We start from the raw sequence: 128,262 nt of genomic DNA, 5'->3' as shown, positions 1-128,262 counted from the left end.
GGGTTTTAGGTCTGTGGATCAAACCCTATCTCTAAGGACTAATGCGTAAAACGCACTGCCCAAGGTGGCCGAGGGAACCAGTTGTAACTCAGCCTTTTTGACAAACTCATAAATTCGACAAGATCATCAACAAGCTCGGGCATCGCATGTTACTTTGATGCCAACGACCTTGGGTACTTCAAGGGCGCACGACCTACGACCCGTGAAGGACCACATATGTTGTCTTGCAGGCTTATTCGGTAAAACAGACCTTTGGACAAAACCTCTTTGTTTAGCGAAGTTGTAATGCGAACTCAAATAGAAACATTTTTTTATATCGGATGGCTCAAAACTTTTAAAATCGGGAAATGTAGGAGCTGTGTTCATTTATCGACGTCTAGAATCGAGCATTACTTCTGAAACAGCTTTGCATAACCATCTGTCTAGTTATTGCGTATATTTATTTATGTCTTCAAGCGGAGCATAAATGTATGCTGCAAAGACCAAACCGGTTCCTGTTTTTACAACAGTCTAACTTAATTTTGAATTTAATAAAATTAACATGAATATGATTTTACTGGTTTAAAAAACACAGTTTTAAAAATATAGCCTGCATTTAGAAAGCAACATGGCCCGAAATGTCATCTGTATTTTGCGTATCGTGTTTTTGCCCCTTTGTAAAGCACTGATATGTCGATTAACGACCCTATTAACCTTATCACAATTTTAATAAATATATATTAAAATGCATTTGCATAGACTGTTAATGATATTTCCCCAAGTAGGCTACACACGCACACGACCATGTGCCTAGGATGGGCATCACCGCACTGGGCACAAGCCTTCTGCCAATATGGGTGTGACTTTGATATAAACAAACAAACCATTTCACTGGTGTCCTTTCTTGGCATAGTTGATAAACAATACCCCAGTAAATAACTGGTCAAATAATAATAATAATATACTAACGCGTGTATTAGCTAATTACCTTTCTAGTGAAATGCACAAAATCAGTTTAATAATTAAGGCTGTGCACCCAAGCGTGGGGAATTGCTCTGCAAATTTGGTTTTGGATAATAAGGCTGAAGAAACTTCACAGCCTTGCTTTACTCATAAACTTGATGTGGCCATTTTCAGATCATTATTTTTCCACCCGACAAATGTATGGGGCATGGAATATGACACTACAGCTGTGCAGATATGTATTGGTAAACTGTTATAATGGACAACGGTGATGATGTTTTATTGGAGAATAGAATTTCACCGCAGGTGCGAATGCTTGCATTTCGTGACTTAAAATGTATAACTGTTCCTTAACACCTACATTTGAGTTGTACGATGTACCCGGTGCATGTATAGTATTTTGATGAAAATTTAAATTGCAGCAGGCATTTACATTGAAATATGATAGTTTCGGGAAGAGAAACAAGTATCAGCGTAGCTATATTTTCTTCAGAGATAGACAGACAAACAGACGGACAGACATAATTCTAGAGGGAGTTGTGTGCTTATATCAATTGCCTGCAAACTGCAGGTCAAACGATTTAAAACTATATCACCCATAACTTGTTTTCTATAGATTTGCACAGTGTAAAGAAAAATGTTGCATGACTATTTATTTATTGCAGGGTGGGGTAGGTGGGTGCGTCCGTCGCTATCGTATATAATTAAGCATTACTTTCAGATACAGGATTTATTGTGTTGTATAATATGATATACATCTGAAAAGTACACAACACAAATTCTGAAAATCAAATGATGCCGAAGCCCTTTTAGAGCTGTTTTCGCACTTTGAATACAGTAGCCTACTTTTGATTATAAAATTACCCCACCACACACACACACACACACACACACACACACTCACTAATAACGTCTAAACTATACTTTGAAAAAAATGATCACAAACACAAAACTGTGAACATTGAAATGAAAGAATATATGACTTTGTTTATCTCCATTCAACATTTATTTATTTATTTTGCATTCATGGATGTGCATTGGCAAGCTAATGTTTAGTAGGCTATATGCCACTCTACAAAATAAGGGGATCCCAATAGTTTGCTATGAATACATTTCAATTATTATAGACGGATTTATATAAGTATATTTGATTATGTTTTAATTCATATGACATGCGTGAATTCGTCATAACCACCAACAGCCCCCCCACCCCACCTCTGAACACACAAACACACACCGATCCTGATCCAACCCATAAACCCTACAACTGCATAGCGTTTTGTTTTGTCGACTATTATGAATCGATTGCAGAAGTGTCTTTGAATTAAGACATATTAAATCGATGACAGATACACATCATGCTGTGTTTAACACGGATTCTACAAGGAGGCGTGTACTGATTCTATAAAGCACAGCAACACTCAGGTTTACAAGTTTTCCCTATGCAACCATGCATAAAGTCATAAAGTCGCACTAGGAATACAACAGAAAAAGTACGTCTAATTTCAGGAGACAAATCGTTTTTCCTTCACGGAAATCAACTTTTTAATACAGAGAAGTCTCGAATTTCGTGGTCACACACGAGTACCAGAAATAATTAAAAATAAATCAACAGAGTTATTATGAAGTTATTAAGTTATATATAAAACATTACATAATTCGGAATCATTATGTAATTTAAAATTAATTGTATTATATTTATTTATTTATTTATTAGTATGTATTGATTTATTTATTTTAAGGGAAAGGAGGGGAGGGGCGAAACATTTATAACATTTTATGAAGGTATCGTAGCCGGGTCGTTCTAAGAATTTCACCTGTAACGGCCCCCTATGTAATTTAGATCAATTATACTCATGCGTCCTTGATTTTAGAAAAGCTTCTAGGTGAAATAACTTTTTTCATTACTATATGAATACCTAAGGCTTTTCCATGTTCTTAGTATTTTTTTGTCAACTGCATATTATTATCAGTAATGTCGGAGGTAAATACGCAACTGCCTCTTAGAATTTTAAGTTGGTTGGTCATTAAAGCAGATCATTTAAAATATTACCAAACTGTGAAGTTACATTTTGTTAGTCGTTATGTCATTAGAATAACTTGTATGCGTACGAACATCGCCACTAAATTCACGAAATAGATTGAGCATTTCATTAGAAAAATAAAGTTTTAAATATTGAATTTAATTTAAAAAAAAAAAAGCAGGAATACATTTATTTCAACCACCAACAAATGATATGCTGGTCCAATTATATGCACAAGTCCATTCACACTATTTAATGAATAATGGTATATGTTACCTTTTAAGTAAGAGTAGAATGAAGTTAAACTACACATTGATAATGTTGTTCCTCAGTTTAGTTTTTAAGGGCTTGCACATACGAAATGTATTAGATCTGTGTGTGAACGTACGTATGCTTATACAGTATTTCATGGTTTATTTAAATTATACTAGATTGCTAATATCATAGTCATACATAGGCTATATTACTTTACAATAGACACAAGTTGGCTACATATATCTGCTGGTAAGCTATAGTACAATATATGGTTAGCAACTGTTCAAGCATCAGCTATTTAATTTAATGATTGTAATTATTTTACAGCCTAAAATATTCATATTCTCGAAGGCCTGCAGTTACTGAATTTGTGCCTTCATTACGTTTTGAAAACTTCCGTACCCGTGGTCATTTTCTTTTTTTTTTTTTTTCTTTTTTTTTTTTAAGTCCTCACAATTGGTAATAATAGGCTACACAATAAGACTTTCTCGTTTCTTATTACACGCCCTATTTGTAAATCTATGATTGCATCCATGTGCGCGGGTATCAGCAGAAAGAGAAACACATAAACAGATTTGCTGCTAACTTTGTGAGTTCAACTTTTGGAGACAACAGTGAGGAAGAGAGTGAGGGGGCGGATCCCCGCTGTGCCTCTGCGCTGAATGGCAGCCAATCGCGTCGCTCGCCTAACTGCCAGTCACCGGAATCCGTCCAATACCCGCAGTGCCATTTCTAAACTCTATTCCCCACTGTGTCCTCCAACTGTTGTATGTTCTGCCAATCGCTTGAGGACAGAGTGGGAAAAGGAACAAGCAGAGTTAGAGGCAGGACAAAAGAAGTTATATAGACCGCTATATACATATATATTAATGTTTTGGAAGGCGTGTAGTGGGGAAAAACAATACCAGTGAGTGTGGATGGACTTGACTGTGTAGTTATGGAGCCCCCTTTGAGCAAGAGGAACCCGGCGCTAAGATTAGCGGATTTGGCAGCGACTCAACCCCTTCCTCATCAGAATATGACAGGCTTCCCGGGGATAGGGGGGCATCACCCTCACTCCCACCATGCCCACCTCCACCCTGGGGAGATGGGCAACGACCCCGGAGTGGCACTCACTCCATTTGGACCTGAGCACATGGCACAGACAAATGCTCTCAAACTTAGTCCATCTCAACCCATTCAAAGCCACCCCGAAGCCCAGACCGCGGCATCTTTCGCTTCTCCTCAGACCACAGTTGGCTTCCCCGTGGCTCACCCCCACTCAGGCTACACAACCAGCAGGGACTACATCCTCAGGAGAGAGCTTTCAGCCTCTGCTATGCATGCACTTGGCGACCAACATAGTTCCGCCTCCTCCCCACATCACCATGGCATGTTCATTTCCCCAACAGGTGCTTATGGGCACACGGAAGGTGGTGCCCATCCACTTTTTTCTGGACTTCACGAGCAAGCTGCCCCAGGTGCCCACCACCACGCGCTCAACGGGCAGATGCGCTTGGGTCTTCCGGGGGACATTTATGGCAGGCCAGACCACTTCGGCCACAGGCCCGAGCACTATGGACCTTCTTCCCTCCACAGCTACAACTCCATGAACTTAAATGTGAACATCGCGGCAGCTCCTCACGGAGCCGCGGGGGCGTTTTTGAGGTACATGAGGCAGCCCATCAAGCAAGAGTTAATCTGCAAATGGATTGACCAAGAGCAAACTTCAAAGAAGCCCTGCTCCAAAACTTTCAGCACCATGCATGAGCTGGTTAACCATGTCACGGTGGAGCACGTCGGGGGACCCGAGCAGAGCAGCCACGTTTGTTTCTGGGAGGAATGTCCAAGAGAAGGAAAGGCTTTTAAGGCGAAGTACAAACTGATCAATCACATCCGAGTTCACACAGGAGAAAAGCCCTTCCCTTGCCCTTTCCCGGGTTGTGGAAAAGTGTTTGCTCGTTCGGAAAACCTCAAGATCCACAAGAGGACACACACAGGTCAGTATTGATGCGCCCAGGGAACTTCCACTGCATTTAGGCACCGACACCTAACTAAACAAGTTGAACCCAGTATGCGAATAAGAAACGACTTTTTTCAGACTGGATCGTATTAAAGTGAGGTTGCATACTGCAGTATTATTTAAAAATATATATATTTATGTTGGGTTTACTCATAGTGAATCCCACTTTTCATATGTATTCCGACTTCAGCAAAGCCTATCGAGCCAGCATTGCATGGTGTGTGTGTGTGTGTGTATATATATATATACAGGCCTAATAATACACAGAATCGGGTCAAGATCTTTAATATAGCCGATCAATTGTATGTATTTGAAACATCGTTTATAAAGAGTGTTTCGGCTAAATGAGCCTGGTTAGGATTTATCGCTCAGGACAGATATTATCCCTTGGAGTATGTTTGGGTACTTACCGCATACTTAATTGTTTTGTTGATTTACTTTCCTGTCACAGCAAGGAAGCCAAATACAACCATTTGCTCTCCGGTTGCTTTACATTTAAAGAAAACATTCTGCACATATTATTAAAGAATTTACTCAAAGGATGAACGGGGCTAGACTAAAAAGGCTGACGTTAATTTCCCCCAGAAGTACTTATGTATTTGTACTGTCCCTGTACAATAGCCTAACTTCCTCAGTCAAATAATACATAAATAATAAATATATGCATAATATCGATACAAGTTTCACATATGACATAATAAGTTCATATTGTTTTTAAACAGCTTCGAGACCATTTTGAAGTGGTCATCTACATTTTACATTTTACGACACATAAATCCCCACCGGCCTCTGAGGCAGTTTCAGTTCAGGCCTTTAGATTGATAGAAGGTTTATGGGCTTTTAATATACAGTGTAGCCGCTAGATCCGATTTAGCGCGGTTATGGCGAGCTTTGTTTCTAAAGGAGATACCCGGCCTGTGACTGGGTCACGTTCAGCAGCTCAGATGAACTTTTTTTGTGTGCAGCAAAGCAGCCCGACAATACGCACAATCTGGGGTTTACTAAAGTGTGCGTGAACGTGGCGCATCTGAACTCACGCAAAATCCTCCACGGGGCTGCCGGGGTCTGTGCTCCCAGTTTGGCAGGGCCGCAGAGACCCCAGTCCCCTGAAGCAGAGCCTCTGTGGAGAAGCAGCATCGTTTTGCCGTGTAAACAAGCTAAACGGTGAAAGCTGCATGAGACTTTGTTTATGCTGAGAATGAGCTTATTTAAATATATCAATGTATATAAATATATATTGAAAATACTGTAAGGAACAACTGAAAGATTCGCGTTTTGTCAAGATGAGTCTATGTCAGATGGCATAGTCTGAGGAGCACGTCTTTTTGACACCGCTTTCACAAGCGAAGGGTCGTTGTCCTGTCACGCATTGTGGCACGTCCACAGAATGATACATTAAAACGACAATACACAGCAAATTTGGCCATTTAAATGACCGTGGAGGCAGTTTAAATCCCTTTACGTTTGATTTTGATGTCTGAATCAAACTATTTTATTGCTGCATTTTTCGGATTTAATTGTAGGCTATATGCTCCAATAAAAGATGAAGACGATCTAGTAGAATATATTAACAACAATACAAATGAACAATAATAATAATGATAATAAAGTGTGATTCATCCAATAATCATAATAATATGAAGTATTAGTATGTCTAGGCTTTACTCTCACTAGCTGTTTTAAAAGTAGGCTGCTAGAGCTGTACGATTCCAGTTTAGTTCAGTTAAGAACTGCATGTGTCCACATGGGTATGCTGCCTGAAATATCCAGAAAACCTAAACCGTGGTTTTAGTTGGATATCACGAAAAGATAAAGAAATAATAAAGAGGTGGAGTGGTAGGAGGGGCAGAGGCCACACATGTTTCAGAAAACCATGTGAAAATAATTCTTAACCAGAAATTATGTATTTGTAAATGAATAGACAAAACGTACTATACCAAATGATTGGCCATGCACACTGGAAACAAATGCGTTTATGTACTTGTGAATATGGGGATTGCATGTAAAGAGGTGTCATAAATTTAAGGTATGCCAGACAGGAAAAGCCTGAGGCAGTGTGTGGAGAACCACACTATCAGTTAAACAGTTCATGAAACAATTATGCTATAAGTGTTATATATGTTTTTTTAAAGCAAATAAGCATTGAGTGGAATTTATAGGAAGACAGAGAAACGATATTTTGATTAGGCCTGGGTTACAATGATCTGCAGCCATTATACTCTGCATTAAGTCGATGTTTTCCTAATGGTTTATGCTCCATTTTAATGTTAGGCAAAATAAACGCTGAATTTAGTGGACAATTAAATATCCCCCGACTGCTGCTGACACTAATGCTTCTAAATCCCCGGTCAAATTGCAATGATTTGTTTTCTGCTGAGCCTATAAAAGACTTGAACATGTCAACCAGGGTTTGAAAGGACGCCATTTCCTTTCACACAAACCATAAACTCAAGTCATTTTAACAGATTGATTTGAAAGTGAAAAGAGACTTTACATAAACTTACATGACCATTCCAGTATAATCTTTTTGTTGCTGTAGTTCTTGACACGTTTATTTGAATAAAGGTTTTTATTTCTTTATTTTTCAACTTTGTCAATTGGTTGGATTAATGCAGCCCCCAAAATGTTCACCTGTATGTATGTTGCGCGCTTTTGGTCTCAGCACATTTGGGGTTTCAGCAAAAGCACAGATTATTCAAATGTAAACACATGCTACCCTAACGATAAAGATGAACTGCACATTTCTAATTATTACCAATACATTATAATATCATCAACAACAGTTATGGCTGAAGTATAATTAATTGATAGCAAAATACACGAAACCTAATACGTTTTGCAAATAGTGTAGCCTAATTCAATCTGTACTAAGGAAAATGCACTCGATAGAATGAGCAAAGCTGTATGACCAGAGGGATACTGCCTACACTTTGACATAGCGTGATTCTATGTCTAATAATTGTGATACCAAAACCTTTGGAGACCAAGTGCCGAATGTATTTTTCTTTTTTCTTTTAGGAGAGAAGCCATTCAAATGCGAGTTTGATGGCTGTGACAGGAAATTTGCCAACAGTAGTGACAGGAAGAAGCACTCTCACGTCCACACGAGTGACAAGCCATACTACTGCAAAGTGAGGGGCTGTGACAAGTCCTACACACACCCCAGCTCCTTGAGGAAGCACATGAAGGTCCACTGCAAGTCTCCTCCACCTCCATCCGCCAACACGGGCTCCACTTACCAGACTTCGTCTCATACTCTGGGAGCCCCCCTGTCCCCGACCTCCGAGCCACCCAGGAGTCGTTCAACCAACCTCTCGCCTCCCGTTACGAACCTCAATGAGTGGTACGTGTGCCAGGGCAGTGGGGCCCCCAACACCATGCACACCCCGTCCAGCGACGGGCCCACAACGGACTCCGAGGACGAGGACTCGTACAGAAATTCAGATCCAAGGACAATGCTCTGATATCGACACAGATCCACAATGACATACAAACACGCTCATTACCAATAATGGTATGCTGTTTTGTAAAACTACCCAGTAAGTGGACATGATACGCATATCAGGGTGTAGGGTGGTGGGATACGGACACAGCGCCAAGGATGGTAAACGATGACAGAAACGGCTTATAGGTTATTCCGGCTACTGTAACCTAACATAAATACAACCCTGCCACCTTCACTCCCTCCTCTTCCGTGAATTGCTCAGATTTCCAGGCATCTGACACCAGGAAACGTTTGGCATTTATTTCGATTTTACTACTATTTCTTATTAAAGGCACGTCAGGATCACACAAGTAAAACAAGTAGCAAACCAAATTGAAATCCATATTATAGGGCCTGATACGTTGTTAATTAGAATATGTTAATAAAGAATGAAACACTTGGGGCCTACTCACTCCCATTAGGACTATTACATCTTTATCTAGGTAATTCGTGAGTGTCAAAAGAAAACCCTTAATGTAAACTAATTAACGCCACAAAATTAAGACGACATAAAATTAAATTGTAGCAATGCATACCCAATTCTTATTGACAGTATGGAAATTGGTGATATGTATGTATGTATATATATAGTGTGTACGTATGTAGTCACCTTTTAAAAAATATATACTTGTGTATGTAAGGCTACACATGCATACATAATATATATACTGACATGTACATGACCAAAAGGAAATACTGGTGTGTGTTCGTCTGACTAACATGATTCAGTCATCACTGATTAATGATGTTATGATGACATTGTCCATATGATGTCATCATACTCTGTCGCAAACCTTCAAAGTCTAACCTGTCTGATCCATCAATGTCTTATCTGTGCACAGCACAATAAGACTATAACGTCAGTCAGTATATATGTTATCAGTTAATTAATGTACATTCATGCCACTCACCTAGAATGCAATATTTATATAGACTTCAGTGCAAAATTGTGTGAAAACATTACACTGCGTTTTTTATATTGTGTTTCGTTGAAACAAAGAAAATATTTTTTATGTCAATGTAGCCATAGATTTCCTAAAAGGACTCAAATTACTAAGGCCTAAAGCAGAAAAGGAAGCGCCACAAAGGGTACAGATGTTGTTCGAAAGTATACCATGGTTACTCTTAAATGACAAGTGTATTGTATTTAAACAAATATATAAATATATTTTATGCAACAAGAGAACAAATAACATCGGAATACAAACTCGTTAAAGAGTACTAATTTGTCCTTTGAGACCCTAAAGATGAGAAAAAAAGAGACAGACATATCCCTGACGGATTTGTATATAATTGTATTGTTGGCCGTTAGTGTTGATGTAGTCTTTATTAATTCATGTTGCTGTTGTTTTGTATATTGTAATTTATTTGCTGGCGTAATGTTGTTCGGAAATTACAGATACACCAAAGAATAATAATATTAATTTTGGTGAAACTTTGTGATATTTTTCGTGGTCTGTAAAAGAGTATTATCTTCTTACTTGAATGAGCTGTAATGTGAAAACCACCTCTCGCATGCCCAATGTAGTAGTAATGACTCCTAATATATATTGTTGAGGTGCATGGCGCTGTTGATTTTGAAAGAAAAAAAATATGAAACAGCTTTGACTGTGGAGGTCTGTGATGTTTGTGGTAAAACTGATAACGTGGTGAACTTGAATAAAATTGAATCGGACACTTAAGAATTAAATACGTGTTTTTCATGTCAAACTGACTTTATAAAGTGAGTTTGAAGATCATTTCGCCCACAGCGTCATTGTGGTAGTATTGAATAATTCAATTGGGACACAATTAGATGTGGAATACAGTTTATGGGGCTAATTATCATTGAAATGTTTTACCCGTAACATACTTTTTTTGCAATTTGAGCGCAGGGTATTTGTGGATTGCCACTTCTTCAGAAAAACAAAATGAAGTGCAAAAAACAATACTTGCCACAATTCTATAGGCCTACCATAGTTTTCAACAAAGCAAAATGTATAATAATAATAATAATAATAGAACAAAAAAGGCAACATCAACTGCATTAATGCTAAAAACGCTGTTTAATCAGCAGCCACAATAATTTAAATACATGTACGCTAAACCTTACTTGGGAGGTGGATATACTGAATTCACTCTGAACCCCCACAACCCCCCCACCACCTTCCACACATACTTATAAAAGAACAACTCAGATGTATCGGACCAAACCAACCTACAGATGTCAACTGCTCGGTGTCCTATACCCCTCCTCGGTTTGTAAAACCAATATGCAAATATGTAAGTACTTATATAAAAATAAGAAAACTCACCCAGCCCACAGTAGCCCACCTAGATAAGGCAACATACACACATTTATACATACACTTACATATGTGTGTGTGTGTGTGTGTATAAGTATATATAAGCATACACACACACACACACACATACACACTATAATCTTAATACAAAACCTGCCCACAAAAGGAATTGGGGTGTGTTATAGGGGGGAATGAAAATGAAAACAAGTTTGTTCTGTGCAGGCCGACAAATAACAACACACCAAGTAGAATAACAGCCATGTAAATGAAGGCGCCAATCAATGGGAAAACTTATAGCTCCTTAATGAAGTCTCCTTTGAAAGGCAGGACAGCACAAAGCCACCAAGGCATGAATCATTCATGGGAAATATAAAAGATAAAAGATATCTGACAATAAGCAGAATCTTGTATAGAGTATATAAAACAAGTTTCCCCCTCTTATTTTCTGCATTAAAACGCACAATCTCACTTTCACAGTCTCCTCTGTCCAGTCTATAGAATTGAAATTGACCAGCGCAAGTCCTGCTCCACTTCAAAGCGAGCGACTCCGGAGCGGAAGGCTTGGCGCTTGGACAATCTTCATGGTGTGTTAAGATTTCTATGGCAATTGGCAAGCAAGACGGTCGCATTTGAATATATCTGGTAGAAAACCACTTATTGCCACTAAACTGGACATCATCAAAGCAAGAGACTGCATCTTCTCTCATGAACCACTAAAGATTTCGATCAAGGCTATTGTATGAACAGTGGGTACAGTGGTATCATTTCGAAGGACCATTGAAATATAAATTGCTTTGACTTGGTTCGTATTCAGAAGAACAGTTGCTTCAACATGCATGCGTGTTTACAATAAATAACCCCACAACAGTAGTGCTGCATGTACGATTAAAGTGGAATTCAAACAAAGGAAATGCACCAAAGACACCGTGTTAAAACAACATGTTTTATTATATATATATATATATATATATATATATATATATATATATATATATATATAAAACCCACCATTATTATCACTAATATGTTTGTTGTTTTCAATACTTTTTTTTTTTTTTGGTTTAGACTATTGAACACATTTTAAGTGAATCTACTTTTGCACTAAGAACTATTAATGCAACTATTTCGATTAATGGGAAATTGGAAATACTCTGTCATTGGACAGGTGATTCGTATTACCCACGAACAGTGCAATTTTGAGGCGAAACAGAGAATTGCTTGCTTGCATCTACATATAAAGGTTTGTCTGCGTCCCCTTAGGAAGAGCTCCTGACTCCGTTTTGCCTGCCCGGTTCTGCAAAATAAGAAACGTTTTAAAAAAAAGAAAAAAGTGCAGAGGAAGCGCATCTCTGGACACAAAAAGGCACAAGTGCCTAATCAGGCAGTGCGAAGTTCAAAGGCAGATGCTTTGAAATTCAAACTGCTGCTTTTATGGTCCATCAACATGGAGCGCTAGGATTGCTATGGCAATGAAGGGCGCAAAAGCAAGCTGCATCCAAAACAGTCCACCTCGATTCGAGACACTCTATTAAGATACAGTTGCCTTGACCTTTAGTTTCATGCCATGTTAGTTCAGTCAATTTTCACTTCATCAGAATCTGTAATATTTTGGCTTTTTTCCCACCTTTCCTTTACCTCTCTGTACATCAACAACTTTCATTTGCAAGGACTAATGCCCCTTTCCTCTTATCCAGCAAGAACTCCGAGTTGGGAGGAAAATCGGTTGTTTATTTAATACAAGTGCTCTGTGAATGGTGAAAAATAAACACGATGAAAAATAACCAAACAGATTATTCCTCCCAGTGAAAAAAAACGGGACTTAATAAAAGGGTGAAGCAGTCACCGCTGAATGAGAAAGCCTTTGAAGTGGAACTTATTATCTGAGGCATACTTTTGGGTTGTCCTAACGACGCAGCTGAATTGAAAAGGCTCTCCTTTGTCAGCGATTTGTTCTCCTTTGCTGAGATGCCCGTAGAAATCACTTACATGCACTGCCTTAACATGCAGCCTGCAAATCAGTAACTTTCCGAGTCAGACTTGCAGACGCCACTCTGCACAAGACAAAGCAAAAGTCGCGCTGGAAACACCGTTAGGTCTCTCACAGCTTTTTCCCCCTTTTTTCTTTCGTGGCTAGGGTGGTGGTTTAAGGTGGAAGAGCCTGAATGCTTTGTCCAGATGAACACCATCAACAACCAACGATATATTGCAAAAAGCACCAACTGGAAACATCGCATGGACTTAAAAATACAATAAAAGAATACAACTATTTACATGTATCTGCAGTTGGAAGACGATGGGGTTGGGGTGTAAATTGTCAAATGACCTTCCAATTTAGAATAAACAAAGATATTGAAAGGCGCTACATATACCATCATGCCGGTTAATTTATACCAGAGGGTATATGTTGTCTGGATGACATTTTCGTATCATTTTCACTTTTATTTTTTTACCGAATTGTTCTAAAAAAAAAATGGTTATACATCTATCGACAATGCTTGCAAACCACTTATTTTTTATTTTCTTATTATATATATATAGGCTACAGAGAGAAAGAGAGAGAGACTTGGAAAAATAAAACGTACCACTGCTATGACATTACAAGGGCAGCACTGAGAAAAAACGACGCCTCCCATTTACTGCTGTATATTTGTTTAAAATACTCGTTTTTGTATTAAAATATGTAATTGTTATGCTGAGATTTCTTTGTCTATGTACACCGCGGAAGATAATGTACTTGCTGAGAAGGGAGCAGCAGCAGCAGCGGTACAAGCACAGTGCATTAAATATTGAATGACAGAGGAAAAAGAGCTTGTCAAGGGGCGCTCAGCCTGAAAGTCTTTCTTTAACTTTTTTTTTCCTTCACTTGCCTGTTCAACTGCTTAAGCTGGTGTTAATTAAAGCTGCTTGTAACCGAGTTAGGTTCAGGCTTTGTCCATTTTCTCACTTTGCAATGAAAGGAAATCTTGTAACGGTAGATTTATCTGCTCCTTGGTCATTTTCTTCCTGTCATCTACAACCAGGAGGATTTAAGAAGTAAACAGCGAAATCTGAAAATTGCCTTATACGCCTATGTCATATATTTATTCAATGCCTTGAATTGAGCTTGGAGTGAAAAGTTGAAAAGCCAAGGGATTACCAGATCTGAAGGCTTGATTATGTGCCTAAATAATACAGGGAAAGGAAAACTAACCAGATGTATAGTCTGCTATACATTTTGGGCTGTTTTCTTTAGCCTTGAGTGTGTGTGTTTGATAGAGAGAGAGAGAGAGAGAGAGAGAGAGAGAGAGAGAGAGAGAGAGAGAGAGAGAGAGAAATATACATTTTAACTTGAAATATGAAATCAGTTATTTATTAAATATGAATCCTTTCCAATAAGGCTTGTGCATGTATTCATTTCACGAATATTGCACCACAGAACTTAAAACATGACACATATGTTACACTGTGGACATAATAAGCAAACATAGGTGTTTATATCCGTCTGTGGCATTAAAAGCAGGTTTAAGTTGTATGACATAGACATGCATTCCAGGGAATGGCTATTAAAAACGTTAATGATTTCAATATGTAGTAGCCTATACTATTAGGATATGCCGAAGCAGTTTAATTATATTTTAACAGCAAAATAAGAGTAGTTTTAGTTTCTTAAATTGCATTTTTAGAGCTCTGAGGTCACATCAGTAAACGTGTCTGTAAGAGACAAGCCCATTGATGTTGGCACAAAGAAACGGGTAAAACAATGCTAATGGAAAGTGACAGATCCGTCAGACAACCCCAACCCAATCAGTAATAAAGACATAAAACATCCCAAACCAACCTGCTGTACAAATTTATTATTTTCTATTTTGCCCTGGTTTAAATATCAATGACACATTATTCATGTGATATAGCTAGCAACCTGTACTTCTCTCTAGCTAAATGAAAGACCTTTTTAGTGCTCCAAAGTGGCGCACGATTTCACAGACAATGCGCACATTTCTTGGTTCTAATCTTGGCTCATAATTACACCAAATGCGCTGTCTATTGTGCAAAGGCTATACTTCCAATAAACTGGGCACAGATTCACTATCCAGGCATCTTGCCAAAATCTTCCAAGCACCCTACCTGGCTCCTAGCTTAAGTTTCCTGAATAAGTGAGAAACAAAATTACAGTCCAGTTGCAGTTGTACATGCTACTGCCCTGGTCCGCTCCCACTCTTTAAAAAATCAAGATTCAACTGGGAACTTCAAAGTGAACAGAAGTGTGGAGGTGAACTTTTCTCTCTCAGTACTGTAAGTGTAGACTACCAACTTCTTTCTAACTTATGAGGACAAATCCGAAATGAAATGAGAGGCTGAGACTGTCAGTTGGGGTTGCTTTTGCATGTCCGCTGTCTTGAATGGTTTGAGGTACTTTGTGTGCAATTTAGAAATGCAAGAGAAGGACAAGGCTGGTGTCCTGTTCAATTAGGGCTGGATGAATAGCTGGACCTGGTTGGGAAGTTTTAGCAGCGACTGGCTCTTTTTTGCACAAGTCCAATCCGAGCAGCTGTGATTTCACCTATTAGCCCCTATGTCTTTCCGACGAGATTGGTGGAGTTAAACATCCGACAATGGGCGCTCTGGGGCGCCTCTCGCCTGACCTATACCCGGTTTTAATAGTTTCATAGGAACTTCATTAAATCAATTACTTAGTGAGCACATCATAATTTATTTGTAATTAGCTCTGAAGAGCTTGATTTTTGCAACAGACCACAGAAGAGAGCCCAGCGGGGTTTGCTATGTACTACAAGCACCTTTGTTTGCTTTTGATTCGTGGTATTATTTGCCTGTTACAACAAAAGTGCAATCTTAACGTCTTCATCAGGTATTCAGTCTTAGACAATTTCGAAGTGAGCATCCTTAGACTGAAGGTAACAGTGTTTTTTTCACCGAAAGAAACATATTTTCATATGGCCCAGTATGGTCCAGACAGGGACTGTGAATGGTTAGCACTGTACAGAGAGGCACAACGAGAGCTGCATTCAAATACAGATTAAGAAACTTAAACCAAGTGAGTTGCTTCTTGTCTTGCATGGGTCAAATACAATTTGAAAATGGAAAACTGCTTTAATAACTGCATTCCGTTCGTAACCTTATCACTATGATAAGAAATAACAAAGCAAGGTCACCGAAATAAACATTAACCAATTTAGAAAACAAAGATAAAGCACACTAAAATGATATCTATAATAGGGTCGAGTCGTCTGTGTACAACACATTTTTAAATCGATTCTTCTTCTTACTTAGTTTAGAGAAAGAAATGGGCCACTAGCATTTAAAAGAGCATTCAAATTATGAGACCAAGGCAAATACTTGCATTGCTCAGATTCTGGACAAAAAGCAGCCCATCCCTTCTTAATTCATTATGGTTCACATAGAAGTTATGAATACAGATAACTGCTTTTGTCTATTCTGCCATATGTTTCGTTTAGCTGCGTACTAAAACATAATTGACGTTTTGATAAGAAAACAATGGCGGGTAAAAAGAAACATAACTATTAGCCTACTTAAAACGTACAGACTTTTTCTAAGTTTCACCTTCGTTTCTAAAGAAACTAGTCACGTGAAACAATACTACACATGTACAATCGAATATGTATTTATTTATATAGGCTATTCACTGTTTTGACCAACCTTTACAATCTACGCTTTATACGTTACTATATGAACAGCTCTGATTTGACACTTAATTTGCAAAACATTTGTAGCATTCGTAGTCGTAATTAACATTTCACGTTGATCATTCCTACCATATAAAAATTGAAAAACGGTTCTTTATATAAAGTTCTATCAGTCTTTTAGCAAACAATTTCGATTTTCTGCTGAACTGAGCATCACATGTGACTTGCACATCTCTGATATTTGTATTTTAATAACACTGATAAACTGTTTCTCTTAAGTAAGTAAAAATGCGAGTTTGTGATTCCTAAATCTCCGCAGCTCGATTGGTAAGGAATCCATTATTCAAATAGGCCTACTTTTCAAGATGACTAAAAAGCAAAACATAATCACAACGTTATGTGCTCATCTGGTTTATTCCAAACGGGTTATTCCAAAAGTTGGATCATTTTGTAAAGTAAAATTAATTTTATATGATCTGCAGTTTCAATAGCATTCCCAATAATAAAAAAGAAAGATAAATCATATAGGAAATTCTTCATAAATGGCAACTATTCTTCAAAACATTCTACAAAATAAATGTCTTAAAGTACAAAGTTAACTCCTTTAATGGTTTGACTTTTATATAAATCACAGAAAACACACACACACACTCATACAATAACAACAACATTTGCCCTCCTAAATCCCAAATTGTGTTATGCTACTCCCATAATTATTTGAAATTTGAGCTGAGGGAGAGTGGAGCTGAAAAATAGCATACAATGTTGACCAATACTAAGTACTACATATACTACATTTATAATAAAATAGGTCGTTAAGTTGAAAAATGAACCCATGAATATGACTGATAAGGACTGATATTGATTCTTGATTTTCCTCTTTTAAAAAATTGAAGCAGTGCAAATAGTTATCAGAATACTTATAGTGAAAACTGGGGGAATAAATCAACAAGAGCAATGTTCAACTTAAAGAATCCATAGTCAGGCCTCACTTAGCATTTTTATTTTCAATTTTGTTCACCATGCTATAGCTGTCCTGGAAGGAGTACAAAGTAAAGTGAACAGAATATGTTTTGGTCACAAATGCATGCCATTCAAAGATGGGTTAAAGGAACCGAATATCATTTGTTTTGAACATAAGATAATGTGAAAGGATTTTAGTCAAGTACTGAAGATGCTCCAAGTTATGAAGGACACAAGGTCCACCCATAGAAATTGAAATTATGTGTGTTAGGTTCTGAATTTAGTAAGCAATTTTTCACATTAAGTGCAGGAATAAACTATCCAATTATGCAGCTGATGCTGACTCTTTGGGATCTTTCAAGACATGACTGAATACAATTATGGGATGATTTCTCTACTACTACTACTACTACTACTACTACTACTACTACTACTACTACTACTACTACTAACCAAACCATCAAGATGGATTGACATGTTTTATAATTTGTTACAGTGGATCTGACATTTAATGTTTGTGTCCAGTTCTTGCGTCGGTAAACTCTGGTTAGGACCACATCCTGTTGATTCCTCAGCCCGGCCTGCAAGTGGATGTGTTGCTGTGCGAAAGAAACGCCCTGGATTCCAGTGAAAAGGGCAGGGCAGGCTACTCTGATTTATTGCCCCACATTACACGTTTCCAGTTTTCAGTAGTCCATCATTCATGCAGCTTTACCCACTGGAGTCTTATTTCAGATGAATACATAGCCATTTCTTCAGTCATACTTTGTCTTAAAAGTGACCATATGTAATTGTAACCAAGTCTGTATATCACCACATAGGCACTACACAGGAGGTAAAGGTAAGTCAGTAACCAGAGCTCCGAGTGTGGAGATCAATTTTGATGACCGTGGTGAAGGTGTAGGTTAGAATAAAAACAGCTACACTATATACACTTTGTGTGTACCTACATTAATTCTGCTTAAACATAACCCAATGTTATATGTATGTGACTTTGAGGAAATTAAAGTCTGTTGAAAATTTCCGAACATAAAGACAACATTCCATAAAAAACCCAATTGGAACTTAATTGTTTGTCAGTTCCTGAAAGACTACAGTGTTCAGATGTTCTGGAGGAAGGCCATTTCCATTGATCTGTGTTCTGTGAAATTGTGGTCAGCCAAAGTATCATCCCACAGACAAGGTGTAGAGGGCAACTGTGTCAATGGACAGCCACAGGGCAAACTAATTGTATGCATTCTTTAATGTGCCTGGACCATCAGGTGACCACTACAAAGCCATGATGGCACCTCAGGAAGTTGAATTTCAAGTTAGACAAGCCAGAATCACCTGCACAGTTGTGGGCTGTATGACAGGTCAGTGGCTGGTTAGCTACATTGAGAAACTAAAACTAAAACATACATATTTAGTCTCCCTTTGCTTATGGAGGTATTCTGCTGCTTCCAATTGATTTCCCGGTATCCAGTTGGGTACTAATTCTCAAACTCCCCTTTCTTGTATGTCTGGCCTACTGCCATTTTAGTTTCCTTATTCTTGAAATGAGGTCACACACTTGTAACCTGTTGTTTCCTTTTCTGTACCTCCTTCTTATTTTAGGGAATATTTAAATTATTCTATGTGTCCTCTGTAGTTTGTGCTCATTTCTGCATTAGAACGCATGGTTTTCCTCCATATGTTAATAGAGACAACAAACATTAGGAAAATCTTTTCCTATTAAGGCACGAAGGCAAGTTTTCCCTGTACAATCATATTTAATCTTCTGAAACTACTCAATAGCATTTTGTCTCTTCTGCACATTTAAAACATCTGGCTTTAATTTTGAGATATGAATCAACCCACACATAGCTGATGACCTCCTTCTGCATGCTGTCGTTAATTCAATACACTTGAAAGAAGAAGAGTATATTTATATATTTGTTAAATAATATCACCACTGCATTTTCAGACATGCTTTAATGCTGGCTTCCAGTACTTCTTGAACTCATAATTGTAATTCCTTTGGGTTTGTTGGCATACATAAAAATAAGTTGTCAGTGAATTGTAGTTCATTAAAGTAGGTTCCAGCAACACTCACACTGTTTTATTTCCAGTCTGATGTTGTGAAAACGTCTAGTGTTTCTGTAAAAAGCATCAGACAGGTAACTTTGAGAGCATTCAGATCCAACCAGAAGAACTGGATTCAGGTTAAGAAGCTGTCCTAAACCAGTCCACCTCCGATTCTTTTGAAATGTTGAGGTGGTCTTTTTAGATTGTTATTATGCTGAATAGTGACTTAGATCTGATAAGCCACTGATCACTAGGTGTCATTTCAATTAGTAGTTAGTCTTGGTACTCTGTATTTACATTGTCATTACTCACCTAGGGTTGTCAGTCCCCCAGATAATTAAATCAAGACTATACCATGACGGACCAACCTCTGACTTGTGTATGTGATTAGTTATATTGCTTAAACGCATAAGCCACATAATTGAGAATACATTTGTCCACACATGGCATCGGATTTTGCACTATAACCTTTTTTTTTCAGCTGTGATATTGTTTTACTAATCGATTGATCCTTTATTATACTACAAATTCGACATTTAGATCCTTGATTGGTAACTTTCCTCCACAGTGTTGCAGTGATTAGAAAATCTGGCAGAATGTGTCAGTCAAAAGCTTCTCCATTCTGCTTTTAACTGGCTTAATGCTCTATATGAGACCCATGGCAATAGTAGGGCATCCTTTTTTCACTTTCACATGTAAAATGTTTTCAATTCCCACTGGACAGAGTGTTGGTTCATGTTGTGTTTTACATGCTGAATGTATCTACCAATCAGTTAGACAAGGTAATTAATATTTACCCTTAACTCTAATGTGTATGCTGGCGTTATCTATGTCACAAGCCTGCAGGACATCAATACTGGAATGGCTCAAACGATGCTGCCATGAGAGACTCTTTCATTCCCGATCTATCTAGGTTTCTAATAAACGATTTTATGGGGGGCAGGGGGGTTAGTCTGGAAGTGATAGTAATGCATACTTAATGTGAAATTGTACTATTTTTGAGCAGTATTACTCTTAACTGTCTTAGCAAGTTAGGGTGCACTGAGTATATCCCAGATCAGCACCAATATGGTGTTACTTTTAAAACATAGTGATGAATGTTAATTTTCAAGTAACATCAACAATATTTTTGTTTGCTTTTAAAATGATTCATAAACATATAAAATAGCTTTTTCTTAAAAAATAAATGTACTTAGCTGCTAGCATGCTGATGACATTGAGGACTCGTATCCATGTACTGGAAAAGCAAGATGACCCTTGACCAAATAATGCTCAGCAATCATAAGTGTCATAACTGCACAGTGCCACAGGTGTGCAGTTTGTTTCAGGGTCCTGTTCCCGTCGGTGACTGCAGACACATTGTGGCACTTGAGTGTGACTAAGTCTGAATGAATTCTCATTGTCGAGCAGTGCTGTAGTCCATTGTCACCTAGACTGCCGAGCACAGTCCCTAAACCACTAAAGCCTCGCTCTTCAATAGGACCTTAATCCCTGATTGATAAACCCATAACCCATCTGAGTGGAATCCCCTCCAGGCAGACCGCAGTGGAACACAACTGATGTGAACCTCCCGCTGGCTTTGTTGAAGTTGCTGCATGGTTTTAAACATCACAAGTGGCTGTCAGTTTTCAATGGTGACCCAAGACAACCCTTTATAGATGGCTCTGAGATTTCCTTTTTTTTTTTTTTTTAAGAGTTTAACATGCAAAGCATATTTCATTCTGGCATATATTTCTAAAGAATATTCCCACTGTTAAGCTGTTCATACTATGGACAATGTTTCCTTTTTAGTCGTTCATAGTCTTTCAGAAATTTTTCAGACTTCCATTTCTGGCTAAAAATGTAGACGCTTATATTTTCAGGTTTTTTTTAAATTATTATTTATTTTACAAAACTACCTGTGGGCAGTCAGTCACAGCACCCACATACCTTTGTAAGAATTTTTGAATGACACATATACCTTCATTATTGACCCAGTTCAATAGTGATTTACAGATTTTAAAAGCCACAAAAGGCATTTGAAAGAAACCTTAAAGTACGTCAAGGTCCATCACCAGAGCAGACATATTTGTAATTACCCACTGAAGACACCCATAAGGTAATTTAAAATGTACTCACCCTCCTACAGCTCCCTCTTCCTCAAGTATACTTTCACTCTCCTGTTCTATTCCTAACTCAGGTAACCCCAACATTAGACTTCTAATTCAAACCACCTGCTGTCTCCCAAGGGTGTGGTAGTGGATGTAGCTTTCCTGTAATATATAGAACACCATACCTGGTCAAGTTTTCATATTAAATATGCACTTTAATTTTCATGTAAAATTTGCCTACAAATGATATAGGGAGTAAAATTCCTTTGAATCTGGAGTTAAAAACTCACTAAAAACTCATTGTGCACATATAAAATAAAAATCAGAAGGGTTTAAATTTTTAAATAGTCCTATTTGATCCCTAACACACAAGTAAGGTTACTATTGCAGTTAGATGCTAATTTTCTTCACCTTACATCACAAAAATCCAAAAAACATGTACTGTTCATATATGTGTGTAGCAGTATGGAGTAGCAGTTAGGGCTGTGGACTGTGGAGTGGAAGATTATGGGTTCAGTCCCAGGTGGGGGACACTGCTGTTGTACCCTTGAGCAAGGAACTGTACCTAGATTGCTCCAGTAAAAACCCAGCTGTATAATTGGGTAATTGTATGTGACAATTGTAAGTCACCCTGGATAAGGGCATCTGCTAAAACATTTAATAATAATGTGCATTTATTTTCTTTGAATAAAACATTCTGCCTAATCGGCTTCCTCCCTACAACTACTACTGTAGTACTTAGTGATCCATGATTACATCTATTTTGGAACAATGACAAAGCCAAGTTTAAAAAACAGAAAAAAAACACAAAACACCATACCTTTTTTTATTTATTAGCTGTACTATTATTAACCAGGTGTTCCTTCACCTGATATTCTCATTGTTCAGTGTGGTAAAGCATAGCGAAGACATGTTGACATGTTAATACTATGACAGGCTCAGGGCTCCGGTTACAAATGGGCAGTTCAGCTCTGTTTGTGGTGCTCATTTTATTATGAAATGGCTGAATTCTCCATTCATAATCTTAGAAAAAGTCAGTGGCGGTATCAATCCGCCCTTCCTATTTGACTGGAGGGCCAACCTGGGTCCTCTGGCAGGACGTTTTGGTTCAGGCAAGGTTAAGTGCCCCTTCACAAAGGCAGCCGGCCTCTGGAGCCCTCATTATCCCTGCTCCCGAAGCAGTAAACTGCAAAGCATAGGGGGGCTGTGGTTTGCGAGTCTTACCTGGGAGACAGGCCATCCATACTTTCATACATGCAATCATAAAATCTTAACAAAAAGCCCAACAGAATAAGATTAAAAAAAAACAACAGCAAAATGACAGTTAAAAGAAAAGCTTTCTGGCTCTGTGATACCTCCTACTTCTAACCATTTTTCTGAGATATGATTTCTACACTCACTTTGGGATTACCCATCACCTGTCAGACAGTCAAACTAAAGTCAGCATACTGAGAACGTGTCCATATTTAACAGTCTGTTTAATAACAATACCCAGGTTATATGGATTATTATTCTTCAGAAATGTAACTAAATAAATGTCAACCTAACTTGTATAGTCTGTCTTGTGGTTGTACAAGCAATTCATTATAAAAGTCCCAAATTGGTAAATATTTCATATGTGCACCTTCATTTATACTATGTTTATTAATTTAAATAACAGCTATCCAGATGTGTGGATGATATGTCTACACGTAGGCTAGGAAGGGAACTTTTAGGTAATTCAGTTTTTCCTTAAAGTACATCTGTATTTTCAGTCCACTAGACATAGTGCAATAAAATGCTGAATGTTGGTTATTGAGAAATTCTGGGTTAGTTCGTTCTTTGGTACATCGTATTCATTCCTGTGAACATCACTGAATAATATATGCTAACTAGAAATTAAATCAATCAATAGTGGAATTCTAATATTGAGATGAATTAATGTGTTTTTTAAGTAAACTTAATTTGTGCTGAGAATGCATAAATGTTGAAAGGTCCAAAATCATTAACTATATCAATCGTTTTATGTTTCATACACAGGTATCGATTCCTACCAGTTAATCTTAATGGGTCTGTTAAATGCACCAGTTCAGAGTTGGAAATAAATTAAAGTTTAATCGCTGGTGTAGTACCTTATTATCATCATTAGTATTAATAGTAGAATAGTATTGTTAATTACCGTTACAATAACAAAAATAATTTTAAATAAAATACAAAAGTCAGCAATCAAATACAAACGAAAATCCGTCGAAAAACAATGTATATGTAATGATTGATCGCTGGCATAAAGTGGATGTGATAACCACAAACCTTAGGAGATCAAAATCAAAGTAACATTCATCAGACTTCTGTTTTTATTTTTCTTGGAAATGTCAATATCTCCTCCAATTGTGTATTCCACAAATGTATCTCATTAAGCTTTTACAGTGTAAAAAATAAAAGGGATTACAATTTTTTAATGTAGCCTATAGTTTACTCAATTTCCCATTCTTTCCTGCCAGTATTTCATATATTAATTTATTTCATTTTGGAAAATGAGTTAATTTGTTTTTAATACTAGTGGTACGTCTGATCAAAAGTGATTTATTTCACTTTTACATGCGCCAGTTATAGGTATACGGTTCTTAAATGATAGACTTCCGAAAACGATTTTTTTTAAATGCCCCAGAAAAAATGACACTTTATTTAAATTATGGAAGCTAAAATATTAAGACAATTAAATATGATACACAATGTATTTTGTAAACCGCAGTTATTAACGCGTTACGTTCACTTGTGCACCTGTACAACAGCAATTACATTAGCCAACGCAAACACGCAAACAATCTTACACAACTTGTAAATGTGATGTTCGCTTAAATATAATAGATAAATAATAAAACATGCATTTCCGTGCTTTAATTATGATTACTACTTATTATTATTATGTCTTCATGGAGTATCATACATATTTAATATATAATGCTAAGCATACAATTTGCCATTAAACAGTAAATAACGCAATTAATTGCTCCCGGTTAAAACTGCAATTATGGTTAATTATTTTTAACTGCAATGATTTATCCAAGCCAGAGTCAAACCTTCTCCTAAAAGACACAGTGGGGATCAAAATGTTAAACACCTACAGTCGTATGCCTTTTGAAACAGGATAAGTTATAGTATATTGACCATTGTTTCTATAAAGCTAATGTTTTAAAATACATACAAACATAAAAAAACGGAATTAGTATTAACTTTTCATCCTCAATGTAAGAATACGAACCATAAGTACATTTTTGAAAAACTGTCCTGAGCACTTTTAATATCCCTCAACCCCCCTCGATACCAGTTATTCCCATTCTATCAAAGATATTATCTTTCTAAAAGTACATTTCCGTTTAATTATTTTTCATTCAATTTGTAGAGCTCAAAATGTTGCGAGTTGTCGCAAAACGACACGTCTTTCTAACACATTCGTTTTAAATTAAAATAAAAAAATGAATTGTGAACCGTTGTCTACATGTAGGCGAAAGCAGCTGACGTCTTACCTACGGCAGGTATATAGAGATTAATTGAATCGAAATAAACACCACAAATGCCAGCCAACACTGTAATATAGGCTAAAAGAGTTACCTTTCAACATAGCTTATAATTAAAATGTATTCATTACATTTTCTGTCGGATTCCTGGTGAATTGATCTAAAATCTCGTTTAATCTTGTCTATATCTGACGCTATTATAAACTTTGCACTGGACACAGGACACAGGAAGGAGATTTTGGGAGTCAAGCTGAACCCTCCACAACCAGTTGAGAAGTTGTTCATATGCACGGCGCCAGCATGCATGCGTGGATGTAATCTGTCTGCCATGTATACGAGCATGAACTTCTGGAATTAAACATGGTTGGGTTTATTAGCAAGGCATTTCAATTAGAAAGTACAAAGGTGAATTGCTTCAGATCCGTTCACACCGAGAAAGACTCCCATCAAATGGGACGCATGCAAATTGCTTCAGTTTTCTTTATTCATGATTAGATCCACATGGCTTCATCGTTGTTGACCTGAAACATGTTTAAGACTGTTAAATCGTAACGAGGTTGCCAAATTAAGAACAAATGACGAAAGGATCATTTACTTGGTGTCTAATTGCTAGATTAGGCTAATTTGTGTAAGGTGACAAGAGTTGATTTTGTTTCATATTTCATGTGTATACGGGCATCCAAACTACATTGTAAATGAAGCTCAACTGAATATTTTAAAAAGCTAGGTGCGTCTATCATTAAAGGACCAATCGAGTCATAGTGATCGTGCTGGTTCAATATTAACGCCTGAATGCACTGTAACCAGCACCAAACTGAGCATGTGTTTTGATGCTTAGTCCCTCTAGAGACACCTGTCTGAAAGTTTTATCGAAGAAGGAGTACAATAATAAGAGCTATACGTACAGCTGCGGATTACCATGTTTAATTGGATTAACAGAAATGATGACATACACAGGACCTAGAGCATGACTTGGCAATTAGAGACTCGCAGGGTCCACAGAGCACACAGCTTCTGCAGTAATTTAGGCCCAGATGAGTCCTTCTTCCCTTGTTCTTATTACTATTGTTAATTGTACTAATAGATGTAGAAGTACTACTAATACTACCAATAATAATTAAAAGGCACTTTGAATGGAGAAAGATCCCAGCTGTTTTCTGCACCATCTCCTCCACCTAACCAGACTTTCTCACCTCGCCTCACCTTTGCACATGCCTTTTCAATGAACTTGGCTGTTTATGTATTTAGTTCAAAACCAATTTCCCTATATCATTGCATAGTCATGAATACGAATGAGCACTGTTAAGGCTGCAATACTGTACAGATTTGTGTCATTTTACATGTATTTGATAACCCTCTGTGTAACACTGTAGTGCAGAGTTGAGTGGGAATGCACTGCAGCTGAAAAACTCTGCATACAAGTTTATTTGTGTGTTTATCCTATTATAAAGATAATATTAGGATAATGGTGAAGCAGACAGATTATGATGTTTTTTGTTTGACAAACCTTTTATTGGTGGTGGTGGTGGTGGATAATTTAACCTTAAAAATAAATAAATAAACAGGTTCTTGCTTTACTGCAGCCCATGTCAGTTTTTTCCAGACATATTGGTATAACCTGTCTACATTATAATCCGACATTTGAAACAAAGGTTTGTGTTCCTGAAATGGGGCCTTTTCACCCTTTCTTCTGTGCAACTTCAGCATAACATATCACTATGCTTGCAGCTTCTCTCTCCAAAGTTGCTTAGGTCCCCGTAGTCCTATAAAACGGTTAGGTTATATTAAAAGATCCAAATAAAATGAAGCAGATTGTTTTGAGAATTACTGCTCTTAATTAGTACACAGCTTATCTTACCTGCAAGCGCTGTGTGGGGGATTCAGAAAGCCCTTCACTCCATTATCGCCATTTTTGTGGCACCAGAGTAAATAGGCCTACCAATGCAAGTTAAAAACTACATCAATAACTTTGACATGTTAACTCAGGTCCTCTTGGGTATTTTTCTCAAGATGTTCACATCTACATTTGCAGCTTTATGTGTCACAACTACAAGGCCAGTAACACTTTAGAAGTATTTGAGGGTTCCCAAGGTGTTAACTATCAGCATATGTTCATCTTTATATCGCCCATTTGGACTTCACTTGCAGAGGTGTACTCTGCTCTCTGCAATACTTTTACATGAAATAAAATCCTTTCTAATGCTCCTCGTTGGGTTATATCTATTGGAAACCCCATGCACATCCGAGCCTGTCTGGAGTTTAGAAACACCTAATGCCCTGCAATTTCATTAACAAAGCAAACCATTTATCTATTAACTTGGGAACTATCTGTTAATAAATTATCTGGAACAGAGGGAACATGATTCCGTGATTAAATATTTTGCCGCTGGATAAACTGCTTTATGCATATATCCTATCTTACTCGCCAGTCATTTCAAAAGTAAAAAGTATAGGCCTAGGCTATATAAGTATACTTGCTCTATATATTTGTATTTTAACTAGGATTCATTATTATTCATATTATTATACGTTATTTGTTTATCTGAACTGAACTAAGATTAACTGAGCGATACCTTATTTATTAAGCCAACCATGGTTCTTCTCTGTGCTACTCATTTGCATATCTTCTACAGGCGTTTTCAATCAGATTTCATTTTAATTAATTAAAATAGCCCTAATTAATATTTGCTACAGGTGTTTGGACTTTCACTGAGTATTTCAGTAATTATTCAGAGCACCTATTCATACTCATCCAATCTTATTTAATCAAGTTTACTGTTACACCACTACAGTATTCTGATATTCACTTCTATCTTAACGTTGTGCATGATGGATTCATTTTATAGGAACGTAATGATTGTACTGTTATGTCGTCTATATGTGCTACATTGAATGTTAGTGTTTGATATACCTACCATGTAAGTCACCTCAGGATTGTTCCAGAACTAGGCCTGTGTTCATTTCACACAGTGTGGATATAAGAAAGCCACTGAATTGTATTTTCAAGTAACAAACTTAATCCAATACACATTACCTTGAGTATAATGCCACTGGACCTCCCATGCATTGTTGAGAATTATGGTGAAGGAGATTTTAGGAAATTAAGGCCTCTGGGAATTGGAGAACCCTGAGCAGTGTAGGAGGAAACGTTGTCAGATAATAATAATATTAATAATAATAATACTATTTCAAAGGACACACGTGTACTCTACCTTGTGATGTGTTGTTGCACATTTTTACTCACCATGTTGAATGAATGCTGTCATCGAAATGTTGAATTGTGGTTTCTTTCAAAAAAGACCGAAACGGGTTTGCAGTGTAATGGCTAACGTGCAACCTTACATCTGGCAATGACCACCAATAACAGTCTAATGCAAAGACCCTGTTCAAGCTGTAGCTTAAACGTTTTGTTTCTGCTGTTCAAGTTTTACAATTGTCCCATAAGAAATGGGCGGTTAGTAGTTATTATTAGTAGTTATTTAAACACAGGACCACTCGTCGGTGAAAAGCTCTAGTATTTGCATCTTTGGAAAACCATGTTATGCTGGTGAATATGCGTCAAGTACAGATGATGATACATATTTTCTGAAATATAATGTTCCTTCCTCGGTGTCATTGAGGTTATGGGACCATTGTCATCAATTCTTCACTGTCTTGTATATATATACTCTAAATAGAGCTCAAGGTCAGGTTCGCCAAACAACCAATTGCTTCCAAGAAGTGTGGGGGGATCTAGAGAAAGACATGGCATATTTTACATTTAAAATATATATATTATATTAAATATCTCTAGAATCTCTTTAGGTTTTCTGTGACTTCTCGCGATAACTTGCGTTGTGTGAGGACGTCAGTGGAGAGCGCAGACGTTGTGGAAGTCCTGCTGACGTAAGCACAGACAGGTGGCCAGATAACGTTAATGACGTAATATTAACACATGCATGGGATGGCAGGGTTGTCCTTCCAATGGCTTTACTTCTAGAAGACAAATGCACTTTAGAAATGCAATGATGCAAACAGGGTGCAGGAGGCCTAGGTATGATTAAAACAAGACCTGCAGTTTCCTGTCCTCACACGTGTCTAATTGAAAGGGCCGGTGCAGTGTCGGAGGACCCTGTCTGTGTGCCTAAACACTGCCCTCCACCAACACCCCCGGGGTCGGGTTCAGACTGCCTGGCCTCTGATCACCCCACTGTGGGCAACGGTGAAGCCCACCTAAGTCATTACACGGCTGATTTGAGTTTGGATTTCTAATGAACAAACCTTTAGGTGTATTGCAGTAAGTGGATTTCCTTTCCTCGATCCCACAAGGAAGCGTTATCACACCATGTCCAACGCCTGCCTTCATTTGGAGGCAATGTTTTTAATTAGGAAGGTATGCTGAAAGCGTGATCTGTATTTCTTTAATACAGCTTTTACCTTACAGATCATTTATACAAGCATTAACATATTGCATGTCACCATATCAGGGGTGTTTCTAATGATGGGGGGATTGGGGGGGTTGGGGGGTTTGCTGACGGTATTTTGCGGAGTTACTTCTTCCTTCTTGGATTCTTCTGTTGTGTTCTTTTTAGGGGGGCTGAGAGACAATACAATACAAGCTCACGGTGTTTAGTCGGACTGAAGCCCCCCTAAATAGGGTCTAGTGATGCCCCTGCACCATATTCTCTTAGACCTATGCACAGGTCTAGATCCACGGATAAATGTCACCCTCGCGAAATTAAATACATATTAAAATGAATATAAGATTTTAGATTAGAGAGCACTGTGGGAATAGATAGAGATGAACTGTTAGAAAAGAAAAACAATACACAGTGTCTTTATTATACACTTGAGTGTCATTCTCCTATTTGCTTCATTTCAAATAAAAAGGGAGACAAATAGAAATTATTATTATTATTAATAATATTAATAATAATAATAATAATAATAATAATAATAATAATAATAAAACCAAACAGCTTGTGCAAAAAAGGCTAGGCGAGAATAACAAGGTTAAGGGCACTCCAGCACCCCGCCGCGCCGCAGCCTTCACCTGTTTGCAAACTGCGCGCTGCTGAGGAGCGTGTGTCAGAAGTGATCAGTGCTCTGACCTGGCGTGTGTGTTCAGGGCTGCCTGGCTTGCTTTTCAGGTGTCAGGGAACCTAAGTGGCAAATGGTGTATGTAACAACAATGCTCGAGCATTAGAAGAAGAAAAAAATCCGTTAGGTCCCCATCGTCCTTAGGAGAACAGTGCATATTGAACGCCTATGGATTTAAATTGCAGCATCACATGGGGGTTCCTTCTCCATCTTCAATGTACAGCGTTTGAAAGCGTGCAAAGACGTTTCCCCTTGCGTCTTCTGCAGGGACATCTCACAGAAACGAAATTATAGGCATGGTTCAAAAAGCGCGAAGCACACATACTTATTTGAGTAGCTTCTGGCTGCAAATAATAATAATGGATACATAAATAAATAAAATGAAGTGTGGGGATATTTGTTTTCACAAATGTGCATTTGGACAACGTCCGCATTTGATGTAATAGCCTATAATACATATTATGAACAATTATTAATATTCTTACAAGTGCAATGCAAAGAAAAGCAACAAAGTTAGCCTATACAATATTTAATACTTGTTTTAGTTTAGTTGTTTGTGCAGTTTGCCGAAAACAGTGTCATAATTTGCAGAAAATTATTATAGTAATACATCTCATATAATTGCATCAGTATATATTTAAGTATAGGCATATATACTTCACGAATATTAAACAACAGTATTGCAATCCTATACTGCAGTATGTACATATGATGAACAAACAAAAGGAATGCGAAAATAACCCTGTATATATATATATATATATATATAAGGTATTGCTGCCTTGCTAATAAATAATTCATAGTTGACTTATTTTATGTATGGATTTGTGTTTTAATTTCCCGTTGCACAATGCTCAAATTTACCAACTGTACTTGAATTGATTTCTAAATATTGTAAATACACCCCCTGTCTTCATTCTGTTCATTCAGCAAACACATCAAATTCTACTCAGTCCGTGTTCAGCCTAGCTTCGGATCAGACTCCGAATTAAAAATATTATTTCACTGTGACTAAACAGACTGAATTCGTAAATGTGTTTTAGAGTTTATAGGCAATCGTATAATATGCATTCTTCGTTTTCAATTTGTTCGTGGAAAAAACATGTATAAATAATGTGATCTACATTAAGCGGCTTGTGTTGCCAATGTATACGTAACTATAACGGGATTATAAGCACTTCTGCTGTCGTTAAGGCAGAAGACGAGGCTAATTTTGCGGGCATCTTTATTGCTTGAGTCAGTCTCCTCAGTTGTTCTCTGCCATGCTTTAAGTAAACCTGAATGACACTCGTGTCACACGGGCTAGTGTCAATTAAATGCTATGCCACGGGTGTCGCCATTCCTATTGTGACAAAGATATTGCAAGTTTCTATAGCTTCAATAAACTGAAGGAAAGTCAAACTTTAGCAGGGCTGGGCTGCGGATGCTGGCAGGATCAACCGGGTAGCGGTTGACGGGTGCAGGACATTGAGTGATGGCTCTGGGAAAGTCCGCCTACAAAGTGAGCGATGGCACTTAACCTGGCGATTTAAGAAACATAATGCGAGTTATCAATCACTAGCATCTCCCTCCTTTGAAGGACGCGGAGGTGATAATGCACTACCATGTCTCCTACTGAAAATCCAAAGCGTAATAGGTGCACCATTGTAGGACAATACTACCAGTGATAAGTAGAATAAACCAGGGGTAGTATAAGCAGGTTTGGGATGCGTCTGAACAAATATCAACCTCGTTTGGAAAACAGCTATCAAATAACCTGGCGTAATCATAGGGTTAGATAAACATTTCATTTATACGTGTTCATTTTTCATGTAGTGTGGGTGTGATTAAATGTAATGCACCTACAGAAAACGCACGCACACACACACACACATATTATTTTAAAATAAGTATAGAACAATTATGTTATGCAGTTATGCAAAAACTAAAAAAAATAAACATCATAAGTATGCCGTTTAAAAACACAAAAACCAAAAACATGACATCATTGTGCTATGAATCCCCAACTTTGCCTTCATTGTAGAGTGTGTGGTGGGCTGCACATTTTACTGCTCCTGTCTACCCGGGGCCTGTTTGGTCTAGATGCGGTTAACGCACTGCTTTTGGTGCAATGCAATGCTGTAATCAGTCCTTACAACCAGGCAGCAATAAATGGGGGTTTATAAGGTTTATAAGCCTTCATCCCTCCTTCTCTCGGTTCCTGAGAGCATCCGCCGGCAAACTTTTGAACTGAAGGCGCCTGCGCCGTTCAGGGATCATTAGAAAGCCGGTGGGGGGGTGATAGGTAAATCACACAGCACGCAGTCTCTCACTCGATCAGGGCTGTTCAGTTTATCGCGTGTATCAACAAAGATGCGATTGTTTTAATTCGTTTCCAACTTGAATATAGATAATAAACCATTATTTGGTTCCGTTATATTCGGCATAAAATCATTTTTATATAGCCGTGAACCCGTCTCCACTGTCTCTGCACATAGCTAGTGCATCATAAAGTAAATTAGACCGTGTATTCATTTAGCCTGCATAATATGGGCTAGCTCGAAGTGAAGCACAGTGAATTTTAATTTACAAAACAATAAGGTTTTGCATTTAGAGGTGCTTACATTAAAATTGGAAAGTCCTATTGTTTAGGATGCACTGATGGTTTTAGATTCGTTTTTTATGATTTAGATTGGCCTTGTAAAGAAGATTGTATGTCATTGCACTCACTGTAATATGTAATGTTTTTGTGACAAATGCATCGCTCTGGGTAACCGCGTCTCCTAAGAAATCATACAAACAAATCAGATATAATCGGAAATGACAATAGGGTTTTGGAAAATATTGGATGGAAAACAATTTCATATAGCTATGTAGGTCTGTGTGTGTGCGCGCCCAGACAGATAGCCAGATAAACATGATCAAATTAAAAACATGAGAATACCTAGAAGAAAATATTTTTCACTACACTTAAAGGTTATATCTTATTCGCAAGTCTATTGATATATATATATATATATATACATACATATATATATACACACACTATTAAAATAGACTCAATAGACTTGCGAATAAGATATAACCTTTAAGTGTAGTGAAAAATATTTTCTTCTAGGTATTCTCATGTTTTTAATTTAATTTTATATATATATATATATATATACACACACACACACACACACACATACACACACTGTTTTAGTGATAACCTTTGGCACTCTGACAAACATCAAACAGGTGTGGACATTGCGAAATGCGTTACAGACTGAGAAATACGTTTGATGACTATAGTTATTTGAAATAATAATTGAACTGTTACTATTTAATTATGCTGCATGTTAAAACATTAAATCATTATTTCATTACTATTTAAAAAATAAACTAATTTCAAGTTGGATTTTTGTGTTTATTCTGGGCACAACATATACTTATTATCGGACTCAAGCAAGAACATTATTTGGGTATCATTTTGATAAAAATAAAATACAAAATAAATGACATAGACCGGAAACAAAATATGTCTGCTATAACAACAGAATGATACAAGAATAGTGCACCTTAAAAATAAACTGCAATTTGACCCAAGAAGCTCTATAGCCTAAAACGTTTCAATGTCTGTCTTCATCAAATGGAAGAATGCACACATATATAACAGTGAACAGGAAAGCGTTTGACATGTCCGTTTATTTCATATAGTGGGACCAAACTCTGGTTTTAATTACTCTCAAAACGTTCACGTCAGCACAGGGAGATAAAAAGACAAGGTGAAGTGTTAGGAGGGGGGTCCCCCTGTATACAAGCCAAATGTCTGTGTTGGTTTTGTTAGGTTGTGTATTAGTATCAGTGTTAAAACCTCATGAATTGAACAGGATCGTGAGCAACTATGGAGAGTGCGTAATCACTCCATACAAAGATCTTAAAATTGGGAAACGTCTCATTGGTTAATCCCATATAGTGTTTCTTTCCTTTCCATCCTTTATAGTGTTGATCATGACCATTTCCGTCCATCTATCTGTGGATCTTTATCTGTTGGCTCTTCCTATTATGCAAACAATTGGTATTTGTGTCCAGTGGAGACTTCAGATGTATTACTCGCCCAAAGCGCACGGTGGGAGCCCAGCTGGTAAATGTAAACTTTAGAGCTGAGCGACATTCCTTGATCATGTATTAAATTCATACGAAATAATATTCTGTTTAACACCTTATAACAGTATTACAATCATTTTGAAATGTTCATCAGGCTTCGGGACGGTATGGAGTTGATGACACCATCCCTCCTCGACTATCAACAACTGCGTCTTCTAAACCCTCACCCGGATATTGATCTGGTTATTAAATTGCACCTAAATTGAAAAATTGTAAAAGAGTGTAATACCGCCTGCAAACACCCGACCCTTGTCCAATATGTGTGTGTGTGTGTGTGTGGAGTTTGAAGCACTGAGCTGGGCAGATACGGGTGCTGCTAAATAAACAAAAGTTACAGCCCCCAAAAGTTATTGAGCGTTTATAAAAGGATCTTGGACCAGACAAGCAATATAACTGCAGGTGCACAGGGTTGGAAATATAGTAAAAATGAAAAGTTAGGGAGACTTTGTCACACTGTAACGAGTCTGATTAACATGCCCCTGACACCCTTTCTTAGTTTACCAGGCTCCTAGCAACAGCAGACAAAGAGACTGGGGTTTAGTGGGAGACGGTCCGGCCTTTGATCTGTCACCATTAAAGTGAGGGAGTCAGTGCGAACTATCCCGGGCGCAGAGGCACCGTCCCACTCCTAGACCCTTCCCCAGGCGCACTGCATTGAGAGGGGATTACCTTTCCCTAAACACACAGCCATCCAACACAAGGATCACTTTACTAGCGAGGGAAATGACACTCCGGCCGACAACTTTCACTACTTTTGGGTTAAACGTTAACCCCTGACGCGCCGCACTGCTACATCGCCATTTCGTGGCAGCGAGAAGAAGAATCGCCATAAAGATACACCAGCGCATTAACAGCAAAACACGTCTCTTCAGGAAAGAAACGGACAGTGAAGAACCGTTATCTTCGCAAGTCATATAAAAGCTACCTTTTTGTAAAACCAGGCAAATATTTAGACATATCTAACGCATAAAGGGTCATTTTGAATAGTTTTTTCTCATTTGAAAAACGATAGAAAGGACAATGATCTACAAATAATGCTGTTTATTATTATTATTATTATTATTATTATTAAAGATCCAAGATACCTAGAGATCAATTAAAGCTTTAGGGGACATAATGGCCCAAGCTTCAGAATGTATTTTTCCCTTTTCTCATTAATTTCACATTTCTAAATAACAATCACGGAATACCATTATCGTGGATATATCATAGTCCATATCACCTTTTTAATAAATCTCTCTATAGGTAAATCAATTGTACTTTGTATTGTTAATCAAACCACATTTTATTTTGCGGATAGCAGTTATAACGTCCCTTATACTAAATTAAATGTGTATTTTTATTTGGACTCTAAAACAAACTTCACCATTCGCATTTTCCTTAAAACCGTATAGACCTACAGACGTCATTTTAATAACTTCATATTTTATGCACGTAGGCTATAAAGTACATAAGCTATATAATACACAAAATGCGGCAGGATTGACATTTCTAGCTAAATTAATCTGCAACAATAGGTATGTTTTGCTTGGCTGCATCTTCATTGTATAGTTAATAAAGAATTAGTTTGCCAGAGCGGAAAAGCCTCTTTTCAACCCAACAAAACATTTGACACAATTCAAAAACTGTATATGAACTGCTGAAAAGGCTTTATACAATGTTAACATCAACACTTTACATGCCAAAAAAGGTTAACTTGGGAGAACTTTTAATAAATTATATCAATATTAACTAATACATAACATTTTCAGAACATGTCAAAATATTGTCAAAATCTGCATTGAAAAGTAGCCTATTTAGTTTTCATGAAAGGGTCTTTATTTCAGTTACATGAATGTGAAATGATTCGCTTCAAGTGTTACATTTTCTAGGTTTCTAAATGGCGCGTCAACACGTACTTCTCCCGACTAATTGTAATTTAGTTTTAAAGGTCTTTTTGGTGGAAAAAAGAAAAGAAACCAAACCCCCGCTATTTCAAGTTAATTTGCTTAAAATGTACACACGTTTCTTACAAAATGCAACAATGAAATCGAATTAAAAAAAAAAAGTTAAACCCTAAACCTGGAAGACTGGTAATTACTTATATAAAAAAACAACAACAAAAAAACTTCCAAGTCCCAGTGTAAAACACTCCCAGGGGGTCCTGCTACAAAGACACGTCCGAAATCCTGGCCACAATTACAACCCCATTAGGTGCACTTCACTAGCATTAATATGCACAAGATCCGACGGGTAATCTCATAATCCGTTTTGTTTCACGAATTCCCTGGTTGTGCAAAAGAAAAAAAAAAAGCCTTAAATTCTAAACTTTTAAAAAAGTACATCTGTCGTCACACACAGACAAAGGTTGCTTTATTCTGCTTCATCGGTTTAGTTTTTCTTTTCTTTTTTTCTTTATGCAACTGCATGATTTACAGGTGAAACAAGTAAATGTTGTTTTTTTTAAATGCAAGCACTTCATAGCCTTTGTTGGCTCGGCGGTCTTCTTTTCAATTATCCGTCTGCAAGGGAAAGATAGTTGAATTACCTCTGAATCTGGGCATTTTTCTTGTGCGAGATAAGGGACAGCAATCAACAATCTAGTCTTTTAAAGATGTAGTATATTGCCAAACAGAAGGTACACAGATTGAAAAAGAGTCTGCAAAGACTTGTGGAATTTCTGAAGATGGAACTGCTCTCTTTTATGCTTGGGATTTTACATGAAACGTTACTAATCAAAATAAATAAAGGCAGGGCAAAATTAGTACGTCGGTGTGTGAAATGAATGCTTAGGAGTTACATTTAAATTAACAAATTGAAAGTAATTAAACTAATATCGAGTGTTAAAATACTATATATATTATTCTATATGGAATTTGTGTTAAAAACAAACAACACAAAAACAACTAAGGACTATTTTAGTAGTTTCAGAAATGTTTTTCCTTTTCTTTGATACCAATTATTACAAATGCTGCCCGCTTCAATTTTATTACTGTTTTATCTAGTTTCCAAAGCGAGTCAATGGCTCCAAAGGCCCCTTGCCTTTAATTTAAACGATAGATTTTATTGCATCGAAATAATCCTTTGTTAAAATGAGGTTGTCACAGATTGTCATTAGCACACTAGTAAAACAATGAAGACATTATTTGGAGAACCCCCAGGCGGGAAATTAGGGGAATAAAACAATCTTTACCACACGGGTCCTATTGAGATTAATGAAAAAATTATGCAAAACATTTCATTTTAATTTTCCTCTGACAGTACTTTGCATACACACATTCTACACAGCATTATAACTGATGATTTATTAAACCAATCTAAAGATACAACCAGCCTTGCTCTCAAGGAAATTGTGTTCCTAGCTCATTTTCTATGTAATTGAATCTGGTCAGGTTCTGTAAGATTTTAATAGTGTTAATTGTAATTTACTCTCTTAGGGACTACTAGTAAAATGTATTTAAATCTGCTGTGTGGGCTGAGAAGATTATGTCAAGTTGAAACACAATAGAAATGTCATGTAAAATTACAAAGATCTAGAATGGAATGAGTCACATTCCTTTAATCTGAAGTAATGTGACAATTAAATCATTAAAATTAACCAATGCATAGATAATAAACCCAAGGTATGCATTTTTAATATAAAAATATGATTATGAAGTTGATCATTACAAAATCCATCAAACAGCGACTACAAAATAGCCACTTTAAGTTCAACTTGCCTACATAAGAAATGCCCCACCCCACAAATAAAAAGAAATGTAGCCACTTATGATTCCTAAATAAATAAATGTGAATAAATATGAAGTCTTTGTTTATCTTTGGTTCAAAGAGGGAAACTGTAAAGAAAGCTCAAAGCCGGCCACATTCACAAACAGAAATGGGATTATCAGCATAAAAAGGCATCATACTCAGAACATGTCAGCATATGTACAAAATACACAGTACACATACAATTTATAGCACTTGGATCAAAATATTATGTTCATATTCATACATCCAAAGAAAGGAAAAAATATATGTTTTATTCCGAATTTCAAGGGTGTGTGCAGCACAGAAAAGGCCATATCAACAGAAGCCTCTCAGTTCCAGAATGCAATCTGGAATTTCTTTCATAAAACTGCATGCTATGCTTTGAAAGCAAACGGGTTAAAAATAAAGAGCAAACTGTAATATAAAATGGTAACATCTCACTAAGGAGAAAGACAACTTAGGCTGACCAGAACAAAGTGGTTGCATTGAAAATATTTGGATTTTGCTTAGTCTACAAATGTAATACTAGTTCTACATTATCGACAAAGATAGCCAATGCTGGATTTAAGGACAACCGCTGCAAGTCTGAGTAGTAGGCCTGTCTCTGGCTTTGTGTTCAATATACTGTACATTCACTCACACACACACACACACACACATATATGTTTTAGCCCTTTCTGGGCAAGACACAACTTGACACCAGCCAGGACTTTCCAAACATGAATAAATGATGGCAGGTGGAACATGAGATTGAAGGAAACAAACATAATACCATTAGAAAATTAAAAATAAATGAAAGCAAAAATAAAAAAGGGAAATGTGTGGCTCATTGCCAGAGAGCCAGCTTATTGTTCGGCCTTTGGCTGGGCACAGCAGTGGGTTCGATCTTTATGTCTGGCGTTTGCCTGGCACAAACCTCAGAATGCTTTATACAGACACAATGGATCATGCGACATCAAGTCTAACTTACTGCAGTTGCTTTCAGTACCATATACCCAATATATTTATTAACCATTCAAAGATTTCACTTCCAATATTTTTTTTCTAAAAGACTGATCAACAAAGAAAGATGAGATTGACAAAGAACATTTTCAAGTATCATTAAAATTATATTGACAATTAAAAAAAGAACAGAAAAAGAACACCACCACAAAACAGAAGCAGGATTTAAGATCTGGAGTAAGCCGAGTTTCCTGTCGAAGGTGTATGTGGTCTTGGACGTACAGATTTACAATATAGAGCAGATTACAAGATTCTGTTCATGAAAGATGACAGAAACTGAGCTAAGGACCAACATGTAATAGGCAATATTAATAGCTTGTTTGTTGTGTGTTTGTTTGTTCATTCCACAGTTGTTGTGAAGAGGACAGAAGTGGTGCTGCAGGAAAAGCACGACCTTCAGTTAAAAACATGCATAGCAGGCGACAAGGCACCGACAGGATGCAACAAAACAGAAAGCTTTGCGATTGCTGTATATTTACATACAGAAAATAAGCAAATCAGCCTCTCTCCTGTGGCGTTTGTGTAAGTGTGGCAGCTCTGCTGCTGCGCAGGTCAGCAGAGGCTGGATGCCCAGTTTAAAAGTATTCATTCCCACTTCACAGAGAACAGTGCCTCATAGTAAGTACACAAAAGGGGTTGTGATTTAGTAAGGGACTGAAACAAAATCTCAGATTGTTGGTTTAAGAAAATTCATTGAAGTTCTTTTGGCAACCAAAACTTTGATCTAGTGCAAAAAAAAAAAAAAAAAAACCTTCAGTCCCTTTGCTTTTGGAGGACAAGCTGAATAGTGGAACAACGGCGGGTTGTTCTGTTTGTTTACCATTAACGCCAAGCTGACTGAACCCCGGCAACTGGCGAGGGGCTCTCCTGACCCGAGAGTAGCAGGAGGCAGATCTTACACAGGGGTCTTCTCAACAACCAGCAAGGCTACCCTGCTCTCCTCCAAAAACAAACAGACAAACACACACGTTTGAAACACAGTATGACCATACTGAGAATGCGTCTTCTGCTACCGCTTCTCTTTCATTCTTCTTCAGAATTCTGCATTTTGCCGATTCAGATTGTCCGCATATATACAAATAATTAAATCAAATTGTCACTACAATTAAAAAAGTAATTAATTACATTTTACATTAGTTTCTTAGAAAAAATATTCAGTTTCTTTGGGGCATTAACTACTTAAATTGATTTGTATTCCTATCTTCTTCAAACTTTGAATTACATTTTAATTTCTAATGTTTGAATATGGGTTCATTCTTATTTATTAAAACAAAATCATAGGTATTGTTTTCTTTAAAATGATTAAAAACAAAATAATTCCAGATCACTAAAAAAGTTTTGAAGTTCTCAGTTTTAATCCAGATAAAAGCAGTCAAATACAGTATTTCAGAGATTTAGACTTTTTGTGGTGGGTCACTTGTCTTGGATGGCCGCAGCCAGCGTGACAATGTTCTGCGCCTGCTTTAATGAAGGCATGTCGATCATACTGCCATGGAAAGTAAAGGCACCCTGGGAAAAAAAACAATAGGAAATCAGTTTTAATAAATGCCTACTATACCTGCAATCTGAATTTTCATTTTTTTTTTCTTTTTTTAATATTGCTAAATTTTTTATTTTATATTTCAGCGGTGAAAACAATTAATGGTCTTCCATTCAGTAACTGTATATTTCTAACACAGCAGAAATGCAGACACAATGTTTTTTTCCTAGGCAAAATCATTTTTGCAACATACATTTATAAACATTATATATATATATATATATATATATTCAGTTCGAAGTTCATGTGAGAGAAAATATATTTTGAAATAATGGTAAAACATTCTTCTATATTCATATATTTTATGGTGTGCACAATGTGAAATCACTTACATGTACTTAAAGAATAAAAAGTGGAATGGACACTTTGTGCTTTTGACATTTTTAAAACATTTAAAACATTAATTGATTAAAAGTAACTAAACCTTCTGCTATTTTAACTCAAGATAAACACTGACATCTCCGACTTCGCTACACAGGGGACACATGGACAATTTAGTTGAGTTAAGAGGCGTGGCTTTTGTTAACAAAACAACAAACAAACAAAAACAAAAACCCAAGTCACAACTGCCTTGGTGCAACCTTTAAGATAATGAACTAACAACACTGCGATTACTACTATTGTTCCTCCAGGCCATTCCTAATGTAAGAATTACTGGCAGGAAGGCGAAGGCAGATTGTGCATCACCACTGCACCATCGAAACAGCAATAGCCCACAGAGCAGAAAACAGAAGACTCAATGATGCACTAAATTAGGAACAATAATATTCTACACTTAATTTGCTTTTTCCATCTTCAAAATCTCAGAACATTAAACTGCTGTTTACTTGGATGTAGAAATTTTAATTTACTTAAAAAGTGGCAATATATTTCATAGCACTTATATAATAAAACAATTGTGTGTGTTAACTCAGTCTGAGCTCTGTACTCAAAATGTACACATGTGCAAATAATATTAAAGACTTCTGCTACTACTACTACTACTACTACTACTACTACTACTAATAAAACACTTTATTGACAGCACATAAACCACCCATACCTTCCCTAACTTCTGGTGCTCTTCAAATGCAGCTATCAGTTCCTGAGCCCATTTGGTTCGTTCTGGACTCGGAGAAAATTCTTCCTGAACCGTCTTAATTTGGTTTGGATGAATCACTTGTTTACCTGCAAAAAAAACAAAACAAAACGTAAAGCAAAATGAAATTAGACACTTTTCAATACACATAGTTTGAAGACTAAACACTCAGGTAACTTTATCATTTACCACTTTGTTTAGTTTCAGTTAAATATATACATACAAATCTAAGAAAGAAAAGTTAAAATATGTAGATATTTACTTAGATAAAATGGGTATATATATATATATATATATATATATATATATATATATATATATATATATAAAATTTCCTGTAACTTTTCTTTATAAAACTGTAGAAATAAATTATATTTACATTCATATGAAAAGGCATTGTATTAATATATACAAAGTGTATTAAATTCTATTTTGAAAATCGATTTTATTTGACTAGATTTTGAATCGAATAAAAAAAGTTCAGTTGGAGGTTTCAAATGGAATATATAATGTAAGTCAAAAAAAGGTGTTGAAATAAATGAAAACATTTATATCTGACTTATATTTTGGAATGACAGTTTGCTTTACAGTTAAAGCAAAGCAAATGCCCAGCTAAAGCTCTCCGTGGTGGCGTTCTGATTTATAAACATAGTTTTTGATCAAAGACGACTCGGGAAATCAATGAAACCACTTAAACTGTATGCACAGTGTTTATGCATGCGTCTAAAGCACAGTCCTTTGTGTGTATTTCAGCCCGGCTGCCAAATATATCTCAAGAGTGTCCTGATATGTTTGTAGGGTAGATTTTGTGATGCATTTCGTGCACGGGGGTCAAGAGCTACATTTTCACGTTGACCTATTCTTTATATTTACACACAGTTTCTTCTAAGAGCAATTCCTGGCTTGTCTGAGATGTCTATGAAAACAACAGGACCAGAGGATGCTATGAATCACGGTGCATCATGGGTGTCATCCTGATTTCCACTCACAGCTCCAGAGAACTCTGCAACTTTAATGCATGCTCAGTTACACTTTAATCCTAAATATTGTTAGGGTGGCTTTGGACTCCAGCTTCCATTAAAGTGCTTTCATTTACTGTCCCATCATTGTAAAACAGATATAGATGTCACGCTGAAATGCAGCAATTATTAAATAGCTGAACTGCTTGTATTAATGAACAACCATAAGGGTGAAAAATTGAAAGCCATTATAATGTATGACCATGAAATCCTGTTTTTACAGTACCATTTGATAGATCTTGTTTCAGATCAATACCTGTCATGTCCTGTAGGTAAATGTAAGATGCTGTCGGGTCCCCCCCCCCCCGTCTCTCCCTTCACCAGAGGAAAATAGAAAACTAAAACATATCACCTTTCTTATTTATATCCCTCTTGGCATGATGGGTTTAAAGTCTGGGGGAAATGAAGCAGTCAGCTGTGGACCAGGTGTCACCCTGTCAGTACTTCACCAATGAGAAATAAAATACTAAAACTATAAATACCAAAATAAATCTGCAACCATTTGTGGATGCCACATAAAATTCAAGTGTACCTGACTCCAGCAGAAGAAAAAAATGCAATTTCTGACTACCATTTCAATTGAGTGTAAAAAATATTTATTTTAGGAAACAAAAACTGCCTTACACAATGGTATATTAAAATATTCTTATATATGCTTGTCATTTATTTTTATTTTCGGATCTAACCAAGTTGTGTGTAGCTCTGTGATGTTTCAAAAATAAAGAATAGCTGTGCTCAAAATTTATTAAATCATACAAAATATGAAGTAAATGTATATCATACCACAGATGTGTGGTGGAAGAAAATATTAGAGATGAGAGATCCTGTCCACACACTGCATATAGAAAATTACCCTTGTCACCACATTTATTTCTTTTCAAAACTATCAGGTCTTGAAAAAGTGAAAAAAGTGCTCTTGTGAATTTAAAAAGAAAAAAAGAACAAAAGCATGATGTTTACAACCAATTCTGTGAACTTTTAGTTATACACAATTTTAGGTACAGATTATATTTAAATTCAATTAATTCTTTAACTTGTATCCCCCCATAAATATTAATAATATGAATGCATTTTTTAGATATTTATAAACACTATCACGTTCCAGAAATCAAGCAAAAAAACCACCCCAAAACAATACTAATACAAATAAAAACATACATATCAAATATAATGCATTTTATTGGTTAATATTTTATTATTCAATCAGCTAGTGCATATTATACCAAAACAGGAAAATAAACAGGAACAAAATAGGATATCTTTCCCTGATTTAAAAATACATTTAATTGAATCATAAATTACCATAAATACTGGAATTGAAGTGGAATTGAATGAACCCTAAAATGTAACTGGTCCAATAAGCACATCCTTATCTGTACTGTGCAATTATTTTCAATTCTATTGATTTAGCTGGAAATTTCGATATATTCTTAGTTTTGATCAAACCATTTAAAACAACTCGTCTCGTACAGCGGTATGCATTTACTTTGCCGTTATTAGACTCTGAATAGCTTGTCGGCCTGTTATCCTTTCTCAGCCTCTCACAAAATACACAGCAGATCAGTAAACCAATGGTTCACTAGAAGTCAGCCATTTTAAATCGCTATTTCTTTTTCAGACGTGTGCCACCCCTCCATCTTTTGTACAGATCTGGGATGGAATATATGAAAATTGCCACCTGCCCAATTAACACAGAGCCTACTCACAGGCAAAACGGACCTTCAGCTGTGTGCATTGCCATTGTTTCTCTCTTTCTGGTGCTTTTCTGACACAGCTCCAAACTGTTTATTTGCCCGTGTACAACGTGTGAGGTGTGTGACGATTCCTGTTAAGTGAACGTGCTTTACATCAACTTAAATTTTACAGGTTCCATGGAATCTTAGTAGTTCAGTCGGCCTCCTATGTAGAATTACAGCTTGCTTGAAAGAAGAAGAAAAAAATAAGTTTGGAAAAATAAGGTTCAGCTGTCAGTGCTGGAAAAATGAACAGTGTAAGGCTCAATGTTGTCTAGGACAATAGTCGGTCAGTAATCCTTAAAAGTATAGCTCCATATTCAAATAAATTAAATGTTGAAAATGTTAGCTACATACATTTCAGAATGGATATTTTGTTTGCTTTAATAAGTCAAATTACTATTTGTTTCTGGCTAAAGCTTTGATATTTGGTAGATGTGTACCTTTCCAGGCAAAGCTTTTTTTTCTTAAAATACATAAACGAACAAAGTAATAACAATGGAAATAGAATCTAAAAATCTTTACAAGTACAGCACATTACTAACGATTGTAAAAAACCAGCAACTCAAGATAAGACGGATACAAGGGAACAATGCCATACAACATGACTTCTTCCAAGGTTTAAATAAAAAAGTATATCGACAACAATGTTCTGTGTTTTTTTTTTTCTTTTCTGAAAAGTAGTTCAAGTATTTTAGGAGACTGAAAATGGTGCATTTGATAACATTCTAAATATAAAGCAAAAACAAATTTGGCATCTTCACAGAATATACGGTGACCATTTAATGAAATCTGAAGCTGATGCTGAATGATGTTATTCATACATTACATTTGTACTTATTAGGGACAGTTTTTTCTTAAAATATGGGGGAAATAAAGAAAGAAATGATGCAGATAAAAGGCCAATACAAACAACAATAACAAAAAAACAGACCGGACAGCTTTTCTTGGAATAGTTTTTGTCATCTATCTTAGTAATACTTTATTAGAAGCATTTGTTTGTGTAAAGACTCTGGTTTTAAATCTTCCTTTCTTTGCAAAAGTAAAGTGAGCTTCACAGGCCAGAGCTCTTTTCTGCAGCCGTGGGGTGAGGAAAGTAAAGATCCGTGGGAAGTGAATTCCACAGTCTGCACCGCGGACCTCATGCCTGCCAGCCTGTCTGTCTGTCTCCACATCAAGGACATGGCAGCCAGGCAGGCGTCACCGGAAGCCCCAGTCTTTCGCCTGCCGCATCCACCCTGAGACTGGGTCACAGAACAGCGGAGCAGGCCGGGTCTGAGGCATTGAAAGGCAGGGATTTGCAACCCATTTCTATTACGCAAAAATGTAAATTAGGAAACTCTCGACATTCCTGCCACCTGTTCAAGAGCTGTCTGAGTTAAGCATTGACGACGACAGAGCACTCAGACTAGGAGGTTTGACTCCAGCTCTGCGTCACCATTGGCTCTTCCAGCACACAATTTAGGCCACTTCCGTCTTTTCAGCCTATCACATCCTTCCATCTGTGAGCAGTGTCTTATTGGAGCATTATGACTCTATGCACTCATTATCAAATGGGTCAAGTGTTCTGGCACCACAGTACAACTAAAGCAAGCCGTGTCTGCGGCCCCTTCACGGGGTACGGGTTTCTAGGGTCATGAGCCATCCCTAGGGCAGCTCTCAGTAGCCATGCACTTAAACACTTGAGTGATGCAGGTTGTGAGGAGACCTCTAGGACCATCCGTATTTACTCTTCAGTCTGTATATTTATGAGTTTGTTCATGAGCACGTCTTCACGGTTGACTTATTTAGTAGGGTTAAAAATAAAAAATGAAATGAAACAAAGCAAAACAAGAGAATGAAATGCCTCCAAATACCTCTCTCTCCATAAGATTGATAAATGACGTGGAGACCATGGACAGCAATATATATTCTGAATAAAAACAGCAGTTGCTGATCAGCTCTAACAAATCATATTTATTTCTCTTCAACTGTACGCTACAGCAGAAGTCATGACTAGTTACAAAAACAGATTTCTAGTGGAAAACCCACCCACACAGAAAATATTTACATTACTTCTCAAGGAAGAGGGTGGTTCTTTTCACAACTGCCAATTGCTCACAATCCAGAGAAAATACATTTTAGGTAATACAAACTATTATTATTGTTACTACTACTAACATTATTATTACTATTGATCAGATATTGCAGTGTAAGAACCTTCATAAACAATTATAAGTTTGCTGTGGTCTATAAAACACGCAGAGTTTAAACACTGTGTATAACCACCAACCATTTACATTACTTATATGGCATTCATAAACAATACTGTGTTTCTAGAGGAGACTGCAGCAAAGCATTATGGGAGTCTGTCCACTGAACTAACAAACCCTGCACTGGGCAAACGCACAATATGTACACCAGGCTCCAAAACACTGTCCACGTGTGACAGTCCAGTGCACCCCTTGCAAAAATCGTTAATCAATTATTTAATTGTTTGTTTTCTAAGGGAGTCAAACAGTTATAATAGAGGACATAAGTTTAAGAAACATTATGAAAAACACACAAAAAAAGCTACATAAATTCCATAGGAAAATCACGAGTGATGTCCCTACCTACTTTGTTTTTCTGTATATATTTAAAACTATATTATCATGGATAACCAATGGCATTAGGAAAAAAGTTCTAATGAATGTAGTAAGACAATAGTTGATAAACTCCTCAGCATATTGACAAATACAGTGAAAATTATGAGGCCTCCTGGAAATTGAATGAAAATACAACTAAGACAAGTTTTATTTTTGCACCCAGCACAAATACAAAATACAAACGCTGCCCTGTGTGTCTGTAACAGTGCTCTCCCTGTGCTCTTTTGATAACTCTTTATGATTAAGCATCCATCCTAGGCATTTCTGATGCAGTATAGATCTTACACATACACCCCATCAATTTAAATACACTCCAATTCGTCAGCTCATGACAGCAATAACACACGTCTCATCCAGCATTATCGGTCAAGTGACTGACCTTGTCTTTCGTCAATCGCCATGATAGTCGCCGCATAAGGCTTAACTATGGCCAGGGTCAATTATCTAGCAGGTAATGCTTTTCTGTGGAGAGTATTATTGCTTAAGTAGACTGTAAGCACTAATAACCACTAACTAAGATTATACAGCATAGGGCCCTCAGCATTAATCTTTTAATCCACTGCCTTTTGTGTATTCTGGGTACAACTGAATTGAACCATTATAGTTATGCAGCCTTTTTTATTTTTCTTAATAGATTTTTAGAATTTGAAATAATATATGCGTATGTTTATGTATACATGTACAGAAGAGCACAATTCATTTCCATATATTAGTTCTCTGAAATATCATATTTTGGTATTCAATTTACTGTCTTAAAGGGGTGGAAGCAGTCTTTAGAATACAGAAAAGCCTGCAAGTCCTTAAAAGACCAACCTTACCCAAGTTTTACTATTAAGCTATCGAACTGGCGTGCCATTTTCTGCATGTAACTTGCTGTCATCTGGACATTACATCAATCCCAAGTCTTATAAGAACGTTTTCAGTCATTCTGGAATTGTGTTTTGTGGCGTTTCTCAGTGTGATACCCGATTAACTGGAATAATTCACTGGAATGCCCAGATCTTTAGAATCTGCTGCTCTGAGACGGCATAACCGCAAGTTCACAATTTGAAATAAAATACAGTGAAAGCTGTACTGCAGGGTACAATCAATCACCTGGGGGAAGAGAAACAGAAGGTGATGTAAAGTGTGCCGTTTCTTGCATTCGTACCTTTTTAGAATAAATTACTGTTTTTAATTGCTATTGAAGAGCCCAGAAACCAACCACTGTCATGTCACACATTCCTATAGCAACAACTCAGTGACATTAATCTAATTCCACTTCCGCCACCGAACGCATGCACTTTTCACACTGCTCCCATCAACTGTAAACAGAGCGTCTCCAGCAGGGCTCAGTGCAATGTCACCAGAGAACAGCAAAGGCAAATGAGGTCACCGGCAAATTGGCTTCTATCACTGTTAGAGCACAGTGGATGTGAAAATCCTGCTTCACCATTGACAATACCACCAAACGGCACAACAACAAAAATAATTAAACTAAATTCCACCTGGTACGAATGAATCACCATTGGAACACAGAGCTTTCAGATGACATTGCAGCTGTGGCATGCAAGGCATAATAATGTCTGTCATTAAAACAAATTAAAAATCATCTTTAAGGACTAAACACACATATATTTTTTAACAAACTGCAACCGTGAAGGTGCTTTTCTATTTCGAGTGCTACATGTGTTACATTTATTGGCCGCTATGAAAGGGTTTCTACTGGTTTGACAAATGGGCAAATATAAAATGCCACGCTCTACATATACACAAAACACACAGAGGTGCAGTATTTGTCTGATGTCACAATAGACTACTTTCCACAGTGATTCTGGTGCTTCTGAATACAAATAAAGGAGTGCAGGTTTTAATGAAACATTAAGAGTTAACGCTACGTTTGGGAGAGCAAATTTACGTTTATAACAACCGTTACATATAGAGGCACGGCTGGGTTTTCTGTAGATATTTAAAGTAAAAGGAGAAAAAAAAAAAACAGCAGTCAAAAAACAGACATTTTAATTGAATGTAAGCGCCCGCCTCAGGCTGCTGGAATGACATGCTAAATATGGAGAGATATGAAGCCTAATTCTGCAGCTTATTACAAAGTAGCAAGAGTTAACACTCACATAGATTATGGACTGTAATAATAATTTGTAGTCTGCAAACATCAATTACATATTCATTAACAGACTCATCGTGCCGGAGCCCTATTTCCAGCCTCCTGTGGCCAGTTATCCACTAACTTGTGCTTTTCTCGCGCGTTGCTTGGCTACAAACCTTCTATGTGTATTACTGTGGACGTGTGCCGATTACTGCATCCCCCCTCGTCTCTTGCTAAATTACTTTCCTTTCCCTTTTTTCCTTGATAAGAAATGTCAGAATCAAGGAAGGAAATTTGATATTTTCTAAAGTAACATCAATCAAGGATGACGTGTCATAAAAATAAAAAAAATCACACACAAAAAAAAAATCCCTATGAACTGTAAACACTGAGATTAAATTCCAACCTGTTTTTACAGCTGATTGTGTCCTGCCCTTCAATGACATAACAGGGTTTCCATGTATAATGTCCTCTATATAGTTCTGAAAATTTATATTAGAATAAGGCACTATCTAATGGACTGCCAAGCAATACAATAAAATAATAACAACAACTACAACAATTAGCCGACGTTAAAAACCAATTAATAACCATTGATTTCTATTTTACATTTTTAACCTAGTGAGAAAGTCTGAAGCCAAACACTGCATAGCACAAAAGCAAACGATGGACCTTGTTTTCTTTTTAAAGGAAAAAAACAAATTTCTCTGGAGAAGGAAAGGCTTTGCGTAAAAATGTAAAGAATATGAAAGCGTGTCGTCACGGTGCACAATACCAGGCTGAGGCACGCTGTGTCGGTGCGTGTAACATGTAGTGTGTTGTGTGCAGAGCAGTGCGTGGGCGGCCGAAGACACTAAGCGTACCTGTGAAGCCCATCAGAGCGCCCTCTCTCGACTGCTGCCGGAGCCCCTCCTGGTCCTGGTAGTCAATGTAAACAAGGTCTATGGCCTGGAGGCCGAATGCTTTTGCTGTGACAACCACTTTCTGTCTGGCATATAGGAGCTCTTTGGCATCTTTTGTCCGTGAGGCACCTAAAACACATTTAAACAAGAAAGACTGTTTTTTTTTCTTTTTATTAAAAATAATATTTTTTAAACGATGTAAAAAAACAAATCTAAATCCAGAGTCGTAATTAGCTACAATTGCAAGCCGTGCCTTGGAACCTCAAAGCAACGCTGCAAAAAAACTCACAAGAAAATATTGAGTTTTCTAATCCTACCCACACACTGATTCTTATGAGTAGGCATAATTGGTTTTGACAATTTCAAGTGTGTTGGAGATCAGGACCTATACGATAGATTTTCATTAAATAAGCTGGTTAGTAAAATAAATCCGCCAAAGGTAAAATGCTGGGGCGGAACAAACATAGTTATCAAAGAAAAGGGAGAATTTTGTAACTGTCATTCAGAAATGAAGTACTGAAATTGCAAGCATTCATCTGACAACTCTGTAATTATATAAATATATATAAAAATGTTGAAAGATATAAAACACTGACTTGATGCAAGTAGCTAGACATTAAATGTAAAAATGTATGTCAACAGCTTTTTGGAATTGGTGATGTACAAACACTCTTCTATGAAAAACTGAATGTAGAAAAACAAAAGCTTTTGGTGATTTCTCTGACTGCCTATCAATTAAGCAGCAGAGTGTTTCCAGTCATAACTTTCAAATTCCTTCCACATATCAGTCTTTCAGCTGACAGCAATTGGTTACAAAAAATAAAAAAAGCTATTGGCACGCATTACACATAATGAGATATAAAACAAAAAGATAAGACAATAATGACCTATGCTGGCACAAAAATCATCTGAGCCAAACACCACCCCGTCATGCTGAAGACCAGTCTTGGGTCCAAGCTGACGGATTTCTTCACAAACAGTCTGTGAGAAAAAAGGAGGAAAAACAAAGCCCTAGATGTCAGTGTATTCAAAGGAAGCATACATTTTGGCACACTGTCAACTCACCGTGTCAACTGTCTTATGTTACAACTGGTATTCCCAGGCTGATTTTTGTTTTCCCCTTTTAATGCCACGTCTTCACATCTTACAAGAATATAACCCAAATACATGGCTTCAATGGAAATGCTAAGGCAATGATGTTTTTACTGCTTTTTTTTGGTATATATATATATTTTTTTTTCTTACTAGAGCTCAGTCTCTGGATTTTGTTAAATAAATGCTAATGTTATTACCTTTCTCACACTGTTTACCAACAGCTGTCTGCCTTATTCCTCTGTGCTCTGGTTCAAACTAAGTGAGCTCGGTGAAGAATATCCGTGGCAGAGAGCACTGCAAAACAACTCTTTGTGAAGAAAGTTGGGAATCTGATATGGCATTGTGTCAGCAATGAAGCAGTTGGAATTTGTCTAATGCTTTTGTCAGGTTCCAAATTAATTTCACTTCTTGCTGTGACACAGCGATATTTTCCTGTCATGGCTCTGGACTTAGTCTAGCCAAAGCTGGAGAGAGGTCCTTCAGAACAACAAAACAAACACACACACACACACATTAAAAAAAAAAGTAAAGGGACAGAAGCTGCATGTTTTCTCCACAAAGAACAAAAAGAGACCCTTTCTTTACCAGTCATGGTTAGAATTAATTAGCAAACACAATATATATTTATCTATAAAAATAGAATAATAAAAGACATCTTCAGATATGGAAGGAATATTGATTTTACTTCATTCATGCTCTGTGGATTTTATGTAAAATACATTTGTTAACTTTTAAGGTAAACCACTCAAAGACAACACAAGCTGTTTGGGCATGGCTCCAAATTGGGAACAAGGAAATGCAAGGGTGGGAAAAAAAAAAAAAAAAAAGTAAAGAAATGGGAACACTTTTGTTCCAGGACATCTGCTTGGGCACGCCTATGTGCTCTTCTTTCACTTGACATGTATATAGGTATGAATACAAATAAATAAATGCATCCAATCCAGGGTTTTTAAATACATGGTGAACAAATATTGTACTTTATTTACCTTAAAATTGAGTAAACCCACTGCTGTCTCCACGAATGTAATCAAATGCATGGGCTCCACCAGCGGTCTTCCTTTTAAATGGTGCCGAAATCTGTCAACAAACTGTAAACAGAGCAAGGTCAGTGTTTTTCCCAATCAAAATGAATCCGCAGAGCAGCACCAGAGGGAGGAAATCACACAGCGCTTGAATGGAGTCCTGTTTTCAGTCTGGATGCTGCATTTGGATTTTGGGCCTACATTTTGTTTACTTATCATGACAGATGGCGGGCTTGCTTCTTAAATACTATTATTTCACCTCTGACAAAAATGAAGCAATTACAGTGGAATTGATCAGAATTGCCTCGTTCTTATGAAACCCAGTAGTAACTGAATCTTGTGTAGATACATATTTTTAACCTCGTTTATTTGCATGAAAAACAAAATATATAAGAGTTTTTAAATTATTTAATTTCATTTATTTCATCTAGGAAATATTTAATTAATTCCACCAGCTTCACAGCCATCATTGCTATGACAGGTTTTCATAGATATGTCTTGGTGTTTTTGAGAGGGAGGGAGAGGGAGAGGGAGAGGGAGAGAAGAGAGAGAGAGAATGATTAAGCCTTTTTCTGAGTACATTTTATTGAAGTATTATGTTTAGGTTCCCCTGATAGGAAGAATAGTGTGATTGGTGTGAGAATTGTGGCCACAGAGTTTGATATGACACTTCTTATGCCCTTTATTCTGTGTGATTCCCCTAATATTTTAGCTTACCTAAGAAGGCTTTAAAATGAAGTTTAGTTCTTTGAAGACCAAAGCATTCCAATTTTTTCCAAGAGACCAGTTCACAGCTAGCTTTGGGCTGCCAGTGGGGTAGCCCAAATTCCAAAATCTATCATCTGGAAACACACAAAAGCTCCCTCCGTCAGATTTTTCCTTTCAAAGCAAGTTAAAAAAAAAAAAAAAAAGAAAGAAAAAGAAAAGAAAAAAAAAAAAACTTGAGTAGAAATCTGTTATTGCTTTTTGTCTTTTCTTTTTATGCCTCCCCCTAAACACAGGGGATTTTAGAGAGATAAAAATAACCACAGGTAAGTAAAAGCTATTTTTGTAAATAATGACAAAAATATCCCCCACACAAGCTTGTTGTAACTCAAAGAATATTCGTTCATTGAAGGTTTTTTTTTTTTTTAAAAAGGGAATTTTAATCATCTCTCCATTCAATCTCAGTTGGATAAATCATATCTAAGAGATTTGCATAAATATAAACCATCAAAGACTTTTCATCTTCAAAGGGGTTTTCAAGACCCAATAAGCTTTGTACTGTAATCATCAGAGGTCACAACCCTGCAGGAGTAAGGCTGCTATGGCAACATAAAAACTAACGCGAAAGGCTTAGCATATTATTCCCCCCTAATAGAAAGAAAACTCTGTTCTAAAAGAAGGAAGCTTGTTTGCTGGCTGCTAGGTTTCCCTTTTCTGTCTTTTTCAGTGATGATGCTTGTCCTCATTATTCTTTACAGATTTTGGTTGTTTTAAAAAAAATATATAATTTCAATCAATTTCCGGCACCGGGAATGACACGCAAGGTACAAATGTGCAGCGACCTAGATGAAATGAAAGTGTTCAGCAAGGCAGTACAATGTGAACACTTAACAGGCCCAAAGATTAAGAGGGCTATTAGGATGTCTTTGAGTGATAGCAAATTACGGGAACATCTTTACTGGTCGGAGCGTACGGATCACCGCGCCTTTAATTAAATGTTTATTTGTGGCCGTCTGTCTGGAGTGCACAGTAAGTGCCCCATGTTATAGTGTAAAAGCGCTACAATGCCCATCAAGGAGGGGTGCCGTTGCTTCTGCATTGTGGTCTTATTACAGGGTTCTCTATTTTCAAGAGCAGGAACCCTTATAGCTGTCAATTACTCTCCGCCTGCCGACCTTAATAGCACTTATACAGCATTAATGAAAACACTACCCTCCATTTAGAGCGATAGCCCCCGCGCCTGTTAAGATGGCAGACGACGTCTCAAATTTTGTGAAACTGGTAGCAAGACACACAAGCGAGAAGGCGGCAAGTGGACAAGTTTCAATTAATTTTCATCAAAAGAGGCAGATTAAATGTTTCCGGCCTGCTGAAGTGTTCATTTCACAGAAGAAAAAAAGAGCCAGAAAGAAGTCTGGGAGGGGACAGAGTAGCAGGCCTAAGCAATTCTTTCAGTCCCAATGCACACCCAATAGTGTGTTGGCAAGAATGCACACTGTTCAGAATTTGTGGGAGAATTGTCTCCCAACAAAGGACGGAGTTACGCTTGTTATAGTCCAATAAGCCATGTCAGTCAAACAAGCACTGGGAGAGGGGACAATGGGAAAGCAAGAGATTCTCACACAAAAGGAAACAAGTAAGTCCATCTTTTAGTAACAAATCAGCCTCTAGGTTACTCTCCTAATATAAATAAAAAAGGGAGAAAATAAACAGAAGGATTTACAGCTCCCCATACAAGCAAAGGAATAATGAGGTGCGTATTCCCCCAATTTCAGCTCTCTCAGTACATGGGAAGCAAGTGCTTAATCCAACAGAAAGAAGTGGGGAGCATCACAAACGCCAACAATACAGCCTCCTTCATGAAGGAATCTTTTGTTTTAAAGCCTTTATTCCAATAATGAACCCACTGACTTCCAACAAGTGTTGCTCGTATTTCTTCCCAATGTGTCCACCGAACTAGCTGTGCTTCGGAATATGTGGGTTTCCGAAGATGCCCAGCAATGGCCCCCTTCAACAGATACTTAACAAATACACATTTCAGATTATGGAGCCAACCGGGTATTGATAACTCTGCCATGAAACAGAGCAAGGGTGCAATTATGCGGTGTTCATCCTGACCAAATTCACCATTTTCATCTGCCCCAAGCGCACATAGTTGAATAAAACGATGCTTTGAAGTGCTAAGTATAACAGTGGATTTTTTTTAAGAAAGAAAAGGGTAAAAAAAAAAAAAGATTATGTTGTGATAAACCTTCATTCAACATGACAGATTTCTCTTTTCTCCCATTTCAGCAATGTGAATAGTAAGTGATACGAGGAAGGCCGACCTTTTTAAAGAGTTAATAAATAAATAAGAAAGACACAATGGTGCATGCAGCTGGGGTCGGTCAAAGAGTGAACCAGGGTTGGGGTCAATTCCAGTTTTTACATTCCAGCTCCGTTTGGAATTCCTTTTTCATTTCAATTCCAGTAGAACCTATTATGTCAATGGCAAAAGGAATTGGCATTTGGAATGGGTCGGAAAACAATTTGAATTGAGCTCAAGCCTGGAATGAACTACAGACATGGAAATCATTTCGGAGATGTTCACAGGTGTCAATTACAAGATCTTCCACCCTGCTGTAAGGCTGCAGAGGGAACAGAACAGAGAGTCTTCCATCCCTACACAGCTGTCAGGTATCTCGTTTCCAGCAGGAGTGATGGAGGAGACGTAGACAAGGCACTGCTGCCCAGGCACCCTGGACAGTACAGTGGAGCACAATCCTATAGGACAGCACCAGCAGGAACCTGAAACTGGGGTTGTGCTGTAGCTCATGTTAACCACAAACCATAGCCATACAAAAGAGGGTTTTCTTTACTGTATCGTGCCCACGTTTTTCCTAGAACAGGTTTAGATTTAGTTTTATCTTTTATTTTTTAAGGCATAGTGTTGCTCTCAAATGTATGCAGTTGAATTCAAACACAGAGCACAGTGTATGATGTCCAGGCAGCAGTTAGTTAGTTAGTCTTGGCACAAAACACTGGTTCACTGCATAATTTGCAACAACAGCGAAGCAAAACAAGAGCATACAATAGATAGTCTATATGACTTCCTCATTATGTCTTTTATCTGCACAATTAAAAAAAAAATCAGCTCCGGTGATAAAATATCTTCCTCCGAGATGACAGTGTTTGTAATCAGCAGGCAAGGGGACCCAGTTGTTTTATGGCTTTAATCTGCCACACATTCAATGAGCAAGCCTGTGTTAGGTCAGTGCAACATAATTTCCTTGCTGTTCTCAATCTGGTATGTCCTGCTGAGGATATGAATTCCACCATGTGTAACTCATGTTGAGAGCATGTTCCATGCAACATACACACAGTTAAATGTACTGTATAAAACAAGTATCCACAAACAGGAGTTCAACAGTATAGATTAAAAATAATATGATGCTTCACACACACACATATAAATATACATAGTATGTAGATCTATGCATTTATAGCATACAAGGACTTACACAAGGTAGAAATGTGCTTACACATTATTTCAGCCAGATCAGCAAACCTGCTCTGCTGGATTGCGGCCTGTTCCTGGCACAGGCTGTGTATCAGGGAGTGCTGGGAAGTGGGTTTACTGACATGATTTTTATAGCGCTTGCTTAAAACCACAGTCATAACCTCACTCATATTTTGCCAGGGGTCTGTATGGTTCCAAACTAAATGAGTACTCATTTGAAAACTCATTTATGAGTCTAGTAAGTGTATATATACATACCCAAACACACATATCCTGAAACAACTGGTGTTAATGTGTAGGCATGTAAGGTTTAATTCCTGGCAGGCGGTGCAGCACACTCACCAACTGTGGATGAGGGATGTGGCGGTCAGTGCTCAGGCAGTGCCATATTTTAAAGTGACTACATGGCTGGGAGAGGGTTTTACCTCTTGTAAAATTGCTTATGAAAAATAATATGAGTAATAAATACAATTATCAATTCATAATAAATAAATAAAAACATTTACTTTACATACATACATTGCAGTGTCCATACAGATTGCAATCTGTACACTTTGTACACATTTTCATAAATACCAGACTGGTGGGATACCCACCCTTAATATAAAGGTATATGAACAGTATACAGTATATGAACACTGCATTATATGAAAATATAATTAATTAATATTTATTTCTAAAATGCATATTCAATGTGAATTTACCTCTGCTAAAATATCCAGCACATTCCAGTATTCAAAGGTCTTTGATAAAAGAAAGAAAAGAACAAAATATCCGAACACCTGTCGGCAATTAAAGGGAAGAAACCAAGAACTGCCCAGGAAATAATATCGGCACTAATTAAAACCACTAGTTAAAAACTTCCGGCTTCTTGCCTCAAGTAGCTGTAATAACCAGACTAACCCCCACCCCTCCCTATTTTCCATCTAGTAAAGACATTGTGACTCCATTCAGGGCTTTTATAATTCATGTGGTGCAAGTGAATATATACATGTTTGGGCTTCACTGGGAAGTGGGAGTCCGAGACTGATTAACTCACAAGAGGATCTGCTGCTTGCACCAGGAAGGGGACAGCACAAGGCCCTGCATCTCTGAGACGAAGCTGGTCCCACACAACAGTGACCCATATGGAGCCGATCAGGAAACAGTTGTTTAATGATGTCACTGTCTCCTGACCTGTAAGTAACTGACATCCGTACTGCAGGACTTTTATAGAAAGCCACGGGAACAATTTGCCTTGAAGTGAAGCCTGTCATGAACACTTGCCACCATCACGTCTCCAGCTCAGTGTAACTAACACAGGGCTGAGTCAAAGTGTCCGTCGAGGAGCCAGTGAACCAAACTTTTGGACGGGCAGGCTGACAGCGGCCAAGTGTGTAAGTGTGTGCACAACTTTCAAAGGTTTTATGGTAAATGACAAAGCAAAACATGGTTATCCACCTGCCTCACTAAGCTCACTAAGAACAATATCAGCAAACAAGGTCTGTGCTAGTTATGTATTACATCTGTATTATATTATACACCTCCGTTATCATTTATAATATTGCACATAGAACATTCTCACGTACAAGGTGTCCGTAAAACTGTTTTCACACACCTATCTTCCGGACACTTCATCATTAAAACCTTGTGAAAGCTGTCATGTTACGCTGGCATTCTCCACTTCGAAATACAGACACTTTTATTTTTGTTGTACTAGGAGGACTTTCAGACTGTGGGCGGAATATGTATTCAGGCCTCACACAGCAATGACCTTCATGGTTTTGGGTCTTTCAGGTCAACACAAAATATCATTGGAATGCAGGTTTCAACTGTCAGGGCGTGACTCACATGTTTTAGGTTTTTTCCCTCCACTATTTAAATAAAAATGTGTATTCAAACAGTAAGTGTGACAATTACATTTTTTTTTTATTGCCAACCACAGAGAAGTTCCAGTAGTAGCAACACTGGCTGGAAACAGAAGTATTACTCTATTTTAAGTCCTTTCACTTCTAAGTCAAGTATCAAAATGTCAACTGCTTCGTGAGCAGATGCCAAGGAAAACAGGCAAACTCCCTATTGCACCGCAACAGAGATCAGTTCACATTTTATAGGGAAAAGGAAAACTTTGTTATTATTCCTTTGAAGGGACCTTTGGTTTCCTTTTACTTCATCAGTTTGTATGAAGACTGCTGTGTGCTCTTTAAAGATTGAGGGGGGGGAGGGAAATACCACTTATATTATACATTTTTCTCACTTCTTTTGTTTGGCTTGTCTTACAGTTCTGTATCTTGCTTTACAATCAGCTTCAAACACCCTATGAATAAATATTTTTCCTATGCACAGATTGAGATTAATGAGTTAAATCATTAGTGAAAATATAACAACCCAGACAGATCTCATTGTGCTGTTATTACAGGTAGGCCTGCTTTATGATCAGATATAGATATACATGTGTATATATATATTTTTTTCATATAGGTGAATTTCAAGTCAGGAAACTTTCGAATAAAAAGAAATTAAATTTAATTTAAAACCTTCCTGACACATAGTCCATTCTTTAATTTGGATCGATTAGCATGTCTCTCTCAGTTAATAAAGTCACAAAAATCATTCTCAGATGGATGTCATCCTGTTAAGAACAGTATATAAAGTAAGCAAGGAGAAATGAAGACAGAAGTCTACTCACCCACTGAACCTCTTCTGTTGTCTCAACTTTAGGTAGCATTAGTGAAGGAGGCAAGACTTTTGACTGCAGTATAACTTCCAGGTCCAGCTGGGCGAACCCACTCGACACAGAGTTGACTCGGACACATTTCTCCGTGCGGCCCAAATCCAGTTCCTCCAGCATTCGGGGGATTGTCACTCGAGCTTCAGCCTTTGAGACAGAGTAAAACACTGACTTTAGACCTTTAGGTTTACTGTAGCTTTTTCCCCATAGTGTGTTCGCTATGAGATAACGTATAACTAAACAGGTAATATATGAGAAATAAATAAATATGCATTTTTTTGTGTTACACATGATAATGTTGAGGTTGACCGCCATACATGATTAGCTTTCAGATTCAATAACTAGCATATCATGTTTTTAATAATGCTATGAAAATCAATATAGCTTTGTGGGTGTTAAAAAAATATCTAAAGCCCTAGTTTCAAATATAATTATATTCAAGAGTTAAAAACTCAATGCTGATACAAAAGGAGAAGAGTAAATGTCGTACGACTTAAATTCCAACTGGTGTGTTAAGATGAATCATGTCTGTTCATGAGCTTTCATTAAATGTATAATTTTACTACACCTACATGATTTTGCAGATTGTCTTTTTTGAGATTTTCCTTCCCCCAGACAGCTGATTGTTACAAGTCCTGGACAACTAATCTCGAGGAAACATTTGGTGTAGCCCCTCATTTGACCAAAAGACACATAAAAACCCTTTAAAGATAACGCAGACCATTAAATGTCAAGAGGTGAGCAAACAAAGTCAACAAAACGTGCAGTACAGCTTCATGCACAACAGGGTTTTATTCAAAAGATGCATATTCTGGTTTTATTTGTGAAGAAAAACACTTAAATGTCTAGAAATGTAAGACTTTTTGGAGGGAGGCTATTTTAATATTTTGGTTTATTACATCTTTGAAAAGGAGAGAATGAATGTTCTTACTAAAGATAGAACATCAAGCACACCCACCAGTCTTTATGCATCTAAATTGATATAAAAGCACAACTGCATGAATTAAATTACAGAGGTGCATATGCAGCTTTAACAGGTTACGTCTTTACCACACATAATCCTAGAAGAAGGACAAAAAAAAAGAAAAGAAAAAAGAAAACTCCACGATAACACATCTCAGTATGAACCGCAAAGCCACTGAGCTCTGCAAGAAATGTGTTAGTGTGCGACCGCAAAGGTTTAATTGGCTTTGCAATGCTTTGAATAGAAGAATAAGTTGCAGACTAAAAATGAAGAGCTCAGGTCTTCAAACAGCTTTTCAGCATCGCATGAAGGCATCATACAAACATGACTATATGGAAGATGCATGCAGAAACTGGAAAAAAAACGAAAAGAACCTATCAATAAGAAAAGGACGAAGATGCATCATGTCATTGACATTAAAGATAACCTACTGGCCTATTTAGGGGTTCAAAAAGAGAAAGGCCTGGCGCCTGGGATTACAGTGTAATCCAGGAGCTGAGAAGGGATCTTACAAACCGGAAAGTCTATGTAGAAAACTGCACTTAAATAATAAAAAAGCAAATGCCTTTCTTTTTATTATTATTTTAACTACTCATATAAGGCTTTATCAGCTTACTGAATGGGATGACAGCCGGTTTACAAATGAAGGTATTGTAACAGGAAGGCAGGAAGGGAAAAACGGGGGAAGAAAGAAAAAAAAAATCAAAGTAAACATGCAGCCGAGTGCCTATCAGTGAGACGGCAGCACACGACTGCAGATTCAAAACAGATGGACATGAACACTCTACCTGAGAAGAAAAACGGAGGCCTGCAAAAATGTGGTCTGAGTTAAACAGCATGAGGAAATGGTAGCTTAAGACTTGTCAGGTCAGATCAGAAGTGGGCCTCTGAAACCAGGTTTGAGACAGTACTGCGGCACGACTGATTTACGAAGTCTGGACTGGTGATAATTAGTGTATGCTTAGACAGAAGGGAGAGATGGCTCTCTGCAGTTAAAAGAGAAGGATAATGAAGCCCAAAGGTTAATGAAACCTGAATAAAAAAAGCACCTTCAGCCGGGGCATCTTCACACTTTCCACAAAGGCTAACACATGCCAGTCAGTTGGGGGGCCTCAGGCCTGGACCACATGGCGATACTATCTGACATTAAATTGGGAAGTTCAACCATAAAAGAAAGCCCATGCTTTAGTTCTTGCTTGTCATGTTCCTTACATGAAAAGTATCACATGTCCCAAAGATGGCATTGGCTTTTCTTCAAACTGCATAGCAGAAGAAGTGACTGCCATGGCAATTAGATTGTTCCTTAGCACCTTCCATGGGAGTGTGCTAGTCAGACTGAGCTAAAACAAGCAGAAGCATACATAATTATGGTAATGTGAAGCTGCAAAATATACACATACAAACCCACATACGTATATATTTGTGTGTGTAAGTACTAATACACACACACAATAGTCTAAATAAAATACATAAGAATTGTAAAGCTGGAGTCTTTTGTAAGGTTGTAAAATGTGCTGTATATTTATTGCCAACTATCATCCAATTTGATCCCCTCTGGGTTTGTGGAAATGGAAAATCATGAATGGTCACTTGCCCTGCAAAGTGAAACGACTGCAGGGAATCACATATAGCTTTTCAAAACTAAACAGCAAGCCTCCACTACACATAAAACCAGTGGGAAGATAAAACTCAATAGATTCGCTGACAGAAAGAATAGAACGAAGGATCAGATGAAGTATATACAATTCCTGAAGAGGAAAATATCAAATTGTCCCACATCTATTAATCGGTCTGTACACAGAGCATCACCACAAGATCACCGAGGATATTGCAAGCATTTCCAGTGTTCCTTCCAACACATATAGTGTGTGCACAGGCGTGTGGCTGAAGTCTGGAGTATTGACATAGTAAATAATAGGAATGCTAAAGGTCCACTTCCTTTCAGTTCACTGAGGGAATATGCAGGAACCCATATTAAGAGATGCATAGTGGCTGAACCAACTTCAGGGGAAAGGAGAGTTGACAGCTAGACTTGCACATCCACAATGTCACTGCAAGACTCGCAGGCAGAATCTGACTGATGCCACGGTCAAGGCCTCTTGTCAATATCTGGTTAAACACCACTGACAAAATTCATTAGAAGCTCAGACTGCAGCTGGTGAACTCATACGTCTTGGAGCAGATTTTCCTTTCATTTTCTTTCTGTTGGAATATTGTTCATGACTGCAATACAATTAGAGATCTGGTGTGAAAAAAACATTGTGGGTTCAGGAATGCTTAAAGGTCTTATGGTAACCCAACATCTCAGTTTCCTCAAGTGTTTTTCATATTTAAATTGTTATGAACATCCATAATAACATTGTAACACACCTGGCCTAGAGCTGGTCTAAGGAGAAACGAAGACTCCCAATTTTAAATGGTAAAATGACCACCTATACCTACTGTGATATTCCGTTCAGTGTTTACAAAATTTCAGTGCAAGGGTCCATACACCTTCAAGCAGGACTGGCTATCTGACAAAGCTGACAGCATGAGACAGTGGATAATGGGCAACGGCATTGGAAAAAAAACATCATAGCTCAACCCCATTGAACCTCTAAGAGAAACACAAGAGACAAACTTCTCTGGCTGCATTAGAAACATAAGTGTGGGAGCCATTAAAGCAAAGGGCTTCCACATAGCTCATAACTGGTTCGAAATGGGACTGTCAAAACCAACAGTGACAAGGATTCCTCATAGGGCGGTGCACAATTAGCTAAAGGCTGCCAGGGGCTGATTGGGCCTAGCTGAGTTGGACAGGTTTTACTCCGCATGCCACACAACCTTTAATGTAGCGTTGGTTGTGAACCCACACTATAAAAAGTGAGAGCAGCACTCCTTCTCCCCGAGAAGCTATGGTTTTGTCATTTGCACCGTGGACTCAAACGGAGAAATGAATCTCATGTTTTAGGGAATGTACATTAGTGGCGTTTATTTTTCGCGTTAGTACAGGATTAACAACTGGCAACTCCAAAATTGGAAAGGAATGAAAAGAGACCAGAAGAAATTTAGATTCAAAATTAAAAGAAAAAAGAAAACATACTTGCGGCCGCCAGGAATGTCAATACTGGGCCTGCACTATTAAACACACTGTTAAAACTGCCTTTTATAGTTTTATAGCCTGCCATCCCACTTTTGTTAATATAATGTCAATTCAAAGATACGGGTTTTGTGCCTATAAGCCATTGACACATCTGAGGATGAAACAGAATTATTGATGAAAGCCAAATTTGTCCAGCTGCACAATAGAACTGTAATAGAAAATCAGAAAGACTCTGAAGCAAACCATTTGAGGTATTTCTAAGAGCTACATCATTACTTTAAAATTGCTTACTGGCTGGGATGCATTTTAAATATGATTTTTCCATAAACAATCCTGGTTTTATTCAAGTTTGACCACAGCAGTAGTATTTGAACACAGCTGCCTGCTCTTTAATTGTTGCAATCATACAGTGAGGGGGGGGCGGGGGGGCAGGGGCTGAGGCCAAAGGGAGAGAGAATGGCACAATTTAATCTCGTTTTTGTTACTGGACATATATTTCAAAATCTATAATTATAGGGAATATTGATATTCACTAAATGAATGCAGAACATGGCTTTCAAAGGTCTTAAGATCACAATAAATATATACATTTGCATTAATTTGGAATCACATAAAGAGTCACATGTTATTGCAATTGATCCCACAAGTAACACCAATGATAGCTTTGAATGTCAATTAATATTTGCTTAAGGTTGATATGACATGATCGCAAGAATCGGGATTTACAGAAATCTTACTCCAAAACAATTAAATCAAATTATATATTAAAACATGCCTACTATACATTTCTGTATATTAAAAAATAATAATTATAAAGTTTATTTTTTTTAATTACCTCTTTGCGGTTGGTTCGATTTTTTTATAATTTGTTTTAGAGGTAATGCATGAGTCATCCATTTTTTCCAGGTATCGCAGCATTTTGCATCCTGCTGTGCGGCTTAGCATGCCATTTGAAATGAATTGCAGCGAGCACCGAAGGACTAGCAGTTTGTCGGGATGTGTGCTTTTCTAACATAGTCTCTTGAAGATTACATTTTGACAGGTCAAAAATATACATTGAAAATTCTGTTAATCTTGCGTCTACACGTTTAATTACATGCAGCGTTTTTAAATCCATAGGTTCCTCTTACAAAACCTCAAACCTAGAGCAATTTAGCTTCCAATGCATTTTAATGTGGCTTAGGGTCATTTTTTTCCGCTCAGAAACATTGAAAGACTGCAAGATAAAAACACAGTAGAAAAAAATATTCTCCATAGTATTTTGTGAAACCCCAACTTGCATGACACTGTCTTTACAAAAGTGGTGATTTATTTGCTTTATAACATATTTCTTCCTTCTTTATTGCCACAGCTACTTTACTGCAGAATCGCAATGAAAGAAAAAAAAAGATACAGGATCATTATATAGGTTGTGGTATCCTTTACATCTAGTAGCAAGCTCAGGCTCAATTTTTTCAGGTGCCAAAGAAAATAAGTGCTAGTAATTTGATAATGATTCCAGGAGAACATGTTTGCTTTTCAGTGGAGTTCAGCAGTTTGGGATATATTCGCCTGCCCCGAACTCTCTGCATTTGGAAAATTGCAAAGTGTCTATTTCATAAACGAGCTTCAACCACCACAGAGTCACGCCTGGGTGTTTTGCAGTTAGCAGCAGCTGAATGAGATCAGCTTAAGTCACAAAGCTACTGTCAGGAATGGACCACGTGCCTGACTACCTACTGATTATAGCCATGGGAGAGGAGGGGGCTGGGGGGTAATGTATAATGTATGCATTGACAATGGAAAATAACCTCCTGTTACCTCCTGTATGTTAACATTTAGTAACTCATGGATTAGTGGTCATTACACACATTTCTGACGTTGATAACATGGTGAAGGGGAAACCGTTATGAAAAGGCAGCCCTACAGCCCTGTCTGCTGAGTAACTGAAATGCAATCTGACCCGTTTTCTTTTGTGAAAAGGAAAAGAAAAATGTGAAAAAGGCCTGAAAAACAGGCTTTGATGCAAAAGGCTCAGAATCTACAATGTCTTTGTATCTATAATTGTACAACGTGTAAAAAAAAATACATCATTGTTGCTCGTCTGATTTGGTGGTGACCGTGACATCCGTTATCGGCTGCAGGAAGATTCAGGACATTGATTTCTCGGCAGGGAGAACTGGGAGTACACTAAAATCATCATTTGGACACATATTGTTACGACAACCAAAACAAAATGTAATACCTAGCATTTGAACCATCTTGGTTTCCTTGTTTATTTTCAGATTCGATTTGTATCTACATTGTGGGGCTCAACCCTGGAATGGTTTCATGTTAATATGTCACTGATGAGCCCAACCACCCTGTGCTCCACAAGCCACATCACTTTCACAAACATTAATTGAGAGACAGAGTGAACTCAAGGATGCAATTGTGAAACAAATGCACTAGCAAAGTGGGATAAAAATGCACTATTATTTTCTAGTTCAAGAAAATGAAACTATCCAGCATTAATTGCTTGAGAGCAACTGTTATGCATAAAGTTCGGTTTTACTGAAGGGCACCACGACCTTCAACATCATATTTGGGTTGTTTTAGACAACAACGTTTTGCTATTATTGTTATTGATGTATTTTTGGAGTCCTGAGTCTCACAGAAGACCTCTCAGAGGAAGAGGCCCAGTGAATCAAGAAGACCTCCAAGTGATTAGCATCTCTGTGTACTGTAAAACATGCTTTGAGAGAAATTAAACCGCAAAATAAACTTTTTGTCTCTAATCCAAATATGTTTGTAATACACACTGTATGTATATATTAGGTGCATTGATGTATTGAAACAGGAAAATCAATCAACACCTACTGATATAAGCATATTTATTTATATTTAAAGCAGAGGGAATATCCTATGTGGACTGTCAAAGGGGCTGCGGAGAGGATAACATGAATATGGTGATGGATCAGTGAATAAAAAGAGTGGTTTTTACATAACATGGCAGACACATAGCCGTCATGTTGCCACTTACCTGACTGAAACACGTTTCTGAATAAAATAGGAGCAAAAAGCAGCAGGCATTGCTAGTACAAGATCTGTCACTATTTGTAACAGACTTGCGAAGGCTGAGCTGCCCTTTAAAAATACATTACTTTTGAGTGCTTGCAGTCTGTGGGCATAAGACTGTTTTATTTTTCTCTCCCCCCACTCCCATTTCTACCATCACAGTTTCACAGCCACCTGCTCCTGAGGCCATTTATAAAATCATGCAATTTGCTTTAATTGGCTCGATTGGCTCGGAGATTTTCACATTTAAATAAATGGAGTTTGCAAAAGCAGTTAACATTGCAGGGTGGCCACAAACATCATGAGCTTTGCTTTTCCCAAGGATTCCATTTATGATGGTCGCGTGGAAAATACAAACTTCTTTCCTCTAGCCATTTTGTATTATCATCATCTTGCTCTCATTCTGTGTGACAAGCAGGCATTCCCTCGGTCAAATGCAGGTCTGTCCTGTGGTACTGTGCGAATGCTGAGTTTTCAAATGGCAAACCATTGCGTGTCAAAGCAAAGAGAATAATAAATAACAAAGTGAACCTGAAGTCATCACTGGCTAAGTATGTAAGTCTAAGGCTAAGTACAGTATGCATCTTACTGTACCAGGAACAGGCGAAAATGATCTCAGGCCTGAAAGAGGCAGTTGTCTACTCAGAGTTCACGTTACAAGGCAGGACAGTGTTCAGGCTAACTGTAATGGAAAGACTAATGAGGTATCCAGAGCAGTAAACTCCAAGGTAAACAATTGGCTTCACACCCCTTATACCTGTTCAGTGTTAATCTATGATTCAATACATCTGAACGTTTCAAGAGATCTACCAATATACCAGAAAAGACCAACGTGAACCAAGATTGCTGAGAAAGTGTGTTTGGTCATCCAGAAATTCTTATCATTAGTCCACATCACCAAACCCCTCAGTGTGGGCTCTCCAACATTTTTATTTCTTGATTGATTTTTTACTACTCACACTACAAAGACGCCAAGCAAATAAAGTCCAGCATAAAGCTTTGGAATAAACTCTTCTTGGTGTCTCCTATTCCTTTACAAGGAAGCAAAGACCTTTATAGATATAAGCAGATATGAACAGTTTAAATAGATGCTCTCCAAAAGGAAATAGCCAATGTCCTGTAATTTGTAATTAAAACAGTTGCAAAGAAAGAATACTTTCAACTATTCAATCTTTTCTCAGAAGAATTCTTGTGAGTCACTTGGATTTTTGGCAATGAAGCTCCAACCGCCAAAAAAAAAACAACAACAACAAAAAACCAAGAGACTACTCCATATTTTCCTCTTGTTATTTATGTCAATATTACTTCCATCCAAAAGAAATAACTGTGTCTTTCTACTCCACATGGTTAAAGGAGGGCTTGGAAACAAACAATTTCATTTCTGAGAAGGAAAAAAAGAAAAGAAAAACAAAAATCAGATTTTGTTTTTTGCCAAGAAATATATAACACAAGCAGCTTCAAAGGCTGATTTGTTTAATGATATAGATGCTGGTTTCTCCCAAAAGACTGGTTTTCATTTTCTGTCCTCTATTGCCTGGGACTGCACCGAGCAAAATACTGAGGACTTGTTCCCAGGATACTGCGGAGACATTCCCGGGGTCAGGCGCAGACCTCCATTCTCCATACGTTTTTAATCCCAAAGAGGACACTTGCTCGTCGGCGCATCCAGTCTATTTATGGTTGTCTATTGACATTTGTCACATCTCGTCTTAAAGAGATCGTTTTTATTATTTGTATTGTCATATATTATTCTACGTAAACTGTCAATGGCCAACAAGAAATCAATTTAATGTTGGCTGACATTTCCCACCTGACACTCTAGCCATCAATACATGTTCATTTTGGACTGACATTTCAGAGACATACTAGATAATTTGTTGGCTTCAGCTGGACTGTGTGTGTACATGGCAAACACTTCCACATGCATACACCACCGAATTACATGACCAGTCTCATGTCAAGTAGTTGTAAAACAGAATGTAAGCGGACCTCCACAAACAATCTAGTCAAACGGAAACTATTTGTAAAACAAGTAAAGCAGGGCTTAAATATTGCCGCACTCAAATTGGTAGCACTCTGGATGAGATGTTCTTAGTCACAATTACTAAACCCCCACCCCAAAAGGTTATGTTTACCCATAGAAAGGGACTTGAAAACAGATTTTGCTATATTTAGATGTCTAATATCTAGCACAAATTTAGTTGCATAACCATAGTAGCATGCAAAACAAATATATAGGATAGATCTCTGAATAAAGCATTTAATGGAATGCATAAGTCCGAACCCCAATCTTTAATCTACGCAAGCAGTGACAATTACACTTACAGTTTCAGTCAGAAACTGCAGCTGCACTGATGTAGGTAGCTCTCCTACATTGTTGTGGGGGGGGGGGGGGGGGGGGGCTTGCTGGTGAGCATAAGGTTCCTTTAATCTATTCATTTATTAATTATCTGTGGTTGCCCCCTGTTACATACATCTGCTGCCACCACCAGGACACTTGTGAAAAATCTAAATTCTGTAGCCTATTCAAGGAGAAATCAAATCATTTCAGAGAACGAATATACTTGTGCGTAAACAGACATTCTTTTCCAATAGACCACAAATGCTAAACCAAACAAATCCACTTTGTGGGAGAGAAAGGAAATGAAAAACAGACTCAAATCATCCTCCAGTCTTACTGAATTTCTGGTATGCCTTGCCATTTCAGGTAAAAGAAACTGCTGATTAGAAGGACTCTCCCATTCAACAACAAAATAGTAACAATTCTATAATGGGGTAGAGCATTTAATGTTTAAAATCAAGCATAATCGATAATACTTCACGCACAATCTTGAGCTTAAAAAAACAACACAGCTTGATCTTTGCAATGCATTTTAAGTTAACATTTCTGAGGGGAAATATTCCAACGTACCACAAATGAATAATGTACACCTAGAGCAGGAAGAGAAAGAGCGCATACGTCAGTTGCTTTGTAGTAAATACTGTGTTTACATTCTTCAAGAAGAGAGCAGTGCGAAGCATCTTTACACTGAATGTTGGGCCCAGTGCTGAATGGAGTTGGGGGTTAGGTTGGGTTTGGGGCAGAGAGGGTGGGTTTGTGTGTGTGTATGTGTGTATGGGGAGGGGGTTGGGTATTCAATTTCAGCTGCTTCCTAAGACCATCAAGGTGCACCACGGGACCTGTTGCTAATAAACTTGTTATTGTGTTCCCATACACGTACCACTGTGAGCCGACGACAAAGCAAAAGCACATTACGGTTTCAGCCATCAGCCACTACTCCCACCTGCAGGAGAGGAGATCTGATGACACAGAAAGCGAGGGCCAAAATCACCCGTGACAGAGGCGCACACACAGTGAAATTAAAGATGGGGAAAGAGGAGGGGGGGGGAGCAAAGAAACAAAACGAAAGAAAAGATTTTGCGTGCAGTTCCTACGACTGCCATCCATTAATGCTAATAACTAATCATTCTAGCAAGTTTCGAGCTCTGAATTATCAAATCTGCAAAGAAAACAACATCCGTCCACTTTCACACTTCAGTGGAAGAGGTGGTCCCTCTCGGCAGGACTGCGCAGTCTTGCCATCTGGAGAATAAATCGAGTGTGAAGTACAGTATAGTTTGGGACCAAGCTCCGTGGCAGCAACTCAGCAGTCAGTTCATTAGTTCCAAACTTCCAGGGATTAGTCCAGCCCCTATTCTGCTTCTGGAAAGGATGAGACAGACAGGGTAGCAAAGCTTCAAGGAGGAATGTGACAACTAAGTTGGAGACTATAGGGCATATAAAGGGAAGAAAAAAACAACACAGCGCACAATGTACCTCAGAGAAAAGGATTAGCACTCTGTTTGACATATCTCTCATTGGTGTGCGGCAGATACTGTTGTTTTTTTCTTTCCCCTCTTTTTTTCCCCTTCTCTCTCTCTCTCTTTTTGTAAAAGACATTATATCTGTATTAAAATCAACACATTCTTCCCTGGCTTGTCCCCAGACAGCCCAGGCCTGGGTGACAGTTAGCAGTTTTTGACAAACCCTCACACCGTCTGTCCCATCACACTCTCCTGGCTTCAGACTCCGATACCTGGCGCCAAACAGTAAAAAGACTGACTCATATCTCCACTCTGACAACAGTCTCGTACAGAGTAGAGGCTACAGTGTCCTGACATGAAGAAATGCAGGGAGGCAGTTGCAGGCCTTTGTCATTTGTTGTTTTTTTCTTTTTTAAGAGGAATCGATGTTGGTGTTGCTAAAACATGCAGCAACGAGTAGAACATTTTATAGCAATATTAGGCTGATTGCACACGTCACTATTTCATGCATTTTGTCTTTTACATTAATACATATTCAAAATCCAAATTTGTGAAAAGACAAGTTACTTGTGTGGGATGTTTTTCTTCTAGAGGTGTGTTAGATCTTTTTATATAGGATTCATTAAAACAGAATGTAAACAAAGCTCCAGAAATGCCTGGCACATACAGCCATCAAGACAGGTAACAAGGGAATATATATCATTTGACATAAAATGAGAAAAAATGACATATATACATAAACCACCACAAATGTAACAATATCCAAAATGCAAAGTTCATAGACCAAGTGATAAAATGCATGGGTGGGGGAGGTGTATTTTATGACTGAGTTAATAACTCATTTTTTATTACACTGTAAGCTACATCAAATAAATAAAGGATCACAGGTAGCTGCATGCGGTGCCAGACTCTTTAAAGTTCACATATGGTTTTAAAATGGACGGGATCTGTGGTGGGATAGCAGAAGATATACCAGCATAATAACTGCCAGGGTTTTACAATGTATGAGCTTTTTTTTTTTTTTTCAAAGTAATAGGATTATTTTCTTAGCAGAAATAAAATGTACTTAGAGAAATACAATGTTATTTTAATGGGTTAACTATTTGCATTTTTATCTGGAAGGCTTTGCTTCATGTTAATTCTATCAGTCACAACAGGAACATGAACTGTAAAGAATGCCTGCTTTCCCTATTGAATGAGTGAAGACCATATCCTAATACCATTTTCACATTTCTCAGATCTACACTGGTTAATATTCTCCAGCAAGATAATCCTGTACAGGCAGAACCTAGCTACTGAATTGACTGAGAGAAAGGAAAATATAAAAGTGTTTCTTTTTTTCCTCGGTCTCTCTCAACGTTTTCAATTATTTCTTGTAAATAGTATTATCACTGTCTAGGGAAATGGTTATTGAGTTAGCAAAAAGAAAGAGGATTTTTAAACTAGAACAGATAAAGAGATCTAATTATGTGAAATACATCAATTTTACATACGCACATGTCTGGGGGAATTTTGGGAGTCTGAGTCTAGCAAAGAGTTGAATACCAGAGAGCATTTCTGTTGCCGCTGGTGACTGACTATATTGACAGCCAGGTCCCAATATACCTGATAGCTGTGTTCCTTATTTAATAATGGGCAGAACTAATATTTTAAATTGTGTTATTGCATTTAATGTATACTTGCATGCTGTTTCAACTGTCATTTCTAAAGGCTTCAATTTGAATGACAACAGAATACTTGATTACTTTTACATTATTTTAAGTATCCATGATGGACAGCCAACACACACAACTCATGGACAGGTAACCCTTGAACACTATACAATCTGTTAAAGGGAACAATTTGTTTTATTTAAAATTTCTTTGGAAGTTTAAGGGCTATGCAACGGTTTTATGTTAATGGAAACCATCATACTAGTCTAAAAGAATTACACACAAATTGCTTTTCACGTTTTCTTTTTTTTTTTTTTTAACATATACTGCTTGTGTGTAACTGGGCTACAGTTTAGGTTTGTAATCAAAAGAGGTCTGTGAACATGAATGGCCCCTAGCAGTATTGACCAATTGTTCTATGTTATTATCAAGACTTAAAAGACTTTCCAACGTTACTCGTTACCCCATCTCCTGTCTATCCGTTTCTCCAATCGCATCCCTTTCATTGGCAAGTTGGCCCAATGGCGTCGCAGAGTGGGCGGGCTGAGAATGCTTTTAACCTGCTGCATCTGTTCATTTCCTGCTGTTCTCTCAGTGTGACATGGTCACCTTGTTTCAAGTGACTGTGAGAAAGGGCATTTTTTTCCTTTTAATTAAATTTAACGGGGGAAAAAAAAAGTAGTGGTTTTAGTGTTTGCTTTTTTTTAGGTATATCTTTTAGGTACCCTGTTACAGGCTGATAAATTCCCGCAACATATAGTATAATAAACAGAATTAAAGTCAATTATCTATGCAGTTAAATTGTAATATGATTATTAAACTATAACAAGTATGATTTATGATCATGATATTAGTTTTGACTATAACCTTGCTGTACGATTTCATTATTTCATTGCTAGGAGTAACTGTGTACTGCAGGGGTAGGAGGAATAGAAAGACACCTCATTACAACTCTTTCTTAAATAAGGTACTTTATAAAGCTGTTTGAACAAACACTCTAATGCCTTACATTTCTGTTCGGACAGGAAAAAAAGATAAAGTTCGATAATCAAAAGACTCGGCATCATAAATTCCCACTTTGATAATTTAAACCTGTAATATGTAGATCACATCAGTTTGAAACTGTAGCCTTAAGATTCCTGGATGAAAGAAATTCAGATATGTGCCGACAAGACTGACAACAGGCAACATCCTATGAGGTTACCCAGCCTTTCATTTATTAACAATTTCAAATCCATAACTTTCCCCCTTGCTGAAAGAAGAAAAGAGTTCTGAGTTCTTTAGAAAGAGAGGCTTGTGCATTGAGGACGTTTACGGGGGAGTAAACAAACAAACAATGAGAGTAAATGCAAAGAAGCTTAAATCCATTAATACAAATTTCAGTCTTCTGTACTAGTAATTATCTATGGAATACATGCCTAGAAAATGACTGTGAGCAAAGGATGCTTTATGACTTTGTGTAGAGTGTTCTAGTGGAAACAACCACAAGGCCCCTTGGAAATCACAGACCCGTCTCACTCCGCACAGACAGCAACAGGATTTACCTTTTTGCTGAGAGCCACGCCGTCCTCACAGTCTAGCACGGCGCAGTCCACGTCGAGGGAGGGCAGCTTCCTCAGCTTGCGCTCGTCGTTCCCCGGGACGTACAGCACCGCCCTGCGGGGCACGTACCTGGCGGTGGACTGCAGGGCACGCTGGGGGCAATGGCCTACACACCGAGTCCAGGAGTCTCTGCCCCTGTAGGAGAATAAAGTCAACACTTTATACACACATCAAGGCAAGGCACAACAATCTGCATACACAGGAAGAATAAACCCCTGCAAACTCCACCTATATTCATGATGTGCAAAACAGATGTTACACATTAGGGTGACTACAAAAATATGAATGTGTGGCGCTGGCAGCAGCTCCTAGAACCTTAACCTGCTTAATCAGCATCGTAACAATGAGCAAGGTGGTGACATCACTGTGAATTTATTTTCGGATGGTTACTTTGACAAGCAACCACACCAAGCTAAACAAAACTAAAGACTGGGATGACTTATCTTTTCTGAATCATTTTATTATTATTACTTTTAGATAGTTAATGAAAGGAAGAGTCATACAAAATAGATGAAAAGCGGATACAAACGATTGACTAAATAATAGTAAACGATGAAGGCTGAAAGTTCTAATATCATAAGACAAAGCAATATTTTCCAGATGATCGTTACATGACAGTAATGTATTTGAAAATATAAATGTAACCGTTCCTTATATAAAAACAACCTACCTGTATTTTTTTAATAGTTTTAATTATTTTCATTGAAATATGAATTTCAGACTACAAGTGAAGCAACAAACACAAAACTGGTATTTCCTTTCTGGAAAAAAGGCTTTAACCAAACACTAAGAACAAAAAAAAAAAAAAAATGCAAGTGAAAGGTTTTTGTTTTTTTCTTCTTCCCACATATTTAACTCTCCCTTGAAAAGTTTATTTTCCTTTCAGCTCCTCATTCAAGCAGATGAGCAACCCTGACCTGCACTTCTGAAATGGTTTATCACAAGACACATCACAAGCAATTGTTCTCATCTCAACCCGTTTTGGAGAGCAGCTTAGCAGATACAGCTGAATAAATCCATTAAGAGGCCGACTAAATTCTGAGAGAGAAAGGGGAAGAGGGGGAGAATGAAAAAAAAAAAGATTAACAGCCCCCCCAAAATAATTAAAGTTTGGACAACACGACAAATCTGCATACTTCCTACTAATTACTCCTGGAAAATAGAGGCCTGTTTGTTGTAAACAGCAGCAGCGCTTGTACAAACATTAGCGGTTCACAACAGAGCCAAAAACGCTTGTTCACACTAAGCAAGGCCTAATGAAAGCAACCCTTCCAAACAGTTTTATTGGTACAGCTGCCGAGCACGCATTTTATCACACATGCTAATAATCGCAGTTATGGTGCTCACATTTTAATTATTTGTTCTGTAGGCCGGGTTCTCAAACAATTAGTACTAATGAATGGCCAAAATAGCTGGGATCATATATATCTAATTACAGTCAAAAATAGTTCTCGCCTGCATGTGCGTTTCAATTTACCTCAGAGGGATAATATTTGTTGATTGTGTTTCTGTATGCTGCGAGAAGGAAAAGAAAGGAGAACCCAAAAAAAGAAAAGGGGGAAAAAAAAACTGCTCTAAAAAAGGGTAAAGTATTTATTCTCTTTTCTGGCTTTGTTCTCAAAAGAAGCTAAAGTCACTTCAATAGGCACTTAATCCTGTCATCCACGCTTACAATTGCCTTCCAGTATCAATCAGGCAGAATCTGAACCAAGATGATGCAGTTATATTGTGCAATTAAAAGCAAGTCAGGTAGTTATTGCTTAGGGCTCTTTGCGGGCCCAAGTACATAAAGTGGCTCGGTGGGGATTCTGAATGCCGTAGTGTTTAAATTTGGTCAGTAACAATATCTCACAAGGGGAAGAGGGAGGAATATGCAAAACCTCTCAGTGTGGATTGTGAAACAGAGAAAGGGGGAGGAACTCGCCGACACTTGAGGGACAAAAACCTACAGCACCCATATTGATGGCGAAACAAAAAAAGCAAACAGCAAAATTAGAAAGAAAAATAGTGGGTAGAGGAAGGGGGGTGGTGGTGGGGGGGACCCAAATTAAGTCTTCCACATTCAATGCATACTGCTGCAGGGTGAATGTTAAAAAGGCATTTTAAGTGGCCACTTGAAAGGCAAATAAATTATAATGTAAGAGGGAGGCATACAAGAAGACAGTAATTAAAGAATGGATATTACCATATTTAACAAAAAAAGCGGAGAAAAAAGGGTCCTTAGTACACTATCATCAGAAGCAGTACAGGACTGCAGATACAGCGCCGATTGAAATGGCAAGTCTAATAAAGCTGCAATATTCTACATTCCTTAAAGCTCCCTTTTCCCTTTAGATCACTTTTTTTCCCCTCTCTGTTTTAACTCAGTGGGGGTTTCCACTTTCCAGCAGCCTTGCAGCTATTGGGTAACTAAAGAAGAGTTTTTCTCCCTCAGTTCCACATTTGATGGAAGGGAGATCCTGTACCACAAAATAAAGTTTTCTGCAGTTCTTAAATGTGGTTGACATATACATTACAGCCCTTTCAAGGGTGTGCAGTCTGCCGAGAGCGATTCAGGTTTCCGATTGATTTTGACTGGGTACCTGTTCGGTCCATGGGGACGTAAAATGAGATTCTAGGCCCACACATTGTAACGAGGTGTAAATATTGTTCTTTCACTACACCAGGTGTCTGTAGGCAGTGAGGAGGGGGAGAAGAACGTCTCTGCCTCAATTCAAACAAGTAGTTGGACCTTCACCTTCATGGGTTACAGCATCAACTTGAAACACAAATCTAAACCAATAAATAAGATACTTATTTCATATTGGATGGAAACATGTGTTCCTGTTTTGTAAGCAAACGCTGGACACCGATGATAGAATCACATCCCATGGATTCCCAGAGTCATAAAAATGGGGATCTGGAAACAACACAGGGGGGTTCTTGCCAAATGTGACTGCATTGCGGCACCCTTGCAGCCAAAGGGGTGAACATGGGGAAAAAAAAACAAAAAAAGGTATTCAACTCAGAGAAGCCTTAAAATACAATGTCTGGCCAGTCGTCTTATTTCCCCTTCTGTCCTTGACCACGTTAATATTCTTACCATTTCCATTCAGAACCGAATTATTAATAAAATCCTTAAAGATGGATTATAACATTGGTATCATTTGTATTTGTTAGTCAGCTCTAGTATTCAAAGAAGTCCACAGACACACACACACACTAACGGAGTTATCCAAGCCACAGCCATTTTCCTTGTGGTTGTCGAATACAGAAGGGTTTTATTTTGTACCGCAGCAAATTTAATAGGACGTTTTACACTTGTCAGCAGAGAACAAGTTTGAATGAAGACAAAAAAAAGGACTGGCAAACATCTGAAATGTCACATTGCCAAGTAATATCTGCAAATAAGGGAATCGAAAAATGGAGGTTTGTGGAAGCGGTTTACAGACAAAGAAGCTTACAGATACAGTAAAGTACAGATACAGTATCATAACAAATTGTGCCACTGCGCTCTTTAGAAGAACTAGCAGGGAACAATTCAAAATCATAATTTTTCAGTGTTATGTTGATTTAAGATCTTAGACCAGAATGTGCATTATAACTGGGGAATGTGCTTTAATTTGTTCATGAAAGAGACTACATCACACCCTAACAAAAAGGATCTCCCCAGCTTTAATTCATATTTATAACATTTGCAAAAATGTCTCTTGTTGCAGAGATTTCTTTTATGTACTTGCTTCTTTCAGATACCCATCCCTCGTGTTTTCAACTGCAGTGCTCTGTAATATTTAAAACGGGCGGCCTTGAGATAATGTAACAAAACAGCAGTGTCTCTTAACTCTGCCGATTGCATCATGCAGGGCTCTAGACAGACACTCACGTAGAAGACCGAAATGTATTCTGTGGGAAGGGGAATTGTGGGAAAACTGGATAGATCAACACCATATTCATATCTGGTGCTTGTGAGGCTCCACAACTTGCCCAGAATTCCAATGGCATGCAAATGTATTCAACACAAACTGCACGCAAGAATCCTTCTCCCCACATCCCCTGGGTCTCTCGTTTTAAAAACTCCAGAAGCCCCCCGAAGCCAAGATAGGCAATGAAACGTGCAGCACGCATTTGTCAAAGAAAATCTGAACATTCTCCTTGCATGTTGTTTTTAAGGAAGCGCAGAGGGTATGGTACCGCCTGCCAACTTGACAAACTGAAGAGGAAGAAATAGGATGCTGCAGCTTTAAATAAACAGCAGCTATGAGGACAGTAATGTAGTAATTCCTTTTTCTCCTTCTTCCATTTTATAGGAAATAGATCAAGTGGTCTCCAGCTGTTATTTCAAAACAACATAATTAAGCAGAATACGAGAACACAAATTGAAACTTGTCACGAGCAATTTCTCTACAGCGGAAAAGTTATTTTACACAGAGAATGATTATTGCATTGGAAACATAACTGAGCCATGCTTCAGAGGCTAACGCACTGTGATCCATCACATTTCAGTTTCATTTAGGGCATAAGAGAATAGTGGGCACTGATGATCTGAATGGCTTGTTCGCATCACAAGATTTTCTCTCTCTCTCAAATGAAAAAGACACAAAGGCAGAAACTCACTCTCGCTTGCTCTCTCAGGGACCCAGCTACAATTCAGATGTCACTGTTGCAATGTAGAGTCACTTCATCACCTGTATGGGATCTGAGGACCGCTCAGTAACAGTAGGGTGTTATTAATAATTATGTTAATAATAATATTAGAGCAAATCTAATCTGCGCTTTTATTAAAAGGGATAATCATGTATTATATTTGAGAGACGCATCCATCAAAGCAGTCTATTATGTTTTCTAGTGGAGAATTAATTCGGTCAGGATGATTTATTTTGCCAGATTGAAATGAAACGTAGCCCCTGATGAGGATTTACGAGGTGCTGTAGCTGTCAAAATTGTTCATAACAGTACACGAAGAAGAAATTAAAATTCCAACCAACAAGGGGCAAAAATGAGCAAACGGACATTTGTAATGATATAACTCAAGGGGAAAGACGTATTTACTGAATAGGTAATACACATTTTTGGTATTTACAACTGATGTATTACTTGTAAATTAATGCGAAACTGGAGACTAATTAAAAAACAAATGATGTGATGTTAATGGTTAATGTTAATGGTTATTAGCATCCAAACGTTTTAAACTCAATCTTGTATTCTTACTTGTATTCCTCATAGATGGGTGACATCTGTTAAAAATTTTCCTGCCATGAAGCGATGATGTATGCTTTTCACAGTTTAACAATCCCTCCAGTATGTAATATTTCTGTTATTTTCACATGAAAGGTTATCATAATACATGGCACCATATATACATTACTGGCGGTAAAATAAACGCATGAATGCATACTGTAACCAGATTTACTACCACAACATCAAGAGACAGTTTTGTTTTTATGCAGTTCAATGCAACTGGTTTTCATTACAGGGGAAAAAGGAGAGGCTTCCACCATTTACTGTGCCAGTCTGGAGTGGGGAAACAAAAAGTCACTTTATATAGGTTTTGATCATTTTAATTAATCAAGATGAGTCTATTGAGTTGATGAACATGTGTGTAGTGATTATCATAGATCAGGACTATCAGGTAAGGGGGTTTCTCTTTACAGCTACTTAACAGTAGTTAGAACACAGAAGCCAAATTTAATAATTAATTTAAAGGAATTATTTAATGCTATATATGTAATCGGCTCTTTCATTATGTCAGTTTTTTTTTTTTTTTTTTAACAATTAATGTTTTCAAATTGTTACACAGCTTAGATAGATAGATGTGTAAAAACGACTCCGACTGAATGCCCCCCAAAAAAAATAATCTTCAATATCCTCTGGTTGTTATGGCAGCTGATATCAAAGTGGGTGAAATTCAGCCAGTGAGAGGACAGTGAGAACTAAAGCTGAAATCTTCAGAGCCGAATCAATGTCATTAAACTGCCTAAGTTGTAAGGTTAAAAAAACCTAAACACAATCAATTTAAATCCAAATCGCTTTTGGAGTCATCCACTATAGTACTGTATTTAATATTCAGTACGCAAACATTTGAATCTCTCTTTAAATTCAGCATGTGTACGTTTCAAGAAAGATGCCATTTTCCACATTATGATGTAAAATGCCATGACTCTAGAGTATCTGTCAGGAGAAAGAGGATTTTATGATTATTTTCAGTCACAGGCTGTAGAACTTAAATGGCTCTGGGGTTGATCTCAGGCCAGAGCACTAATGTAGCTGTTCAGACCAGGGCTCCTGTTAGATCTTTAAAACACACATTGAAAACGCACAACATAAAAGATGTGCTTTTGAAATGGTCATAATCGGATATTTTTTAGCATGGCAAATACTTATTAGGTCTAGAGTATTAAAGCTTTAAAATAAATAGATAAATAATGAATACAACTCGAGATCAATGCAGCAATGCAATGCACAAGCACTTTCATCAAATTAGGCAATTATGTGAGAATTAAAACGGCCAAAAGCCATCAGTATTTATCTTTTTTTTAAATCTTGTCTTGTATTTCCACATCTACATAACGAAAGAAAAAAACAATCCCAATGAAAGCTAATTCTCAGCATGACATTCAAGTTCCTTTTAAAGCCCTAAGTCTGAAGACACAAGCGTGCACCAAAAAATTACTGAAATTATCCAGAGCACAAAAGAAGGGCAGAGGAACTAATCAAAGTGCTTTTGCTCAACACAAGGCTCGATTGAATGATCCAATCCCTTCCAAATAGGATAAACTAGTAGCAAGTGACCCCACCAACACATCTCAAGAGCTACACAAGCACCACTTGTTCCACTTTCTACCACTCACCCTCATTAGAGAGGATTTTACAGCTTAATCTGAAGAATGAGGATGAAGCAAGACTGGTTATCTTCAGTGCCTGATACATCTACCTGTAATCCCTCTCAAATGCTTTCTTTCTTTTGCCGCAAATAAAATTTTCACTAACAATACACTCAACATTTTCAAGTAAAAGCTTGGCATTTAATGCCTTGGTACTCATGCTTGTCCAAAACAAAACAAAAAAAATCAGTTCCCACATTCAAGTACATTTTCAAATCTTAATTTTAGCGACTGCATGAATAGACAGCAAAATAAGATATTTAGAACTGTATTGCATATGCACAAACAAACCTCTCTTGCAAATTGTTCCCAAAAGTATTGGGACAAAGACAGTTGGCAAAAAATTATTTAACATAATATATGCCCACCCTTGAATTTAATGACCGCTCAGTTTCCTTTGCTGGTGCGCTAAAGTGTGTCGAAGACGTGTTCTCTGGGCTAGAGGTGAGTTACCAGAATGTTTTCAGTGCTTTTTTTTTGCTGAAGCCACTGTGTTTCACCACTTTGTGACATGGCTTAAGCAGGTTGGGAGATGTACTGGCGCACACTGTAAAATCCCATCGATGTTGGCAGTACACTGTTGTCCAAAATATAACCATGTACTTTTGGAGATGGTGCCCTTGCAACAGTGCCACCACCAACTATAACCTCCACACAGATCAAGACCTGTGCTGGGGCACATTATCTGTGGCACTAAATTGTATTTATATAAAGTGGATTTGCTGGGTTGATTTGAATTTGGTGCTTGTAATGACAGGGTCCCATTCACCTTCCATATACTGACCCTCCAGCACGGTGAGTATAGACCACTTCTGATATTAATTGGGACATATTCATCATCCAGTAGATTGACAATAGTATATTATATGAGCTTATAACCATATATATGTCATTACTCAAGTAAATCACATGGAAAGACAGCATAAGGATAATTCATCAGAAAGTTAACTCTAACAGGTTCTTACCCACAACATACTGCCAGGCATCACAGCTGCGTACTAATAAAAATTGGCAGAAATTAACATTTTTAATTATCAGATGCTCTGTGGAGCTTACATGCAGCTTCTGCACAAAGTCCATGAAGAATTTCAATGACGATTAAGGGGGGAAAAAACTAAATAAAATAGGTTAAACGGTATGGTTTTGTTTTCGACACATACCAAAAAAAAAAAAAAAAAAACCTGAAACAAGTGTTGGGTGTGGGGAGGGCATGGGGTTAGCTTTTAACTTAGCATTTTTATTGACTTCAGGAAAACAAAATAACTGGGCATATTAAGAGTGTGCATTCTGCAATAGACATTCAGTCCTTTCGAGCCCCATTGTAGCACTTTGAAGAGAATAAAAAGAAACCCCACTGTTTGAAATCCAGTGGAACATCCCCACAACAGAGCACAACTGTTCCCTTATGCATGAATGGGAAGGAGATAAAAGAAAAGATGGACTTCTGAGGTACAGCAAAAAACAAAGGCAACAAAAGTGCTGATCATGAGGGAATGACACAACTCGATGCGGCAGAAAGGCAAAGAGAAAGGGCCCTAGACAATGGCACACACAGCCCAGTGACACGTAGGAGAATTGAAAAATCTACAGAAGAAGTGTCTCTTCTTCTCTGGACCTGACAAGAAACAACAACTTGTCAGCTCTGCTGTCGTAAAAAGATCAACTAAATCTGTTGAAATCGCCCCAGCGACGGCACCAGGCACTGCCCTCGATCTGTGACCTTCTCGCCCGGAGTGGACATGAGAACGCCACTTGCAGCTTTTCAATTGGGCTTTTTTGTTGGCTGGTTGGTTAGTTAGTTCTGTTTTTGTTGCTTCCAAGTCAGCTTATTTTGCGTGCTCAATTTCTTGGAATCTTCTCCCAACCAACCGCTGTGATTCTTCACAGATCATTTATATATTTTGAAATACGATTAGACATTAAAACTTTTGAAATAAAACATCAAAAATACGCACGCCTTAGTCTAGGCATTCTTATTCTGCAAGCTTCTCCCAATCTGTAAAATATTCTCCCCCTCATTTCCCGTACTTTGTTTCTACTAAAAACATCTTTCATGATGTACAGGAAGGTGTGTGTGCTCCTAATTTTAATCGCTCAAAATGCTTCATTTACAGTAACATCATGCCACCTAGAAAGCAAAACTGAATTTTAATTCAGTTGATATGGAGACCCAAAGGGAGTTGAGGGACTTACAAATTCTGACATGTGAATTGATCAGCCTTGCCATAAGTCTTACAGAGGGGGGAAAGAAGGGGGGAAATGTTAAATATAAGTACAGTAGATACTCACATATTGCCAGACGTATTCTGTAGCCATTTAACAAGTCTGAATCATAATGCATTCAGGATGCCAAGATATACATTTTTCAATGGTTAACAGGCGACAATACAGATAATGAAGACACAAAGTTTTCTCTTCCCTTGTTTATTTTTTCCTCTCCAGGCACAAACTGACAGTGAAGGATACTGTAACGCAACAATCTGAATGTTCAACACTTGTTTCCAACCTTCAACAGGAGCTCAGATTAAAATGAAGGGGCTATTATTAAGCCTGCCAGTGTGCCTGATTAATGGATAAACGCTGTAATTGATTAGCAGAGAAGTGGGAATTAAAACAGAGTTCAGCATCAATAATGACTCCCTGACAAAGGTAACTGACATAAAATGTAAAATGACAGCCTGTGGCTACAACGTCATCAAAGACAAGCCATTTAAATAAAGGAACGGCCCAGTCTCCTGTGCTCTGCATTTCTTTGGTCCTTTTCTCTTGGTAATGCTGTCCGTTAAACTGACAGGAACCATTATGGGAACTGCTTGTCAATTCGCCTTCATAAAACAAGTTGTAAAACAGCAAATAAGAGGCTTAAATGCCTTCATTATCTTTGGCGCTCTAAATCAAGACGGAGGTGTTGCGTTCTCGTCATTTTGTCAGCTATGCTCTGTACGGTCCTGCTTGGCGGGCTCAACTTCAGACTGGCTTTGCTTCCATAAAAGCCCTTCCGGCTGTCTGTGCAGAGGTTACTGCATTTTAAGACTAGATTAACCAACTGAAAACAAATACTGGCTGAGCGCTAATGAGACACTTTCACAGAGTGCAAGCCTGTGCTCAGCTCTTACCACAGAGAAAGCCTGCCTTTTCATCTTGCTTACAATAAGTAGCCCAACACTTAACAATATTTAGGATTAATTACACACACACACATATTTATATGTGTATGTATATATTAATCCTAATTAAACCATATTTGCTCACCCGTAGCAGGAAAACACTACTACAAGGGGAAACAATGGAAAGAAAATGTCCTCTCTGTGGGTAGCACAGAGAAAAAACAAGGGGGGAAAAAAACATCTGCCATTAACAAAAGTACTTTTACATTGCAAATATTGAACAGTTTACATCACTGAACAAGACGAAAAGGCAGGGGCAGCCAGGCAGATGGTCATTGCATCTGGAACGGTTTTCTCTTTACAATACCTAAGCTTGATGCTATCTGATTTTGATTTATTTCATGCTAATATATTTGGATATTTCCCTGCATGACAGCAGGGTTGCAGTATGTCCAGATAACTTTGGGTACATGAACCGAACCTTTTGCATACTTCAAGTAAACAGGACTGCTCGAAACAAGCATATGTGCTTGCAGAATAATTAGGTTGTTACTTTGCTGAAAAAGGTAAATAGGCCCACTTGCTGAACTATGCTGATTTTGGTGTCACTCCTTGTTCTTCACCTACACATTCATTTTGACATGTTTGTCCCCTTCTATGTGCAATGCCTTTAAAGCAGTGATGCACAGCTTGAAATACTTATAAAAGCTGCAAAACACAAATAGGAAAAAAAACAAAAACTGGGTTTGATCATTCCACACATATTTTTGTTGTGAAATCTAACCCAAAACAATAATACATTTACTGTACTCATTTTATTAAATTCTTAAAAATGTGTACTTATTTATTTATTAGTTTAGTATACTGGCATGCATTTAATTGACGGTTTCTTATAGGGTGACAAAAGATAAAACCCAGTTCACCCCCCTTCCTTTTTCATGAAATATCTTATTTAGTGTTTGCTGAGAAATACCTCCATTGTAAACATTTCATGTTCGAAAAAGAACTATTCGCTCATCAGGACTGTGGTCTGGCAGGGAAAAGCTGCCCTGCAGAAACCTATTAGTGTGTGCCAGTCTCCTATTCAGGTTTAATGTATTCATTTATTTTATTTAATATTGAAAGACTCTAAAATGTGTGATTATATAATCTTTATACAACCATGTTTATCTGTAAATTTATATTTGTAAACCACCTAATTGCAGAAAAAGCTAGTTTGTGTGGCTCAAATCTAAAAAAAACTAAAAAAAACAGCACATCATTCTGAGACCATAATGTATTACCCACCTACTAGGTACTAATGTTCACATTCAACAATTGCTGCTCAAGGGACGTATAAAGGTCACCCACTGTTGACCCTTTCCAGGAGATTTTGACACAGATATTTAATTAAGTTAAGCAATGAGACTTTCCAAAGGCAAAGGGACAGCTTCAAACTAAGTGAATGACAGGAAATTCCTTATAGCTTTAAACGCATGTTAGAAATGGTGCCGTCACCCAGTGGAAGGCCAAAGAGGCATGACTATTAATAGTGTATTCTTAAAAGGTAGAAAAGGCTTTGCTTAGCAGAAGACAAAGGCTTAACAGATTTTTTTTTTATTATCTTTCTATCTGTCGATCTATCATCTAGCAAAATGAAACAATTGCTAAATTAATGGAAATATTTTATACAGACTTCTGTAACTCTCCCACGATCACACGTTTTACGATTTAGAGTAATTTGAATTCCTAAATGTATTATTTCATTTCTTTGTAGTCAGCCAAAGAATTCTGTCCAAATAAAATAAAAAAAATAAAAAAGTTAGAATTAGATTATCTCAATGGGGCCTTCTTGGCTATGATACAGGTTTTTATTACACATGGCCTGAATTAAGTAAATACCTGTGAAATTTGTTTTTATCATCACTAAATTGATGATTAAATGTAAAAGGAATGGAAATTGCCAGAGAATATGCTGGAATGAAACATGAAACTCATCCCCCCAGAAAGCATTACTGTGCACAGGCATAAAATATTAAGGCTTGTATAAAATAAATTAAACAAATAAATAAATACAATGCAATTGGCCTCTTCCTCAATGCTTGTGGAATTCTAATCAAAACTGCATTTTACAATTCCAAAAGAGACAATGTGGCGCCTCTAGGCCTTCCTGAAGGTGGCACACTCCTTATAGCTCAAATCCTCTTTCTAAAGATGGCTTTACAAAGTCCCGTCCCAGGCAAACGAGGAGCCTCGAACCAGGGACATAAACCCACCTGTACAGCTCTGCTCTGTAGCATGCAGGGCCCAGTGCAGATGGTTATGTCCAAAGCTGATTTATACCACGATTACATAGAATGAGGGGAAACTGGAGCTCATTGTCTGTGCTGCACATTTTTTGCAGGGAGCAAACCTGGAGGCAGGAGGTACTCTTCTGCTTGGATACGGTTATCCAATGGCAACTGTTCTATGCATCATCTTCAGATAATCGGCATTGCGACAGCAAAGGCATAATTGATTAGCGCTCGCATTGGCAGCCTGCTATTTTAATGTGATCTCCCACTCCTGAGGTGTAGCTGTCGCCCCACACCTGAACGCACTGCCTACACCTTGTATCAGTATTCCTTCCGGATTGAGACCACCCCACCCCCGCTACAGTAACAGCTGCTACATTTTATGTTTTTAACTTCTTCCTCTACACCCACCCTTCTACTTCACTCACTTTGCTCCATCAAGTCGTGCTGTAAATTTAAGTCTTTTGGAAGAGTTACCACTGCTACTGAACAAAACACATCTTGGCTGCCAAATGCATTGTGTCATCAAGTTTAAAAACTTTATAGTCCAGGACAGGCTGCAATGTTCCCCAAGAGGAAATTTAAAGCACTCTTGGGTTGATTCCAGAGAACAAAGTATATACTGCAAAAGTTATGGATACAGTCAAGAGATTATTTCAGTAGTTTAATGTGTTTTTGCAGTAAGTATTGGGGACTCCCACTACTAGATTTCATTTTTATGCATGCAGACTTCTTATCTCACCAAAATAAGTGGTATATGATTTGGTTATGATAACTCATACAGCAGTTAAAATGATTAAACATTGTTAATTAAAAAAAAAAGTATGTTTTATTAATTATTAATAATTTTTATCAAACCAGAGCATTACATAAAACACAAAGTGATTTAAAGCTTTTAATACCAGAATACATGAGAGCAGAGATAAGACTTTGGTTTGGATTCAAGCACTAATATGACATTCCCCATTTGGGAACATTGAAAAATAGACTGGATAGGATCCTTGGATCACTTAGTTATTAATGGACACCAAACGAGCACGATGGGTCGAATGGCCTCCTCTCGTTTGTAAACTTTCTTATGTTCTTATGATGTATTGATAGGAGATGATTTACAGCCTTACAACACCACAGGTGGGAAAGCCCATTCGGAAAAAAACACTGGGGTCAGCAAACCGCTGGAAACAGCCTAAAGTAAGAAGAAATCACTGAGTAGGTGTAAGCTGTTGTTCTCAAAAACGTTTAAGCAGGCTAATTCTTGCTGTTAAAGGTTAAAATAATCTTAAATTCCAGACGTACAGTTACATCAGACCAATTTGCCTACCAACACGTGCAGAGATAAACAGTGGAAACGTGTGAAAAAGGAAACATCTTGCTCCTAAGTCCATTCTAGACAAGTTTGACAGATGGTTAGGATTTGGATACAGAGAGGACAGAAGATCTATAGACTCAAAAACAAATTAAGAGTCTTAATCTGGATTGCTAAATAAAAGGTGTAGCTCTCCTGCTTTTTGGTTCAATTAGAATTTCCAATCGAAATTCAAATTCTTTACTTGCAAGCAATAAACAGTTACCCATTTGGGGTTTGTTGTATACCAAATTAATTAAAGTGATTTCTACTAACATATGTCCTTACCTGGTTAGTTAACTGTGCCCTCCAGTGGCAGCATGCATTACTGCGAGCATTGTGGGGACCAATATCATCCAATGGAAGTTTTCTCCAAAGCCAATAACATCACAGTTGATAGCAAACTCGAGGGCCTTAGGTAAAATACATCTTCAAATACTTCAACAAAGCAGTCTGGAATTAATGTGACTTTTATAAACCAGATAATCCCTTCATGTGATAAAATACTTGTATAACATTGACTGCCAACCTTAATTGACATTCAACATATCTTTATGCGATGCCTACTAAAGGCTCTGATCTACATAGATAGAGTAACTAGTGCGACCCATTTTCAACAAACAGCTCTTATGCAAGTTGAACACTTTAATCATGATTTAAATCACAGGGATTTAAACTCCATTTAGCAAAGTTCAACAATTAATTATGGACATATAGAGTGATAATCAAGTGTCTCAGAAGGTCTCTCATGCTTTGGTACCTGGCAGTTACATTAGTGATATGCATGTATGTTCAAACAAGTGGCGTTTGCAGTGGTCCACCCTTTATGAAGCAAAAGTAGAACTACTGTATAAAGATGGCAACAAAGCTCACTACAGTGCTGAGGGGGAAGTCAAGTGTCTTTTCTTGAAATAAGGAACCAATCACCTAAAAGCATACATTTTTTAAAAGGGGTCAAACTGAGGATGCTTAGTATTAGTTTTAACATTTTTAAATACAAAGGTAATCCAGTGGCAATGTCTTCTATGTCTGCTTTTCAACAGTACCACTTAAATGAATGACTTCACTTAAAGCATTTGAGAATAAGATGCCCGATGGAGTAAAGTTACTAAGTATTCCTAAAAATTCCAATGGGCGTTAAAAACACCCTCACCCAAAATAGTTATTTATTCATATTCATGCATACAGTCACAGTGAACATTGCACATATTATACAAACATGCTGCATGCTTAGAGCAGTCACTCTCAGTGCTAATGAAAGCTGGGCCAAGGGACAATAGGAAGAGATGTGCAAATTACACAGAACGGAGCCGGAGGAAGAAACTCTTGCCCTGGCACAGAGGAGCCCAGTAGACTGCTCTCTGACCCTCCCAACCCCTGAAGGAAACAACACTATTTAGCTTTCATTATCAACAGGAAAAATGTCAAATTAAAGATGAGAGATACTCCCGTGACCAGAAACGCACCACAGCCTGCTGCAAAAGGTCAAGTTCAGCAGTAAACTATCCAAACTTATATATAAATAAGGTAAATTAGAAGGTGTCTTTCAACCCTTGACATCCCTTTAAAACATCAAAATAAATACATATTTTATATACATATATATACACACACACACACACACACACACTATATATATATATATATATATAAAATGCACACACACAAATAACACCATTGATGAATAGCATCAAAAACACAGTTTGTTATTTCATTCAGTTGGCAAGACTGACCTAAATGTATGGCCCACAGAAAACATGCAATCCCTGAGGCTTTTTTTAGAGCGGCACTATGAATCAGGTTTCCGGTTGCTGCAGTCGCTACTATCAACTTAGACACACTTGGATAGGCAGTGAGCCTGAGCAAATTGACACATGGGTGTTTGGAGGCAGTAAAAAGATAATATTCGTTTTCTTCCACAACCTCCTTACCCTCCCCTTCTCCAACACCACCAACATACCTGTAAAAATAGAATAGCCTGCACACACAGGAGTGATAAAGACAGTCAGTGCTTCAGATTTTTTCTACACGGATTATTGGAATGAATATAAACAAGACATTTAATAGTATTCTCCAAATGAAAAGTCAGCCTCTAAAAGACACAAAAGCATATTTTCCACAGATGTACAAGAAGAAAATAACCACAAGATAAATCTGAGGTCAAATATATGTTCTTATTTTAATGATGATTGTAGAACATTTCATAAATCAAATACTTTCAAAGTACAGTTTAAAGAATAAGTAAAAACTACATATATTTATTTATATAAACAACAATAATAATAATCCTTCAAAAGCCTGCCTTGGCCGGGATAACTCTCATAGCTTTTGTAGTTGTGTGCCAAATCTTCTGTCTCTCCTTCAGAGCCCAAGAATCCCCTGTGGCCTGAACTCCCTTTACAAATCAGATCCTTTAATTAATACTGGCTTAGGCCCGTTTGCTCCTGACGCTCCAGGGTGTTTCCTGAGGCCCAGTCGCCAGTGGGGAACGACAGTGGGACAAAGTGCAGTGGCTAAAAAACCGCCCACCTCACAGGAGAAAACGACAGAAGGTTTAGCGAGGACAATAATTAGAAGCAAAACCCTCTTCAGGTTAAAAGGTCAGTTGAATAATAAGCTTTGGCCTCATCACATTCAGGTAAAAGTTTGCCACAAGGAGACCCACATGCTCTGTGCCATCTTTGTTTTGTTTTTGTGATCTCTTAATGCACTTGGATTTCATTTGCAGTATTTCCCAAACTGCCAGCTAAATTACAAATCTACTGTAGACTATGGTATACAAAAATAATATCCAGTTCCACATTGTAGAAATCAGCACTAGTGTTTCAAGCCTCTGGTATTACAAACCTGTCTATGCCAGTATTCAATTATAACTATTCATTATTACTATATTAAAAACAACAACTAAAAGCTATTATAAACGCTAATGAGATGGAAATTAATACAGATTAAGACTCTGCAATAAAACACCTTTGGAAATCTCTATGGATATTTGTCAATGTCTGTGCAACTATAATAACCTATTTTGTAAATTACAAAAAATTTTAAACAACCAAAATAAGTATTAGTTTACCAATTACACAATGCCACTATTCACAGAAACTGTTAGGCATACGGAAATTACTTCAACATGTACTTAATTCATTATGTGTTCAAGAAACTGCTCACAAATGAATGACTAACTTATTAACGTACACCATCGCTGGTTTAATTTAGACATTTAAAAACATTACTTTTCTGTATCAGCCAGGGCATGCTTTAATGCTGTTTAACTGTGATTAAGGACACAGAGTTTAACTGACAATGTATTTGGATAAAATATTGGTTGTGGAAATAAGTTAAGAAGACTACTACAGCAATAATAATAATAATAATAATAATAATAATAATAATAATAATAATAATAATAATAATTAGTTAACACTAAGGTCATTTTAAATTAGTTTTACATATTAATACCTTACATTTTCTATGGGACTGAGGTCTGGAGATCGTGATGGCCAATAAAAAGGTGTAGATTTTGGTCATGAATTTGGATGTGTACTGTGGGTCACTATCATGCTGGAAAGGCCATTTGTAACCAAGCTTGAGGTTCTTGCACCAGGTTAATTGGCTGAAATATCCTGGTACATTTATACACACGTACATTTATTGCACAAATCTTAGGCTTGTGTCAAGAAAGATGTCCACAGAGATCTGAGTACATGAATATGCATGTGTGTGTGTGCATAAGGTTTTGTGTGTCTGTGTATGTGCATAAACATGTGAGTAAACAGGGCTTAGCTTCGTTAATTTCTTTGATTAAATTAAGAAATGTATACAAAATGAAATGCAAAACCCATCCTTGGGAGAAATGTAACAAGCTTCTTCTTCCAAAAAATTGAAGAAAGAAAAAAAAAAAAAAAAAGAAAAGACAGACATTTGTGTTCTTGCCTCTGGCTAATGAATTTACTAAATTACCAGGTGGATGCAAATCTCAGCGCAATCACCTGGAGAATAACGACTTCCCAGCATCTTATAAATTTGACATTAAAATCTGTATATCTGCTTCTGGGAGGGATTGTGGGGGTGAATTCGGGGGTGGAGGTGTATTTAAAGACTCCTCTAACCTGATTCTTCTGAAAGCCTTTCAAACTGCATGCCCGAATTCACTCTCTTTTGAAGATGATTTTTTTTTTTACATTCAATATGTAGCTAATTAAATAAATAAATAAATTAGTAACCCCCTTCATTCCAATCCATCCCCACGGAAATGACATCTTCCTACCCAGGCTCATTATGAGATACTACCCGGTGAGTCAAAAGCCTTTATCTGTATCACAAGAGCTCCCCAACTGACGCACTAAGGGCACGGGTGCATGGGCACTGGACTTTCTGAGTGAGATTTCACCCCCCGCCCCTTTCATTTTCCACTGATATACTTTCCCTTAGGTGGAAGGTAGCTTTGGTGAGGAGGACATATTCCTACAAAAAAGAGGGAAGTCAAATAGGGGGAGAGGGGAGAAAGAACTAATGAAGCAATCCTGAGGCTTGAATGGTAACAAAATCTGGTGTGTAGCCACATTGGCAGGGTAGGAAGGTGGCAAGACAAGGCCAGGAGTTCCAGCTAACAAGTGTGGGAATAAAGAGTATACGGCCCCCTAGAGACCTGTCACAGAGCTGCTAGGTAGCGGGCTGCAGCCTCCCCTCCCCTCCCGTCCAGCCAGGAAAGGCAAAGGAGCCCCTCCTGTAGGATATGAAGGGGCAGGAAGGAAGACAGAGGGAGAGACCTCAGGCCTAGTTCACAGACCTGGGCTGCTTTTGGAGCAAGGGGGAAGTCAAACTGTCAGGGACCGATGGCATCAACACGACAGTTTAGTGCAGTTCCACTGTATATTTCATTTTCCAGAACTGACTGAAACATCCCTCCCCCTACAAACTCTCTCTCTCTCTCTCTCTCTCTCTCTCTCTCTCTCTCTCTCGCTCACACACACACACACACCACCTTCTGTTCCTCAAATACGGAAAATAGAATGTACCGCAGAAAGAGCTAAAATAATACAGTTATGGATCTGTCGTTACCACAGAACTTCTCAAATAAACGAGCAAAGAGAAGGCCAAGACTCGTTCTGTCAATCGTTAATGGGGGGGGAACATTTGTATGAGCATAGGATGGCATAAATCGGTTGTCCACTGCATTGGGGAAGGCTTATTTGTACTGGAAGGTTTGTATTGTGACACTGATGGGAACAGGTAAAGCACTGTCAGCTGGGCCTGATCTGCAGAGGGATGAACTTCACAGGCATTTGTCACATACATATATACAATTTTAAGATTTTTGTGTGTATCAATTATATCAATAATATATTTACCTCTGCATTCAATATTTGTGATGGAGACAGAATATTGCCAAGTAAACTCTCATTTTCCAAGGGATATTTGCCGATAGACCCGTTTGTACAACTGGTAAATCATTCAAAATTTGACAAGCCAGACTGGATATTTGAACAGAGGAGGGAAATCTTGTCTTTAGAGAAACAAATACTTAGTTTAAGAAGATAAAACAGCTGAGAACATGTGGGTCCAAAGCTTAAGAAAACATAAGACCAATACATTGACAATAAGTGAGCAATTTATTCCTGGTAAACTTCATCATCACAACCATTTCAAAACACCACTACATTTTCAATTTATTTCTGAAAAGGGCTGCAGTGTCTTGACCTCCCGAATAAAAGCAGATTCAAAACAAAAGTTGTTTCTTTCCCTTGTTTTATTTTCCAGGGGGCAGTATGAAAATGACAGTCTGTGTGTGTGTTAGCTATTTATCTGAAATAATTACTGAATAATGAATAACTATCCATTTTGCCTGTGAGGAGAATTTCCTAAGTGACAGTTTTAATGATTACTTTAGATATTTTTCCAAAGGCACAAAGCGTACTATGGGAGCGCTTTCTAATTATGAGGGAGGAGTGAGGCGTATGTCTAACATGGAATTCATTGTTATTTTTAACAACTAGTTATAGAATTAAAAAAAAAACACGTTTCTGGTCTTCAGAAAGGAAAGTACACAAGGGCAGGGTAAATCTCTTCATTTGGCATGGACACAAACACAAGTAAAAGTAATACAACAGCAAACGAGAATTAAAACTAATTTGTAAAGTACATAAATACATAAATAAATAAATAAATAAATATTGTTTTAATTGACCACAAGCAGAGATTTAAAAGTGTATTTTGTATAAGCAGCCTTAGTGTCTTAATATTAAACATACAGCAGTTAACTAAATGTAACAAGAAGTCCCCATTCTGACTATCGCTGTATCCTGTATTTTCCAATTATCACCTTTTAAAGGCCAGCTGGGGGCATTCCAAGCCATCAGGGGGCAATTCCATTTGCATTGCTCTGAGACTAAGTCATGCTCAAGTACTTTAATGGTAAAGTTCATTACAAGGAAGGGGGATTTTTTTTTTTTTTCCTTCCTCTTTTTGGTAACACATTGCCCTAATGCTAATTCCACAGCCAGGTTATCGATCCAATCACCCACAGCCCTCCATCGCCTCCCCTTTTGTGACATTAGTGTCACTCTTCAAATGTATTGTATTTTTAGATGCATTTGTATTTAATCATATGCCAGTAACTTTCCAATGTGATGTAATGCAATTGCACAGGCTTTCTTTTGCTTGCTATTAAATACTTAAGATGAATATTAAAACATTACTCCCAATTAGAGGCAAATTGCTTTTGTCACATAACACTCCATTTCCTGCTAATAAATAGTATTTCGATCAGATAAAGTGAAGGATAAATGGCAATGTTATTACTAAAGAAAATCCTATATGTACAGTTGTACTCAACAGTAGTAAACTGTAGACTGCCTCTCAGTTGATTCCTAAATATTCACACATCCCCCCGGTCTAACTTATTCAACCAGCTAGAATCGTTAGGCCGAAGCAGAGTTTAACAATCTCTGCATGGATACCATTGATATAGGTAGGGTTTATAGTTTAATGAACAGCATTTATAAAACTAAATGATTAATCAAAATTTCTAATGATAAGTCTGAATAATTTCAACATTACCCACGAATATTATTAACCTATATATACACCAAGGCATAATACTGCTATATGACGCCCACGGTGAGTTTTAAATTGCTGCACCTCATTTGTTTTTCAACGGTTTTTTTTTCATACAATGTGTCACTCTTGAGCTACAGCTGCAAATCCAACATCCCCACCGCCAGTTGGTTATTCCTCATCTTGTATGGGGTGTAAACTGTCATTTGATATGCTTTCATACTTCGTCTGTACTCAAAATAGCAGCATTTAGCTATGAATTAATTTTCATGTTTAGAAATATCCTGCTGTGGTGTGGCTTTACTGGTGCATAATAAAAATCTGCAACACTGTACATATGGTCTTATTGGCCTTATGGGTATTTTCCTAGAGTTAGACTGTAGCTCAGCTTGCTGTATGGAAACCAAAGGCAGAGAACAGAGGAATAAAAAAAAAAGTAAATACAGTTACAGTGAAGAAGACATGAACACTCATGGTCAACATAATAGCACATCAAACAGATAAATTAAGTGCTGGAACAGCCTCGCCATTCAGAAACCCACCCACTCCAAACACACAAGAGACATAACCAATTGAGATACCGAGAGCGATTTACAGTAGTGAACACGCAAAATACAAATGTATTTATTTTAGATTCATTGCAGCATTCTTCTGTTCTTTTCAGCCTGGAAGTTAGGTGTGACTCTGGCCAAGACAGGCGAGGATCCCAGTGCGAACAGCCACAACAGCACCAGTGTTTAATGTGCTGTGTCTAATGTGGCTAGTTAACGTTTCGAGTGCAACAGCGCGTGCATTCAGGTCTAGTTGACTACGGCTATCACCTATCCTAACAGCTGTGGCCCACAAGAGTAAACAAAGGCCTGCAGGATGTAGCGCATCATTGCAGACAAACCTAAAAGGCATACCAATCTGAGCCACCTTGTACTAATGCGCTCTGATTGATGGCAGCCCTCTCCGTGGTACAAACTGACACGTGTTATACAGGCTTCCAGTCTGGGTCTATGCAGCAAAGTACTGTTTATGTAACCAAGATGTGGGAATGATTAGACAGTAGGAAATGGCCCATACAGATTAAAATTATAATCCAGGTGCAGAAGACACAATGCTGCCAAAAATGCTATATGATCTAGGGTAGACAAGAAGGGAACTCAAATAAGACATAAAATAAGATAAACAGATTTTGACAGATATGAAAAGACACAATCAAACAATTATCTATAAAATACACCTAAAGAACAGCTTGTGTATTGTGTATATTTTTGACATGCCCAAATTGATTTTATGCCAGCCCTATCCATTCAACCCAAAGCCAGATACCAGTCTCACATTCAGATGACCTGGCGCAGTCGCCATATTGGATACCCGTGACTATCTCACTCAATTTATGCTGATGGAACACGAATCCAACAGGATAAGCCACGGCACCTTGAAAAACAGGAAAACCTTTAAAAGACGAGCTGCGCCGGGCAACATTTCAGCCTTTCCACCCAGCATCAGAAAGGTTAAACCAGTCCAGAGAAAGCAACAGCTACACCTCGGGTTCAACCGCAATCAGGAACCCTCCAAAAGGATACCAAGTAACAGCTTACAGAGATGTGACGAGGCTTTGCAAGATTCTTTGATAATCTCTGAAACAAAGCCAGAGCGCTGCTTTTGTGCACACACAAGCAGAAAGAAAGAGGAGAGAAAAAAAGAAAAAGAAAAACATACTGGAGCTCCTTCCCCAACAACCTTAAGAAGTGACCTAATAATAAAATGCAAATATGTATGCACAACATTAATTTATAATTACATTTAGCAGCTGGGACTGATTTTGCTAAACACTGCTCTATTAAAGACACTTACAAAAGTGCTAAAATAATTTGCTTTGTGGTCCTGGGAAAGCTAAATCAGAGCATAATGACTTGTTTGCTGGTGCATAATTCCTCTACAACAGCTAATAGGTGTTAATTAGATTAGAAGTAAATTCTTTTATACAGGCTGTTTGATCTAAACCTAATTTTCCCAGATGGGTGTCTTCGTTTCCTGTATTAATTAAACATTCCAATTTAGAGGTCCATTAGGGTTCAGGAAACAAGACATAATATTTATCTTGCTGTTCTCTCGTATGAAGCATGGGGGGTAAGAATAACTTATGAAAACACAGGCAAATATTTCATAACACCTCAAGTATTTGGGAAGTGTCACTTCAGCATCTATTTGCCCTCACACAGATGTGTCTATGGAATAATAAAGCAGCATGTCAGTCCACCAGGATTGTAGATTATGATCTAGATACTCAAACATTGGCTGATCAGATCATTTGTGAAGTTTTAGGACAAATAATGCATGAATATCTATTGACCACAGTGTGATGAGTATATCTTCATGGTTCTGCAAGGCTCAGTTGAATGCTTTTACATATCTATAAAATGTGTATAGTTTGTATGTATATATAGGTCTATGTTATAAAACCATAATTTATATACATGAAGACTGCACAAAATAAAACATGAATACATGAAAGCTATTGAGCAAAAACTGCCCATTTATTTTTAAATGCATTTTATTATTTTAAACTTAATATAACAATTATCTTATTCATTGAAAACTGTTTGGAATATATTGGGTTATTCTTGGCAGTTATATTGCTATTACCGTAGCTTTGTGGCAGAATGGAAAAAAAAATTGGATCTCAGCCTCCAACACAATAGGAAAACAATTCATCCATCACAAAGCGGAACTTCCTCTATTACACCCTCATGTCCAATTGAAAATGTCAGGGGATTTTATGACATTAAAAATAAGCTCAGTTTCACGTATGTCATCAAAAAGTATTTTCTATTTTCTATCCCTTATTGTTTTCAACTTGCTTTGGGCACGTGCCAGTACACTCACAAACTGTAACAAAAAACATTAGCACTTTACTTTTTTGCTTGAGTTTAACAGGACAGTTTACTGAATATTCATCATAATTGTTGGACACTGCCTCCTTCAAAACTCATCATTAGGCCCATCATATGAAAATGAGCACATCCAAACACAAAAGAAAAAGTTTACTTTTTATGCAGAATTGATATGCCTCTAATGTTCACATCAGGCTTTAGCATGAGGCTTCAGGCTAAGCTGTCAAATGTAGATGTGTTTGAGTCTGTTCCAGTTTGTGCTTGGGGTTTTGTCACAAATGTTTGCCTATGCATTTTGTCAAGATGTCATTTTAAAATGGCAGGTCTACAAAGATCAATTTCTAAATGACCATTCATCCAAACGCAGTGACATCCTTACCCAGGCTCATGTTAAAACACCCAAACTGAAAAGAAAAAAAAAACACTACATTGCAAGGAAGTGTCATGCTGTTGTGCGTACCAAGAAGGAAAGGGTTAAACCCCACTTATGGATTTCATTTATTTCAACACAAATTGTCAGTGAAGAATTGTTGGAAGGCAAACATTTGGCTCTGAATACCGATTCCTAAAGTGTGGGAATATATTTTCAAACAAACGGCTGTGTCACAGTTGTATGGGGACCTGAATCGTTTTAATTAACATTGGAAGCTTTGCATGAAACTTAAAAACAAACTGTTTGGAAAAAAGCCTGATCTTTTACTACTCTCAAGCTGTTACACAAAATAGGTTAAATGACCGGATTAAATACCTGCATCTTTCACAGGGAAACCTTGGCACAGGGATTGATACACCCATACCAACAAAATATTATTACACATTTTAATAACATGTAATTTGGTAAAATCTTTTAGGATATGATCTTTAGACTCCAACTCATGAGAAAGGCTTTAGAACTGACGTTGATTTATGTATATATTTATTTAATTGATAACAATATATGCTAAATCTCACATGCTTTATTCTATGCATAACATTTATTATCATTTTGCCACATACAAGTTCTTGTTATTTGATTACCACACTTACTATCTGACATTTATGGTTTCACTGATGGGAGAAATAAAGCAGTGGAAACAAATTAAGTGACAGGTGTCATTCTGTAAAAACTAATTAATTACAAATGCCTCACGAATAAACAGAAAAAAGTATAATGCACCTTGAGAAAAATAACAATAAGAAAAATTAAAAAATAAAACCATGTTCTTCAATAATTCACTTCCAATGAGACACTCTCCGAGACACACTTGACTTTTACTGGAAGCAACTTCGTCCTTTACAAACATACCGTAAAACAGATCAGCAGATTTGACAAGTTCACAACAAGGCCATGGTGCAATACAAACAATCTAATCCAGCTCAGCCTTTTACTACCCTGCCTACGACTGCACATGCAAATGTTCCCAACTCCTTAACAATACACTAACGAACCCATGATTAATACTGACGTAATCTAAGATGCCTTCACTAATAGATCCAATGTGACTTCTTTTGTGTTATTGTTTTCTTTCTGTATACATTATATATTTGTCCAAACACCCAAGACACCACAATTATTCATTGATTGCTCATCATTGAAAAAAGCTGCAACATTTACAACACCCCCCCAAAAAAACAAGGTTTGACATTCACTGCAGAGCATACAACAGCCTCTCTCTCCCTCTCTTTCTCTCAGTCAGAGTTAAAGCTTAACAAACCTCAAACAGATGAGGTGGTGATTCAGTCATTACAGCCCCAGGTTAAGTCACTATTAGGAATGAGATTAAGCGACATGGAATGCCCAAGTAATCAGTCAGTCAGTGCCATTAAAGAGAGGACCTCTTTAGAAAGGAGAGGTTTTATATAGCTCGGAGGTTTGATTGGAATCCTGCTCTGACCGCATCCGATGACTAAGCAGTCTTTACTCCACATTAAGAAGTCCCGACCTCCCCTTTTCCTGTAAATAACTCATTGTTATTTATAATGATGCAAAATCAGAAGGGCTGCAAAGTTACGGCACCCCCATAAATAACAGGATAATCGGTTTAAGATCACAATCTATTTCGGTGAGTTAAAGTAAAAATGACATTCAGAATTGGGTTTGGGATGGAGGCTGACCGCGGCAGTCGGGAGATTTGTTTGGCCCTGTTGATGGCCTTAAGAATGAAAACTGAATTTAACATGCCGCCAGAAAGTGAGCTCTGACTTATAACCGGCCTCATAAAGTGGACATGGAACATTCTTCAATTTAAACGTACCTGGAGTTACGGAAAAAATGATACATGGAAAATTATTTCTGGAGGAGAGGGGGTTAGGGGGTTACATTTCTGTGTTGAAAGATGTTTCCAATTTCTGAATGGATTTGCTCATCATAAATGAGTAAAGGAAACGCGATAAGCGCTGGAGCAAAGGTTGTAAAAGCTTTTTGCGAGACTTGAAAGTGAAACAACAGAAGTTGGTGGCTGCCATCTGGATTCAATAAACAAAAAACAAACAAACAAACAAAGGGATGACAAAGTATCACATTTAAGCAGCAGTTTATTCCTGACGTCTCACATTTGAGATGCGTATATTTTGGGTGCTTTTAATTCGCTTTCATTCTTGGTAACCACCTCATTCAAAATTAAAACGGTTTTGGGTTTTGGTTTTTTGGTCAGTCTCTCTCACTCCCCTTTTCCCTTTTTTTTAGTTTTTTGCAGCAAGGCCTGGTATTAATGACCGGCAGCAGTAGCAGGGGCACTGCCGAGCGGAGGAAAGCTGTCCGAGCTGCTGCTGCTACTACTAGGAATGTTAAGAGGATCCCATCAAACACTTCATTAAAGGAAGAAGGTAAATAGCTCAATGAGCAAGTCATGGCGCTAGAGCAAATCGGTGGACTCTTACGCCAATCACGGCTGTTGTTCTTAGCCATGTATGTGACAGCTGAGGCTAGGTGTTGACATAATAAACACCACTGAGAAAGAGTGGGACTGTTGTGGATTTGCCTGTTTGTTTTGGGTAGGGTTTTTATACCTTTTGTCGTATATTTCATAATTCATATTAGGTAGAAAAAGTCTCCTTGAAATAACTGAAGGTTTCTGACCATATTGGAGAATCTAAAGTATCAAAAGAGAGAGAGAACAACAATAGTTTATACTTCTATTTCTACTACTTCTAAATACATAAATGCATACTGGTATTCTAAAGTTCATTTTACAACTGATTTACACGGCAACAATATCTAAGTGACAAGAAAACGCAATACATATTTTTCACCTAATAAACCACTTATGTTCAGCTTAAGAAGCAAACTATTTTCTGGACACGGATAATGCTGCTTTCGCTTATAAGTCTCTTGTCATAAGCAGTATCTGTATTGAACAGAGGAGCAGTCAAAGTACCATTTCCTAACCAATGTCAGCTTTCTGGATTGAAAGCGTTCTCAGAATTCTCTCTTAGACAAACCTGTCACAATAAGGACATTTTCCATTCCATTTTCTCTCCATTTTGACTCAGTACATGGGTTATTTCACTAATAAGCTACACTACAAGGAGAAACTACTGAAGAAGGGGTTTACTAATCCAAACAAACAAGGTTAAAAGTGGATTCAAATATGATTACAAACTATTTACGACTGCAAAAAAAAAAAAACAGCTTTACATCCATCCATCCATTTAATTCATTAAACTGTAGCTGACCATATTTAGATATTAATAATTATTTAAATGGAACACATTTTCATCATTATAATGTAAAAATTAACACGTTTTCTAAAAATCCTTACATAATACTTAAATATTGTGTTTCTGAATCAACAACCTAAAAATAACCTGCCTTACAGAAATTGTGCCTGGGAGACTTTTCAACAACACACTAAAATAGAAGGGCTAGCTTTCTCTGTCTGCGGACCATATTTGAGTACTAGCCCAAAGATTCAAATTGTACTGATTTGCTTAGGCTTAATGTAATTACTATAGCACTATGTAGTTGTCATAGTAACACTATAAAACATTTAAATCACACAACATTTTGAAACCTTGTTCCCTTTGCCTTTTGATCAAGACATTTACTATTAATTCTTTAAAGCAACTGCATGGTGGGCAAAAGAAAAAGCCTTAAGGCAATATGAAAAATTACACTGACATTTACTGTATAAGGACTGCTCTTAAAGAATGAGAAAAAAAAGAAACAGTAACAGTATGAGAATCTGTTCGGTGCCCAGCTGTAAAACATACAGTAACAGCTCTCAAAGGCTGAGATTTACAACGGGGCTTAATCTGTGATAACTAGTGCCATCTACTGTCCGGCAGACTCGCTCCCCCCCAGCCCCCGCTGTCTGCTCTGTTGCAATACGCAGTGTGCTCATTTCCAAACCTAATGAGACTGAGGGGGACATCCCTGGTCGCCCCGGCTCCTCGCGGGAAGACAGGGGTGGCTGCGGCCCTTACAGAAGGCTGCGGCGAACCTTGGGGGCTGCGGCGTACATTTACATCTGCTCATCCAAGGAAATATGTTCGCATTATTAACATTTTTGTTATTGCTGGGGTGGTTTTAATATTTAATTTTCATCACCCTTTTAACCAGTGTAAGGCGTTATCATCGCAACGCTCCAAGGGTGATACTGTATGCCTCAGAAGATACCCATGTCCAATATATTTGTAATTATCTTTTTTTTTAACCAACAACTCCTATATATGTGGAAGCAACATTTATTAACACAGTTTAGACACCATGGCAAGAAATTTAAATATATTATTGAATGTTCATAATGTTTGTTTTGAATAAATACAAGCAGTGGCAAAATTTCAGTAGCACTACACTGAAGCATCTTTAAATCAGAAAAAAACTGCACTCTCTCTTACGCATATCCCAAAAAACGGCTTCTACGTCTTGTATTCAGCAAATTAGAGTTCTACAAGCAATCACTTAAAATCAATCAATCTGTATTTATATTTATATAGCGCCTTTCGCAGGGTAGCCACAGAGCACTTTCAAACAATCATCCAATTATAATGACCTTCCCATCATTGGACTAACACTGCAGACAGTGCCATAAATACTTTTCCAACTCCCAGGATAGTTATGAAGCCTAAATATACTAAAATCAGCTCTTACACATTAGGTCTACCTGAGGGGAAAGATCTTGAGGCTGCAAGACAGAACACTGTGAACACTGACACCTTGAGGCAGGACAGTGAACTGTCACTCTTTTACTGCACTTTTTAAGTACCTGTCCCACCCAAACCAAAGGACAGTATCACAAAATGTATTTTGTTCCAGAAAACTTCAAGGTTGTTCAAAAATAACTAAAAATCAAAATCAAAGCACTGGTCACGTACAATACGATTGTGCTGGGGAAGAAAGCATCAACAAACCAAGAGGAGCTGGAAACCAGATACCAAAAATGGCAGCTACAAGTAAACAAGTTACAATAGGTCTGAAATCTCATCTTTCACAGCAAATGCCACACAGTCTTTATCTGTATTACTGGGATCTTACAGAAAACATCAGTCAACACTGAGGGTCAACAGGCCGAACTTCACTGGCCCTCCGTGTCGGGCTGCAATGAAACTCTCTCTAATAATTGTGTTGATGGTTTGATTTATGTACAGCTTGATCATATAAAGCATGAACCTGCAGCAGATCAACACAATTACCAGAGAAGATAAATATGCACGGAGCAGGTAAAAAAAAAATACTACTGGGCTGTACACAGAGGCATCTGAGTGGAAAGGTGCAGGTATGTCTGACGTGGTGTAGGATTTGTAAATGAACCAGCAGCGATACCAGCTCCTTTCACCTTGACGTGAAATTAATATTAGTCGTTTACTTTCTTTCACTCTTTCCGCACAGAAGCAGTAAGACTATGTGACAAGGTCTGAGTCAATGTCTGACAGGGTTAGAGGTTGTGTAAAATAATAATCCTTATGAATGTCTGAAATAAAAAAGATTGAGTAAGACTGAAGTCAAAAATGAAGAAAACTATTCAAACAATTGTGAGCTTTCCAAAGTTCCCTATTGCATAATTTGGAAACTCTGCCTGCTGTGCTGGCACACAACAGTACAGTATACTCTATGAAAGAGATAACTGGAAAACCACAAAAATGACAAACAATATTTGAAACATTTGTGCTGCACGATAATGATTAGTATAGTATCAACTTTCTGACTTTAACTGGTTAATCACATTTCAGCCAAGAAACGTGCCTTTTAGCACAATATTCTTTTGTTTTATTGTCCCCACATTCCTGAAGGGTATGTTTGTACAGATGCAATTTCCATGTGCTATCTTTTGAAAGACCAAGCTTTATCCAAGATGTTCTGTTGATCAAAGGTTTTAACGCTAAAGCAGGGGCACTTGTTTGGATCAAGACTTTGTCTTTGTCTAAACACAAATTTCCATCTGTTACCCGTATGTATCTTCTTGGTTACCTCCTAGTCAAGTGCAGCCCTCTCTGCCATCCTGCCTCACTAGTTTACTCAGCTGGTACTCAATCCTGTTACCACAGCTTTGTTTTCCCACCACAACATGTGTTCAGTTAATGCTCTGTAACAAATTTCAAAGACAAGCTTAGGGAAGGTCAATAACAGGTAAAGGCCCAATTTACTGCAGCACTGTTTGAAAATAAATGCCTTTCACACTAACATGTTGATGTCTTATGTTTCAAAAGGAGGTCTTCTTTCCCAGATTACCATGAAGATTGTGACGAAGTGTTTGAGATAGTTTCAAATTGCGATATTGTTTTGTTCACGCCACTATAAGTAGTGGGGAATCCGGACTTCAAACTACAATCTACTAATATATCTGAACAACGTCTCTCTCTATATGCATGTTCTATTCTAAAAACAATCGGGTGAATCAGTCTCTAACAGGATTAAGGCCACACACCTCCATCACCGCAAACTAGGGCCAATGGATGTGGAAATGAAGTGTCAACAGACTGGAATTTACAGATTGATTTTCCTGTGGAATGCAAATGTTAGTAAAACACTGCTTGGGAAGAAGCTTAATGATGTTAATAATGGAAAAAAGGTCTAATTAAAACCAAAAATCTAAAAGTGCCTTCAAAAATGCACCAATCTGCTCTGTTGTATAATACTGTGATTTGGCCTGAAGAATTTGCTAAAAACAATCTATAAAAACAGGCACATGGAGATGTTTTCTTTGACAAATACAATGAATATACACCTTGCACTGCACATACATACACAGCTGACCCCCATGATAGCCTAAGCACATTTTTCAAAGCCAAGTTCCCTTTGTGACAAAAAATCTAATATTTTACTTAAATAATAATAAGAAAAAAATGCATATATGGTCATCAGCAGAAATTACTACAATGCAATTTAGTAAAAAAAAACTGCAATATATTATCTACATCTGTCTTATTTAACAAACAGCATATACAAATGACATTAATAAATAAACATACATTTTAAAGGATCTGATATTAGTAAACAAATGTTTTGAACCTCATTCAGCATTTAACTGATGCTTTTGCAAGTGCAATAGCCAATGATTTTTGTAAAAGACATACAGATTTGTATTAATCCATCGATAGATATACATTAAAATATAAAATAAGTAATATTCTTTGTAGTTTGGTCATGTAAACATATACGGATATTAAACCCTAATGTAAACATTATTAACAAAACACTATTCAAATAAGAGATAATCTGAAAATACAGAATTATTTTACCAGGCACATTTACATTAGGTTTATTTTCTCAAAACAGCAGCACAATTTTCTGGACCTACACAAAACATGCTTCATCAGAAAAGTGCGGTTTACTCTGGGCTAATCTTGAAATTGGCAGCCTTAGCGTTTCACTCGACTATTTTATTTCATTTTCAGGAAACAGTAACTAAAATACAAGAAGGAATAATAATGCCCAGAAATAGTCCAGCCAGGAACCATTCTCTTATTATGATGATGATTATTATATGTATTTTTATCTTTGATTCATGCAAAATACTAGGCTGAATTGGTTAGCCTTCACTGGCAAATGTCTGCAAAAGTTTATGTGGTTGCTCTTAATTGGAAATGTTATAAGAGCACATTACACTTCTGATTTTATAACCTGTGCTATAAAGCTTTGGCAGGCCCGAAAAGGGGAAACTGCCCATTAACTTATCAGATCCAGGCCTTCTCTTTGTAATTGACAAGCTCTAGGCTACTTTCATCACTTGTCGACTTCATACCAGCAGTCAATTTTTCCTTTAGGATGCTGTTACATCTCTGACATTATGGTGTTTGTGACATACTGCAGCCTGCTGAAAAAGTGAAGGCTCTAGGCTTTACATAAAAAACAAAACACACACCACACAAATTCCTATCACAGTGTACCGAATGTACTTAAGTTAACCATGTGTGTATATCCGATACGAACAGCTTTTAATAAGTTCACAATAAATGAGCTAAAGAAACTGCAGATTCCAGTCTCTACAGTCACTGCCAATGGCTCTGCCACGTTTCGGTTTTTGTGGCTCTTTGATTAAGTACTTTAACTCCATCTAACTAATAAAACAGCTTAAACAGAAATGAATTCTTAAACGTACAAGCACATTGTGGAATTATAAGATCTGTGTAATGTTAACAGCCAGAGTTTTAGGTATTATTAGCAGGCCAGTTTGAAAAAAATAATAATGTCTGACATTATTTGCAGAAGCTTGTAAAATAGTTTGTAATCGGCAATGGTTTTGGTGTGCTACTTTTGTTGGCTATAACACACAAGTGTCTGGCACTTCATTTCCAAAATGTTCGGAATTAAGACCCGGCATTAAAACTGTCATTCTGTACACCTAACATGAACCAACAGTAACTACCCCACAAACATTACGAAGCATGGCGTGACAGTTGCTTCACACTGTATATTAGCAAGCCCTTCATAATTGTGCCTCTGGAAAATCATCTGCCTTGAATTAGAAACACCTGTGACCGTGTTTCGATGACCAATATGGACAGATTACTGGAACTTTAAAATCCTGCTTTCTTTGTAATTGACATTTAAACTGTTTGAAGTTTCTCATTAAGTTTCTTAAACAAACTAGCTACAGATGTATAAAACTAACAATGTACAGTACTGAGTAAATTGGGGCAGAATAGTCTGATACTCCTGGTTGTTTATAACTAATTAACTGTTTATTTGCTGATATGTGATTGTTCCAGTTCAGGAGACTAGTTTCTGTTCACAACTATTTCCTAAAGGGTTGTCAATATTATTTCAGTATAGTGATGTTTTAATTCAGCTTTTAAAACTAGGAGAAAAGTTGGTAATGCTTAAGATTGTGGCCAAATCTAATATTAAATACATATCCAATAGAAAATCTATTAAAATTCAATTACTTAACAATTAAAGTTCAATAGAATGTTAATGTAATATCCATCTATACCAAAACCATTTGCCCCCAATTGTTTCTTGTAACTTGTCTTATTGGGTTTGATATCTCCACTTTAGATGGCTGAGTGATTTTGTTCATGCTGACAAATGTTTTTGGTATAAATAGATATTACATTAATATTCTATTGATATGATAAGCAATTAGTTGCGTGTTAATAGATTATCAAATTGAATATCGATTTAAAATGTAATTGGGCCATGTAATCTAAAGCATTACCGAAAAGTTACTTAATATGGATGAATGATAACCCTGACACTCAAAGGGCTGGTTTCACAGACTCACATTACACTGACATGTTATTTTAGGTAGAGCAGTCCTAGACTAGTGTTGATCAAGGTCTGTGAAACCAGCCAAAAGGATATAAGGCAGAATCAAACTTCCCTTCCTTGCAAACACAATAAATGGCCATTAAAAGAAAGGCTGCAATGCAATACAATACTATGAGATGGTATTATCAAGTCTGTGTACCTTAGATCATACAGTCAAAGCCAAAAGCATCCTACCATTTGATGCTTCCACATGTCATATGTAAATATGTATAAACTATTAAGTATAATTAAGGAAAAATTACGTTTTTATATTTCAAACATTGAGACAACTTAAGTGATCTGAGAACATACTATACTTGTAGGCCAATAGTACATGGAAATAAGTATTAACTATAATGTACTTCTTGTCTATCTACTACTTCACATTATGTGCAGCTTTTGGACGAGTGTCTACCTGATGAAAGGTTTCAATTAGTGGGAAGCAACTTTCCTAGGAGGCTAATTAGGGAACAGGTCAGGATCATGATGCAATCACTGCCAATTCATGTGTTATTAATACTATTTGCATCACCCTTTCAGGCCTTTTCAGGTACTGTACTATTCTAGGTAGTGTCATAGATTTAACTTCTTAATAACTGATCTGGTTGGAAGATTACTACGTGTCATTTCAGTTGTTGTAACCTAGTTTTATTTAAGGAAAAAATGCAATTATACAATCTATTGTTTGATTTTCTGTATCGCTGTGTAAATATATTGATTTGCATAGTTTAGACAGAAGGGACCTAACATAACTATACATATAGACCTCCCAAAATTATTTTAATGCATTCTTTCAGAGAGCAAAGACTCAAGTTTTTTTTTCTTTAATTAAATGAGCACTTTACAATCGCTTACAACCACATTTGACTAATAAAGGTTTCCCGTTTTATGGGTTGCAGCCTACATCGTTGAAAGCATATTTATTACAAAGAATGTCTGGCTGCCGATGTTGCCAGCGTTTTGTATTACACTGCTGGGGGCGGATTGGGGTCTTTATAGAGGATGCAAGTTTTTAATGGCATAATTACACCTGGAAACAGGTGAAGCAATTTGGATTTGACATGCATTTCAAAGCCCTGAGCTTCAATGTCAACAAACGCAGGCTCGAACGACCTTGTTCGGGGTGAAAACACAAATGCAATATGTGGCATTTGGTAAGAGGGTCCCAGGCTCGTTGAATCGGTTGCTGCACATTTCTACAAGGCAAAAGGAACAATGATTTGCTCGTAACTCTGACAAGAAACAAACTTACTGAACTGCTCGCCTCCACAGCGCCCGAGCCACCGGCAGCGCCATCTTCCCACGTGTGTGTTCAGGATATGAGATACAATTGGTCGATACAGCATTCGCGAACAGCAATCAAACATCTCTGATTGGTCAGTAGTCCTGAAAGGGGCGTGGCTAATCAGTCAATTGGATTGGGTTTAAAGCTACAGTATTGTTTGTTGTGACCAACCGTTTTATATATCTTTTATATACATACATATACACATTATTTTGCATATACACAGATCAAATGAAGAGCAGTATTTATGCCATAGTGTGTTTCTATTATGTAATATATATTATTATTTTATTTTATTGCTAGATAGTGGACACTTTATTTTTTTTTGTACTTGTACAAGTACAAAAAATACATTATTGGCAAAGCTTGACACAATACACACACACCCTTAAAACGAGGTGCTGACTATATAATTAGGATGTAGTATTTTACTATGATTGCTATTAATATAATAATAATAATAATAATAATAATAATAATAATAATAATAATAATAATAATAATAATGTTACTGGTCAAGTATATGACCATTTGCAACCAGCCATAATATAACCCAATACTGATGATTTGGGATTATTTTAGAGCTGCATATTAATCTCATTACAGGTCTCTTCAATGCTCAGAAATGAAACAGAAACAGATTACTAACCTGAAAAAACTCCTTTTACTTATTAGTTAAACCACTCATTTCTTTCACTTTCAAAAATGAAAAACCTCTGAGTGACCCAAATGTAACCATTGTTTAGCTCTGTTTCACTGTGCGTGACACCAACAAAAGATGCTTCTGGCTTTTTCATTTTTTTAATCCTCCTCAACAGACATGCGTGTCCTCAGCCAGGTCATTTTAAGTCAGTCTGCTGCTGGTGACAGGGGGCATGGGGCACCCAAGGTACCAGCTCCAGCCTGCTAGGTAGACGCTACACTCCAGGAGAGCTGGTCTTGCATCAGTGCTGATTTATTAATACCACCATCATCACAGTGCATGTAAATAAGTGTGGCTAACAAATGACACATAGCGTTGTCCATGATTAAGCCAGCAGGGGCTTTTGAAATGTCAAAGGCGGGTGGTGAGGTGTTTATGTGTGAACTTAGAAAAACAGGCAAGACATGCACAACCCTGCGGACCATTACTGAGCAACTGCACAAGACAACCATTATTATCCATCTCAACTGGATTGCCGTTGTTGATGTTTGGATTAACTAATAGTGAATAACATCCTTTAATGTTTATTTCCTACCTCATGTGGATCAGGCAATGCTTTTTTATCATTATAAATATTTTTTACCAGCCGAAAAGCCCTCCACCAGCTTCTCTTCACATCATTTTATTGATACTTCACATTATATGAATTTACCCTATTGTATACAGAAAGTGTTACTTATTTCAGAGACTACTTATCTAATTAAAAATTGAAATATGTTCAGTTCCTTTTCCATTATGTTTTGTAATGTATTTTAACAAATATATGTGTTTAACATGTTACTGAATACCTGATATTCTGCATCAGTTACCCACTGCCAACCAAACCAAATTAATCAATTTAAATATGAGTAGGATTATCAACTGGGATGGCATCTGTTCAAATAAATTCAGATGTGGTCTGTTTTAATTGGCAAGTTCCTTTTCTTCCTTTAATCAGAACTGTTGCAATACATTACTGTACACAATGCATGTAACTGTCAGAAAGTTAAGTCAAACAATGTTGGATACTCATCTTTTTTCTTTTCTTTTTTTGATAGTCCACATATTACTCATTACATCCATTATCTATACAATCCAACCTTTTTGTGATGTTTAAATTAAAAAACTACCAAAAACAACAGAGATCAGTATGACATCAAATGTTTATTTAAATAGATTTTTAAGGAATCCAATGCATTTAATACAGACAATAATTACTGTGAAATGAAAGTGTATCATTATTAGCATCAATCAGCCTTGACATTATGTAGAGAATAAGAACGGTAAAGTTAAATAATATCTTGCATATATAAAATTTCACAAACAAGCAATATGACCTACAAAACCCTGCAATACGTAAACTGTAGAGTCCAAACTCCACTATTGCATCATTGCATCTGGGTATTGTCTGTTTAATAATACTGATACATACACGTAAGTTGTAAAACAGGTGAAAAAATAAGTATTTTAGAAGAACTCATTTAAATCATATAAACAAAACAAAACCACATGGTGGGAAATAATGTCCCTTACTTGTACTGTTTACCTCTATATTCCAAAATTAATCTTTTTTAATGCTTTGAAAAGTTTAAATGATTAAATGGTGAGTATAATAAAATACATAAAAGAATGTTGTTATATATATATATATATATATATATTTTTATGTGTAATTAGTGTAAATGTTTAATATTTCCAGGTACTACTATACAATCACTGCACACTTTATATCATCATCAGCCATTATCGATCCACTGCTAGAGGCCTCTAGATATTCCCACTTGCTTTCATTGACTTTTCCAGGTCACACCAGCAGTCTTTTTTTCTTCTTTTGGGATCCATTCTATAGCTTATTATGTGCATCTTACATATATGGGAAGCAAATAAATAAATAAATAAGGGAAGATGAACTCATACACTTGTGCCATGGAAAAGAGAAGCTGTAGATTGAAGCCAGTGAGAACATCTTGGAGAGGCCTTCATTCAGCAGTGGACTGATATGGGCTGATGCTGCTGATGGTGTGAGAGATATTATAAATAAGAATAATAAACACCTCGTGCAAAGTGTGCAACTACTACACCTTATGCTTATATATTAAAGAATTGGCTGTAAAGTTCCATTCACAGGTTTCTGGGGAAACTTGCTTCAGTTTTCCACAGCCTCCCTTCTTTTCAGTCGACACAGACATCTCCTAATCCAGTTTTGATAGCATTTGGCACACTTTATTGGGTTCACAGCAAGATGCCCAGCTTCTTTACTGGTTTCCCTTAGGAACCACTGAGCCCCAGAAAGAAGCCAGAAAGTGGTCCGGCCAAGGAGGAAGGCTGTATCACAGACAATGGCCCTGGCATGCAAAGCGGAGATGGATGAACTTCCCATTTTGCAGTTTTTTACATTAATGTCAATCTTTTTACAGTAATGTTTAAAGTATGATCAGAGTTCAGGCATATATATTCCTAATTTTAAATCTGAGTTGAGCCGAATAGGCAATTTCACTTTGAAGTTCATTATCCAGAAATCCCCCTATACAAATTACCAAAAATAATTTAAGAATAATTCACACCATTTTGGGTTATATCTCCTGATAATTACTAATACAGACATAAAATTGATCCAACCAATTTCTGATCTCTTTGATCTCCAGTAAAAACCTTGATTTTATGAGAGCTGATTCACCACAGAGATATTCATGAATTAAACGTTTAAGGAATACATCTTGCTTTTTGGTCACCACCCCAACCCAGTTTAAACAGCTAGAAAATATGTAAATTTAACAACAATTATTCATTCTTACAATACTGTATTGCAGAATAACATTTTAAAATGTATTATGATTTCCGCAATGGCTGCTAAAAAAATATCTAAAATATATTTCTCCTACTAAAGATATGTAAGGAAAAAAAAAGGCACATGCTGATTTTACATATTTACCTTATGTGAAGCTACGTTATTCATTTATAGTTTTTATTATTTTTTTAACATCTATCTGTGCATGTGACAAACTGAATAGATTTAATTCACAGCGATGACAAAGCTGATGGCACTTCTGCACATTACAAGTCATGTTAACCCATGGGTAAATTCCATCACAGAAATGCCACTGTATTTGTTTTGAAATGATGACATTTAAGCAAGACTTTTTTTAAGGAAGCTGTAGTGCTCATTCTTAGAAGTTATATGTGAAAAAATGTATCCTACAACTTCAGAACACTATGTAGATTATTTATTAAACACAGAAATCATTGGATATTTTGTTTTATCCTAATGTAATGATGCAAGAGCACAGCAACAAAAGTACTTTAGAAATAGGATATTAATAAATGAGAAAATATGCACAGATTCCTAAAAATATTAAAGAACGCCTCACATATCTAAAAAATCTGAAATGAAGACTAATTACAAGTGACCATTTGTACAACATTTATTACTATAAATTTACAAATCAATATACTCAAGAGGCACAAAGTGTGTAAAGGCAAAACAAAAATATATAAGTTAAATAAAAAAAATATAAAGTCGAGCTGATTAGACTGCACCTTTCAAACACAAGAATATGAGAACAAAAATGAAAAACAAAAACTTTATAAAGGTTTTAGGCTTCCTACTTCAAGATCTGAGACTCCATTCACCCGCATCTCGTTTTCTATTTTCCTTCAGCATTAGAAAATGTTATTTACAAGTATATTTACCCGACTGTAAAGTTTCAGTGATATGCATGAACTTTCCTAAGCCTAGTATTTGGAGGGTAATTAGAATCAAATTATCAAAAGGTAAGTCATATTTACATACTTCGTTTTTTATTTTATTTTACCTGTAGCATGATATGGCATATAGTATGCATTTTCTTTTTAATTCACCTTCATAGTGTTTTGTACTACTAAAACAAAAAAAAAAAAAAGAAAACGTAGTTAGCATTGGAAACACATTTACAAGTGTTAGGTTTTATTATAATTTGTGATTAAATCACATCAATGCCAGGAGGTCCATTCACATGTTCGTCTCTCCACCTGACAGATCCTCAGCTGTGAAAGCAACACTTGCTCAACTCATCTCAATCCACTTTCACCACGCTGTATATTTTGGTCACAAACCAAAAGCATGCAAAAAATCCAATTGTTCCTGTAGGAAACAAGAATGAACATATGTTAATTATATACTGAAGTCCAATTATGCTGAAATACATTTTTGGGAGTTTGCAAGAAAGAAAAAAATGATTAATTATATATAGCATTTATATGAAGTATCTCAAAACTCAACTCAAGGGTCAACTTTTAAATCTCTGGCTCTTCTTATACATGTTCATGAGAAGAATTATTTTGACAGTCATTCAACGTTCATGACCATATTTAACAACTAATGCCCTAAGATCATACATTAATATGACAGGACCCGTTATTTTCAATAAAACATTTTTTTCCCCCAAAACTGGCAAAAGAAGCAGGGCAAACCCCACACCTGGCGAAGTATGAAAAGTCAGAATGTTTTGAAGTTGATATCAACAGTACATTAAACAAACCAAAAAAAACAAGGCAAGGTGTCACGATCATCATATATCTAGTACACAACACCTACAACACTAAAACACGAAGCCAAAAAATAACTTGATCATTGCCGCCTTTTATTAGTGAAATGTCCCTCCGTGATCAGAGCCACAACGCAATAAACCTTCCCTTACAGGCCCTTCCACTGGTAATTCAGATCAGGAATTACAAATGATATCATGACAATTCTTCACGCTCTTCAAACCAGTGATGTTTTACCGACTCATTTACTGTGATACCTTGTTACAGATCCAGCTGTGAGTCGGGGATTTGTCATGAAGCTCACGGCACTGCCCCTGCTGGGCTTGCCCAATGACCTGGAAGGCAATAGGGATGCCAGGGCCTACAGCATGTGCTGCTCTGACAGGGCAGCAGGGCACTGTCAAGAATCCTCCAATGCAAACTTTCCACATCACTCTGTTTTTAACAGATGAGTAAGCACTGGCAAAGTATTTCTTGATACAAGAATTGTGGATTTCCCTTTTCATTCGCTGCCCCTTTCTGACACACCATGTATCACTGCCTTAAAGGGAATGTACGATAGTGGATCTGGGCTGCAGGACACAGATTGCATGTGGCAGGGTCACTGGCTGGGTTAAGCAACAATTCAGATATGTGCTTTTAGGGTATAAAAAGGGGCAGCTAAGGTATCTTCCTCTGCCTGCAAAACACACGCAACTGTAATATTTAAAAGACTTTCCATGAGATGTTTACTTGCACAGTCAAATGTGCATTGCACTGCTGTTCTTCTCAATTTTCATTATGGATTCATACTGACTGCGTCAGTCTGTTGTTTTACATGTGAGTATCATTCGAAGTTGTATACAATATATTATAACGTTCATAATCTGAATCAAGTGAAAATACTACTTTGAGTAATTTCTATAAAAGCTACACCAAGCCTTGAACTAAAATTAAAAGGTTAAATAAAGAATATGGCAGTATACATATTAAAAGTCAAGAGAAGTTTTTTTTTCATTCCTAAAACACAAATGTTTTAGTAGTCTTTGACCAAGAGACAATTAAATTTCTCTACGAAAAGCCTAACATTAACCTGAACAAGTGTCACAAGAGGAACCAGTGCCAAACATACAGTTTGCTTCAGGATCAAGACAAATATTTACTTGACTGTCTACTTAATAGAAACAGTTTCTGTAAATGTTTAAGAACTAACTAAGAACTAAGAGTCAATGTAAAATAAGATGCTCCTCAAATAAAACTTAAAACATTATTTTGTGATAATTTGTTTTATAGTTTTAGGCTAGTACAATCAATTTCAATACTTTCTACTTTAATCAATATAAATACAAACAGAAGTCCAAGACTGTCACAACAGATTAAGCAGTAAGAACACAGAGCTTTGGAAGAAAAGTTGGAAATTTGTAAAGAATAGTGGAATCACTGACCCAGCAATCCCTGACCTTGTGAATGTAGCTTAAAGTCTGCAATCTGCACATTAACGAAATCGGAGGAAATGGGTTTCTTTCTTTTCTTTTCTTTTTTTAACCCTGTTCAGCTGATTCTGTTATGCATTCTCTCACTTCATTTAACTGTATTAATGAGCAGACCAAAGGATTCTTAAAATAATGATGTAGGCAGTTCTTGTTCTAACTATGTAAGGGTCAAACACATAACACAAAGATAAATAAAATGGAGTTTCACGTACCTGTAAAGAGGAAAAAGATCAAAGCCATTATCATTGTGTATCCAAAATATAAAATAGTACTTGCTAATCCCGTAATCTGAAGTTTCGAGAAAAAGTAATGGACTGCATATACAAGAAAGTAGACTGCAGTAAATCCACTAGTCAGGAAAGAACGCCATTGCCAGTGATAGTCCTATAATAAGAGAAATAAAACATACAAAACATGTTTACTATAGATATACACCCAAAACACAAACAAATTACAGCACTAAACCTAAAGGATGATCAGATCTTTAATTCTGGCTCAATACATGTACAGATATTCCAAAAAATGCTTCTATAAACAATGTGCAGTTGTGATTTTCACATTCTGAGTTGCTTTGAGCCACAATTAATATAAAGGACTACTTCTATACGAGAGACAAGTATTCAACTCACTTTCAAGGAAAATATTTAATAAAAATAAAAAAAATCTCCCTTTAATAGAGACGCTCTATAACCTGACTTCTGTTGCCTTTTCTCATGCGTCACTGCATGCCAGGCTTTGCGAGATGTACGGAAATACTGATGCCTGAATTCCAGCTGCATTCTCTCAGGTGTAACAGAATCTACCCCATATATAAAGTCATTAGAAGTCTAATGATGTGACGATGCACATTTGCTCAGCCATTTATCTCACTCACCTCAGCACACAGATGGAAGTAGCACAAGAGGATTGTGGCTTCAGAGCATGTGATCACCAGAATGATAAAGACCAGGAAGAGAAATCCAAACATGTAATACATCTGGTGAGACCTGCAATTAAATAAATACAAATATAATGAATATAGCAATGCTCGATCAATAACAACGCCATTCATAATTCTTAAAATATTCCCTTTTTCTTAACAAAAAACCCATCACATTACAGTGCGAGAGAGATCCAACACGCAATTTTACATGTATAAAACCCCAGCCAGTATTGTTAAAGTTTCCGTTCCAGGGTACACTCGTACGTTGGGGATGAACTGACCAGATGCTGTTGAGGATGAAGAAAAGCTGAATGAAGATGCAGCCAAAGGGGAGAATCCCTCCCATGACGATCCCTGGCAAAGGCTTGGTGTAGAAGGACTGCTCAGGAATCTGACGAGGGATCTGGTTGGTGCGTACTGGGTGCTCAATGGCCTGAAACAAAAGGTTTGTAAAATCAGTCAAATTATAGAAGAAAGAGAAGAATTAAATATGAATTGAAAAATAAATAAATACAGATAACAAAACATTTAAGGTGCTATTCTGTATTAGCATAACCTATGAAGAAAATCTCAGCACTCATATCTGGATTAACAGAATAGGGCTCATTGTTTTCCCAGCTCTGGGTACTCACATTCTTCTTAAAACCAAAGTAAGCGCCAATGAAGGTCAGGGGCACAGATATGCAGAACCACAATGCCAAAATCGCAACCAGTGTGCCAAACGGCATGGCAGCTGAAGAGCCTTCTCCCCATAATATTAAGTTCATCAGAAAGAAATCCGCGAACACAATCCTAGGAAAAATATAAAATTAAGTTACATGATTATCACAGCATGAACATGTATATATGCAATAATTAAGAGAATCAAAAAGCAGAAATTCTGCTTTCAAATTATTAAGTTAACTTCCTCCAAGTACCCTCTGTTACCAGTAATTCATATGCCAGATAAAGTGTAATAAAAGCAGGATTATGTGTTACGTAATGAGCAATTAGCTGCACCTGATAATTAAAAAAAATCAATGTATCCAGATCCAGAACTGCTTAAAAGTATGCATTATATATGCTATAACAGAAGCACCAGAACATAATATTGATTCAATTGAATTGAGAATATCCAACGGTTTTACAATTATAACTGAAAGGACAACTATTACAGTTTCAAAAAGTATGGTTATATGTCCAACTTTTAATAAACTTTAAACCTCACCAAAAATGACAGCTGTCAAAAGTGTACAGGAGTTCTGTATTGAGCTTTCAGGATGTCTACTTTCATCACTTCCTAGATAGCGAAACACAGAAATTGAACTATGAAGGCACTGGATTTATTCCCCCCATGGCAGGTGCTAAAACTGCATTGTAGAATTGAACAGAAAATCACAGACACTCCTAGCAAACTGTGAATATATATAAACCATATTTTTACAAACTGCAATAGTTGTAGCACTGTAGGGACTATATTCTACAGTGTTTTCTTTAAAATATACACACCATATATATCAATATCACGATAATCTGCAGACCAAATGAGTGTGTCAAACACTTCCATAGTCAGTGTTGGCATACACCGAAAAACAACGCTACATGTTGGCACCTTTCTGTTATAAATATTCACTCACCCTGGGCATAAGAAAGCTGTCAGCAGAACATTTGTTTTCCACTTTTCACCACCAAAGGCTGTTTAAAAAAAAAATGACAAGGTGTTAAAAAAAAATACTCCAAACACTTAATATTTTGCCCTTCAAAAATGTTAAGGGCTAAACACATGGGGCTTAAATCAACACTCTTAATTTTCTATAGGGAACAATCACACCTTCACGTACAGATCGCAATGCACCACTTGTACATGGTGAACTATTTAGAAGAAAAAAAAGTATATGACAGCCGTATTCGTTTTTTTTTTTTTTTTTTTTTTACACAAATACATTCACAAATCAGTATCACCCTCTCATCTTGCTTAAAAATATGTGAAAAATATTTCTTCAAAAACAGTCCTTTGCTTTGACAAAAAACAACACATAAGAATTAAAGCAGCAATTAAAAATGTTCTATCAGCCATGGTTCTTTGAGTTCTATTAAAACTACTTGTAACAATTTGGAGTTAAAGATCCTGGGAGTTTATACTAGCGTGTTCTGCAGTGACTGAAGGGTTGGGCTAAGATCTCTCAGCAGTTACTGCACTCGATATTGATGAACTGCTGGTGCAGGTTCTTCAGGGCATGTTGACAGAATCGAGTTCATCTTCATACAATTATTTAAAAATAAATAAATATATCCGCCTGAGACAAAATGACTTTAAGCTGCCTTGAGGATGGTAAGTGTAAAAGACATTAAAGACGCTTAAACATATGAACATGGTGGAAAATAATTAATCGCCGAAAAATTAATTCTCTCGAGCCCTGAAAACACTGGTGCTAAAGTCCACGGCGGACTGAAATAGATAGCATGTCTGAGGCCTGGAGAATCAATCAAGGGGACCAGGCTTAACCCAATTGAGCTGCTCAATCCGTTCAGTAGGGTGACTGAGAGCAGAATCACAAGACATTATAACATGCAGCAGAAGCCTCAAGTTGTACAGTTGTCAGATGCTGATGATAATTTAGACTAATGAGCACAGCCCTTGTCAGTATGCATAACCGCCACTTACACTTGTAGAATCTGGCAGCCACGAAACCTGCTGGAGTTCCCAGCAGCACCCACAGAACCACAGCGCAAGTCATCAGGGCTCCTCTGTTGGCAGGTGATAAAAATCCCAGGCATGCAAAAACTGCGAGGGTTACAGAAAAAATAAATACACAGATCTGGAAATGAATGTTATTCAGTTTAGAAATGAAGAGAGATATGAAAAAAGCACAGGTTGAATCAGAACTTCTTTCATTTGTCTTGCTTTGTTTCAAGACACTTTGATAAGCACTACTAACATCTCCAGAGTTGCCATGTAAAACTGTCTCTTTTGCTGCTTTCAATGAGCGAAGCCCTACTGTCAATGGCCGTCTTATGTAACGGCGCATTGCAGACTGATGGAGGAATGCTGACAGACGAACGGCTTGCGGTACGTACACAGAGTGACAAACGTCATGATGAAGATCTGTGTGCCGGAGCCGATGAAAACAGACAACAGCATGCCCTTCCTCGGTGGTCTGAAGACGTCACCGTGGACCAGCTTCCAACCGAATTCCTCTTGGGCATCCTCCTGGAAAACAGCAGAAAGGTTTACCAAAGAGCATCATAGCTGGGTAACCAATTACTTTTAATATACTTCAAATATCTAAAGCAGGCCGAGGAACACATATTCTACTGAGCGCTGACTGATCACTCCAAAAATGCTGACTGTCTGTCTTTTTGTCAGGGAGAGAGCTGTTGAAATAATCAGTCCATGTTCGGTGAATGAAAACTATAATAAAACGGCTCAAATTGGTTCCCTTCAACTTAAAATGTTGATGGCTTGAAATCACCCCAAAAAAAAAAAAAAAAAGACCTGGACTGGAATGCTTATTACATCTAATGTGGTAAATAATAGTGGACTGTACACTAACAAACAAAGAAAGCAGACAATCACAGCAGAATAAAAAGATATTTACATAATACCGAAGCCTCAAACCAAAGGCCTACAATATGCAGGTTGATAACTTGTGCTGGGGTCTCAGTGTTACAGTCAATTAAAAATGATGTTCCTATTACTTCTAAGATAAAACATCACAGGATGGCTTTGTTGTGGCTCCCAATATAACGTTGGTATGATTTAATTCATATTTCACATTTTTCAGAGCGAGCACATATTGTTGGCGTTATTGTCGTCACTTTAGCAATACATTTCTCTATCAGGGTAAGATCACAGAATGGTAAGATATATATATATATATTTTTTTTTTTCCACTTACAACAGAGTCCATTTGATTGTATCTGGCAATATCTTTGTGCAGAGTTCTGAGCATTATCATCGCCACCATACCAGAGAGGAACAAGACAATCACAAGGGAATTCATGATGCTGTGGTAAAGGGGAGATGAAACAAAGCAAAACCACATCAAATTAAGGCCCACCATTTATTACCAATAAACAAAATCACAAAAATAAACAATAACAGCTTCTTACCTGAACCACTGAATGTTAGTGTGGGGCATTGACTCCAGGATATAATCCCAACGTGAGGCCCATCTAATGGTATTGTCTTCCTACACAAACACCAGAGGAGAACTATGAGACACGGGCCTACATATTTCTGACAGAGCTGTGGGACTGTCAGCAGCACATGGCATGACATGGACTAAAATCTGCTGTGTGCATAAAATGGAATATGGATTTTCCACTTCTGAATTGGATTTTATGGGAAAAAATTACAAAAATAACATTCTAGCTTGTATCAGGTCTTCTGAGGTAATGGTGTCATGTTAAATAACAAATAAGGATGAAATTCAGTGTGCGGATACATCATCTGGTTAATTTGTGCATGATTTTTGACTTTGAGTGCTTTAGATACATACACACACATCCCTGCAGTTCCTTTCCTTCAAATCTCTGAATAGGAAAGCATTACACTACACTGCTTATTAACCACATAGCAAAAACACTGGTCTGTTTGCACTTTAACAGATCTAAATGTTCTTTTATAGAAAATAATATTGCAAATTAAGTTAGTTGATGCCTACTAGGGCTGGGCGATATGACTTAAAAATAGTTTGGGCGATACACGCTATATATCTCAATATGCCTTGTTTTTATCCAATCAAGCTACAAAATAAGACCAAAGACATTTAAACAACAAGTCTTTATTTAATCATTAAATATGCAAAACTAACAAATACTACATGCATGGTATGCATGGTAAATATATGCAGAATACAACATATAACAGCGCAAGTGGTGTGCAGAACACACGTAGATATAGATATATATAAATACACATTATTTACTGTCACATAACAATAACACAAGTAATAGTAATCACGCAACACATGTACTATAAAATGGTACAGATTCAGTTGTACCACTTCACCATCTAATGAAACTTTCTGCATCTGTTTGCATTGCTTTCCAATTTATTAAAATGCAAACAAACTATTATTCTATATTTTTATACAAATTATATCCGTCTAAATTAGCGGGGATGGGGGTGTGATCGCCAATCTACCAATCAGAAAACCTAACTGTATACAATTAAACACTTACCACGAATTGCACAGAATAGGTATAGGTGATTTTGAGTTCTCCGGAAAATTTATTGCTTAAGTCCATGGGAGGACCTGTGCAATCAGGTTTCTCCTGACTGCGCTTATAGCTGTAAAGATAAAGGAAAGAAAAAATAAAACATTTTAATGTTCAGTAAACTGGGACAAATAAAAATTTAATAAAAAAGCAGCATACAACAGATAACATATACACAATAGCTGATAAGTCATTTGAATAGAATCCTTTACAGTATCAAGTGACAGAGTATTCAGTTGAAAAGTACCACACCTCCAAAAAGCAATAGATCTTAACATTGTAAATGATAAGGCCATACCAACAAACACAAAAAACCCAAAACATTCAGGCCACCTAAAACCGCAAATGTGAACGGGGTCTCTAAAAAAAGCCGGACTAAATTTGAGGCGGCCCATGGCCAGCCTAATAAGTGTGAACGGGGTCTCACTCCACAATTAAGTAATAATATGGGCTGATGTAGTTTTACCTTTTTGGTTCCATTTTAGCAGCAACCAACCTCGCTCCTGCTGCTTCATTCTCTACCACGTGGTATGAGATTGTGATATCAACATGGTTAAAGATGTAAAACGTATCTTTGTCATTAAAATCTGACTGTAAAAGCAGGAAAAATGTATAGTTAGTTAATATAACAGCATAGAGCCACAGAATTAAATAATATCACAGTGAAAACAACAGCAACCTGTACTCCTGTGATTATTTTCGTGTTAATTATGGACAGGGCTGATACACTGTATTCCATACATTATATATAAACGAGTCTACTGTGAATAAAGACGTCATGCATTGCACCAAGTAATCAAGTTACTTGGAGTACTTTCTGAACACAGCACAATGCATCTCATTCCCAGGCAGAAGGATAAAACAAATGGCAAGACTGCCAAAGGACATTTATTTGTTGGCTATAACTTTCATTCGGCTTGTCCATCCAATTTTAGTCGCAAGAGATCTTTTATCATCAAGAGAGGAAAGTATTGCTCTTTCTTCAGTTGCGAGATTTGTGCATTTGTTGTGCTGTAGAGCTGGCAGAGGATTATGTACACTACCACATTCCCCTCAGTAGGGATTAGAAAATGGTCAACAAACTCCCTTAACATAAAATAATCTAATGGGCTGGATCATTGAACAGTGAAGATTTAAATCAACAATGCAACTTGCACTATTTTCATCAATGATATGTAACCAGCAAAACCAAGGTGATAAGTATATGAATGCCTATTAGCTATAATCTAAGATTTACTTATTATCTTTGTTTTAATTACGTCAAAACTAAACCAGGAGTGAGAATCAGTGATGAACCCTCATCCATTCCAAACATGAATGGCAAATGAATTTCAGAAAGTTAGTAGAGCACAGGAAGAGTGTCATGCAAAACTAACATTGACAACACAAGCGTCTTTTGGTCGACCCTCCTCAGTCACATAACATCCAATAGGGAAGCCAGGATTGCAAAACTTCTGTCCGTCTTCCACATCATAGCACCATGTTACAGGCATGTTATCAACAATCCTGTGAAGGGACAGAAACATATACAGGTGTATTACTGAAATATGATAGTTCAAAAATAAACCTTTAAAAATAGCTAGGCTGTTGAAGGGTATGCATAAGCAGCATAAGTAAATGATATGCTTCATTTGGACAGAATATATACAGATTCCCTTTTACTCACAAATCAACTCCTCCAAACTTGGGAAAACACACACACATTTATTTATTTACAGACACACATAAACATACACATGTACATAAACATAGCTTTGTTTTCTTCGATATTCATTTTCATTTTATTCCGAGATCCTGTTCAATCCCTAAGCGGCTGCTTATTTGTCACTAGGCTAGCTCCAAGCTCTCAGACAGCCAGTTCCTATCAATGACTGCTCCTGGGGCCAGCAGCCAGCACTCAGCTAATCTGTGTGAAGCCAGCTGGCTCTGGCTTCCCTGGGAGACAACCACTCATCCCCCTGCTGTGCGCAATTGAGATCTGGAGACCTGCTTTATCTCAAGGCAAAGCTGAGATACCATCCTGACAGACAGTGTCAATCTGCACAACTGCACAATTTACCACACAGGAATTTCACTTCATCAGGGCTAAATTTCTTTAAGGGCAACTTTAGTCACTTAGAATAGAAAAAAAAAAAGTGGTAACATGCAAATAAATATTATAATAATTAACAAATGGCTTCGCAAAAGTTAGTAGGCATACCATGTGATTAAATAAGGCCATGATAGTCATATAAAAGCATGTAACTGCTAGGTATAAAATCAAGTGAAACCTCAAAGTGTAAAACTCCGTTCTAATGAGTCCAAGACTCATTTTCAGAATATGATTATCACTGCCCAAAATTGACATCATCATTGAACAATCTGCAGCCAAGCCATGACAAGTTATGGTGGTCAGTGCCTCAGTGTGGTTTTATCTTTTAAAACTGTAGAAGACAGACATAAAATTACAATAGAATTATTAATTTTCTGTGTATTGTTTAAAATAAAGACACAGCATTACATGGCAGTTTATTAAACTTTCTTTAAGCAAATTATTTTTTGGACTGTAGAGAAATAATGGTTCTCATAACATACTGCACAAAGAGCTGTGATATATTTCTCCCCCCTGTTGTTTAATCAAAATTACACTTCACCATTTCATTTTTCAATTTTTTCCTCTTACATTACAGCACTCCCTCTAGTGGCAAACATAAGATTTTTTTACACATTTGATTGTTTTTAATGAAAAACTGAAGTGATATGAAAATTGTCACTATGGGTCATGCATCTTTAAAATAATTTAAGCAGTTAATTTATATGAAAGTGTTGTAATCAGAAAATGCCTTTGTGTTTTGCAAGATCTGTGATACTACATAATCATAAAAGCAAGAAACATCTAACAATAAACTTAAAAAATGTGCTTTTCAATTGTTAAGTACACTGCAATTTCTGATTGTGGTTACAAAAGCTACCTAGATAAAATTACTCACCAATGATGTTGATAGTTCAGAAGCATCCCTTTCTTCAAAAATTCCAGCTTTTGTTTGTCTTCAGGTTTACTTGTGTCATATGTTTTGGTACAAACAGGTGCACATTCTTCTTTCTTTTTAAATTGAAACTACAGAGACAAAGCAGACACTAAATACAACAACATGAGACAAACTTACCATAAAACAAAAACCAGACAAAAAAAGAAGCACCAAACCCAACCCAATCAGGTCTTCATAAATGGTTCTTTACCATTTTAAGATTTATTGTATTTAAAATAACTGTAAGATCTACATAAAGCTATAATTACAACAATACAAATAATTATCATATGGGGAAACATGTATATAAATGAATATTACTGAACTGTCTACTGTTTTCATACACACCTTATACGGTGAAGATTCAATTCTCTCACCAAACAAAACTTGACCTAAATTTTCAGAAGGCCGTTTTTCAGTGTCTTTAGAGCAGAAATCAAACCTAATTTAAAGAAAGAATTGCAATGATTAAATTCAAGAGGTAGTGCATTTTGGGTATGTAGAACACCAGCCACTCTCACTTTAACTCATGGATACTAACACACAAAAACAGTCACTCGTAATTTGGACAATCATGATGCTTTTAAACTGATGTGCCTTCTGGGAGTTTTTTTTTCCTTTTCTTAAACCATTTACTATATATATTCCTTCCAAATCAGTACCCCCCTCCCCTTTCCCTTTTTAACAAACAGAAAAAGGTCAAATTTCTGAGAAGTGACTTACATGCATGTTTCATGCTGGGTCGTCACTTTCAATTTTCCCAAACCTTTTCTGTCACGTACCCATCAACTAGCCATTATCGAACGCCTACCACGGTTTACTAGTACCTTTCCTTGCGTGTGACCTTGTAATATGCATTGTTGTGTTTTTCTCCTTCTATGTATACTATACAAGTTTACAAGGCACATATTTTTAAATGGATTGTATTCATTCAATTACCAGCTCCAAACCAAGGATGTAAAACATGAATTGCAGATATATATAATACTTTCATCCTCTTTATATTGGAGTTCATCTGTATCCATCAATACACACACATTTAAAATAATAACATCACAGAAAAAATGTAAACCACCTTATATCTTTAGTCAAACTCTTCTTAAAAGAATAAAGCAGAACAAGTTGAGAGCATTGTAAAATTAGAAAAAACACTAAGTTTGCTTTTTTATTATTAATAAGGATTAGTTTATGTTTTTTTTAATTGACTTGGTAAAACAAGTAATTACTCATAATGCTGTTCTTTCATACATTTTATCAAACGCTCCTCCATTCCTCTGCTCTAGATTCATTTCCTTTTTGGAAATGTATCACTCCTTTCACCCTTAAGCTTAAACACAGAAACATACTGTAAATTTACAATTGCATTGCTTACGCACACAGATGTCTGGATACAAGACTATCCAATGAGTTAAGTCTGGATGCGAACAATGTTGCTTCCACCATGTAGTCTATAGTGCCTTCGCAGTGATAAAGGATGATGTGACCTAATCTAATCTCAAAGTCTTTCAGCAAGTAGAGAATTTTGAACAAAAGTTTAATTGAGAATATTGTTCAGTTCCTTTTAAAGTGCGTTTAAAAAATAAACCTGGCATATCACATTACATTTCTCAGTTGCTTTACAAACAAAGACAAAGGGAACCATTTATAAGTGGATACAAATCCGATTAAATACAGAAAATGTTTTGTACTCATTTATATAAATAAAACGGAAAAACAACAATCTTTACTGCAGTTGTATATCTTTTAATTAATAATTTTAAAAAGGTTCCATGGAAGAAGTACGTGGGAAAGTTACTGGCAGATAACTGACAAGGTTCACACTTAAATCTGGGAATCGCTTTTCTAATCCTCAATTTTCAGTAAAGCCCAAAAGAATATCTACCAACACAAAGAGGTTATAGACAGCAAAGTTAACAGAATTCCAGAATATAATTAGCTCATTAAAACTGTTTCCACAAAGGCTCTTTTTAGATAAATACGCACAAACGCAAGATTATGAGTTACATCTTATAAAAAACATAACCTATGGCAGTACAGTAGTCAAACTTTTCTACACTAAAGCTTAAAGCTTCAATAGGCTTATTCCTTTCCTAACTTACTAAATGTATTCCTTCTGTAGAAAGACAATGCTGACTTTATATCACCCTAACTGAATACATTTACTTATAAATTAATTAATAAACAAACAATTTCAAAAGAACAAAATACTTAATGCATCATCGAAATCTGCAGTTTCTCTCTAATCAACTGCTATGAGTAAGATCACTTTTAAGTATTTTTCGACAAATACAAAAAAAAAAACATTTAGGCCTTTACTCACGCTGTGTATTCGTAGGGCAGAACCGACTCCACAGAATCCAATCTGTTCACGAACAGCTCAATTTCCGACTAAGATGGAAACAAAAAACAGTTCAGAGATATGAAAAACACACACACACACACACACACAAACAAATAAAAAACTAAATAGTTAAGATGTATAAGAAGCCAAATAGATTACTTCTTGGATAAAAGGCAGTAATGAAAATCTGAATAATACTAGCCCAAGCTATTTCTCATAATTAAGTCATAGGGATTAAAAGCTTTTGAGTTTGTTTAGAAGCCAGTTTCCAATTTAACCATTTAAATATGATGCATATGAACTTGAATGTGCTAAAACCATGAAGATCTTGTGTATTTGTCTTTAAATTATGTTAAAATATTTCACCTTTGAACCAAATGTGACAGAACTACTGCTAACATGTAACAGGGTAAGTTGGTAACTTTGTTGGTTAGACCCATTGTTGTAGTGTATTGTTTTCAAGTTTTCTTTATATACTTTTGTTTACATTAAGGACAGGAACACATGCCTTTATGTCTGGATATGGGGTGAGTAGTGTGTTTTTTAAAGGCAGGCTGTAGATGCCACTGAACTGGAACAGGACTGTCCATTCAGTGCACACTAACCGATCTTTATCTCCTTGCACGAAATTAATGGAGCATGAAATCAGACTATGATCTACAGCGGGGCCTGATTAAACTCACAGGTGTCACTGTCAGCACACGTATTGTACCGACCCAAGTGAGAGGTATCATAACTGCTTATGACTGGTGACGTTAATTGACCTTTAGCTTGTCGAGAGGCCTCCACACGAGTTATATAATGACAGCAATGCTATTACGCAGACGTGGACGTCAGTCAATTTCAAACATGTCACTCCTGTCCATTATTCTTACGACCATAAAGCTGTAGGGTGTTTCCATGCTTTTCAATTAGCACTAAAATAGTCAAGTTGAACGGTCACTGGATTTCTTGCGTTGTTTAAGGTCAATCGTAAGCAGTGATAACACAAAACGACTGCAAATAAAAACGTGCCCTAGGCGGGTAAGAGGATAATAATAATACAGCCTATAGGAAGCACTCGTTATGTGCTGGAATTCAGCGCATTGTTCACAATCACACCGAATAGCGGTACCGTGTCCTCCCTAGCAAACGCAGTTGCTGTAACAAGACCCTTTTATTACTCATTTAAACCCTCAAATCCATCAACCCGAGCCCGCACCAGCCAGCAGCCCCTCTCCCCTCTCTGCTGCAGGCCTTGGTGATGGAGCGACACACCGAGAGCACCGAGGCAATGTTTACGTCGGTTTTGGGGGGCTACCCAAAGCCCCCGGCGCCCCCGGGTGATAATTACCCTGCAGTCCGGTACTTCATGGTCTTTCGCTGCTTGGTCTTTCTCACAGAAACTGACAGGAGCCAAACCCGGAAGATAGAAACTTGAAGCGATGTGCAAGCTTTCAGTCAGCAGCAGAGAGAGTCTCAGGACAGAGAGGGCATTATAAAAGATGTACATGGTTGTTTTTTTTTGCTTCTTTTAATTACAGCGACCTAAATAATAATAATTAAAAAAAAAACACTATTTACATTAGTCAAAAATAAGCAAAATGAGGTATATCTGCCACTCTAAATAAACGGACGCTGCTGCGCAGGACGGTGGACATGGGGAGCTTCTAACCCACTTTCAGTCCCAGACACGTCATCTGCCAATGGACCGCCGAGGCTTCTGGGAAAGCGGAGGGGGCGCATACCGCTATACTAGCTGTAGCAAAAGGAAGAAAGCGCTTCTGTGTGCTGGACTGCAGCCTGTGCTACAGAGGCCGTCTATATACAGTACATATATGTATTTGTGATTCGTTTGTGGATAGTATATGTTGGATACATAACATATGAATGCAGTGTGTGTACTTTATGTTGAGCATTAAATTGAATGCCAAAATATGTATTCTACTAGGCAGGCTTTATAATTTCACAACAATTTCAGAAGCTTCTACAAAACACATCAATGCAATGAATTAAAGCACCTTTCAGATTAATTTCTACATAACTTGGAGCCAGCATATCAATACAATGGTATTTGATTAAAAACATTAAAAGGGCATCTTGAATTTTATATGTAGCAACAATATCAATTTAGCAACAGTTTAACGTCTACTTTCTGTATTAAACTATATAATTGTTCTGGCAACTTAAAAAAAAAAAAAAACACAAAACAACACCAAAAAAGTGCCCTGTTCTGGAATTATTTTTTGACTACTGATATTATGCCACCACTGTAACGTACACGTTACGATGACACAGAAATTTAATTATGAGACACAAGGTGAGATTTG

General features: G+C 37.2%; 3 protein-coding genes across 3 annotated transcripts; 1 reads left to right on the top strand and 2 right to left on the bottom strand.

The window, feature by feature from the left end:
- The first annotated feature begins 3,882 nt into the window (after positions 1-3,882).
- zic5 (Zic family zinc finger 5) lies at positions 3,883-10,408 on the top strand. Its single transcript, XM_066706762.1, has 2 exons — positions 3,883-5,200; positions 8,242-10,408. Exons 1-2 carry the CDS (start codon positions 4,159-4,161, stop codon positions 8,685-8,687), a joined length of 1,488 nt encoding a protein of 495 aa, XP_066562859.1. The 5' UTR covers positions 3,883-4,158; the 3' UTR covers positions 8,688-10,408.
- Positions 10,409-40,500: 30,092 nt separating this feature from the next.
- clybl (citrate lyase beta like) lies at positions 40,501-107,848 on the bottom strand. Its single transcript, XM_066706761.1, has 8 exons — positions 107,770-107,848; positions 73,264-73,456; positions 59,140-59,328; positions 52,232-52,333; positions 51,038-51,131; positions 50,112-50,279; positions 41,751-41,875; positions 40,501-40,677 (listed from the first exon to the last, which is right to left on the bottom strand). The coding sequence occupies exons 1-8, from the start codon at positions 107,811-107,813 to the stop codon at positions 40,582-40,584; spliced, it is 1,011 nt and encodes a 336-aa protein (XP_066562858.1). The 5' UTR covers positions 107,814-107,848; the 3' UTR covers positions 40,501-40,581.
- A 4,044-nt stretch (positions 107,849-111,892) lies between these two features.
- Positions 111,893-127,628, bottom strand: tm9sf2 (transmembrane 9 superfamily member 2). Its single transcript, XM_066706759.1, has 17 exons — positions 127,287-127,628; positions 125,933-126,000; positions 123,961-124,054; positions 123,574-123,701; positions 121,981-122,110; positions 121,071-121,195; positions 120,569-120,677; positions 119,495-119,574; positions 119,281-119,389; positions 118,460-118,592; positions 118,047-118,166; positions 117,019-117,076; positions 116,035-116,194; positions 115,684-115,835; positions 115,355-115,466; positions 114,693-114,864; positions 111,893-112,604 (listed from the first exon to the last, which is right to left on the bottom strand). The coding sequence occupies exons 1-17, from the start codon at positions 127,443-127,445 to the stop codon at positions 112,537-112,539; spliced, it is 1,977 nt and encodes a 658-aa protein (XP_066562856.1). The 5' UTR covers positions 127,446-127,628; the 3' UTR covers positions 111,893-112,536.
- Positions 127,629-128,262: the final 634 nt, after the last annotated feature.

The sequence above is a fragment of the Amia ocellicauda genome, chromosome 6, assembly GCF_036373705.1.
Source record: "Amia ocellicauda isolate fAmiCal2 chromosome 6, fAmiCal2.hap1, whole genome shotgun sequence".
NCBI lineage: Eukaryota > Metazoa > Chordata > Actinopteri > Amiiformes > Amiidae > Amia > Amia ocellicauda.
Note: the sequence above shows the minus strand (reverse complement) of the source record. Positions and strands in the feature narration are given on the sequence as shown.

What these genes read in the sequence shown, in the direction of transcription:
- zic5 (XM_066706762.1), top strand. Translation starts at nt 4,159, where the DNA reads ATGGAGCCCCCTTTGAGCAAGAGGAACCCGGCGCTAAGATTAGCGGAT. An exon ending in CCACAAGAGGACACACACAG is followed by an intron (nt 5,201 to 8,241) that starts GTCAGTATTGAT and finishes TTTTTCTTTTAG; the next exon opens with GAGAGAAGCCATTCAAATGC.
- clybl (XM_066706761.1), bottom strand. Translation starts at nt 107,813, where the DNA reads ATGGCGCTGCCGGTGGCTCGGGCGCTGTGGAGGCGAGCAGTTCA. An exon ending in CTGTGGAGGCGAGCAGTTCA is followed by an intron (nt 73,457 to 107,769) that starts GTAAGTTTGTTT and finishes ATTCTCCTACAG; the next exon opens with GGGCAGAGACTCCTGGACTC. An exon ending in AGCACCAGAAGTTAGGGAAG is followed by an intron (nt 40,678 to 41,750) that starts GTATGGGTGGTT and finishes TTTTTTTCCCAG; the next exon opens with GGTGCCTTTACTTTCCATGG.
- tm9sf2 (XM_066706759.1), bottom strand. Translation starts at nt 127,445, where the DNA reads ATGTACATCTTTTATAATGCCCTCTCTGTCCTGAGACTCTCTCTGCTG. An exon ending in TTGAATCTTCACCGTATAAG is followed by an intron (nt 123,702 to 123,960) that starts GTGTGTATGAAA and finishes TTGTCTCTGTAG; the next exon opens with TTTCAATTTAAAAAGAAAGA. An exon ending in GGCTGCCAGATTCTACAAGT is followed by an intron (nt 117,077 to 118,046) that starts GTAAGTGGCGGT and finishes TTTTTTAAACAG; the next exon opens with CCTTTGGTGGTGAAAAGTGG.